We start from the raw sequence: 144179 nt of genomic DNA on the forward strand, positions 1-144179 counted from the left end.
ATTAAACACTGAAAACATGTATTAGCATGTATTAAACACTGAACACATGTATTAGCATGTATTAAACACTGAAAACATGTATTAGCCTGTATTAAACACTGAAAACATGAATGAGCATGTATTAAACACTGAAAACATGTATTAGCATGTATTAAACACTAAAAACATGTATAAGCCTGTAATAACCACTGAAAACATGTATTAGCATGTATTAAACACTAAAAACATGTATTAGCCTGTATTAAACACTGAAAACATGTATTAGCCTGTATTAAACACTGAAAACATGTATGTATTAAACACTGAAAACATGTATTAGCCTGTATTAAACACTGAAAACATGTATTAGCATTTAATAAACACTGAAAACATGTATTAGCATGTATTAAACACTGACAACATGTATTAGCCTGTATTAAACACTGAAAACATGTATTAAACACTGAAAACATGTATTAGCATGTATTAAACACTGAACACATGTATTAGCATGTATTAAACACTGAAAACATGTATTAGCATTTATTAAACACTGAAAACATGTTTTAGCCTGTAAGAAACACTGAAAACATGTATTAGCATTTAATAAACACTGAAAACATGTATGAGCCTGTATTAAACACTGAAAACATGTATTAGCATGTATTAAACTTTGACAACATGTATTAGAATGTATTAAACACTGAAAACATGTATTAAACACTGAAAAAATGTATTAGCATGTATTAAACACTGAAAACATGTATTAGCCTGCATTAAAGATTGAAAAAATGTATTAAACACTGAAAACATGTATTAAACACTGAAAACATGTTTTAGCCTGTAAGAAACACTGAAAACATGTATTAGCATGTAATAAACACTGAAAACATGTATGAGCCTGTAATAAACATTGAAAACATGTATTAGCCTGTATTAAACACTGAAAACATGAATGAGCATGTATTAAACACTGAAAACATGTATTAGCATGTATTAAACACTGACAACATGTATTAGCCTGTATTAAACACTGAAAACATGTATTAAACACTGAAAACATGTATTAGCCTGTAAGAAACACTGAAAACATGTATTAGCATTTAATAAACACTGAAAACATGTATGAGCCTGTATTAAACACTGAAAACATGTATTAGCATGTATTAAACTTTGACAACATGTATTAGCCTGTATTAAACACTGAAAACATGTATTAAACACTGAAAACATGTATTAGCATGTATTAAACACTGAAAACATGTATTAGCATGTAATAAACACTGAAAACATGTATTGGCCTGTATTAAACACTGAAAACATATATGAGCCTGTATTAAACACTGAAAACATGTATAAGCCTGTATTAAACACTGAAAACATGTATTAAACACTGAAAACATGTATTAGCATGTATTAAACACTGAAACATGTATTAGCATGTATTAAACACTGAAAACATGTATTAGCCTGCATTAAACACTGAAAACATGTATTAGCATGTATTAAACACTGAACACATGTATTAGCATGTATTAAACACTGAAAACATGTATTAGCATGTATTAAACACTGAAAACATGTATTAGCCTGTATTAAACACTGAAAACATGTATTAGCATGTATTAAACACTGACAACATGTATTAGCCTGTATTAAAAACTGAAAACATGTATTAAACACTGAAAACATGTTTTAGCCTGTAAGAAACACTGAAAACATGTATTAGCATTTAATAAACACTGAAAACATGTATTAAACACTGAAAACATGTATTAGCATGTATTAAACACTGAAAACATGTATTAGCCTGCATTAAACACTGAAAAAATGTATTAAACACTGAAAACATGTATTAAACACTGAAAACATGTATTAGCATGTATTAAACACTGAACACATGTATTAGCATGTATTAAACACTGAAAACATGTATTAGCCTGTATTAAACACTGAAAACATGAATGAGCATGTATTAAACACTGAAAACATGTATTAGCATGTATTAAACACTGAACACATGTATTAGCATGTATTAAACACTGAAAACATGTATTAGCCTGTATTAAACACTGAAAACATGAATGAGCATGTATTAAACACTGAAAACATGTATTAGCATGTATTAAACACTAAAAACATGTATAAGCCTGTAATAACCACTGAAAACATGTATTAGCATGTATTAAACACTAAAAACATGTATTAGCCTGTATTAAACACTGAAAACATGTATTAGCCTGTATTAAACACTGAAAACATGTATGTATTAAACACTGAAAACATGTATTAGCCTGTATTAAACACTGAAAACATGTATTAGCATTTAATAAACACTGAAAACATGTATTAGCATGTATTAAACACTGACAACATGTATTAGCCTGTATTAAACACTGAAAACATGTATTAAACACTGAAAACATGTATTAGTATGTATTAAACACTGAACACATGTATTAGCATGTATTAAACACTGAAAACATGTATTAGCATTTATTAAACACTGAAAACATGTATTAGCTTGTATTAAACACTGAAAACATGTATTAGCATGTATTAAACACTGACAACATGTATTAGCCTGTATTAAACACTGAAAACATGTATGAGCCTGTATTAAACACTGGAAACATGTATTAGCATGTATTGAACACTGAAAACATGTATCAGCCTGTATTAAACACTGAAAACATGTATTAGCAAGTATTAAACACTGAAAACATGTATTAGCCTGTATCAAACACTAAAAACATGTATTAGCCTGTATTAAACACTGAAAACATGTATTAAACACTGAAAACATGTATGAATCTGTATTAAACACTGAAAACATGTATGAGCATGTATTAAACACTGAAAACAAGTATGAGCATGTATTAAACACTGAAAACATGTATGAGCCTGTTTTAAACACTGAAAACATGAATGAGCATGTATTAAACACTGAACACATGTATTAGCATGTATTAAACACTGAAAACATGTATTAGCCTGTATTAAACACTGACAACATGTATTAGCCTGTATTAAACACTGAAAACATGTATTAAACACTGAAAAAATGTATTAGCATGTATTAAACACTGAAAACATGTATTAGCCTGCATTAAAGATTGAAAAAATGTATTAAACACTGAAAACATGTATTAAACACTGAAAACATGTTTTAGCCTGTAAGAAACACTGAAAACATGTATTAGCATGTAATAAACACTGAAAACATGTATGAGCCTGTAATAAACACTGAAAACATGTATTAGCCTGTATTAAACACTGAAAACATGAATGAGCATGTATTAAACACTGAAAACATGTATTAGCATGTATTAAACACTGACAACATGTATTAGCCTGTATTAAACACTGAAAACATGTATTAAACACTGAAAACATGTTTTAGCCTGTAAGAAACACTGAAAACATGTATTAGCATTTAATAAACACTGAAAACATGTATGAGCCTGTATTAAACACTGAAAACATGTATTAGCATGTATTAAACTTTGACAACATGTATTAGAATGTATTAAACACTGAAAACATGTATTAAACACTGAAAAAATGTATTAGCATGTATTAAACACTGAAAACATGTATTAGCCTGCATTAAAGATTGAAAAAATGTATTAAACACTGAAAACATGTATTAAACACTGAAAACATGTTTTAGCCTGTAAGAAACACTGAAAACATGTATTAGCATGTAATAAACACTGAAAACATGTATGAGCCTGTAATAAACACTGAAAACATGTATTAGCCTGTATTAAACACTGAAAACATGAATGAGCATGTATTAAACACTGAAAACATGTATTAGCATGTATTAAACACTGACAACATGTATTAGCCTGTATTAAACACTGAAAACATGTATTAAACACTGAAAACATGTATTAGCCTGTAAGAAACACTGAAAACATGTATTAGCATTTAATAAACACTGAAAACATGTATGAGCCTGTATTAAACACTGAAAACATGTATTAGCATGTATTAAACTTTGACAACATGTATTAGCCTGTATTAAACACTGAAAACATGTATTAAACACTGAAAACATGTATTAGCATGTATTAAACACTGAAAACATGTATTAGCCTGCATTAAACACTGAAAAAATGTTTTAAACACTGAAAACATGTATTAAACACTGAAAACATGTTTTAGCCTGTAAGAAACACTGAAAACATGTATTAGCATTTAATAAACACTGAAAACATGTATAAGCCTGTATTAAACACTGAAAACATGTATTAGCATGTATTAAACACTGACAACATGTATTAGCCTGTATTAAACACTGAAAACATGTATTAAACACTGAAAACATGTTTTAGCCTGTAAGAAACACTGAAAACATGTATTAGCATTTAATAAAAACTGAAAACATGTATGAGCCTGTATTAAACACTGAAAACATGTATTAGCATGTATTAAACTTTGACAACATGTATTAGAATGTATTAAACACTGAAAACATGTATTAAACACTGAAAAAATGTATTAGCATGTATTAAACACTGAAAACATGTATTAGCCTGCATTAAAGATTGAAAAAATGTATTAAACACTGAAAACATGTATTAAACACTGAAAACATGTTTTAGCCTGTAAGAAACACTGAAAACATGTATTAGCATGTAATAAACACTGAAAACATGTATGAGCCTGTAATAAACACTGAAAACATGTATTAGCCTGTATTAAACACTGAAAACATGAATGAGCATGTATTAAACACTGAAAACATGTATTAGCATGTATTAAACACTGACAACATGTATTAGCCTGTATTAAACACTGAAAACATGTATTAAACACTGAAAACATGTATTAGCCTGTAAGAAACACTGAAAACATGTATTAGCATTTAATAAACACTGAAAACATGTATGAGCCTGTATTAAACACTGAAAACATGTATTAGCATGTATTAAACTTTGACAACATGTATTAGCCTGTATTAAACACTGAAAACATGTATTAAACACTGAAAACATGTATTAGCATGTATTAAACACTGAAAACATGTATTAGCCTGCATTAAACACTGAAAAAATGTTTTAAACACTGAAAACATGTATTAAACACTGAAAACATGTATAAGCATGTATTAAACACTGAACACATGTATTAGCCTGTATTAAACACTGAAAACATGTATTAGCTTGTATTAAACACTGAAAACATGTATTAGCATGTACTAAACACTGACAACATGTATTAGCCTGTATTAAACACTGAAAACATGTATTAAACACTGAAAACATGTTTTAGCCTGTAAGAAACACTGAAAACATGTATTAGCATGTAATAAACACTGAAAACATGTATGAGCCTGTATTAAACACTGAAAACATGTATTAGCATGTATTGAACACTGAAAACATGTATTAGCCTGTATTAAACACTGAAAACATGTATTAGCAAGTATTAAACACTGAAAACATGTATGTATTAAACACTGAAAACATGTATTAGCCTGTATTAAACACTGAAAACATGTATTAGCATGTAATAAACACTGAAAACATGTATTGGCCTGTATTAAACACTGAAAACATATATGAGCCTGTATTAAACACTGAAAACATGTATTAGCCTGTATTAAACACTGAAAACATGAATGAGCATGTATTAAACACTGAAAACATGTATTAGCATGTATTAAACACTGAACACATGTATTAGCATGTATTAAACACTGAAAACATGTATTAGCCTGTATTAAACACTGAAAACATGAATGAGCATGTATTAAACACTGAAAACATGTATTAGCATGTATTAAACACTAAAAACATGTATAAGCCTGTAATAACCACTGAAAACATGTATTAGCATGTATTAAACACTAAAAACATGTATTAGCCTGTATTAAACACTGAAAACATGTATTAGCCTGTATTAAACACTGAAAACATGTATGTATTAAACACTGAAAACATGTATTAGCCTGTATTAAACACTGAAAACATGTATTAGCATTTAATAAACACTGAAAACATGTATTAGCATGTATTAAACACTGACAACATGTATTAGCCTGTATTAAACACTGAAAACATGTATTAAACACTGAAAACATGTATTAGCATGTATTAAACACTGAACACATGTATTAGCATGTATTAAACACTGAAAACATGTATTAGCATTTATTAAACACTGAAAACATGTATTAGCTTGTATTAAACACTGAAAACATGTATTAGCATGTATTAAACACTGACAACATGTATTAGCCTGTATTAAACACTGAAAACATGTATGAGCCTGTATTAAACACTGGAAACATGTATTAGCATGTATTGAACACTGAAAACATGTATCAGCCTGTATTAAACACTGAAAACATGTATTAGCAAGTATTAAACACTGAAAACATGTATTAGCCTGTATCAAACACTAAAAACATGTATTAGCCTGTATTAAACACTGAAAACATGTATTAAACACTGAAAACATGTATGAATCTGTATTAAACACTGAAAACATGTATGAGCATGTATTAAACACTGAAAACAAGTATGAGCATGTATTAAACACTGAAAACATGTATGAGCCTGTTTTAAACACTGAAAACATGAATGAGCATGTATTAAACACTGAACACATGTATTAGCATGTATTAAACACTGAAAACATGTATTAGCCTGTATTAAACACTGACAACATGTATTAGCCTGTATTAAACACTGAAAACATGTATTAAACACTGAAAACATGTTTTAGCCTGTAAGAAACACTGAAAACATGTATTAGCATTTAATAAACACTGAAAACATGTATAAGCCTGTATTAAACACTGAAAACATGTATTAGCATGTATTAAACACTGACAACATGTATTAGCCTGTATTAAACACTGAAAACATGTATTAAACACTGAAAAAATGTATTAGCATGTATTAAACACTGAAAACATGTATTAGCCTGCATTAAAGATTGAAAAAATGTATTAAACACTGAAAACATGTATTAAACACTGAAAACATGTTTTAGCCTGTAAGAAACACTGAAAACATGTATTAGCATGTAATAAACACTGAAAACATGTATGAGCCTGTAATAAACACTGAAAACATGTATTAGCCTGTATTAAACACTGAAAACATGAATGAGCATGTATTAAACACTGAAAACATGTATTAGCATGTATTAAACACTGACAACATGTATTAGCCTGTATTAAACACTGAAAACATGTATTAAACACTGAAAACATGTTTTAGCCTGTAAGAAACACTGAAAACATGTATTAGCATTTAATAAACACTGAAAACATGTATGAGCCTGTATTAAACACTGAAAACATGTATTAGCATGTATTAAACTTTGACAACATGTATTAGAATGTATTAAACACTGAAAACATGTATTAAACACTGAAAAAATGTATTAGCATGTATTAAACACTGAAAACATGTATTAGCCTGCATTAAAGATTGAAAAAATGTATTAAACACTGAAAACATGTATTAAACACTGAAAACATGTTTTAGCCTGTAAGAAACACTGAAAACATGTATTAGCATGTAATAAACACTGAAAACATGTATGAGCCTGTAATAAACACTGAAAACATGTATTAGCCTGTATTAAACACTGAAAACATGAATGAGCATGTATTATACACTGAAAACATGTATTAGCATGTATTAAACACTGACAACATGTATTAGCCTGTATTAAACACTGAAAACATGTATTAAACACTGAAAACATGTATTAGCCTGTAAGAAACACTGAAAACATGTATTAGCATTTAATAAACACTGAAAACATGTATGAGCCTGTATTAAACACTGAAAACATGTATTAGCATGTATTAAACTTTGACAACATGTATTAGCCTGCATTAAACACTGAAAAAATGTTTTAAACACTGAAAACATGTATTAAACACTGAAAACATGTTTTAGCCCGTAAGAAACACTGAAAACATGTATTAGCATTTAATAAACACTGAAAACATGTATAAGCCTGTATTAAACACTGAAAACATGTATTAGCATGTATTAAACACTGACAACATGTATTAGCCTGTATTAAACACTGAAAACATGTATTAAACACTGAAAAAATGTATTAGCATGTATTAAACACTGAAAACATGTATTAGCCTGCATTAAAGATTGAAAAAATGTATTAAACACTGAAAACATGTATTAAACACTGAAAACATGTTTTAGCCTGTAAGAAACACTGAAAACATGTATTAGCATGTAATAAACACTGAAAACATGTATGAGCCTGTAATAAACACTGAAAACATGTATTAGCCTGTATTAAACACTGAAAACATGAATGAGCATGTATTAAACACTGAAAACATGTATTAGCATGTATTAAACACTGACAACATGTATTAGCCTGTATTAAACACTGAAAACATGTATTAAACACTGAAAACATGTTTTAGCCTGTAAGAAACACTGAAAACATGTATTAGCATTTAATAAACACTGAAAACATGTATGAGCCTGTATTAAACACTGAAAACATGTATTAGCATGTATTAAACTTTGACAACATGTATTAGAATGTATTAAACACTGAAAACATGTATTAAACACTGAAAACATGTATTAGCATGTATTAAACACTGAACACATGTATTAGCATGTATTAAACACTGAAAACATGTATTAGCCTGTATTAAACACTGAAAACATGAATGAGCATGTATTAAACACTGAAAACATGTATTAGCATGTATTAAACACTGAACACATGTATTAGCATGTATTAAACACTGAAAACATGTATTAGCCTGTATTAAACACTGAAAACATGAATGAGCATGTATTAAACACTGAAAACATGTATTAGCATGTATTAAACACTAAAAACATGTATAAGCCTGTAATAACCACTGAAAACATGTATTAGCATGTATTAAACACTAAAAACATGTATTAGCCTGTATTAAACACTGAAAACATGTATTAGCCTGTATTAAACACTGAAAACATGTATGTATTAAACACTGAAAACATGTATTAGCCTGTATTAAACACTGAAAACATGTATTAGCATTTAATAAACACTGAAAACATGTATTAGCATGTATTAAACACTGACAACATGTATTAGCCTGTATTAAACACTGAAAACATGTATTAAACACTGAAAACATGTATTAGCATGTATTAAACACTGAACACATGTATTAGCATGTATTAAACACTGAAAACATGTATTAGCATTTATTAAACACTGAAAACATGTATTAGCTTGTATTAAACACTGAAAACATGTATTAGCATGTATTAAACACTGACAACATGTATTAGCCTGTATTAAACACTGAAAACATGTATGAGCCTGTATTAAACACTGGAAACATGTATTAGCATGTATTGAACACTGAAAACATGTATCAGCCTGTATTAAACACTGAAAACATGTATTAGCAAGTATTAAACACTGAAAACATGTATTAGCCTGTATCAAACACTAAAAACATGTATTAGCCTGTATTAAACACTGAAAACATGTATTAAACACTGAAAACATGTATGAATCTGTATTAAACACTGAAAACATGTATGAGCATGTATTAAACACTGAAAACAAGTATGAGCATGTATTAAACACTGAAAACATGTATGAGCCTGTTTTAAACACTGAAAACATGAATGAGCATGTATTAAACACTGACAACATGTATTAGCCTGTATTAAACACTGAAAACATGAATGAGCATGTATTAAACACTGAAAACATGTATTAGCATGTATTAAACACTAAAAACATGTATAAGCCTGTAATAACCACTGAAAACATGTATTAGCATGTATTAAACACTAAAAACATGTATTAGCCTGTATTAAACACTGAAAACATGTATTAGCCTGTATTAAACACTGAAAACATGTATGTATTAAACACTGAAAACATGTATTAGCCTGTATTAAACACTGAAAACATGTATTAGCATTTAATAAACACTGAAAACATGTATTAGCATGTATTAAACACTGACAACATGTATTAGCCTGTATTAAACACTGAAAACATGTATTAAACACTGAAAACATGTATTAGCATGTATTAAACACTGAACACATGTATTAGCATGTATTAAACACTGAAAACATGTATTAGCATTTATTAAACACTGAAAACATGTATTAGCTTGTATTAAACACTGAAAACATGTATTAGCATGTATTAAACACTGACAACATGTATTAGCCTGTATTAAACACTGAAAACATGTATGAGCCTGTATTAAACACTGGAAACATGTATTAGCATGTATTGAACACTGAAAACATGTATCAGCCTGTATTAAACACTGAAAACATGTATTAGCAAGTATTAAACACTGAAAACATGTATTAGCCTGTATCAAACACTAAAAACATGTATTAGCCTGTATTAAACACTGAAAACATGTATTAAACACTGAAAACATGTATGAATCTGTATTAAACACTGAAAACATGTATGAGCATGTATTAAACACTGAAAACAAGTATGAGCATGTATTAAACACTGAAAACATGTATGAGCCTGTTTTAAACACTGAAAACATGAATGAGCATGTATTAAACACTGAACACATGTATTAGCATGTATTAAACACTGAAAACATGTATTAGCCTGTATTAAACACTGACAACATGTATTAGCCTGTATTGAACACTGAAAACATGTATTAAACACTGAAAACATGTTTTAGCCTGTAAGAAACACTGAAAACATGTATTAGCATTTAATAAACACTGAAAACATGTATAAGCCTGTATTAAACACTGAAAACATGTATTAGCATGTATTAAACACTGAAAACATGTATTAGCATGTATTAAACTTTGACAACATGTATTAGAATGTATTAAACACTGAAAACATGTATTAAACACTGAAAAAATGTATTAGCATGTATTAAACACTGAAAACATGTATTAGCCTGCATTAAAGATTGAAAAAATGTATTAAACACTGAAAACATGTATTAAACACTGAAAACATGTTTTAGCCTGTAAGAAACACTGAAAACATGTATTAGCATGTAATAAACACTGAAAACATGTATGAGCCTGTAATAAACACTGAAAACATGTATTAGCCTGTATTAAACACTGAAAACATGAATGAGCATGTATTAAACACTGAAAACATGTATTAGCATGTATTAAACACTGACAACATGTATTAGCCTGTATTAAACACTGAAAACATGTATTAAACACTGAAAACATGTATTAGCCTGTAAGAAACACTGAAAACATGTATTAGCATTTAATAAACACTGAAAACATGTATGAGCCTGTATTAAACACTGAAAACATGTATTAGCATGTATTAAACTTTGACAACATGTATTAGCCTGTATTAAACACTGAAAACATGTATTAAACACTGAAAACATGTATTAGCATGTGTTAAACACTGAAAACATGTATTAGCCTGCATTAAACACTGAAAAAATGTTTTAAACACTGAAAACATGTATTAAACACTGAAAACATGTTTTAGCCTGTAAGAAACACTGAAAACATGTATTAGCATTTAATAAACACTGAAAACATGTATAAGCCTGTATTAAACACTGAAAACATGTATTAGCATGTATTAAACACTGACAACATGTATTAGCCTGTATTAAACACTGAAAACATGTATTAAACACTGAAAAAATGTATTAGCATGTATTAAACACTGAAAACATGTATTAGCCTGCATTAAAGATTGAAAAAATGTATTAAACACTGAAAACATGTATTAAACACTGAAAACATGTTTTAGCCTGTAAGAAACACTGAAAACATGTATTAGCATGTAATAAACACTGAAAACATGTATGAGCCTGTAATAAACACTGAAAACATGTATTAGCCTGTATTAAACACTGAAAACATGAATGAGCATGTATTAAACACTGAAAACATGTATTAGCATGTATTAAACACTGACAACATGTATTAGCCTGTATTAAACACTGAAAACATGTATTAAACACTGAAAACATGTTTTAGCCTGTAAGAAACACTGAAAACATGTATTAGCATTTAATAAACACTGAAAACATGTATGAGCCTGTATTAAACACTGAAAACATGTATTAGCATGTATTAAACTTTGACAACATGTATTAGAATGTATTAAACACTGAAAACATGTATTAAACACTGAAAAAATGTATTAGCATGTATTAAACACTGAAAACATGTATTAGCCTGCATTAAAGATTGAAAAAATGTATTAAACACTGAAAACATGTATTAAACACTGAAAACATGTTTTAGCCTGTAAGAAACACTGAAAACATGTATTAGCATGTAATAAACACTGAAAACATGTATGAGCCTGTAATAAACACTGAAAACATGTATTAGCCTGTATTAAACACTGAAAACATGAATGAGCATGTATTAAACACTGAAAACATGTATTAGCATGTATTAAACACTGACAACATGTATTAGCCTGTATTAAACACTGAAAACATGTATTAAACACTGAAAACATGTATTAGCCTGTAAGAAACACTGAAAACATGTATTAGCATTTAATAAACACTGAAAACATGTATGAGCCTGTATTAAACACTGAAAACATGTATTAGCATGTATTAAACTTTGACAACATGTATTAGCCTGTATTAAACACTGAAAACATGTATTAAACACTGAAAACATGTATTAGCATGTATTAAACACTGAAAACATGTATTAGCCTGCATTAAACACTGAAAAAATGTTTTAAACACTGAAAACATGTATTAAACACTGAAAACATGTATAAGCATGTATTAAACACTGAACACATGTATTAGCCTGTATTAAACACTGAAAACATGTATTAGCTTGTATTAAACACTGAAAACATGTATTAGCATGTACTAAACACTGACAACATGTATTAGCCTGTATTAAACACTGAAAACATGTATTAAACACTGAAAACATGTTTTAGCCTGTAAGAAACACTGAAAACATGTATTAGTATGTAATAAACACTGAAAACATGTATGAGCCTGTATTAAACACTGAAAACATGTATTAGCATGTATTGAACACTGAAAACATGTATTAGCCTGTATTAAACACTGAAAACATGTATTAGCAAGTATTAAACACTGAAAACATGTATGTATTAAACACTGAAAACATGTATTAGCCTGTATTAAACACTGAAAACATGTATTAGCATGTAATAAACACTGAAAACATGTATTGGCCTGTATTAAACACTGAAAACATATATGAGCCTGTATTAAACACTGAAAACATGTATTAGCCTGTATTAAACACTGAAAACATGAATGAGCATGTATTAAACACTGAAAACATGTATTAGCATGTATTAAACACTGAACACATGTATTAGCATGTATTAAACACTGAAAACATGTATTAGCCTGTATTAAACACTGAAAACATGAATGAGCATGTATTAAACACTGAAAACATGTATTAGCATGTATTAAACACTAAAAACATGTATAAGCCTGTAATAACCACTGAAAACATGTATTAGCATGTATTAAACACTAAAAACATGTATTAGCCTGTATTAAACACTGAAAACATGTATTAGCCTGTATTAAACACTGAAAACATGTATGTATTAAACACTGAAAACATGTATTAGCCTGTATTAAACACTGAAAACATGTATTAGCATTTAATAAACACTGAAAACATGTATTAGCATGTATTAAACACTGACAACATGTATTAGCCTGTATTAAACACTGAAAACATGTATTAAACACTGAAAACATGTATTAGCATGTATTAAACACTGAACACATGTATTAGCATGTATTAAACACTGAAAACATGTATTAGCATTTATTAAACACTGAAAACATGTATTAGCTTGTATTAAACACTGAAAACATGTATTAGCATGTATTAAACACTGACAACATGTATTAGCCTGTATTAAACACTGAAAACATGTATGAGCCTGTATTAAACACTGGAAACATGTATTAGCATGTATTGAACACTGAAAACATGTATCAGCCTGTATTAAACACTGAAAACATGTATTAGCAAGTATTAAACACTGAAAACATGTATTAGCCTGTATCAAACACTAAAAACATGTATTAGCCTGTATTAAACACTGAAAACATGTATTAAACACTGAAAACATGTATGAATCTGTATTAAACACTGAAAACATGTATGAGCATGTATTAAACACTGAAAACAAGTATGAGCATGTATTAAACACTGAAAACATGTATGAGCCTGTTTTAAACACTGAAAACATGAATGAGCATGTATTAAACACTGAACACATGTATTAGCATGTATTAAACACTGAAAACATGTATTAGCCTGTATTAAACACTGACAACATGTATTAGCCTGTATTAAACACTGAAAACATGTATTAAACACTGAAAACATGTTTTAGCCTGTAAGAAACACTGAAAACATGTATTAGCATTTAATAAACACTGAAAACATGTATAAGCCTGTATTAAACACTGAAAACATGTATTAGCATGTATTAAACACTGACAACATGTATTAGCCTGTATTAAACACTGAAAACATGTATTAAACACTGAAAAAATGTATTAGCATGTATTAAACACTGAAAACATGTATTAGCCTGCATTAAAGATTGAAAAAATGTATTAAACACTGAAAACATGTATTAAACACTGAAAACATGTTTTAGCCTGTAAGAAACACTGAAAACATGTATTAGCATGTAATAAACACTGAAAACATGTATGAGCCTGTAATAAACACTGAAAACATGTATTAGCCTGTATTAAACACTGAAAACATGAATGAGCATGTATTAAACACTGAAAACATGTATTAGCATGTATTAAACACTGACAACATGTATTAGCCTGTATTAAACACTGAAAACATGTATTAAACACTGAAAACATGTTTTAGCCTGTAAGAAACACTGAAAACATGTATTAGCATTTAATAAACACTGAAAACATGTATAAGCCTGTATTAAACACTGAAAACATGTATTAGCATGTATTAAACACTGACAACATGTATTAGCCTGTATTAAACACTGAAAACATGTATTAAACACTGAAAAAATGTATTAGCATGTATTAAACACTGAAAACATGTATTAGCCTGCATTAAAGATTGAAAAAATGTATTAAACACTGAAAATATGTATTAAACACTGAAAACATGTTTTAGCCTGTAAGAAACACTGAAAACATGTATTAGCATGTAATAAACACTGAAAACATGTATGAGCCTGTAATAAACACTGAAAACATGTATTAGCCTGTATTAAACACTGAAAACATGAATGAGCATGTATTAAACACTGAAAACATGTATTAGCATGTATTAAACACTGACAACATGTATTAGCCTGTATTAAACACTGAAAACATGTATTAAACACTGAAAACATGTTTTAGCCTGTAAGAAACACTGACAACATGTATTAGCATTTAATAAACACTGAAAACATGTATGAGCCTGTATTAAACACTGAAAACATGTATTAGCATGTATTAAACTTTGACAACATGTATTAGAATGTATTAAACACTGAAAACATGTATTAAACACTGAAAAAATGTATTAGCATGTATTAAACACTGAACACATGTATTAGCATGTATTAAACACTGAAAACATGTATTAGCCTGTATTAAACACTGAAAACATGAATGAGCATGTATTAAACACTGAAAACATGTATTAGCATGTATTAAACACTGACAACATGTATTAGCCTGTATTAAACACTGAAAACATGTATTAAACACTGAAAACATGTTTTAGCCTGTAAGAAACACTGAAAACATGTATTAGCATTTAATAAACACTGAAAACATGTATGAGCCTGTATTAAACACTGAAAACATGTATTAGCATGTATTAAACTTTGACAACATGTATTAGCCTGCATTAAACACTGAAAAAATGTTTTAAACACTGAAAACATGTATTAAACACTGAAAACATGTTTTAGCCTGTAAGAAACACTGAAAACATGTATTAGCATTTAATAAACACTGAAAACATGTATAAGCCTGTATTAAACACTGAAAACATGTATTAGCATGTATTAAACACTGACAACATGTATTAGCCTGTATTAAACACTGAAAACATGTATTAAACACTGAAAAAATGTATTAGCATGTATTAAACACTGAAAACATGTATTAGCCTGCATTAAAGATTGAAAAAATGTATTAAACACTGAAAACATGTATTAAACACTGAAAAAATGTATTAGCATGTATTAAACACTGAACACATGTATTAGCATGTATTAAACACTGAAAACATGTATTAGCCTGTATTAAACACTGAACACATGTATGAGCCTGTAATAAACACTGAAAACATGTATTAGCCTGTATTAAACACTGAAAACATGAATGAGCATGTATTAAACACTGAAAACATGTATTAGCATGTATTAAACACTGACAACATGTATTAGCCTGTATTAAACACTGAAAACATGTATTAAACACTGAAAACATGTTTTAGCCTGTAAGAAACACTGAAAACATGTATTAGCATTTAATAAACACTGAAAACATGTATGAGCCTGTATTAAACACTGAAAACATGTATTAGCATGTATTAAACTTTGACAACATGTATTAGCCTGCATTAAACACTGAAAAAATGTTTTAAACACTGAAAACATGTATTAAACACTGAAAACATGTTTTAGCCTGTAAGAAACACTGAAAACATGTATTAGCATTTAATAAACACTGAAAACATGTATAAGCCTGTATTAAACACTGAAAACATGTATTAGCATGTATTAAACACTGACAACATGTATTAGCCTGTATTAAACACTGAAAACATGTATTAAACACTGAAAAAATGTATTAGCATGTATTAAACACTGAAAACATGTATTAGCCTGCATTAAAGATTGAAAAAATGTATTAAACACTGAAAACATGTATTAAACACTGAAAACATGTTTTAGCCTGTAAGAAACACTGAAAACATGTATTAGCATGTAATAAACACTGAAAACATGTATGAGCCTGTAATAAACACTGAAAACATGTATTAGCCTGTATTAAACACTGAAAACATGAATGAGCATGTATTAAACACTGAAAACATGTATTAGCATGTATTAAACACTGACAACATGTATTAGCCTGTATTAAACACTGAAAACATGTATTAAACACTGAAAACATGTTTTAGCCTGTAAGAAACACTGAAAACATGTATTAGCATTTAATAAACACTGAAAACATGTATGAGCCTGTATTAAACACTGAAAACATGTATTAGCATGTATTAAACTTTGACAACATGTATTAGAATGTATTAAACACTGAAAACATGTATTAAACACTGAAAAAATGTATTAGCATGTATTAAACACTGAAAACATGTATTAGCCTGCATTAAAGATTGAAAAAATGTATTAAACACTGAAAACATGTATTAAACACTGAAAACATGTTTTAGCCTGTAAGAAACACTGAAAACATGTATTAGCATGTAATAAACACTGAAAACATGTATGAGCCTGTAATAAACACTGAAAACATGTATTAGCCTGTATTAAACACTGAAAACATGAATGAGCATGTATTAAACACTGAAAACATGTATTAGCATGTATTAAACACTGACAACATGTATTAGCCTGTATTAAACACTGAAAACATGTATTAAACACTGAAAACATGTATTAGCCTGTAAGAAACACTGAAAACATGTATTAGCATTTAATAAACACTGAAAACATGTATGAGCCTGTATTAAACACTGAAAACATGTATTAGCATGTATTAAACTTTGACAACATGTATTAGCCTGTATTAAACACTGAAAACATGTATTAAACACTGAAAACATGTATTAGCATGTATTAAACACTGAAAACATGTATTAGCCTGCATTAAACACTGAAAAAATGTTTTAAACACTGAAAACATGTATTAAACACTGAAAACATGTATAAGCATGTATTAAACACTGAACACATGTATTAGCCTGTATTAAACACTGAAAACATGTATTAGCTTGTATTAAACACTGAAAACATGTATTAGCATGTACTAAACACTGACAACATGTATTAGCCTGTATTAAACACTGAAAACATGTATTAAACACTGAAAACATGTTTTAGCCTGTAAGAAACACTGAAAACATGTATTAGCATGTAATAAACACTGAAAACATGTATGAGCCTGTATTAAACACTGAAAACATGTATTAGCATGTATTGAACACTGAAAACATGTATTAGCCTGTATTAAACACTGAAAACATGTATTAGCAAGTATTAAACACTGAAAACATGTATGTATTAAACACTGAAAACATGTATTAGCCTGTATTAAACACTGAAAACATGTATTAGCATGTAATAAACACTGAAAACATGTATTGGCCTGTATTAAACACTGAAAACATATATGAGCCTGTATTAAACACTGAAAACATGTATTAAACACTGAAAACATGTATTAGCATGTATTAAACACTGAAACATGTATTAGCATGTATTAAACACTGAAAACATGTATTAGCCTGCATTAAACACTGAAAACATGTATTAGCATGTATTAAACACTGAACACATGTATTAGCATGTATTAAACACTGAAAACATGTATTAGCATGTATTAAACACTGAAAACATGTATTAAACACTGAAAACATGTTTTAGCCTGTAAGAAACACTGAAAACATGTATTAGCATGTAATAAACACTGAAAACATGTATGAGCCTGTAATAAACACTGAAAACATGTATTAGCCTGTATTAAACACTGAAAACATGAATGAGCATGTATTAAACACTGAAAACATGTATTAGCATGTATTAAACACTGACAACATGTATTAGCCTGTATTAAACACTGAAAACATGTATTAGCATGTACTAAACACTGACAACATGTATTAGCCTGTATTAAACACTGAAAACATGTATTAAACACTGAAAACATGTTTTAGCCTGTAAGAAACACTGAAAACATGTATTAGCATGTAATAAACACTGAAAACATGTATGAGCCTGTATTAAACACTGAAAACATGTATTAGCATGTATTGAACACTGAAAACATGTATTAGCCTGTATTAAACACTGAAAACATGTATTAGCAAGTATTAAACACTGAAAACATGTATGTATTAAACACTGAAAACATGTATTAGCCTGTATTAAACACTGAAAACATGTATTAGCATGTAATAAACACTGAAAACATGTATTGGCCTGTATTAAACACTGAAAACATATATGAGCCTGTATTAAACACTGAAAACATGTATAAGCCTGTATTAAACACTGAAAACATGTATTAAACACTGAAAACATGTATTAGCATTTATTAAACACTGAAACATGTATTAGCATGTATTAAACACTGAAAACATGTATTAGCCTGCATTAAACACTGAAAACATGTATTAGCATGTATTAAACACTGAACACATGTATTAGCATGTATTAAACACTGAAAACATGTATTAGCATGTATTAAACACTGAAAACATGTATTAAACACTGAAAACATGTTTTAGCCTGTAAGAAACACTGAAAGCATGTATTAGCATGTAATAAACACTGAAAACATGTATGAGCCTGTAATAAACACTGAAAACATGTATTAGCCTGTATTAAACACTGAAAACATGAATGAGCATGTATTAAACACTGAAAACATGTATTAGCATGTATTAAACACTGACAACATGTATTAGCCTGTATTAAACACTGAAAACATGTATTAGCCTGCATTAAACACTGAAAAAATGTTTTAAACACTGAAAACATGTATTAAACACTGAAAACATGTATAAGCATGTATTAAACACTGAACACATGTATTAGCCTGTATTAAACACTGAAAACATGTATTAGCTTGTATTAAACACTGAAAACATGTATTAGCATGTACTAAACACTGACAACATGTATTAGCCTGTATTAAACACTGAAAACATGTATTAAACACTGAAAACATGTTTTAGCCTGTAAGAAACACTGAAAACATGTATTAGCATGTAATAAACACTGAAAACATGTATGAGCCTGTATTAAACACTGAAAACATGTATTAGCATGTATTGAACACTGAAAACATGTATTAGCCTGTATTAAACACTGAAAACATGTATTAGCAAGTATTAAACACTGAAAACATGTATGTATTAAACACTGAAAACATGTATTAGCCTGTATTAAACACTGAAAACATGTATTAGCATGTAATAAACACTGAAAACATGTATTGGCCTGTATTAAACACTGAAAACATATATGAGCCTGTATTAAACACTGAAAACATGTATAAGCCTGTATTAAACACTGAAAACATGTATTAAACACTGAAAACATGTATTAGCATGTATTAAACACTGAAACATGTATTAGCATGTATTAAACACTGAAAACATGTATTAGCCTGCATTAAACACTGAAAACATGTATTAGCATGTATTAAACACTGAACACATGTATTAGCATGTATTAAACACTGAAAACATGTATTAGCATGTATTAAACACTGAAAACATGTATTAAACACTGAAAACATGTTTTAGCCTGTAAGAAACACTGAAAACATGTATTAGCATGTAATAAACACTGAAAACATGTATGAGCCTGTAATAAACACTGAAAACATGTATGAGCCTGTATTAAACACTGAAAACATGTATTAGCATGTATTAAACTTTGACAACATGTATTAGCCTGCATTAAACACTGAAAAAATGTTTTAAACACTGAAAACATGTATTAAACACTGAAAACATGTTTTAGCCTGTAAGAAACACTGAAAACATGTATTAGCATTTAATAAACACTGAAAACATGTATAAGCCTGTATTAAACACTGAAAACATGTATTAGCATGTATTAAACACTGACAACATGTATTAGCCTGTATTAAACACTGAAAACATGTATTAAACACTGAAAAAATGTATTAGCATGTATTAAACACTGAAAACATGTATTAGCCTGCATTAAAGATTGAAAAAATGTATTAAACACTGAAAACATGTATTAAACACTGAAAACATGTTTTAGCCTGTAAGAAACACTGAAAACATGTATTAGCATGTAATAAACACTGAAAACATGTATGAGCCTGTAATAAACACTGAAAACATGTATTAGCCTGTATTAAACACTGAAAACATGAATGAGCATGTATTAAACACTGAAAACATGTATTAGCATGTATTAAACACTGACAACATGTATTAGCCTGTATTAAACACTGAAAACATGTATTAAACACTGAAAACATGTTTTAGCCTGTAAGAAACACTGAAAACATGTATTAGCATTTAATAAACACTGAAAACATGTATGAGCCTGTATTAAACACTGAAAACATGTATTAGCATGTATTAAACTTTGACAACATGTATTAGAATGTATTAAACACTGAAAACATGTATTAAACACTGAAAAAATGTATTAGCATGTATTAAACACTGAAAACATGTATTAGCCTGCATTAAAGATTGAAAAAATGTATTAAACACTGAAAACATGTATTAAACACTGAAAACATGTTTTAGCCTGTAAGAAACACTGAAAACATGTATTAGCATGTAATAAACACTGAAAACATGTATGAGCCTGTAATAAACACTGAAAACATGTATTAGCCTGTATTAAACACTGAAAACATGAATGAGCATGTATTAAACACTGAAAACATGTATTAGCATGTATTAAACACTGACAACATGTATTAGCCTGTATTAAACACTGAAAACATGTATTAAACACTGAAAACATGTATTAGCCTGTAAGAAACACTGAAAACATGTATTAGCATTTAATAAACACTGAAAACATGTATGAGCCTGTATTAAACACTGAAAACATGTATTAGCATGTATTAAACTTTGACAACATGTATTAGCCTGTATTAAACACTGAAAACATGTATTAAACACTGAAAACATGTATTAGCATGTATTAAACACTGAAAACATGTATTAGCCTGCATTAAACACTGAAAAAATGTTTTAAACACTGAAAACATGTATTAAACACTGAAAACATGTATAAGCATGTATTAAACACTGAACACATGTATTAGCCTGTATTAAACACTGAAAACATGTATTAGCTTGTATTAAACACTGAAAACATGTATTAGCATGTACTAAACACTGACAACATGTATTAGCCTGTATTAAACACTGAAAACATGTATTAAACACTGAAAACATGTTTTAGCCTGTAAGAAACACTGAAAACATGTATTAGCATGTAATAAACACTGAAAACATGTATGAGCCTGTATTAAACACTGAAAACATGTATTAGCATGTATTGAACACTGAAAACATGTATTAGCCTGTATTAAACACTGAAAACATGTATTAGCAAGTATTAAACACTGAAAACATGTATGTATTAAACACTGAAAACATGTATTAGCCTGTATTAAACACTGAAAACATGTATTAGCATGTAATAAACACTGAAAACATGTATTGGCCTGTATTAAACACTGAAAACATATATGAGCCTGTATTAAACACTGAAAACATGTATTAAACACTGAAAACATGTATTAGCATGTATTAAACACTGAAACATGTATTAGCATGTATTAAACACTGAAAACATGTATTAGCCTGCATTAAACACTGAAAACATGTATTAGCATGTATTAAACACTGAACACATGTATTAGCATGTATTAAACACTGACAACATGTATTAGCCTGTATTAAACACTGAAAACATGTATTAAACACTGAAAACATGTTTTAGCCTGTAAGAAACACTGAAAACATGTATGAGCCTGTAATAAACACTGAAAACATGTATTAGCCTGTATTAAACACTGAAAACATGAATGAGCATGTATTAAACACTGAAAACATGTATTAGCATGTATTAAACACTGACAACATGTATTAGCCTGTATTAAACACTGAAAACATGTATTAGCATGTACTAAACACTGACAACATGTATTAGCCTGTATTAAACACTGAAAACATGTATTAAACACTGAAAACATGTTTTAGCCTGTAAGAAACACTGAAAACATGTATTAGCATGTAATAAACACTGAAAACATGTATGAGCCTGTATTAAACACTGAAAACATGTATTAGCATGTATTGAACACTGAAAACATGTATTAGCCTGTATTAAACACTGAAAACATGTATTAGCAAGTATTAAACACTGAAAACATGTATGTATTAAACACTGAAAACATGTATTAGCCTGTATTAAACACTGAAAACATGTATTAGCATGTAATAAACACTGAAAACATGTATTGGCCTGTATTAAACACTGAAAACATATATGAGCCTGTATTAAACACTGAAAACATGTATAAGCCTGTATTAAACACTGAAAACATGTATTAAACACTGAAAACATGTATTAGCATTTATTAAACACTGAAACATGTATTAGCATGTATTAAACACTGAAAACATGTATTAGCCTGCATTAAACACTGAAAACATGTATTAGCATGTATTAAACACTGAACACATGTATTAGCATGTATTAAACACTGAAAACATGTATTAGCATGTATTAAACACTGAAAACATGTATTAAACACTGAAAACATGTTTTAGCCTGTAAGAAACACTGAAAGCATGTATTAGCATGTAATAAACACTGAAAACATGTATGAGCCTGTAATAAACACTGAAAACATGTATTAGCCTGTATTAAACACTGAAAACATGAATGAGCATGTATTAAACACTGAAAACATGTATTAGCATGTATTAAACACTGACAACATGTATTAGCCTGTATTAAACACTGAAAACATGTATTAGCCTGCATTAAACACTGAAAAAATGTTTTAAACACTGAAAACATGTATTAAACACTGAAAACATGTATAAGCATGTATTAAACACTGAACACATGTATTAGCCTGTATTAAACACTGAAAACATGTATTAGCTTGTATTAAACACTGAAAACATGTATTAGCATGTACTAAACACTGACAACATGTATTAGCCTGTATTAAACACTGAAAACATGTATTAAACACTGAAAACATGTTTTAGCCTGTAAGAAACACTGAAAACATGTATTAGCATGTAATAAACACTGAAAACATGTATGAGCCTGTATTAAACACTGAAAACATGTATTAGCATGTATTGAACACTGAAAACATGTATTAGCCTGTATTAAACACTGAAAACATGTATTAGCAAGTATTAAACACTGAAAACATGTATGTATTAAACACTGAAAACATGTATTAGCCTGTATTAAACACTGAAAACATGTATTAGCATGTAATAAACACTGAAAACATGTATTGGCCTGTATTAAACACTGAAAACATATATGAGCCTGTATTAAACACTGAAAACATGTATAAGCCTGTATTAAACACTGAAAACATGTATTAAACACTGAAAACATGTATTAGCATGTATTAAACACTGAAACATGTATTAGCATGTATTAAACACTGAAAACATGTATTAGCCTGCATTAAACACTGAAAACATGTATTAGCATGTATTAAACACTGAACACATGTATTAGCATGTATTAAACACTGAAAACATGTATTAGCATGTATTAAACACTGAAAACATGTATTAAACACTGAAAACATGTTTTAGCCTGTAAGAAACACTGAAAACATGTATTAGCATGTAATAAACACTGAAAACATGTATGAGCCTGTAATAAACACTGAAAACATGTATGAGCCTGTATTAAACACTGAAAACATGTATTAGCATGTATTAAACTTTGACAACATGTATTAGCCTGCATTAAACACTGAAAAAATGTTTTAAACACTGAAAACATGTATTAAACACTGAAAACATGTTTTAGCCTGTAAGAAACACTGAAAACATGTATTAGCATTTAATAAACACTGAAAACATGTATAAGCCTGTATTAAACACTGAAAACATGTATTAGCATGTATTAAACACTGACAACATGTATTAGCCTGTATTAAACACTGAAAACATGTATTAAACACTGAAAAAATGTATTAGCATGTATTAAACACTGAAAACATGTATTAGCCTGCATTAAAGATTGAAAAAATGTATTAAACACTGAAAACATGTATTAAACACTGAAAACATGTTTTAGCCTGTAAGAAACACTGAAAACATGTATTAGCATGTAATAAACACTGAAAACATGTATGAGCCTGTAATAAACACTGAAAACATGTATTAGCCTGTATTAAACACTGAAAACATGAATGAGCATGTATTAAACACTGAAAACATGTATTAGCATGTATTAAACACTGACAACATGTATTAGCCTGTATTAAACACTGAAAACATGTATTAAACACTGAAAACATGTTTTAGCCTGTAAGAAACACTGAAAACATGTATTAGCATTTAATAAACACTGAAAACATGTATGAGCCTGTATTAAACACTGAAAACATGTATTAGCATGTATTAAACTTTGACAACATGTATTAGAATGTATTAAACACTGAAAACATGTATTAAACACTGAAAAAATGTATTAGCATGTATTAAACACTGAAAACATGTATTAGCCTGCATTAAAGATTGAAAAAATGTATTAAACACTGAAAACATGTATTAAACACTGAAAACATGTTTTAGCCTGTAAGAAACACTGAAAACATGTATTAGCATGTAATAAACACTGAAAACATGTATGAGCCTGTAATAAACACTGAAAACATGTATTAGCCTGTATTAAACACTGAAAACATGAATGAGCATGTATTAAACACTGAAAACATGTATTAGCATGTATTAAACACTGACAACATGTATTAGCCTGTATTAAACACTGAAAACATGTATTAAACACTGAAAACATGTATTAGCCTGTAAGAAACACTGAAAACATGTATTAGCATTTAATAAACACTGAAAACATGTATGAGCCTGTATTAAACACTGAAAACATGTATTAGCATGTATTAAACTTTGACAACATGTATTAGCCTGTATTAAACACTGAAAACATGTATTAAACACTGAAAACATGTATTAGCATGTATTAAACACTGAAAACATGTATTAGCCTGCATTAAACACTGAAAAAATGTTTTAAACACTGAAAACATGTATTAAACACTGAAAACATGTATAAGCATGTATTAAACACTGAACACATGTATTAGCCTGTATTAAACACTGAAAACATGTATTAGCTTGTATTAAACACTGAAAACATGTATTAGCATGTACTAAACACTGACAACATGTATTAGCCTGTATTAAACACTGAAAACATGTATTAAACACTGAAAACATGTTTTAGCCTGTAAGAAACACTGAAAACATGTATTAGCATGTAATAAACACTGAAAACATGTATGAGCCTGTATTAAACACTGAAAACATGTATTAGCATGTATTGAACACTGAAAACATGTATTAGCCTGTATTAAACACTGAAAACATGTATTAGCAAGTATTAAACACTGAAAACATGTATGTATTAAACACTGAAAACATGTATTAGCCTGTATTAAACACTGAAAACATGTATTAGCATGTAATAAACACTGAAAACATGTATTGGCCTGTATTAAACACTGAAAACATATATGAGCCTGTATTAAACACTGAAAACATGTATTAAACACTGAAAACATGTATTAGCATGTATTAAACACTGAAACATGTATTAGCATGTATTAAACACTGAAAACATGTATTAGCCTGCATTAAACACTGAAAACATGTATTAGCATGTATTAAACACTGAACACATGTATTAGCATGTATTAAACACTGAAAACATGTATTAGCATGTATTAAACACTGAAAACATGTATTAAACACTGAAAACATGTTTTAGCCTGTAAGAAACACTGAAAACATGTATTAGCATGTAATAAACACTGAAAACATGTATGAGCCTGTAATAAACACTGAAAACATGTATTAGCCTGTATTAAACACTGAAAACATGAATGAGCATGTATTAAACACTGAAAACATGTATTAGCATGTATTAAACACTGACAACATGTATTAGCCTGTATTAAACACTGAAAACATGTATTAGCATGTACTAAACACTGACAACATGTATTAGCCTGTATTAAACACTGAAAACATGTATTAAACACTGAAAACATGTTTTAGCCTGTAAGAAACACTGAAAACATGTATTAGCATGTAATAAACACTGAAAACATGTATGAGCCTGTATTAAACACTGAAAACATGTATTAGCATGTATTGAACACTGAAAACATGTATTAGCCTGTATTAAACACTGAAAACATGTATTAGCAAGTATTAAACACTGAAAACATGTATGTATTAAACACTGAAAACATGTATTAGCCTGTATTAAACACTGAAAACATGTATTAGCATGTAATAAACACTGAAAACATGTATTGGCCTGTATTAAACACTGAAAACATATATGAGCCTGTATTAAACACTGAAAACATGTATAAGCCTGTATTAAACACTGAAAACATGTATTAAACACTGAAAACATGTATTAGCATTTATTAAACACTGAAACATGTATTAGCATGTATTAAACACTGAAAACATGTATTAGCCTGCATTAAACACTGAAAACATGTATTAGCATGTATTAAACACTGAACACATGTATTAGCATGTATTAAACACTGAAAACATGTATTAGCATGTATTAAACACTGAAAACATGTATTAAACACTGAAAACATGTTTTAGCCTGTAAGAAACACTGAAAGCATGTATTAGCATGTAATAAACACTGAAAACATGTATGAGCCTGTAATAAACACTGAAAACATGTATTAGCCTGTATTAAACACTGAAAACATGAATGAGCATGTATTAAACACTGAAAACATGTATTAGCATGTATTAAACACTGACAACATGTATTAGCCTGTATTAAACACTGAAAACATGTATTAGCCTGCATTAAACACTGAAAAAATGTTTTAAACACTGAAAACATGTATTAAACACTGAAAACATGTATAAGCATGTATTAAACACTGAACACATGTATTAGCCTGTATTAAACACTGAAAACATGTATTAGCTTGTATTAAACACTGAAAACATGTATTAGCATGTACTAAACACTGACAACATGTATTAGCCTGTATTAAACACTGAAAACATGTATTAAACACTGAAAACATGTTTTAGCCTGTAAGAAACACTGAAAACATGTATTAGCATGTAATAAACACTGAAAACATGTATGAGCCTGTATTAAACACTGAAAACATGTATTAGCATGTATTGAACACTGAAAACATGTATTAGCCTGTATTAAACACTGAAAACATGTATTAGCAAGTATTAAACACTGAAAACATGTATGTATTAAACACTGAAAACATGTATTAGCCTGTATTAAACACTGAAAACATGTATTAGCATGTAATAAACACTGAAAACATGTATTGGCCTGTATTAAACACTGAAAACATATATGAGCCTGTATTAAACACTGAAAACATGTATAAGCCTGTATTAAACACTGAAAACATGTATTAAACACTGAAAACATGTATTAGCATGTATTAAACACTGAAACATGTATTAGCATGTATTAAACACTGAAAACATGTATTAGCCTGCATTAAACACTGAAAACATGTATTAGCATGTATTAAACACTGAACACATGTATTAGCATGTATTAAACACTGAAAACATGTATTAGCATGTATTAAACACTGAAAACATGTATTAAACACTGAAAACATGTTTTAGCCTGTAAGAAACACTGAAAACATGTATTAGCATGTAATAAACACTGAAAACATGTATGAGCCTGTAATAAACACTGAAAACATGTATTAGCCTGTATTAAACACTGAAAACATGAATGAGCATGTATTAAACACTGAAAACATGTATTAGCATGTATTGAACACTGAAAACATGTATTAGCCTGTATTAAACACTGAAAACATGTATTAGCAAGTATTAAACACTGAAAACATGTATGTATTAAACACTGAAAACATGTATTAGCCTGTATTAAACACTGAAAACATGTATTAGCATGTAATAAACACTGAAAACATGTATTGGCCTGTATTAAACACTGAAAACATATATGAGCCTGTATTAAACACTGAAAACATGTATTAAACACTGAAAACATGTATTAGCATGTATTAAACACTGAAACATGTATTAGCATGTATTAAACACTGAAAACATGTATTAGCCTGCATTAAACACTGAAAACATGTATTAGCATGTATTAAACACTGAACACATGTATTAGCATGTATTAAACACTGAAAACATGTATTAGCATGTATTAAACACTGAAAACATGTATTAAACACTGAAAACATGTTTTAGCCTGTAAGAAACACTGAAAACATGTATTAGCATGTAATAAACACTGAAAACATGTATGAGCCTGTAATAAACACTGAAAACATGTATTAGCCTGTATTAAACACTGAAAACATGAATGAGCATGTATTAAACACTGAAAACATGTATTAGCATGTATTAAACACTGACAACATGTATTAGCCTGTATTAAACACTGAAAACATGTATTAGCATGTACTAAACACTGACAACATGTATTAGCCTGTATTAAACACTGAAAACATGTATTAAACACTGAAAACATGTTTTAGCCTGTAAGAAACACTGAAAACATGTATTAGCATGTAATAAACACTGAAAACATGTATGAGCCTGTATTAAACACTGAAAACATGTATTAGCATGTATTGAACACTGAAAACATGTATTAGCCTGTATTAAACACTGAAAACATGTATTAGCAAGTATTAAACACTGAAAACATGTATGTATTAAACACTGAAAACATGTATTAGCCTGTATTAAACACTGAAAACATGTATTAGCATGTAATAAACACTGAAAACATGTATTGGCCTGTATTAAACACTGAAAACATATATGAGCCTGTATTAAACACTGAAAACATGTATAAGCCTGTATTAAACACTGAAAACATGTATTAAACACTGAAAACATGTATTAGCATTTATTAAACACTGAAACATGTATTAGCATGTATTAAACACTGAAAACATGTATTAGCCTGCATTAAACACTGAAAACATGTATTAGCATGTATTAAACACTGAACACATGTATTAGCATGTATTAAACACTGAAAACATGTATTAGCATGTATTAAACACTGAAAACATGTATTAAACACTGAAAACATGTTTTAGCCTGTAAGAAACACTGAAAGCATGTATTAGCATGTAATAAACACTGAAAACATGTATGAGCCTGTAATAAACACTGAAAACATGTATTAGCCTGTATTAAACACTGAAAACATGAATGAGCATGTATTAAACACTGAAAACATGTATTAGCATGTATTAAACACTGACAACATGTATTAGCCTGTATTAAACACTGAAAACATGTATTAGCCTGCATTAAACACTGAAAAAATGTTTTAAACACTGAAAACATGTATTAAACACTGAAAACATGTATAAGCATGTATTAAACACTGAACACATGTATTAGCCTGTATTAAACACTGAAAACATGTATTAGCTTGTATTAAACACTGAAAACATGTATTAGCATGTACTAAACACTGACAACATGTATTAGCCTGTATTAAACACTGAAAACATGTATTAAACACTGAAAACATGTTTTAGCCTGTAAGAAACACTGAAAACATGTATTAGCATGTAATAAACACTGAAAACATGTATGAGCCTGTATTAAACACTGAAAACATGTATTAGCATGTATTGAACACTGAAAACATGTATTAGCCTGTATTAAACACTGAAAACATGTATTAGCAAGTATTAAACACTGAAAACATGTATGTATTAAACACTGAAAACATGTATTAGCCTGTATTAAACACTGAAAACATGTATTAGCATGTAATAAACACTGAAAACATGTATTGGCCTGTATTAAACACTGAAAACATATATGAGCCTGTATTAAACACTGAAAACATGTATAAGCCTGTATTAAACACTGAAAACATGTATTAAACACTGAAAACATGTATTAGCATGTATTAAACACTGAAACATGTATTAGCATGTATTAAACACTGAAAACATGTATTAGCCTGCATTAAACACTGAAAACATGTATTAGCATGTATTAAACACTGAACACATGTATTAGCATGTATTAAACACTGAAAACATGTATTAGCATGTATTAAACACTGAAAACATGTATTAAACACTGAAAACATGTTTTAGCCTGTAAGAAACACTGAAAACATGTATTAGCATGTAATAAACACTGAAAACATGTATGAGCCTGTAATAAACACTGAAAACATGTATTAGCCTGTATTAAACACTGAAAACATGAATGAGCATGTATTAAACACTGAAAACATGTATTAGCATGTATTAAACACTGACAACATGTATTAGCCTGTATTAAGAACTGAAAACATGTATTAAACACTGAAAACATGTTTTAGCCTGTGAGAAACACTGAAAACATGTATTAGCATTTAATAAACACTGAAAACATGTATGAGCCTGTATTAAACACTGAAAACATGTATTAGCATGTATTAAACTTTGACAACATGTATTAGCCTGTATTAAACACTGAAAACATGTATTAAACACTGAAAAAATGTATTAGCATGTATTAAACACTGAAAACATGTATTAGCCTGCATTAAAGATTGAAAAAATATATTAAACACTGAAAACATGTATTAAACACTGAAAACATGTTTTAGCCTGTAAGAAACACTGAAAACATGTATTAGCATGTAATAAACACTGAAAACATGTATGAGCCTGTAATAAACACTGAAAACATGTATTAGCCTGTATTAAACACTGAAAACATGAATGAGCATGTATTAAACACTGAAAACATGTATTAGCATGTATTAAACACTGACAACATGTATTAGCCTGTATTAAACACTGAAAACATGTATTAAACACTGAAAACATGTTTTAGCCTGTAAGAAACACTGAAAACATGTTTTAGCATGTAATAAACACTGAAAACATGTATGAGCCTGTAATAAACACTGAAAACATGTATTAGCCTGTATTAAACACTGAAAACATGAATGAGCATGTATTAAACACTGAAAACATGTATTAGCATGTATTAAACACTGACAACATGTATTAGCCTGTATTAAACACTGAAAACATGTATTAGCCTGCATTAAACACTGAAAAAATGTTTTAAACACTGAAAACATGTATTAAACACTGAAAACATGTATAAGCATGTATTAAACACTGAACACATGTATTAGCCTGTATTAAACACTGAAAACATGTATTAGCTTGTATTAAACACTGAAAACATGTATTAGCATGTACTAAACACTGACAACATGTATTAGCCTGTATTAAACACTGAAAACATGTATTAAACACTGAAAACATGTTTTAGCCTGTAAGAAACACTGAAAACATGTATTAGCATGTAATAAACACTGAAAACATGTATGAGCCTGTATTAAACACTGAAAACATGTATTAGCATGTATTGAACACTGAAAACATGTATTAGCCTGTATTAAACACTGAAAACATGTATTAGCAAGTATTAAACACTGAAAACATGTATGTATTAAACACTGAAAACATGTATTAGCCTGTATTAAACACTGAAAACATGTATTAGCATGTAATAAACACTGAAAACATGTATTGGCCTGTATTAAACACTGAAAACATATATGAGCCTGTATTAAACACTGAAAACATGTATAAGCCTGTATTAAACACTGAAAACATGTATTAAACACTGAAAACATGTATTAGCATGTATTAAACACTGAAACATGTATTAGCATGTATTAAACACTGAAAACATGTATTAGCCTGCATTAAACACTGAAAACATGTATTAGCATGTATTAAACACTGAACACATGTATTAGCATGTATTAAACACTGAAAACATGTATTAGCATGTATTAAACACTGAAAACATGTATTAAACACTGAAAACATGTTTTAGCCTGTAAGAAACACTGAAAACATGTATTAGCATGTAATAAACACTGAAAACATGTATGAGCCTGTAAAAAACACTGAAAACATGTATTAGCCTGTATTAAACACTGAAAACATGAATGAGCATGTATTAAACACTGAAAACATGTATTAGCATGTATTAAACACTGACAACATGTATTAGCCTGTATTAAGAACTGAAAACATGTATTAAACACTGAAAACATGTTTTAGCCTGTAAGAAACACTGAAAACATGTATTAGCATTTAATAAACACTGAAAACATGTATGAGCCTGTATTAAACACTGAAAACATGTATTAGCATGTATTAAACTTTGACAACATGTATTAGCCTGTATTAAACACTGAAAACATGTATTAAACACTGAAAACATGTTTTAGCCTGTAAGAAACACTGAAAACATGTATTAGCATGTAATAAACACTGAAAACATGTATGAGCCTGTATTAAACACTGAAAACATGTATTAGCCTGCATTAAAGATTGAAAAAATATATTAAACACTGAAAACATGTATTAAACACTGAAAACATGTTTTAGCCTGTAAGAAACACTGAAAACATGTATTAGCATGTAATAAACACTGAAAACATGTATGAGCCTGTAATAAACACTGAAAACATGTATTAGCCTGTATTAAACACTGAAAACATGAATGAGCATGTATTAAACACTGAAAACATGTATTAGCAAGTATTAAACACTGAAAACATGTATGTATTAAACACTGAAAACATGTATTAGCCTGTATTAAACACTGAAAACATGTATTAGCATGTAATAAACACTGAAAACATGTATTGGCCTGTATTAAACACTGAAAACATATATGAGCCTGTATTAAACACTGAAAACATGTATAAGCCTGTATTAAACACTGAAAACATGTATTAAACACTGAAAACATGTATTAGCATGTATTAAACACTGAAACATGTATTAGCATGTATTAAACACTGAAAACATGTATTAGCCTGCATTAAACACTGAAAACATGTATTAGCATGTATTAAACACTGAACACATGTATTAGCATGTATTAAACACTGAAAACATGTATTAGCATGTATTAAACACTGAAAACATGTATTAAACACTGAAAACATGTTTTAGCCTGTAAGAAACACTGAAAACATGTATTAGCATGTAATAAACACTGAAAACATGTATGAGCCTGTAATAAACACTGAAAACATGTATTAGCCTGTATTAAACACTGAAAACATGAATGAGCATGTATTAAACACTGAAAACATGTATTAGCATGTATTAAACACTGACAACATGTATTAGCCTGTATTAAACACTGAAAACATGTATTAAACACTGAAAACATGTTTTAGCCTGTAAGAAACACTGAAAACATGTTTTAGCATGTAATAAACACTGAAAACATGTATGAGCCTGTAATAAACACTGAAAACATGTATTAGCCTGTATTAAACACTGAAAACATGAATGAGCATGTATTAAACACTGAAAACATGTATTAGCATGTATTAAACACTGACAACATGTATTAGCCTGTATTAAACACTGAAAACATGTATTAGCCTGCATTAAACACTGAAAAAATGTTTTAAACACTGAAAACATGTATTAAACACTGAAAACATGTATAAGCATGTATTAAACACTGAACACATGTATTAGCCTGTATTAAACACTGAAAACATGTATTAGCTTGTATTAAACACTGAAAACATGTATTAGCATGTACTAAACACTGACAACATGTATTAGCCTGTATTAAACACTGAAAACATGTATTAAACACTGAAAACATGTTTTAGCCTGTAAGAAACACTGAAAACATGTATTAGCATGTAATAAACACTGAAAACATGTATGAGCCTGTATTAAACACTGAAAACATGTATTAGCATGTATTGAACACTGAAAACATGTATTAGCCTGTATTAAACACTGAAAACATGTATTAGCAAGTATTAAACACTGAAAACATGTATGTATTAAACACTGAAAACATGTATTAGCCTGTATTAAACACTGAAAACATGTATTAGCATGTAATAAACACTGAAAACATGTATTGGCCTGTATTAAACACTGAAAACATATATGAGCCTGTATTAAACACTGAAAACATGTATAAGCCTGTATTAAACACTGAAAACATGTATTAAACACTGAAAACATGTATTAGCATGTATTAAACACTGAAACATGTATTAGCATGTATTAAACACTGAAAACATGTATTAGCCTGCATTAAACACTGAAAACATGTATTAGCATGTATTAAACACTGAACACATGTATTAGCATGTATTAAACACTGAAAACATGTATTAGCATGTATTAAACACTGAAAACATGTATTAAACACTGAAAACATGTTTTAGCCTGTAAGAAACACTGAAAACATGTATTAGCATGTAATAAACACTGAAAACATGTATGAGCCTGTAATAAACACTGAAAACATGTATTAGCCTGTATTAAACACTGAAAACATGAATGAGCATGTATTAAACACTGAAAACATGTATTAGCATGTATTAAACACTGACAACATGTATTAGCCTGTATTAAGAACTGAAAACATGTATTAAACACTGAAAACATGTTTTAGCCTGTAAGAAACACTGAAAACATGTATTAGCATTTAATAAACACTGAAAACATGTATGAGCCTGTATTAAACACTGAAAACATGTATTAGCATGTATTAAACTTTGACAACATGTATTAGCCTGTATTAAACACTGAAAACATGTATTAAACACTGAAAAAATGTATTAGCATGTATTAAACACTGAAAACATGTATTAGCCTGCATTAAAGATTGAAAAAATATATTAAACACTGAAAACATGTATTAAACACTGAAAACATGTTTTAGCCTGTAAGAAACACTGAAAACATGTATTAGCATGTAATAAACACTGAAAACATGTATGAGCCTGTAATAAACACTGAAAACATGTATTAGCCTGTATTAAACACTGAAAACATGAATGAGCATGTATTAAAAACTGAAAACATGTATTAGCATGTATTAAACACTGACAACATGTATTAGCCTGTATTAAACACTGAAAACATGTATTAAACACTGAAAACATGTTTTAGCCTGTAAGAAACACTGAAAACATGTATTAGCATTTAATAAACACTGAAAACATTTATGAGCCTGTATTAAACACTGAAAACATGTATTAGCATGTATTAAACTTTGACAACATGTATTAGCCTGTATTAAACACTGAAAACATGTATTAAACACTGAAAACATGTATTAGCATGTATTAAACACTGAAAACATGTATTAGCCTGCATTAAACACTGAAAAAATGTTTTAAACACTGAAAACATGTATTAAACACTGAAAACATGTATAAGCATGTATTAAACACTGAAAACATGTTTTAGCCTGTAAGAAACACTGAAAACATGTATTAGCATGTAATAAACACTGAAAACATGTATGAGCCTGTATTAAACACTGAAAACATGTATTAGCATGTATTGAACACTGAAAACATGTATTAGCCTGTATTAAACACTGAAAACATGTATTAGCAAGTATTAAACACTGAAAACATGTATGTATTAAACACTGAAAACATGTATTATTCTGTATTAAACACTGAAAACATGTATTAGCATGTAATAAACACTGAAAACATGTATTGGCCTGTATTAAACACTGAAAACATATATGAGCCTGTATTAAACACTGAAAACATGTATAAGCCTGTATTAAACACTGAAAACATGTATTAAACACTGAAAACATGTATTAGCATGTATTAAACACTGAAACATGTATTAGCATGTATTAAACACTGACAACATGTATTAGCCTGCATTAAACACTGAAAACATGTATTAGCATGTATTAAACACTGAACACATGTATTAGCATGTATTAAACACTGAAAACATGTATTATCATGTATTAAACACTGAAAACATGTATTAGCCTGTATTAAACACTGAAAACATGTATTAGCATGTATTAAACACTGACAACATGTATTAGCCTGTATTAAAAACTGAAAACATGTATTAAACACTGAAAACAAGTTTTAGCCTGTAAGAAACACTGAAAACATGTATTAGCATTTAATAAACACTGAAAACATGTATTAAACACTGAAAACATGTATTAGCATGTATTAAACACTGAAAACATGTATTAGCCTGCATTAAACACTGAAAAAATGTATTAAACACTGAAAACATGTATTAAACACTGAAAACATGTATTAGCATGTATTAAACACTGAACACATGTATTAGCCTGTATTAAACACTGAAAACATGTATTAGCCTGTATTAAACACTGAAAACATGAATGAGCATGTATTAAACACTGAAAACATGTATTAGCATGTATTAAACACTAAAAACATGTATAAGCCTGTAATAAACACTGAAAACATGTATTAGCATGTATTAAACACTAAAAACATGTATTAGCCTGTATTAAACACTGAAAACATGTATTAGCCTGTATTAAACACTGAAAACATGTATGTATTAAACACTGAAAACATGTATTAGCCTGTATTAAACACTGAAAACATGTATTAGCATTTAATAAACACTGAAAACATGTATTAGCATGTATTAAACACTGACAACATGTATTAGCCTGTATTAAACACTGAAAACATGTATTAAACACTGAAAACATGTATTAGCATGTATTAAACACTGAACACATGTATTAGCATGTATTAAACACTGAAAACATGTATTAGCATTTATTAAACACTGAAAACATGTATTAGCTTGTATTAAACACTGAAAACATGTATTAGCATGTATTAAACACTGACAACATGTATTAGCCTGTATTAAACACTGAAAACATGTATGAGCCTGTATTAAACACTGGAAACATGTATTAGCATGTATTGAACACTGAAAACATGTATCAGCCTGTATTAAACACTGAAAACATGTATTAGCAAGTATTAAACACTGAAAACATGTATTAGCCTGTATCAAACACTAAAAACATGTATTAGCCTGTATTAAACACTGAAAACATGTATTAAACACTGAAAACATGTATGAATCTGTATTAAACACTGAAAACATGTATGAGCATGTATTAAACACTGAAAACAAGTATGAGCATGTATTAAACACTGAAAACATGTATGAGCCTGTTTTAAACACTTAAAACATGAATGAGCATGTATTAAACACTGAACACATGTATTAGCATGTATTAAACACTGAAAACATGTATTAGCCTGTATTAAACACTGAAAACATGAATGAGCATGTATTAAACACTGAAAACATGTATTAACATGTATTAAACACTGAAAACATGTATGAGCCTGTAATAAACACTGAAAACATGTATTAGCCTGTATTAAACACTGAAAACATGTATGAGCATGTTTTAAACACTGAAAACATGTATTAACATGCATTAAACACTGAAAACATGTATGAGCATGTATTAAACACTGAAAACATGTATGAGCCTGTATTAAACACTGAAAACATGTATGAGCATGTATTAAACACTGAAAACATGTATGAGCCTGTATTAAACACTGAAGACATGTATGAGCCTGTATTAAACACTGAAAACATGTATGAGCATGTATTAAACACTGAAAACATGTATTAGCATGTATTGAACACTGAAAACATGAATGAGCATGTATTAAACACTGAAAACATGTATAAGCATGTATTAAACACTGAACACATGTATTAGCCTGTATTAAACACTGAAAACATGTATTAGCTTGTATTAAACACTGAAAACATGTATTAGCATGTACTAAACACTGACAACATGTATTAGCCTGTATTAAACACTGAAAACATGTATTAAACACTGAAAACATGTTTTAGCCTGTAAGAAACACTGAAAACATGTATTAGCATGTAATAAACACTGAAAACATGTATGAGCCTGTATTAAACACTGAAAACATGTATTATTATGTATTGAACACTGAAAACATGTATTAGCCTGTATTAAACACTGAAAACATGTATTAGCAAGTATTAAACACTGAAAACATGTATGTATTAAACACTGAAAACATGTATTAGCCTGTATTAAACACTGAAAACATGTATTAGCATGTAATAAACACTGAAAACATGTATTGGCCTGTATTAAACACTGAAAACATATATGAGCCTGTATTAAACACTGAAAACATGTATAAGCCTGTATTAAACACTGAAAACATGTATTAAACACTGAAAACATGTATTAGCATGTATTAAACACTGAAACATGTATTAGCATGTATTAAACACTGAAAACATGTATTAGCCTGCATTAAACACTGAAAACATGTATTAGCATGTATTAAACACTGAACACATGTATTAGCATGTATTAAACACTGAAAACATGTATTAGCATGTATTAAACACTGAAAACATGTATTAGCCTGTATTAAACACTGAAAACATGTATTAGCATGTATTAAACACTGACAACATGTATTAGCCTGTATTAAAAACTGAAAACATGTATTAAACACTGAAAACATGTTTTAGCCTGTAAGAAACACTGAAAACATGTATTAGCATTTAATAAACACTGAAAACATGTATTAAACACTGAAAACATGTATTAGCATGTATTAAACACTGAAAACATGTATTAGCCTGCATTAAACACTGAAAAAATGTATTAAACACTGAAAACATGTATTAAACACTGAAAACATGTATTAGCATGTATTAAACACTGAACACATGTATTAGCATGTATTAAACACTGAAAACATGTATTAGCCTGTATTAAACACTGAAAACATGAATGAGCATGTATTAAACACTGAAAACATGTATTAGCATGTATTAAACACTGAACACATGTATTAGCATGTATTAAACACTGAAAACATGTATTAGCCTGTATTAAACACTGAAAACATGAATGAGCATGTATTAAACACTGAAAACATGTATTAGCATGTATTAAACACTAAAAACATGTATAAGCCTGTAATAACCACTGAAAACATGTATTAGCATGTATTAAACACTAAAAACATGTATTAGCCTGTATTAAACACTGAAAACATGTATTAGCCTGTATTAAACACTGAAAACATGTATGTATTAAACACTGAAAACATGTATTAGCCTGTATTAAACACTGAAAACATGTATTAGCATTTAATAAACACTGAAAACATGTATTAGCATGTATTAAACACTGACAACATGTATTAGCCTGTATTAAACACTGAAAACATGTATTAAACACTGAAAACATGTATTAGCATGTATTAAACACTGAACACATGTATTAGCATGTATTAAACACTGAAAACATGTATTAGCATTTATTAAACACTGAAAACATGTATTAGCTTGTATTAAACACTGAAAACATGTATTAGCATGTATTAAACACTGACGACATGTATTAGCCTGTATTAAACACTGAAAACATGTATGAGCCTGTATTAAACACTGGAAACATGTATTAGCATGTATTGAACACTGAAAACATGTATCAGCCTGTATTAAACACTGAAAACATGTATTAGCAAGTATTAAACACTGAAAACATGTATTAGCCTGTATCAAACACTAAAAACATGTATTAGCCTGTATTAAACACTGAAAACATGTATTAAACACTGAAAACATGTATGAATCTGTATTAAACACTGAAAACATGTATGAGCATGTATTAAACACTGAAAACAAGTATGAGCATGTATTAAACACTGAAAACATGTATGAGCCTGTTTTAAACACTGAAAACATGAATGAGCATGTATTAAACACTGAACACATGTATTAGCATGTATTAAACACTGAAAACATGTATTAGCCTGTATTAAACACTGACAACATGTATTAGCCTGTATTAAACACTGAAAACATGTATTAAACACTGAAAACATGTTTTAGCCTGTAAGAAACACTGAAAACATGTATTAGCATTTAATAAACACTGAAAACATGTATAAGCCTGTATTAAACACTGAAAACATGTATTAGCATGTATTAAACACTGACAACATGTATTAGCCTGTATTAAACACTGAAAACATGTATTAAACACTGAAAAAATGTATTAGCATGTATTAAACACTGAAAACATGTATTAGCCTGCATTAAAGATTGAAAAAATGTATTAAACACTGAAAACATGTATTAAACACTGAAAACATGTTTTAGCCTGTAAGAAACACTGAAAACATGTATTAGCATGTAATAAACACTGAAAACATGTATGAGCCTGTAATAAACACTGAAAACATGTATTAGCCTGTATTAAACACTGAAAACATGAATGAGCATGTATTAAACACTGAAAACATGTATTAGCATGTATTAAACACTGACAACATGTATTAGCCTGTATTAAACACTGAAAACATGTATTAAACACTGAAAACATGTTTTAGCCTGTAAGAAACACTGAAAACATGTATTAGCATTTAATAAACACTGAAAACATGTATGAGCCTGTATTAAACACTGAAAACATGTATTAGCATGTATTAAACTTTGACAACATGTATTAGCCTGTATTAAACACTGAAAACATGTATTAAACACTGAAAAAATGTATTAGCATGTATTAAACACTGAAAACATGTATTAGCCTGCATTAAAGATTGAAAAAATGTATTAAACACTGAAAACATGTATTAAACACTGAAAACATGTTTTAGCCTGTAAGAAACACTGAAAACATGTATTAGCATGTAATAAACACTGAAAACATGTATGAGCCTGTAATAAACACTGAAAACATGTATTAGCCTGTATTAAACACTGAAAACATGAATGAGCATGTATTAAACACTGAAAACATGTATTAGCATGTATTAAACACTGAAAACATGTATTAGCTTGTATTAAACACTGAAAACATGTATTAGCATGTACTAAACACTGACAACATGTATTAGCCTGTATTAAACACTGAAAACATGTATTAAACACTGAAAACATGTTTTAGCCTGTAAGAAACACTGAAAACATGTATTAGCATGTAATAAACACTGAAAACATGTATGAGCCTGTATTAAACACTGAAAACATGTATTAGCCTGTATTAAACACTGAAAACATGTATTAGCAAGTATTAAACACTGAAAACATGTATGTATTAAACACTGAAAACATGTATTAGCCTGTATTAAACACTGAAAACATGTATTAGCATGTAATAAACACTGAAAACATGTATTGGCCTGTATTAAACACTGAAAACATATATGAGCCTGTATTAAACACTGAAAACATGTATAAGCCTGTATTAAACACTGAAAACATGTATTAAACACTGAAAACATGTATTAGCATGTATTAAACACTGAAACATGTATTAGCATGTATTAAACACTGAAAACATGTATTAGCCTGCATTAAACACTGAAAACATGTATTAGCATGTATTAAACACTGAACACATGTATTAGCATGTATTAAACACTGAAAACATGTATTAGCATGTATTAAACACTGAAAACATGTATTAGCCTGTATTAAACACTGAAAACATGTATTAGCATGTATTAAACACTGACAACATGTATTAGCCTGTATTAAAAACTGAAAACATGTATTAAACACTGAAAACATGTTTTAGCCTGTAAGAAACACTGAAAACATGTATTAGCATTTAATAAACACTGAAAAATGTATTAAACACTGAAAACATGTATTAGCATGTATTAAACACTGAAAACATGTATTAGCCTGCATTAAACACTGAAAAAATGTATTAAACACTGAAAACATGTATTAAACACTGAAAACATGTATTAGCATGTATTAAACACTGAACACATGTATTAGCATGTATTAAACACTGAAAACATGTATAAGCCTGTAATAAACACTGAAAACATGTATTAGCATGTATTAAACACTAAAAACATGTATTAGCCTGTATTAAACACTGAAAACATGTATTAGCCTGTATTAAACACTGAAAGCATGTATGTATTAAACACTGAAAACATGTATTAGCCTGTATTAAACACTGAAAACATGTATTAGCATTTAATAAACACTGAAAACATGTATTAGCATGTATTAAACACTGACGACATGTATTAGCCTGTATTAAACACTGAAAACATGTATGAATCTGTATTAAACACTGGAAACATGTATTAGCATGTATTGAACACTGAAAACATGTATCAGCCTGTATTAAACACTGAAAACATGTATTAGCATGTATTAAACACTGAAAACAAGTATGAGCATGTATTAAACACTGAAAACATGTATGAGCCTGTTTTAAACACTGAAAACATGAATGAGCATGTATTAAACACTGAACACATGTATTAGCATGTATTAAACACTGAAAACATGTATTAGCCTGTATTAAACACTGAAAACATGAATGAGCATGTATTAAACACTGAAAACATGTATTAACATGTATTAAACACTGAAAACATGTATGAGCCTGTAATAAACACTGAAAACATGTATTAGCCTGTATTAAACACTGAAAACATGTATGAGCATGTTTTAAACACTGAAAACATGTATTAACATGCATTAAACACTGAAAACATGTATGAGCATGTATTAAACACTGAAAACATGTATGAGCCTGTATTAAACACTGAAAACATGTATGAGCATGTATTAAACACTGAAAACATGTATGAGCATGTATTAAACACTGAAGACATGTATGAGCCTGAATTAAACACTGAAAACATGTATGAGCATGTATTAAACACTGAAAACATGTATTAGCATGTATTGAACACTGAAAACATGAATGAGCATGTATTAAACACTGAAAACATGTATTAACATGTATTAAACACTGAAAACATGTATGAGCCTGTAATAAACACTGAAAACATGTATTAGCCTGTATTAAACACTGAAAACATGTATGAGCATGTTTTAAACACTGAAAACATGTATTAACATGCATTAAACACTGAAAACATGTATGAGCATGTATTAAACACTGAAAACATGTATGAGCCTGTATTAAACACTGAAAACATGTATGAGCATGTATTAAACACTGAAAACATGTATGAGCATGTATTAAACACTGAAAACATGTATGAGCATGTATTAAACACTGGAAACATGTATGAGCCTGTATTAAACACTGAAAACATATATTAGCATGTATTAAACACTGACATGTATTAGCCTGCATTAAACACTGAAAACATGTATTAGCATGTATTAAACACTGAAAACATGTATGAGCCTGCATTAAACACTGAAAACATGTATTAGCATGTAATAAACACTGAAAACATTTATTAGCCTGTATTAAACACTGAAAACATGTATTGTCCTGTATTAAACACTGAAAACATGTATTAAACACTGAAAACATGTATGAGCCTGTATCAAACACTGAAAACATGTATTAGCATGTATTAAACACTGAAAACATGTATTAGCATGTATTAAACACTGAAAACATGTATCAGCCTTTATTAAACACTGAAAACATGTATGAGCCTGTATTAAACACTGAAAACATGTATTAGCATGTATTAAACACTGAAAACATGTATTAGCATGTATTAAACACTGAAAACATATATGAGCATATATTAAACACTGAAAACATGTATTAGCCTGTATTAAACACTGAACACATTTATGAGCATGTATTAAACACTGAAAACATGTATTAGCATGTATTGAACACTGAAAATATGAATGAGCATGTATTAAACACTGAAAACATGTATTAACATGTATTAAACACTGAAAACATGTATGAGCCTGTAATAAACACTGAAAACATGTATTAGCCTGTATTAAACACTGAAAACATGTATTAAACACTGAAAACATGTATTAGCATGTATTAAACACTGAAAACATGTATTAGCATGTATTAAACACTGAAAACATGTATGAGCCTGTATTAAACACTGAAAACATGTATTAAACACTGAAAACATGTATTAGCATGTATTAAACACTGAAAACATGTATTAGCATGTATTAAACACTGAAAACATGTATGAGCCTGTATTAAACACTGAAAACATGTATTAGCATGTATTAAACACTGAAACATGTATTAGCATGTATTAAACACTGAAAACATGTATTAGCCTGCATTAAACACTGAAAACATGTATTAGCATGTATTAAACACTGAACACATGTATTAGCATGTATTAAACACTGAAAACATGTATTAGCATGTATTAAACACTGACAACATGTATTAGCCTGTATTAAACACTGAAAACATGTATTAAACACTGAAAACATGTTTTAGCCTGTAAGAAACACTGAAAACATGTATTAGCATTTAATAAACACTGAAAACATGTATAAGCCTGTATTAAACACTGACAACATGTATTAGCCTGTATTAAACACTGAAAACATGTATTAAACACTGAAAAAATGTATTAGCATGTATTAAACACTGAAAACATGTATGAGCCTTTAATAAACACTGAAAACATGTATGAGCCTGTATTAAGCACTGAAAACATGTATTAGCATGTATTAAACACTGGAAACATGTATGAGCCTGTAATAAACACTGAAAACATGTATGAGTCTGTATTAAGCACTGGAAACATGTATTAGCCTGTATTAAACACTGAAAACATATATGAGCATGTATTAAACACTGAAAACATGTATTAGCCTGTATTAAACACTGAAAACATGTATTAGCATGTATTAAACACTGGAAACATGTATGAGCCTGTAATAAACACTGAAAACATGTATGAGCATGTATTAAACACTGGAAACAATTATGAGCCTGTAATAAACACTGAAAACATGTATTAGCCTGTATTAAACACTATAAACATATATGAGCATGTATTAAACACTGAAAACATGTATTAGCCTGTATTAAACACTGAAAACATGTATTAAACACTGAAAACATGTATGAGCCTGTATTAAACACTGAAAACATGTATTAGCCTGTATTAAACACTGAAAACATGTATTAAACACTGAAAACATGTATGAGCCTGTATTAAACACTGAAAACATGTATGAGCATGTCTTGAACACTGAAAACATGTGTTAAAGACTGAAAACATGTATGAGCCTGTATTAAACAATGAAAACATGTATTAGCATGTATTAAACACTGAAAACATGTATGAGCCTGTATTAAACAATGAAAACATGTATTAGCATGTATTAAACACTGAAAACATGTATGAGCCTGTATTAAACACTGAAAACATGTATTAGCATGTATTAAACACTGAAAACATGTATGAGCATGTATTAAACACTTAAAACATGTATGAGCCTGTATTAAACATTGAAAACATGTATTAGCATGTAATAAACACTGAAAACATGTATGAGCCTGTATTAAACACTGAAAACATGTATTAGCATGTATTAAACACTGAAAACATGTATGAGCCTGTATTAAACATTGAAAACATGTATGAGCCTGTATTAAACATTGAAAACATGTATTAACCTGTATTAAACACTGAAAACATGTATTAGCATGTATTAAACACTGAAAACATGTATGTATTAAACAATGAAAACATGTATTAGCCTGTAATAAACACTGAAAACATGTATTAGCTTGTATTAAACACTGAATACATGTATTAGCATGTATTAAACACTGAAAACATGTATTAAACACTGAAAACATGTATTAGCATGTTTTAAACACTGAAAACATGTATTAGCCTTTATTAAACACTGAATACATGTTTTAGCCTTTATTAAACACTGAAAACATGTATGAGCCTGTATTAAACACTGAAAACATGTATGAGCCTGTATTAAGCACTGGAAACATGTATTAGCCTGTAATAAACACTGAAAAACATGTATTAGCATGTATTTAACACTGAAAACATGTATGAGCCTGTATTAAACACTGAAAACATGTATGAGCCTGTATTAAACACTGAAAACATGTATTAACCTGTATTAAACACTGAAAACATTTATTAGCATGTATTAAACACTGAAAAAATGTATGTATTAAACAATGAAAACATGTATTAGCCTGTAATAAACACTGAAAACATGTATTAGCTTGTATTAAACACTGAATACATGTATTAGCCTGTATTAAACACTGAAAACATGTATTAGCATGTTTTAAACACTGAAAACATGTATTAGCCTTTATTAAACACTGAATACATGTATTAGCATGTATTAAACACTGAAAACATGTTTTAGCCTTTATTAAACACTGAAAACATGTATGAGCCTGTATTAAACACTGAAAACATGTATCAGCATTTATTAAACACTGAAAACATGTTTTAGCCTTTATTAAACACTGAAAACATGTATGAGCCTGTATTAAACACTGAAAACATGTATGAGCCTGTATCAAACACTGAAAACATGTATTAGCATGTATTAAACACTGAACACATGTATTAGCATGTATTAAACACTGAAAACATGTATCAGCCTTTATTAAACACTGAAAACATGTATGAGCCTGTATTAAACACTGAACACATTTATGAGCCTTTAATAAACACTGAAAACATGTATGAGCATGTATTAAACACTGAAAACATGTATGAGCCTGTATTAAACACTGAAAACATGTATGAGCCTGTATCAAACACTGAAAACATGTATTAGCATGTATTAAACACTGAACACATGTATTAGCATGTATTAAACACTGAAAACATGTATCAGCCTTTATTAAACACTGAAAACATGTATGAGCCTGTATTAAACACTGAACACATTTATGAGCCTTTAATAAACACTGAAAACATGTATGAGCATGTATTAAACACTGAAAACATGTATGAGTCTGTATTAAGCACTGAAAACATGTATTAGCATCTATTGAACACTGAAAACATGTATTAGCCTGTATTAAACACTGAAAACATATATGAGCATGTATTAAACACTGAAAACATGTATGAGCATGTATTAAACACTGGAAACAATTATGAGCATGTATTAAACACTGAAAACATGTATTAGCATGTATTAAACACTGAAAACATGTATGAGCATGTATTAAACACTGAAAACATGTATTAGCCTGTATTAAACACTGAAAACATGTATTAAACACTGAAAACATGTATTTGCCTGTATTAAACACTGAAAACATGTATTAAACACTGAAAACATGTATTAGCATGTATAGTTTGTTGCTATAAACAAAAGGGGAGAGTTTAGTATTTAGAAAAACTATTTATTTAGTATAACTTCCTAACTTATTGTTTTTTGCCCTTACAATGTTTCTATGTGTATATACATTTGAATTCACTTGAATTAAAACATAAATGAATACTACATTAGGTTTTAAAACAGCATGTAACAGGATAATAGTATAATAAAGTAACAGGACTTCATCCATCCATTTTCTGCCGCTTTATCCGGGGCCGGGTCGCGGGGGCAGCAGTCTAACCAGGGACTCCCAGACTTCCTCCTGCCCAGACACTTCCTCCAACTCCTTCGGGGGGATCCCGAGGTGTTCCCAGGCCAGCCGAGAGACATAGTCTCTCTAGCGTGTCCTGGGTCTTCCCCGGGGCCTCTTCCCGGTGGGACATGCCCGAAACACCTCCCCAGGGAGGCGCCCAGGAGGCATCCGGAACAGATGCCCGAGCCACCTCAGCTGGCTCCTCTCGACGTGAAGGAGCAGCGGCTCTACTCCGAGCTACTCCCATGTGACTGAGCTCCTCACCCTATCTCTAAGGGAGCGCCCAGCCACACGGCAGAGGAAACTCATTTCGACCGCTTGTATCCGCAATCTTGTCTTTTCGATCATTACCCAAAGCTCATGACCATGAGTGAGGGTAGGAACGTAGATAGACCGGCAAATCAAGAACTTTGTCTTTCGACTCAGCTCCTTCTTTACCACAACAGTCCGATGCAGCGACTGCATCACTGCAGACGCTGCACTGATGCGCCTGTCGATCTCACGCTCCATCCTTCCCTCACTCGTGAACCAGACCCCAAGATACTTGAACTCCTCCACTTGGGGCAAGGACTCTCCACCCACCTGAAGAGGGCAAGCCACCTTTTTCCGGTCGAGAACCATGGCCTCGGATTTGGAGGTGCTGATTCTCATCCCAGCTGCTTCACACTCGGCTGCAAACCGTCCCAGTGCATGTTGCAGGTCCGGGTTTGATGAAGCCATCAGGACAACATCGTCTGCAAACAGCAGAGATGAGATCCTGTGGTCCCCAAACTGGACACCCTCCGACCCCTGACTGCGCCTAGAAATTCTGTCCATAAGAACAATGAACAGAACCGGTGACAAAGGGCAGCCCTGGCGGAGTCCAACATACACTGGGAACAGGTCTGACTTACTGCCGGCAATGCGAACACAGCTCCTGCTCCGGTCATACAGGGACCGGACAGCCCTGAGCAAAGGGCCCCGGGGCCCCGTACTCCCGGAGCACCCCCCAAAGGACACCCCGAGGGACACGGTCAAAAGCCTTCTCCAGATCCACAAAGCACATGTGGACTGGTTGGGCAAACTCCCATGAGTGCTGTTGGTTTCTCATTATTGATTTCTGAAGCATCAGTGTGAGTGTGAGTGAGTGTGTGAGTGTGTGAGTGTGTGAGTGTGTGAGTGTGTGAGTGTGTGAGTGTGTGAGTGTGTGAGTGTGTGTGTGTGTGTGTGTGTGTGTGTGTGTGTGTGTGTGTGTGTGTGTGTGTGTGTGTGTGTGTTGGTACTTGGCGGTCAGTTCTAGAAGCCCCAGTCCCCATGGCTCAAATCTTTGAAGACCCAGATCCAGTTTGAAATCATTAGTAAAAGATTTGTAGTGGGATAATGTAGTTGCTTGTTCTGCACATGTCGCTACATCCTCTGCTCTCGGCCTCAAACACAAACAAATTGAAAACCATAATCATGTGAAAAAATACCAAATGAGTTTATTTTAGCCGTGGCATGTTGTAAACAGGTTCAAAAACATTCGACAGATACAAATCAAGCTTCAAATGAACATTTCATCCTAAAGGAATGTTTTTTTTTCCAGAATCTTGGTCCTCTTCTCTAAAAGTAGAAATGAACAAATAGAATTTTCACCCACGCTCCAATATTAAACATCAATACAACATTATTACTTCTACATGAGCAGGTGTTACTGTAGAAAACAGGAGCAGAAATAACACGCCATTGTAAAGTTTATAGAATTTAGTTTACATTTTAGGAAACTGATGTTTTTCCAAGTTTTGAAATTACTTTAAACTCTGAAGAATATTTTCCATTGTGATGCTTTAGTAACTGACAGACTGTGAGGTTTGTCGCACAATAATTTAGAAATGTAGTAAAATCATCTACACAGACTGCTATGGCTTAAAGAGCTTAACCTATTATGCTTTATCCTGCTTTTTAAATATACTTTCAGCCCGAACTTCATTTCGTTTTCATGTTTAATTTCTTAAAAACAATGTTACTGTGAACAATAAAGTGGTTTGAGGTGTACAGAAAATGCTTTGATTTAGTTTGGAAAGGGAACTGTATAAATAAAATTAAATAAAATAAACTAAAGGACAAGTAATTTGATAAATTTGGGCCTGGTGGACATGTTTGCACTTTAGAAAGCCCAAAGGAGCACTTCCTGGTTTCAACTGCTTACATAGAGCTTTATATCGCTTCAGAAGCAGACGAAGATGACTTAAAGGTGCATATGACAGGTTTTCATCTTGACTTGGTTTGGTGGAATAGCACCTGTGGTTATTATTGATCATACTTTACATCAGTCGAGTTGCAATGTGTGGAAAATGTTGACAAGAAAAGTACAAAAATCCAGGAGGCAGAGTCTCAACAAATCCCATCCTAAATGCAGGAACAGCTTATGCACAGCAGCAGATTTTTCTGACGGTTTAAACGTTTTTTTTAACATAATAAATGTGTTTAAGCTTTGGCCTATGTTTTCATTGTGGTTGCTCGGTAACAATTGTGGAATTATCTCTATTGGTCACATCTGCCGCTCATGACCAGCCAACCAGGAAAGACAATTATAATCTTCACCAAATTCATGCTGCGTTCCAGTTGTCCTGGAGCTCGGCTTTTCCGCTCAACATTCCTGCAAAACATGAGCCCTGTGTTCAACTAATATCTGACAGTTACAATACTGAGAGTACTTTTCCCTTTAGTTCCCCTCTCCTGTCCTCCCCGCTCCTGTCCTCCCTGTCCTCCCCGCTCCTGAAGCAGCCGCTCCTGAAGCAGCCGCTCCTGAAGCAGCTGCTCCTGAAGCAGCCGCTCCTGAAGCAGCCGCTCCTGAAGCAGCCGCTCCTGAAGCAGCCGCTCCTGAAGCAGCCGCTCCTGAAGCAGCCGCTCCTGAAGCAGCCTTTGAGCTTCTATAGTTCTAAAAGCTCTTGTACTAATGTTGCTAACGTCGACACAGAGCAGAAATTCACTATCAAATGATGATCTATAACTTACATATGAATTAACATTGTCCGAGTTGATAAGTTAACCTAATTGGATGCACCTTTTTTGAGTTGATTTGAGCACTTTCCTGGTTTGTATTACTTTACTTTAGTCATTACTTTACATAAACTAACAAACAGCTTAGTTCTTCCGACTTGACAACAAACGAAACAGGGAAAATGTCACTTCGAGGGCCAAGATCCGATCTATGAGGACGACTGGAATGCAGCATTAAAAACAAGGAATGATTTCTGGTAAAATCTTAAATATAGTTAAATTAACTAAGATTTAGTGAAAACAGTAGTCCAACCTGTCATGCACTTTAAACATGTGAATGAAACCAAAACTAGTCCTGGTAAATACTACTCATGGTTAAATGGCTCATTTGTGTTTCCTTTCATAACTGGAGTTGTGGGAATGGTTTTGGAACGCTCCAGTGGCTGTGATGCCAGCTCACAGGTCGGCACGGAAAAGCAGCTCAATATAAGGCACGTTTTGTACAGTTTTGCAGCAGCAGCGGCACCGACTCTGCCTTTGGTCACTGAGATCATCTGTCAAAGCAGAAGAAAGTGCAAGAGGAACCTGATATTCAGCAAAATTATACATGTATATATATATATATAATTATATATTATTATATATATATATATATATATATATATATATATATATATATATATAATCCTATACTTGTACGTACAGTATGCCGCCTCTGTGTTGTAAATATGTAGTATTGGAAAAGGTCCACGCCCTCTTTAAAAATATCCTTACAAATTTAGCAAAAATAAATGATATTTTCTGCTGATTTCATAGTAAAAGATAAAAATATGTTGATAAAAGCCAGGTGTCGTTCTTCTGTATAGTTTTAAAAAAAGAGTCAAAAGGACATGATACTGCAGGTTCTCCAAGTGTAACAAGAGGAAGGCGTTTGGACCAAGTATCTACTGTTTTCAGAGCCTCCACACAAATGTAAAGTATTTAATATTGACCGCGGAGGCCGGACGGAGCTGCTGGGGTCAGTAGTCGTCCTCTCGGAGGCCGGACGGTACTGCTGGGGTCAGTAGTCGTCCTCCTCAGCGCTGAGGTAGTTCTGTCTCTTCCTCACATTCCAGTGCAGACACTCAGCCAGACTCTCAAACCAGTCATTTACCGGGTCCCGGAAGCAGATGGAGGGCACCGGGAAGCACGACGTGGTGATGCTGATGCTGCAGACACAGGAGGAAGACACATGAGGAGGAAGACACATGAGGAGGAAGACACATGAGGAGGAGGACACATGAGGAGGAGGACACATGAGGAGGAGGACACATGAGGAGGAGGACACATGAGGAGGAGGACACATGAGGAGGAGGACACATGAGGAGAAGGAGGAGGAGAGATGAGGAGAAGGAGGAGGAGAGATGAGGAGACATGAGGAGGAGACATGAGGAGGAGACATGAGGAGAAGGAGGACACATGAGGAGGACACATAAGGAGGAGGACACGAGGGGGAGGAGACATGAGGAGAAGGCATGAGGAGGAGGAGGACACATAAGGAGGACACAAGGGGGAGGAGACATGAGGAGAAGGAGACGTGAGGAGGACACATGAGGAGGAGGACACACGAGGAGGACACGAGGGGGAGGAGACATGAGGAGGAGGAGACATGAGGAGGAGACGACATGAGGAGGAGGAGACATGAGGAGGAGGACACACGAGGAGGAGGACACACGAGGAGGAGGACACATGAGGATGAGGACACATGAGGAGGAGGACACACGAGGAGGAGGAGGACACACGAGGAGGAGGAGGACACATAAGGAGGAGGAGGACACATAAGGAGGAGGACGTGTATACCGTACATATGTGTTTAAAAGACACATATGTCAACCTGACTTTGAGGCGTTAAGCATGTGATAAAAACAAACCTGGAGTTGTGTTTAGCTTCAGTCACGCTCAATTATTAGTATGTCCTCTCCCTCTGGGCCTCAGAAAACACCCTGTTCTGAATTTCCCAGCTTTATTGCATGAGCATGTGAGGTAAGCTGGGTTTGTTTTTAATTCCCTCTGCTGATATGAAGTCTTTTGTGTGCTTTTGTAGACCAATTATTGTAAGAGATGTCAAACACAAATAATGTATACTGTAAAATGTGTCCTGTAATTAGGGATGCATACCTAAACCCACGTTCAGGTTCAAGTCCGGATTCGAATCCAGAGGTTTAGGTTCAGGTCCGGACCTAATGAGTCCGGCTGAACTCATGCCATATTTGCATACTTTTATAACAGCATAACACAAGCTACTTGGCTAAATTAAGTTGAAGACACATGAACAAGGACGACTATCAAACACAAGGCTTAACTGCAGATTGAAATAAACTCAATTTATCTGGTTTATTCACCATTTATTAACTGAAGTTACAATTTACAAATCACAAGCTACTAGCTAGCTAACACACATTCATGTGTTTTACTAGAGGAACAACTTCCGAACAAGAGCAAGTTGAGTATTGGTATTGGGGCAGCCGTTTCAGCTGATACTATGTTTGTCAAGTGTATTACTGGTTTGACTGGGCTGTTCCCCACACCTGAAGTTTAATTCCTTCAGATACATTTCCACTCTTTAATTTTGCAGATCCATTGGCATCAAAGTCATGTAAAAACCTTCAAAAACTAGCATAACAGTCAACTAGAATCACTATAAATCAATCAACTTATTCATATTGTAGCGACCCTAGTCTCTAGTGCGTGTGGTCTCTGGGGCGAAGCTAAGAGCGGGCTCAGGAGACGAGGTGATTTTTGATGTTCCTGTTCCATCACCGTGGTTACGGCCAACATTAACTAACTCTGTTCAAGAAATAAAGTGACAACTTGTGAGCACTAGACCAGCATTACTAACCTGAGCGAGAAGTTACAATATTTACACCCAAACCAAAGCACAACCCGCTCCTTTAACAAGCGTCTTAAACTAAATCACGGAGCGGCACAAGCGGCGACGCACGCGGCGGCTTAAAACGCTTCAAATAAAGTCAGTGTTTCGGTCTCTCGCGTCTTTAAACTCATTGCGCCGGCTTCAACTTCTGCAGCGGGGAAGACGCGTGCGTCGCTGATGGCTCCGGGCACGCCATTGACAGCGTTATCAGTGTTTACGCCTTCTTCTAGCGCGAATTTCGCGATCTATGGAAGATTTCAGATGGTTTAGATTCTAGAACGTAAAGGATATAGAATGTGAGTGGTAGATTTTTAATGAGTCCAGAACCGAATCACTGGGGTTTCGGGTTTTTTGGACCTGAACCGAAACGTTTTTACAAGTCCGGATCCGGTCCGTCGTAGCGGTACGCATCCCTACCTGTAATGTGTTTCCTATAGACATATTTGTATTTTTAAATGTTTTGTAAATGGTGCAATTACACTTTGATGAATAGAAACATAGTGATTGAGCGTTTGTGTAGAGAAGGCCCACCCAGGATAGACCCACCTGTCTCCATGGCAGATCTCCTGACGCTTCCTGCCATCAAAAGACACCCAGGCAGTGTGCCGGGCGTCGCACGACAGCATGATCTGCACACACAGGCAAACATGTCACATAGACCCCCCCCATATGCAATGATCAGGGTTTGTACTGCACTTTTTAAGACCGACTCTAAAATAAATGCAAATATAAAACAATCAGGTGTAGTTTGATTATGGTTCTCTGGAGTACAGACTCGAAAACACAAAAAAAGACAGTGGCATTATCAAAACGATGTCAAAAAAGGATAAAACATTTCTCATTTTTCATCAATAATACACTTTATTTGTACATATCCTCGCTCTAGAAGCTTTCAGTCACCCCATTTCAGTTTATTTATTTGGTTGATAATGTATTTGGTAAAAGTTGTAAACTAGAAATAATCTTTTAACTTGACGTGAGAATGTATTGAGTGGGCGGTGCTTGTGCGGTGAGTGCAGAGCTGACCTTGAGCTGGACCCCGGCTGGCACCACGATGGGCCTGAAGGACAGAGAGTGTGGGCAGATGGGCGTGATCATGATGGCTGGGACGTTGGGGTGGATCATGGAGGCTCCTGCGGCCACAGCGTAGGCCGTGCTGCCCGTGGGAGTGGACACGATCAGGCCTGGACACACAGAGCAGGGTTACACCACACAGACAGGCACAGACAGACACAGACCGAGCGCTCGTACCGTCTCCCTGCACCGTGGTGATGAGGTGTCCGTCTAAGAACAGGTCTACATTGGACAGATACGAGGACGGCCCTCTGTCCACGACCACTTCGTTCAAAACCTGAAACACACACTGCAAACGTTAACTCGAGTAGAATGGAGCAGAGCAAGTATTTTGTAATCTCACAGCCTTATTATATCCTTATATAATTGATTATATTCTACCAGCAATACTATATATATATATGCGCAAAATTCCATCCAAAGAGCAGGAACAATTTACCCTCAAGGGACATGTTTTTCTGACGGTTTTAAGAGCGAGGCTCATAAGATATTCCTTTATTGTCTCACATGGGGAAATTTCATTGGTGCAACGCAGGTAGATACAGAGGTAGATACAGAAGAACAGATCACTTATAGGAAGTCTGAAAAACACTTTCAGTAGAAGATCTCCTATAAATAAATAAAAACTCCCATAGACAAATAAATAAATACATAAATACCATTGCATGTGATCACGACAGTAATTGCACATGAATATGTGTCACGACAGCACATAGATTGCACATGAATTTCACAGTAATTGCACATGAATTCCAACAGCAATTGCACATACGACAGAATTGCACATCAGTATTAGGTTAGGTCAGTATTGCGGGTGTTCAGTACTAACAGTTTTTGTTATAAAGTCTGACAGCAGCAGGAAGGAAAGACCTACGGAACCTTTCCTTCACACAGCGAGGGTGGATCAGTCTCTCACTGAAGCTGCTCTCCAGAGCGGAGAGAGTGTGCTGCAGGGGGTGACACTCATGGTCCAGCATAGATGTGAATCTAGCCAGGACCCTCCTGTCCCCCACCTCCTGCACCGAGTCCAGAGCGCAGCCCGGGACGGAGCTGGACTTCTTGATGACTCTGTCCAGCCTCTTCCTCTCCCTCTCTGTGATGCTGCTGCTCCAGCAGGCCACACCATACAGGAGGGCTGATGCCACCACAGAGTCGTAGAAGGTCTTCAGGAGTGGCCCTGTCACTCCAAAAGACCTGAGTCTCCTCAGGAGGTAGAGCCGACTCTGGCTCTTCCTGTACAGTGCGTCTGTGTTATGAGTCCAGTCCAGTTTGTGGTTCAGATGAACACCCAGGTACTGATACGAGTCCACTCTCTCAATGTCCCGTCCCTGGATGTTCACTGGTGAGGGGGCAGTGGGGTGGCGTCTGCGGAAATCCACCACCATCTCCTTGGTCTTCCCCGCGTTGATGAGGAGGTGGTTCCGCTGACACCAGTCCACAAAGTCCTGCGCCAGTCCTCTGTACTCCGCGTCATCGTCGTCCGTGATGAGTCCGATGATGGCAGAGTCGTCAGAGAACTTCTGCAGGACACAGCTGCCCGTGTCATGTCTGAAGTCTGCAGTGTAAAGGGTGAAGAGAAAGGGCGCGAGGACAGTGCCCTGGGGCGCCCCCACACTGCAGGTCCGAGTGTCAGACACACAGTTCCGGGCTCTCACAAACTGGGGTCGGTCTGTGAGGTAGTCCAGGATCCACTCTGCCAGGTCATACTCCACACCAGCCGTCTCCAGCTTGTCCCTCAGGAGCAGCGGCTGGATGGTGTTGAAGGCGCTGGAGAGATCGAAGAACAGAATTCTCACAGAGCTATCAGGCTTTTCCAGGTGAGAGAGAGAGCGGTGCAGCAGGGAGATGACGGCGTCCTCCACTCCGATGCCAGACCGATATGCAAACTGCAGCGGGTCCATGGCTGAGCTCACGGTGGAGCGGAGGTGGTCCAGGACCAGCCGCTCCAGTGTCTTCATCAGGTGGGACGTGAGAGCCACTGGCCTGAAGCTGTTGAGGTCTTTGGGGCGCGGTGTCTTAGGCACAGGTACCAGACAGGAGGTCTTCCAGACCTGTGGTACCACCCTCAGCTTCAGGCTCATGTTGAAGACATGCTCCATAACTCCACACAGTTCATCTGCGCAGGACTTAAGGAGCCTGGGGCTGATGCCATCAGGTCCTGCTGCCTTCCTCACTTTAATCCTCTTCAGCTCACTCCTCACCTGTGCTGCTGTGACAGTCAGTGGTTGGCAGGGGGACCGTGTGCTGGGGGGATGGGTGAGTCCAGGCGAAGTGGGGAGCTGATGGTCCGGGGCAGATAAGCGAAGAGGAACAGATGCAGGGCATTGTCCAGCTGTGGAAGAGGGAGCATGCAGCTGTGCAGGGGGAGGGGCGGGTGACCGATCAAACCTCAAGAAGTGAGCATTTAAATCATTCACCCACTGTAGATCCCCCTCTGTCTGGGCAGGGGGGATTTTGAAGCCCGAGATGGTTTTCAGGCTCCTCCACACTCCCTGAATGTTCTTTTGCTGCAGCTGCTCCTCCATCCTCCTCCTGTAGCCGGCCTCAGCCTGCCTGATCTTCCTCCTCAGCTCCTTCTGCACAGTCCTCAGCTCTTCCTTGTTCCCTGACCTGAAGGCTCTCTTCTTCTCCTTCAGCAGAGCCTTCAGTTCACGGTTAATCCATGGCTTGTTGTTTGGAAAACACCGCACCGTCCGGGAGGGAACAATGTTCTCAAAACAGAAGTTGATGTAGTCCGTGATGCACTCTGTGATGGTGTTGATGTCCTCCCCATGTGGGTCATAAAGCTCAGTCCAGACAGTGGTGCTGAAGCAGTCCCTCAGAGCCTCCTCGCTCTCAGCAGACCACATCCTCACCTCACGGGACACCACAGGCTGCCTGCGCACGATGGGTTCATACACAGGCCTCAGATGTACAAGGTTGTGGTCCGAGCTGCCCAGGGGAGGGAGGGGGGAAGAAGAATAAGCCTCCTTGGTGTTGGCAAAAAACAAGTCCAATGTTCTATTCTCTCTGGTGGGGCAGGTAACATACTGGGTGTATGTTGGTAGAACAGAAGAGGGAGAAGCGTGGTTAAAGTCACCAGAGATGAGGAAGAGAGCCTGTGGATGCTGTGTTTGCAGCCTACAAGTGCAGGAGAGCAGTGCTTCACAAGCATTTTCAGCATTGGCAGACGGGGCCACATAGACTGCGATCAAAATCACATGTGAGAACTCCCGGGGCAGATAATATGGCCTCATGCCAATAGCCAATAGTTCAATATCCTTGTTACATAGCTGCTCCCTCACTGTGCAGTGTTCGGGTTTGGACCAGCTCGTGTTCACATATACCGCCAGACCTCCACATCTTTTCTTCCCGGATTCTCTCGTTCTGTCCGCCCGCAGCAGATGAAAATTGTCCAAACCTACAATAGAGTCTGGCATTTCTGCTGTTAACCAGGTCTCTGTGAAAATCAAGACGCTGCTGTCCCTATACATCCTCTGGAGCGCCTTATCATAGCATAACTGCCTAAAGAACAACACAATTCCTGAGACTTTACATGTTTTTTTTAACGTGAGAAAGCGCAGAGCACAGACGTTGTTTTTTTGCTGGATCCAGTTCTGAGTTGGACTTGGTTCATCCTGGACAGTAACAATACATACATTTTTTTCCTATTGTATTTCACACAAGCCTTGTCCTGATGCGAAACAAACCCAGAAGTACATAAAGTACATTAAAGTGTCATCGAAAACATTTCAACCCAACCTTGTCTTAGGGTTCAGTTTAAAAATATATTATTGGATAAGTAATTCAGGCAACAAAGGGGTTAAGATTATTCAGTCATAAATAATGAGTAAAGAACTTAAAATATATGTTTTTCTACTAAACATTCCCATTACTTTAACTCCAAAAAAGTACTTTCTCAGAAAGTTTGATTTCATAAAGCTGGCCAGTAGGGGCATGGGGCACCCAAATGACAGCAATGGGATATCCTGACATAAGACCCTATGTGCAGCGTTACATGTGTGAACAACCCAGCTCCAGCCAGGGGAGGGTCCAGAGTAAGCTTTGTGTAACTTGGAAGCTGAAAGAACAGATTTAGAATGGATCTGACCTGTACAGTGTGGTTTCACGCCTCTGACCCCAAAACACCAGGGGCCCTGCTCATGAATGTCACTTTTGTTCTTTTCATTTACACCAAAGCAGAACAAAAGCACTGCTCAAATATTCAAATGTGTCCTTTTATAAACACACACAGCCCCCGTCTGCTGACCCCAACCGTGAAGAGTTGGAATCAGCTGCTCCCAATGGCATATCAGACGCATTACATCAAGGACAGGGAGGTACTAACGGTTTAATGTCCCACCAGAATCGTCAATCTTACAACAGTGTAGATGTGGATCAATGTGTGTTAAATGTTCCCTTCCTCTACAGCTTGACTTTTGACAGAACATAAATAACAGCTTCAAATAATCATTCATTCGACCAATTCCATTCATCTTTGACCATAATCATGCTTCTCTAGTCTGAAATTAGACTGCAGGTGTGTTTTTGAGGTGTAAATCCAAGCGGTCAGTTCATGAGTGCGTCCCACCATGTACTCCTCTGAGCGGAGCGACCCCTCCCCCTCTCCGTTGGTCAGGCTGAGGCCGTTGTTCTTTTCACTGCCCTCTTTGGTCACTCGCACTCGGAGACGACTGCGCAGGACGATGGCAGCGTTTCCTACACAACAAAAGGTCCAGGTCAGGACGTCTATTATTTGTGATCAAATGGAAACTGTAAGGATAATCATAAATGTAATATTGTTCATGTGAATCTTCTTCTACAGAGTAGATCTCTCAGACTCGATCCGCAGACTGAGAATGACTCTTTTTCTACAATGGAACACTCCAGGATGAATGAGGTATTACACCCATCACATTCTACTCTTGTTTGGAGATTATACTGCAAGTGTATGTTGAGCGAATATCTTATCAAATACAAAAATCCCACTTCTACCAAATGTTTAAAGATGATCAGCCAAAACGTTAGTCTAGTCAGCACTGGTATAAATGATGGTGAATAGTTGCACATGTACATTTCTTCCTCCGTGACAGTGTTGCTCTGAGGCAACAGAGGAGACAGTACCTTGGATGACCTGTGTGAGCTGAGACTGGTACGTGTCGAACTTGAAGGGGGTGAGGAAGCCCAGAGAGCCCAGGTGAAAGGCGATGACGGGGGGGACGCTCTCCTGAGGACAGACGGTAAAGTCAAAGCCTTCTACTCGGGGACAGACTTTTCAAACGTCATTTAACCTGCTGTTTAATAGTGTGTGTGAATGCAAATACATTTCTTTATCCGTGGATGAAAAAAGGAGAGCAGCAGGCTCGGCTGCTCTAAACTTCATATGTGAATTAACAAAGGCATGAGTAGAAATAAGAGGGCAGAGGTGGTAGCTCTATTACAATCCACCACGTTTCAAAAATGGTACATTTCAGAGTAATTTTAGACAATACTTTTACTCCTACTGGAGTAAAATTTAGTTTGAAGTAATGTTACACTTTCTTGAGTACAAATTATAGTACCTATATTATAGTAAGTTTTAACTACCTTGGCTTTATAATGGACCAATAGCTCTCTTTTAAAGCTCACTTACAAGACCTGGTTAACATATTGAAGATAAAACTAGGTTTTTACTATCGTAATAAAGCCCGTTTTATCTTGGAAGCCCGCAAACGTCTGGTAATGATGTCTGCAGTGATGCGGTCGCTGCATCGGACTGTTGTGGTGAAGAAGGAGCCGAGTCGAAAGACAAAGCTCTCGATTTTGGGTAATGACCGAAAGGACAAGATCGCGGATTCAAGTGGTTGAAATGAGTTTAATCTGCAGGGTGGGCTGGGCGCCCTTAGAGATAGGGTGAGGAGCTCAGTGACATGGGCGGAGCTCGGAGTAGAGCTGCTGCTCCTCCACGTGGAGAGGAGCCAGCTGAGGTGGCTAATGAAGTAGCTGTACCTGGAAGAGAGAGGACGCATACAGCAGAGTGCCATCTCCTCCCAGGCAGATGATGAAGTCCACACGGTTGGAAATGTCGTCAAGATCTGTACAAAAAAACAAAAACCACAGTAACGGTTAATTATTAACTTGGGTCTTTTTACCGGAGAGAGCTACAGCCAATCTTCAGTAAGAACATGTGGTTCTGAATTGAAATTGTGATCCATCAATATGAAAAATAAGCAAAAGTAAAAATAATATTAAAACACTCATTTTACACAGCAATAGTTCCAAGACCACCTTCTCTGAAAGTGCAGAATCTCTTGGTAACAGCAGCAAAGTTCTCATCTGCAGATATGGATGGGTCTTCTAGAACCTTCTTCTCCACATACACCAGCATGTTCTTCACCTGAGGAGCACACAGCCGTCCATCAAACAGTGTCCTGAAAGTAACAGGAGCACCAGTAGCAATAGTAGTATTGTAATTGGGGTTGGGAAATTTGGGGAATTTTAAAAGTTGGAAAATGTTCCTGGGAATTATCGAGAATTCATAAGAAGCTTTGGGAATAAACAGGGACTTAAGGTTCCTGAAAGTTGAGCTGGAACAAGGTGTGATTTACAGGAGCAGAAGTTCAGGAAACACTTGAGGAATACCATTTTGTGTAGTATCACACAGACAATGGGCCTTATCGGTGTATTCATTGTACGAGTGGCATTAGATGTAATATTATCAAAAACACATCTTAAAATATGTAAGAAATTGTTCAGTGACGGACATTCAGCAAAAATATAAGGTTTTATAGGCATTTTTTTTAATGTATGAATATTCCAGAGTGGACTTTTCCACCACTTTGAATTACTTTAACTTCTCGCTGAGACAGGTCCAAATTCTCAGGTAGAATTCTGTGTGACTGTCAGATTTGTTGACCATGTTTATGGTTCATATCTCTGCAATTACTGGGCCCATCCACATGAAACAAAAGCATTGTCTCTGTCAGCACAAATAAACAACAGGGAAATTTGTTGCCATTAAGCCATAGATTAATATGACCAGCTTGTGGAGCCAATCCCAAAGAAATCATGTGAAGGAGAAACATTTGTGGTTCATGACACTTCTGACCCCCACAGAGTTACAAAGGCCACTGCCCCCCCACCACCTCTTAGACATGATGTCATTGTACCTCTGTAAGAAAGGTGCACAGCTCCTTGAACGGCTGCAGGAGGGCAATGTCTCGGATCTTCTTGATGACCAGCACACTCTGAGGAGGCTTGTTCCAGGTCAGCCTCTGACTGGCAGGGTCCTGGATGTGCCTACACACACAGCACAAACACTCTACTATCGACAACACACAGCCTGGTCAGGTTCAGTCCTGTTTTGGTCCTCCAGAGAGAAACCTCTGCTAAGCTCTGGAGGAACTAGAACTACCACAAACACAAACTACCTCACACCTGACATGCAAGAATCCAGGACATGTCTCTGTCCCGATGTCCTGTACACCAGAAAACATTACAAATGCAATAGCAATGATTATTCAGCTCTGATACATCTTGCAGCCCTACCTTATTTACACCCCCACCCAAAAAAAGTTCTGACAGTCATGGTGAGATGGCAGGACTGAAAAACAAACTGTTGTCTACACATTTCCTGTTCCAGCCGCACTCTTGTGTCAATCTGTTTGTCAATGCTCTATCTCTCTGAGGGTCTGAGGGTGTCCACAGGGTCTGCACACAGAATGTGGAGGGTTTGCTCATGGAGAAATAGAGTGGGTCTTTGTACATATGGAGGAACACAGTACAAGGGCAGTAGACAAGTGCGAGAGTCCAATGTTAAAGCGCTCCTACCAGTTGTGGCGCCGGTTCATGGTGCGGCCGCAGAGGGTGTCCTGCGCGGGACACATAGTGGAGCTAGTGTTCCTTCCCCTCAGCTTCAGCACTCTCCCACACAGCCATCCTCAGCCTGCCTCTGCTGTCTCATACTGTCTCCTGAAGATTAGCCCAGCTCTTGCTATGACACAAGCCCTGCCTAGAACTGAGGCACCGCCCCTGCTTGAGAAGGGAGCTCAGCCATTGGCCTGTGAGCTAAGCCAAAACAGTGGTTAAGTCAGCAGACAGGTAATTCCACCTGTGGGGCTGACAAACAAAGCTGCTGCTCCTTACGAAGAGACCGGGGCAGGACAAACACAAAAATGCTAAATCATAAGAATGACACAATGCAAATACACGTTTCAAGATTTGTGTCTAAGGTCAGCCTGGAAAAGCACCCAATGGGAGCTGCAGTCTGGGCTGGTCACTGGACAAACAGCTTCAGTATAATGTGGACTCAATAACAATAACATGCTGCAGAAGGACTCGGAATTTCCTTCAGGATCAATGAAGTATCTTGTACCTGCCTATCTGAGTAGGAGTGCAACGATTCAGAAAGCTCATGGATTTGGTTCAGTTCTCGATTTAGGACCTACAATTTACTTCATCAAGATTCACCACTATTCCTAAAATTAAAATCATAAATCATAAGATAATCATAATCCGACTTTGGTGACAAAAAATACTGATATTCTTCATGAGGTGAACTGCTTGGTGCATTTAGCCTGAACTTATCATAGTCCACATGTGAACTTCTTTACTCCATACACAGGTGTTTCTGTGTTCTTCAGAGCAGTTTTGGGGATATATTCAGAGAGAGAGAGCAGAGAGAGAGAGAGAGCAGAGAGAACACAGAGAGAGAGCAGAGAGAGAGAATAACAGAGAGAGAAGAGAGAGCAGAGAGAGAGAAGAGAGAGCAGAGAGAGAGCACAGAGAGCAGAGAGAGCACAGAGAGCAGAGAGAGCACAGAGAGCAGAGAGAGCACAGAGAGAGCAGAGAGAGAGCAGAGAGAGAACAGAGAGAGGGAGAACAGAGAGAGAGCAGAGAGAGCACAGAGAGAGGGAGAACAGAGAGAGAACAGAGAGAGAATAACAGAGAGAGAACAGAGAGAGAGCAGAGAGCACAAAGAGAGCAGAGGGAGCAGAGAGAGAAGAGAGAGAACAGAGAGAGACAAGAACAGAGAGAGAGCACAGAGAGAGCAGAGAGAGCACAGAGGGAGAATAGAGAGAGAGAGAGAAGAGAGAGCACAGAGAGAGCACAGAGAGCAGAGAGAGAGAGCAGAGGGAGAACAGAGAGAGAGACAACAGAGAGAGAGAAGAGAGAGAAGAACAGAGAGAGAGAAGAGAGCAGTGAGAGCACAGAGAGCACAGAGAGCACAGAGAGCACAGAGAGCACAGAGAGCACAGAGAGAGAGTGGTGACTACGCGTGCAGTGACTGCGCGTGCGGCGACTGCGCGTGCGGCGACTGCGAGTGCGGCGACTGCGCGTGCGGCGACTGCGCGTGCGGCGACTGCGCGTGCGGCGACTGCGCGTGCGGCGACTGCGCGTGCGGCGACTGCGCGTGAGGCGACTGCGCGTGAGGTGACTGCGTGTGGTGGTGACTGCGTGTGGTGGTGACTGTGTGGGGCAGAGAGGGGACTTACATGACCGCCTGTGGGTTATGGAGCATGCACGCCTTGGGGCCAAAGGTGGTCACGGGGCTGGGGCCATGGAGCCACTGAGTCCTCCTGAACACACACATCATGGTTACATCACATCTGCAAAGAAGCTCCATCTGTCACACATCACACTTCAGTCTGAACACACACAATAAAACATCTGATAATAAAACAATAAACCCATTTCTGAACATGATTACAATATTTTTGTTGTCCTTATCTTGATCATGATAGGTACAGATTAAGCAATAATAATAGTAATAGTAATAATAACAGTAATAATAGTAATAATAGTAATAGTAAATATATCCGCAAGCGGCAATGATCGGCCCTCGCCACGCCACGCCGCAAGAGGAGGGGGCGCTAACGCGCCCCAATTGTCCTTTTATTACGCCTACTGCTGAATCTGTGACGCTGTCAAATCTTCTCCCCTTTGTTTTACCATCAAAAAGCAATTTTATTTTGAATTCCTGGCAAAATGTGCGGCTTTGCCGCACAGACACCGTAACTCTTTGAATAAAAATGTGGATAACTTTTGATGGTCCACCCCTGCAGATGAGTCTCACCAAATTTCAGGTTAATAGGGCTAACGTCCCGAGTCATGCGTAGCCATTTTTGAAGGCCGACATTTGGTTGGGCGGACGGCGTTGCTGTAGTAATATTTTTTACTTCTCTTGTCACCATCTACCTCTGCGCCAAATTTCATGATTCTACGATCAGATTTTTTTGGGGTAGTTTCCTATCTCTCAATGCATTTTTGGTACATTTGAGGGCGCTGACACGCCAATTTTTTAAATTTTAGAAAAGGGAGATAGCCAGAATGTAAGGAGGCACGATTTTTAGAGGTGTGTAAATTTTTGTGACTTTTCGTCAATGTTCACTGGGTGAAAAATAGGGGGGTTGGTCCCGAGAAGAAGAAGAAGAATAATAATATTCCGATGCGAAAACAATGTTTCCCATTTTTCAAATATCATAAACTATACATTTTCGGCCTCATGGTGTGGGTCCCTGGTCACTGACGGGTACTTTCAATAATTTTGAGTGGGCTCCGCCCACTTTGTGTTTTTGGCCCTCTATACAGTAATAATGTTCAGTTTTTGCATTACATGCTTATATGCACGGAACATGCAAGAGATGGGGAACGTATTCGTGAGCTACTTAGCGCAAATGAGTGCTTTATATGGGGATCTCATTTGCGCTCATTTGCACTCATTTGCACTAAGTACCTCACGAATACGTTCCCCATCTCTTGCATGTTCCGTGCATATAAGCATGTAATGCAAAAATTGAACATGATTACTGTATAGAGGGCCAAAAACACAAAGTGGGCGGAGCCCACTCAAAATTAACGAAAGTACCCGTCAGTGACCAGGGACCCACACCATGAGGTAGGAAAGCGCGAGCGCTTTCCGAAAATGTATAGTTTATGATATTTGATATTTGTAGGAAAATGGAACATTATCGTTGTAAACGGGCGAAGCCCGTGCAAAAGTTCGCACTAAACGAGCACTTTACTTTAAAAATGGGAAACATTGTTTTCGTATCGGAATATTATTCTTTCTTCTTTCTTTCTTCCCGGGACCAACCCCCCTATTTTTCACCCAGTGAACATTGACGAAAAGTCACAAAAATTTACACACCTCTAAAAATCGTGCCTCTCTACATTCTGGCTATTTCCTTTTTCTAAAATTAAAAAATTGGCGCGTCAGCGCCCCCAAAATGTACCAAAAATGCATTGAGAGATGGAGAAATGACCCCAAAAAAATTTGATCGTAGAATCATGAAATTTGGCGCAGAGGTAGATGGTGACAAGAGAAGTAAAAAATATTATTACGGCAACGCCGTCCGCCCAACCAAATGTTGGCCATATTGCTTCAAAAATGGCTAATTATGAGTTTTTCCAAACGTCTTACTTTTACAAACTCCTCCCAGGGCGTTGGCCCTAAAAAGCTGAAATTTGGTGAAAATGCTACTGAGGAGTGGGACATCAAAAGTTATCCAAATTACATTGATACCTCTCACGGTCTCTGTGCGGCGAAGCCGCAAACTGTAGCTAGAATTTCAGAAATCTCCCATATTTAAAATTTCTGCCGTTTGCGCAGATAAAGTCCGAATTGCGTCAAATTAGAATCAGTTGTTAAACTCTTTGCCCTAAACCTACTTGAAGTGAAATAAATTGATTTGGCGCCACAGCGCCCCCTACAGATTTTATATGGAGGTTAAATGTTTAGTTTTCCGAAATTTGACACAAAACTCAATTTTGGCATTCCCATCAAAAATGTAAATGAGAGCCATGTCATTGACCCATGTCAATTGTTACGGTGTTGCCGTAGTGATGACCGAAACCTCCCATGTTATTCCAATGGGGAAATCGCCAGAACATGCTTAAGCTTTATACTTTCACCAACTCCTCCTAGGGCGTTAGGCCTATCAACATGAAATTTGATGAGACTCATCTTCAGGGGTGAACCGTCAAAAGTTATTCACATTTTTTATTCAAAGAGTCACGGTGTCTGTGCGGCAAAGCCGCACATTTTGCCAAGAATTCAAAATAAAATAGCTTTTTGATGGGGTAAAACAAAGGGGAGAAGATGTGACAGCGTCATAGATTCAGCAGTAGGCGTAATAAAAGGACAATTGGGGCGCGTTAGCCCCCCCTCCTCTTGCGGCGTGGCGGTGTGGCGAGGGCCGATCATTGCCGCTTGCGGCTATATTTATTATTATTATTATTAAAACTAATAATAATAATAATAATAATAATAATAATAATAATAATAATAATAATAATAATAATAAGTAGTTAGTCAGCTCAGCTAACCCATTTGTACTTTTCCTTATCACTTAAAAAAATTAAAAATAGTGTGGTGTGACTAATACTTTCCAGAATCAGTGCCTTGTGTCAGAGGCAGCTAATAAAGGGCTTGACCTAAAGGGAAGTTAATTATTACATGGTTATGTCCACTTTAAATCTGAAAAATACCTGCATTTATAAGATACGTTTAACGCTGTAATCAAAGTGTGTCCTGCAGTGCAACATGGGAAATCACATTGTTCAAAAACACGAGCTCCTGGACACGCTCTGGGCCAGTTTGATGTCCCGCAGTGAGATCGCTTAGGATGGCACCATCATTAATATCACCAGGTCATTTCATTAGAGACATTTTAGACAAGGCTGTGTCAGTGTGTCAGAGCGTGTCACAGGAGGTCACTTTGCAGGACTTGCATCCAAAATGACGCTTGAGGAAAACCTTCCTTGCTCTTGTTGTAGAAGCCAGTTTTTTTTGCTAAAATAACCCATTTCCAAGGACAACAATAAAGTGACAACATATAGAATATCTCCAGAACTCCAGAGGTAGTTTCCGGGTACAGAGATGGCCAGTGGAGCATGAACTGGAGCATGAACAGGAGCCTGAGGTGGAGCTATTGTCTTATTCTGAAGCTGCTTCCTCGAGCAGGACGCTCTAGAACAGAGCCTTTCACACACGGGTGAAACCATGCGACACACCATTAAACAGAAGGAAAAGGACAGGCTGGAAATAAAAACAATGATTCTATTCAAAGCTGTATGAACCAGTTTGACACCTCAGCAACGATTCTGTGTTTTATTCCTTGTTCTCAGGTTCATTTGATATCGATTGCATTTTCTAAATATTGGTTTCATTCATTGATTAATCATGGTATTTGTATAGCATCTTTCATGACACCCAAAGTGCATTATTCATTCACTCCACACTCATGGTCATGGGCTACTATTGGGCTACTAGCCATAGCTGCCCTGGGGCACACTGACCATTGGCCCCTCCCACAGATTTATATTTAACTTAAAGGATTTAGTTTATGAGAACATAATTGTTAAGAGTAAAGAGGGTGAAATATTGAAATGGGATTATGTATCGGCCGTAGTAGACATGGTAGTACAGTGTATTCAAAGCTGTGCAGGGGTCAGGGGTCACTTTAGGGCTAATCCTCAGTGCTGGCACCATCTGCTGTTTACCCACATGCTAACACTCAACATGGCTCCCACAGAGGACCAGCTTCTTCTTACGGGAGCGTTCCCTAAATGTGGAGAGTAAAACATGCAGATTCTGTTTGTGTGTTTAGAGTCAAGAGAACGGGATTAGAAGTCTAATAACACATACAGTTATAATAAAAGATTATAGTTAAACTATAATGTAAGAATAAACAAGCAATACATTATAAGCCCATTGCGGTGGGCTGATTATAGAAATATTGATACTATTGTGAACGCTGTTCTGGAGATAAGCCAAATGTGTTTGTATTTTGTAAACTTCCAAGGGAAGTATAAGGGTATAAAGTGTGTGGCTAGAGCTGCACTTGTGTTTTTAAGAGTCACTTATGTCTGAGGCCTAAACCTCGACTAATACAGTTAAACCTTGTGTTGGATTGACATAGCATTGGTGAATATGGCCCACTCATTCATTATATTGACGTTTGATTATTATTTAGGCTCTACAACAAGTGTAAGGCAGGTTTTTCCCAAGCATTTCAACTTTTTGGGTGTAACGCTTTCATTTGAGTCATTTTAACATTCACTGCAAATGTGCGTTTTTTAGAAAATATATTCTAAATGACCTGATGTGCATAGAGTTAGTTCAATTATTATGCAACGGAATTTTAATTTTCTTACAAAATACAGCTGTCGCACTGCAGGATATCAAACTGGTGCCGGCTCAAAATGTTTCAGAACAGTTGGATTTTTCGAAGCAAGAATATAATAATGACTTCTTTTGAGCTCAAACCCAGAAGAGTTTGTCCTGGAGCAGGAATGACAGAGGAGCTCCTTCTGGTTTTAGTGGAACTGTGTTTTCAAATATGTGATTTCTCATGTCACACCACATTAAACCCATGATACTGTTTTTAGATTAAAAGTGTATTCCGTACACACTAATCTTTACTGCCCGTCTCTTCTGACACAACTAACGCCTTCTAGAAACGTTTGAAAAGTGATACAGTCACACCAAAGAACACAATGTCTTTTTTTTGTTTTTTTCAACGTGTAATTTATAAAAGACATTTTTCAGTGACATGATGAGTCAGGTGATAATGCAAAAAATGTATATCAAAAGGTCCCATCCACTAATATTTGTTGTACTATGATTGAACGTACCCATGTTCTGTTGTTAATAAAAACCTGTACTTTAAGTTGACAGGCTAAACTAAACCACATTTAGCCAACGTCATAAGATAAGATAAGATAAGATATTCCTTTATTGTCCACACATGGGGAAATTTCGTAGTTGCAACGCAGGTAGATAGAGGAAAAGGACAGATAACTTATTGGAAGTTTAAAAAACACTTTAGGAAAAAAAAAACCTCTTAATCATCCACCAACATACAAATATGTTGCTGCTTGGGCGAGAATTTCCAGTTATTCTCCACATCATCTACTTCCTGTTAACGGCACTTGCCCCAATAAACCTCAACTTCTTCTTATTCTTGAAAAGACTAAAAATGACCTTTGAAGTTACACAATCCAGGGGTTTTAGCGGACGTGCTTCCTTACCAAAACTAAGGCCATTGATTTCAACAGAGATTTTGTAAGCGGCAGGTGTGCCCTTACTAGTTCCTGTTCAGTAAATGGCACAGGTTTGGTAATCCACAGGGCAGGGATGTTACTTCCTTCTGAGAAAACGTGAACCATTGTTTTGTCCATCTGGAGGCAAAAACGCACGTCTCAAATGTCCACGGGTCAAAAAGGTTCCAGCAAAGGCATGTGCCTTCCAGTACATTATTGCGGTTGTGTCCCAAGTCTGTTATCGATACAAGAGACTTTAGTCAATGAAATATTAAAATAAATAATGAGCCAGTTTTTTATGGATGAAAGGCCATAAAAATTGGTCCAGGCCACCTCATCCCTTCAATTATTTTGTATTGATTTATTTTTGAATTAACGCACGGGTACACCACTTTTTAGCACAAAAAAACAAAACAAATAAAAATAAAATAAAAGCATGGAATAATGTTTACAGAGCAGAGGCCAATATTTAGTTTAGCTTGACTAAAATGCACACATAGGTTTGAACACTTTCGAGCAGCATTAACTTCAGCTCATGAGAAGATGGGTTAGGGTTAACCACTTAAAAATCATTGCTGTAGAAATGTTTTCCTTAAAGATTTTACTTTTAATAAGTAAAGCAGTTTTTAGTCATTATGTAACATCATGTGGGGGAAATGATCTAAATCTGTCTTTGATATTGGCCATCAGCTGCTCTAAATGTATAGACATCAGTACAGGCATCAGCCATGAAAAAACATACATTCCTAAATTCTCGTAAATGCCTTCTCCTCCATTCACTCCTTCAGGTGTGCATTTAAAAATCTATTCAAAAGGCCTTATTTCAGACCATTTCAAATGTATGTTTAAGTGTTTCATACAAACAACATTTTCACTGATGGTGATATTGGAGGAGTATCAGAAGTGTCACTACCAGGCTTAGTTTCAAAAGGATTGGTCAGCGTCTTAGAGCCTTCATGGACGGTCTTGTATATAGACACAACTGTATCAGCATATCCACATGTCTGTGACTACCTGCGTGTTGTAAAAAAATAAATGGAATTGAACAATACAATGCGACAACAATCCGAACAACTAATTATTCAAAATGTGCCTGAAATGTTTCTTTACAACCTCCATGAAAGGCCCAGACACGACCGGACACTACGGTCACCTGTACTCCGGACAGCCGGCGGAGGAAGTGCTCAGGCTGCGGCTCTTCCTGGTTCTGCGGGACACACTCCTGGTGGACACGTCTCCTCCGTCACAGGGACAGCAGAGGACAGAAGTGGACTGCAGCCCCTCCGAGCTCTCCATCACTGCTCTGCTCTATTCGGGACAGGACAGTCTGGGCTCGGGACCTAGGGAAGGGTCAGAAGTCACAGGAGTTAGACATAAGCGGGTTGTGACCACAGCTCTGTCCACAACCTGTTGAATGGTCACTTCATGCAGCGCGGACAGGACAGGCACCTGATCTTAGCCGTTAGCTCCCGCAGCATTAGCACAGACCCGTGGCTGTGTCTGTGTGTGTGATATTCCCGGTAAACACTAAATCCCGAGCCGAGCCGCCGCTGCACGCTGACAGCACGGCTAAGCTAAGCCCGTGCTAGCTCCCACATACTCTAATTATTGCCCTTGTTCTGGAGGAGCATTACTTGTTTTCCCGCGGGGAGAGGAGTCGTTACCGGGTTCGGGGGAGCGCAGGTCGAGGTGGGCTCTCGGACGTTCACAGAGTGGACTTCATCTCATATTTTAGGCCTCATTTGGACAGTTTTCGTTCCCCCCGAAAGTGTCAACAGTCAGCCCAGGGTTTCCTCATCCTCAGCAGCCAACCAGAGGCCGCGGCCAGAACCACGCGCCGCCCACGTATGATTGCCACGCCCCGCACCACGCCCTGCACCCCGCCCCGCTGACCAGACCGTTACTAATCAAGTGTTTATTTGTGTGCAGCCAATTAGTCTCATGAAAAGGCCATAAACAAACGGGTGACGGCGGGGATGAGCGCGCTTATGAGGCAGCATAAATAGGTAGACAAATTACTGTCTTTAATTTATTATTTTAACCAGTTTATGCTTTTTTTTAAAGTTATTCATCAACTCAGCCATCAGGGGTCACAATTTCCCTTAAAATCATAAGAGCAAAGTCAAACTCGCAGTACTTCATTAGTTACATTATTATTATCATCATCCATGCTCCTGTCCCTGCCCTACACGTGTCCCTGCTCCTGTCCCTACCCTACACCTGTCTCTGCGCTTCTACCCTGATCTTGTCCTACGTCTCCTTGTCACTCACTTGTACACCTTACAGTCCACCAGGGAAAGATGTCCTGTGCAGTTGCTCTTTCCTTCCATACCTCAGGGGAACCCTCAGGAGCAGTGCCCCGGATCAGGACCTTCGCTGGAGGGTTCAACCTATGATGCATGTTCAGGGTTGATGGAGGAAACCCACCGAGACACAGGGAGAAACATGCAAACTCCACACAGAAAAAAAACCTACAATGGTTTTTAAATTGATCTCGATTTTGTTTTAGGCAGAAAACATCCGCTTTCCCCCTCATCCTTTTCACTAGAGAAGCAAACTGACATTTCAAACCTAAGAATTCAAAATTGTGGCTTATTTCTTCTGCAAAGCCTTCAGTTGCTTCCATTCCAGAATGTGTTGTACTTTCTAGGGTTCATCATTCACGTATTATATTCACATTTCATGGAAAAAACTTTCTACATCACATATGTTTTAGTACTTGGTCATTGTTGGCTCCAAGGCGGTGCTGGACAGAGGACACACAAATGTAGGGGCTTGAGTGTGGATAAGAAAGTGTTTATTTCATTTGAACAGAATTACAGGTCACATTGGAGCGCGTGTGGAGCCGGAGAATCACACTCGACACAGGGTCGTCTCAAACTGCCTTTTATTACATCTTAAATAACAGTACATTTGAATATAGTTTCTATCTTGCATCCAGCGTTCGCTTGTACACTGACTGACTTCAAAATTAAATACAAAAATGAAAGGGAACGTTGGGTCAGAGCTCTACAGTTATTGGAGTTAAATGGAGCATAAGAGAAAAGGAAAATTGAATTTAAGTAATTTTAACATTTTTATTTATTTACTTTTATTTTTGCCAACTCCAGGCCTAAACGCACGATTACAGCACATGTTTGTACAGAATGTAGCAGAGAAAAACAGTGAAAATGTTACTAGTGCTAAAGAAAGAGGCATAGAGGAGAGGAACAACAGCCTGCCTTCTGCCAGTCGGCTGAAGGAGCAGGACAAACAAAGTGAACGGTCTGGAGAGGAAGTGGACTTGCTACAGAAGGAATGAAAAGTTGTTCCGTCATGGCGTCGGGTGAGAATGTACAACTGAACATGGACTTCATTTGTGGAATCCCTCCCGACCATGGACCAGGCAATGGCAGGGTCTGCTTCTCAAGTGCATAGCTTTGCCTTTTTAGTTGGATCATGTATGCACAGAGGAGCCCAGAACAAGGAAAACAAACAAATAAAAAATAAAAATATAAATACCATATCATAGTATTTATGATATATCAACATTTTTTCTTAAAGAAAAACATCAAAGAATTGAATTCCATATGCACCTTTTTAAGCAATTCTACAGCATGCGATTCTAAGAGATAACCCACCCATGGCAGACAACCAAAATCTTTTTTTGTGGTTTTTAACTTAAAAAGTTTCAAGATCATTATTTTCAAACATTGATTTATACAACATGTCATTCACAGAGTAGTAACTGCATTTCCAAGAGCGGATCGGAGAGTCCCGCCCACGGCCCAAAGAACGAGGGGACAGAAGAGAAAAGCGGGTCATCTGCACTCTACACTGTGGGCACCGGAATCTTCTATGTGTGGGCCTTGTCAAAAAGAGCATTCATTATCATAGACAGCATGTGCTTTGTTAGTTAACATTATTCTATATATGTACGTTTCATTTGTGCAAACAAAGACATGACTACACTGGAAAAGGAGGTACAAAAGTGTGGGCGCGTCGAGGACCAGAGGAGGCCTCCACACCAGAGCGCAGAAGCTGGTCACTAAAGTGAGCTTTGATCCTGGGTCAGAGCTGGACAGTCACTCGGCGAACTGTCAAACTAAAGGATGGTCAGAAGGAGGAGAAGGACAGTGCAGGGCGGCCTTGACTCATCAGCGGGGGTGAGTGAGTGAGTGAGCGAGCGGGGGAGAGAGAGAGGGAGGCTGACTTCACCGTTCTATCAGCGCTTTTCCTTTGACTTTGGAGGGACGACGACGTTGTTGTGCTCTTTTAAATAAGGAGGAGATTATTTGCCCTTGATAGTTTGTGGGATGACTGGAGTCAGTATGGTGGTGGGTGGAAAAGATTGGATATGCCAGAAAATTTTACATTGTGAAGTTGGAATGGTCCAGAGGTCGACCTGCGGAGACAAACGGGGGAAGTGTGAGCGCGGCGCACAAGAGCGGCCAAACCCGCCCCCAAGCTCATTAGTGGAGAAAGAACTGACCACAACAATACACACTTACAATTTCAAAAGAAGTCAGATTAAAGGGACTATCACATCATTCATGGCAGGAAAGAGTAGTCTAATTTATTCTGTAAGAGTAAATGTGCCTCCTTACTGCCCCCTCCTGGTCACACTAATCCCAATTATGACGGTGAAAGTTGCGTAAGCACATGTACCTTTGGACTCTAGTTCCAGATCTTGAGGAAGCTGTCCCAGGAGCCTGTGGCCACTGCCATGCCGTCATCGGTCACACCCAAACAGCTGACCCGGTTATCGTGGCCCGCCAGCACGCCTGCAACACACACACTTTACAACACTGGACGTGGAGGTTACACTTTCAAGTCGATTCATGGGACGTATTGCAATGTAAATACAGGATGGTTTATCATTTTTCTCAGCATTTGCATTAGATAAGATACATTTATACTGTTGTAAAATGGATTAGCCCTGACAGGCTCTAGTAGGTGGTCTTGAATCATGTAGCACTCATTGGCGCTCTCGTTCAGCAGAATCTGGCTGTTAAGTTAGCCGCAGAGCTGTACCTGCGCGGTCGGCCTTCAGAGTGTCCCACACGTTGCAGTTGAAGTCGTCGTAGCCGGCCAGCAGAAGACGGCCGCTCTTGGAGAAAGCCACCGAGGTGATGCCGCAGATGATGTTGTCGTGGGAGTACACCATGAGCTCCTGGTCAGCCCGCAGGTCGAACAGCCGGCACGTGGCGTCGTCGGATCCCGTGGCAAAAGCGTTTCCATTGGGGAAGAACTGGAACAAGAGCAGAACTGTCAGCTAGAGCGGACAATAAGACACTGTAGATTCTACTGTAATCTGAATCAGTTCTGAATATTTGTGACTAGCCCTGGGTCCAAAGTCAGGCCCTTTTCAATGAGGCTTTTAAAAGGAAATGTGTCCCTCATACCCATCCTGGAGTTTATTTTGTACAATTAAAAAATGTTTTCAATATTTATTTCCTGAACATAGTCAAGACATTTATGTATGAAAGTACTAAATTTGTATTCAAGTATTTCACACAGATTGAGAATTCTTAATAAACCTCCCCCATATGAACTGTACTTTCTACTTTTCAGTGCAGTGGAAAGTACAGATAGCTGCTCTCAAATGCAGGGAAATGAAAAGTATCCACTGCACAGCTTACTTCAGTACAGATACCCAAATACTTTACATAAGTGTACAGTAGTATTAAAGTGGTAGATTTGGCAGAATGTTACATCTGAACTAAAAGAGGGCGTGGGTAGCGGCTTGTGCCCCCCGCGCACACGTCCCGGTGTTACTTACACAGATGGCGTTGATGTCAGACTCGTGGCCAGTGAAGGTCTGCCGGCACATGCCTTCTCTGATGTCCCAGAGTTTAGCTGAGGCGTCGCAGGCTCCTGACACAAACAGCCTTGTGTCAGGGGCCAGGGACAGGCTCATCACGTCCCCAGTGTGGCCCGCAAACGTGGTGGTCTGCTGGCCCGTCTCAATGTCCCACAAGGCGCTGCAGAGGGCAGAGGACACAACTCTTTAATCGTGAGGCTCATTCTCAGCAATTCACAAACAGACATTTTGTAAGTTCATGTCACTGTGAGATGTGGGAAACTACTTCTGGTTTCTGCTTTTATTTCTGCTCAGCACCACATTTTAAACTCTATGTAATGGATAATGTTAGATGTTTTATGCACTGGAAATATGATGTTTTGGGTCTTGTCAGTGTTGTGCGTCAATAAACAGGAAATAGCAAATCAAAGCTAGCACACGTTAGCCTCAGCCAAGTCTTTGACATGTTACTGTGAGGTGCAGATAAACAAAATACTAGATCTCATGAAACATGAGGCTCAATATCTTTCCAAATGTCTAGGCTCGTCACAATTTTATATCATGTACATATCATATATAACATATATATTGCTACATCAAAATATGACAATATATGATACTATGGAAACTACTTACACAATAATCACAAAGCCACATAATCAGGGTAAACTATTTTAAAATACATCTTAAATCATTAGTTTGTGATAGAAGTGACTTGTTTAACACTCTAAAGCAGAGATCTATATATATTTTACTACATGAAATAAAACAATTCTCACTAATGCAAGAGAAATATACCGAGTTTATTCAAACTTTTTGTTAAGTACTCAGTCTTACTAAAGCAGGACAGAGATGACACAATCTAATTGTGAATTTAATATATATATATAAAATATTGTTTTTGAGAACTTGAGGAAATGCAGTGATTCAAATCAGATAAAGCCATACCTATGAGAGTTTGTTTCTTGAATGAAAATGTGAACCCTCTATAAAGTACCACCTAAGATAAGATGTGGCTTTGTCGAGTACCACGTCACAGTCTGTGTCACACACTGGCCCCTCAACCTGCTGCACACATGAATAAAGCTTTCCCAATAAGAGTAACGCGCACACACAAGTGACTCTACACCAGGGGGGTCCAAACTTTTTCATTTTGAAACTTATTCGGGGCAGAGGGCCACTAACAACCCGACAATGTCGAACTTGTCAAATGACAAAGTGAATCTTTCGAAATGTAGCATTTGACATAGTTTTGATGAGCCTCAACACCTTTGATAAGACTTATTAGGTTGGTATAACTGTATAATAAAAAGTATGGAGGGCCAACAAAAAGTGGTCCGAGTGCCACATTTGGCCCCCGGGCCGTAGTTTGGACATTGCACTACACACTACTGACAGCGCGCACACTACTGACAGCGCGCACACTACTGACAGCGCGCACACTACTGACAGCGCACACACTACTGACAGCGCACACACTACTGACAGCGCACACACTACTGACAGCGCACACACTACTGACAGCGCACACTACTGACAGCGCACACTACTGACAGCGCACACACTACTGACAGCGCACACTACTGACAGCGCACACTACTGACAACGCACACTACTGACAACGCACACTACTGACAGCACACACTACTGACAGCACACACACTACTGACAGTACACAGTGAGAGCTTTGTGGAGTTAGATGCATGTTGGATGGTGTTGTGTAAAAGTGCAGTTCCTCCACTCACCAGGTGGTGTCTCCGGAGCTTGTGACGATCTGGTTGTCGTCCAGAAAGCGACAGCAGGACAGGTACCCTGCACACACGCACACACACTAGCATTAGCATGAGTAGACTGTGTGCTGGTGCAGCAGAGAGAGGGGGGAAAGGGAGGGAGAGAGGAGCTGCCACACTTCCTGTGTCATGTGACGGTGCAGATAAATGCTCTTTGTGGATGTGGCCCATGTGACTGAGGGTTACTCTGGCACAGCAGCCCCCCTCTCAGTCCTCTCAGTCCTCTCAGTCCTCTCAGTCCTCTCAGTCCTCTCAGTCCTCTCAGTCCTCTCAGTCCTCTCAGTCCTCTCAGTCCTCTCAGTCCTCTCAGTCCTCACAGTCCTCACAGTCCTCACAGTCCTCACAGTCCTCACAGTCCTCACAGTCCTCACAGTCCTCACAGTCCTCACAGTCCTCACAGTCCTCACATCAGGAAGTCTGGGCCACGTTAAACTCATGTAATGATCAAATGAGGCCCAGAGCTGGAACACATGGAGGTCCAGGGCTCCTCATCAACACCCTGACTCCTTTACAAACATGCATGTCCAGACTTTATCCTGTGTACACAGTCATGCTCACTTTCCTCACCCAGAGCAGATAGTTCCAGGGCCCTAGTGCAGAGAGGGGGGGCCGGCTGTTTGTCCTGAGGAGAGGCCCCGTGTGCCGCTGCCTCTGGGTCCCAGCGCTGAGCATAATACTGTTGTTTCACATTTACTTATGTAAGAGCCTAGCTAATTAGCTTTGAGTTGTTAGCCGCAGGCACAGAGAAAGTACCTGCAGCAGACAGAGAGAGCACCTGCAGCAGACACAGAGAGAGAGTACCTGCAGCAGACACAGAGAGAGAGTACCTGCTGCAGACAGAGAGAGAGTACCTGCAGCAGACAGAGAGAGAGTACCTGCAGCAGACAGAGAGTACCTGCAGCAGACAGACAGAGTACCTGCAGCAGACAGACAGACAGAGTACCTGCAGCAGACAGACAGACAGAGTACCTGCAGCAGACAGACAGACAGAGTACCTGCAGCAGACAGAGTACCTGCAGCAGACAGAGTACCTGCAGCAGACAGAGTACCTGCAGCAGACAGTACCTGCAGCAGACAGTACCTGCAGCAGACAGTACCTGCAGCAGACAGACAGAGAGTACCTGCAGCAGACAGACAGACGGAGTACCTGCAGCAGACAGACAGAGTACCTGCAGCAGACAGACAGAGAGTACCTGCAGCAGACAGACAGTACCTGCAGCAGACAGACAGAGAGTACCTGCAGCAGACAGACAGAGAGTACCTGCAGCAGACAGACAGAGAGTACCTGCAGCAGACAGAGTACCTGCAGCAGACAGACAGAGAGTACCTGCAGCAGACAGACAGAGAGTACCTGCAGCAGACAGACAGAAAGAGTACCTGCAGCAGACAGAGAGAGTACCTGTGTGTCCGGCCAGCTCACGGCTCACGCGCACGTTGCCCTCGCGGGTTTTCAGGTTGTAGATGGAGCAGATGTTGTCGAGGCCTCCACAGGCCACGTAGTTCCCAGACGGGGCGTAGGCGCAGGTCATCACCCAAGAGGAGCGCAGCGGGATGGCATGGACCTGCAGGAGGACACGGCAACAAGATCACTGTCTGAACAGGGTCTAACATTCAGTTCATGCAGTTTATGCTTTTGTCATCTTCAAATTCTCCTTATAAACATTGACATACTCACTACATAATTAGTGTGAAAGGGCCCTGCACATAACGAGACTAGACCACTCTTATTTGTTTGGTACACAGGGTTGTGAGGGGGTTTGTCCTCAATTTAAATTACATTATTTGGAGAAAATAATCTATTTTGGCAGAGCTTATGGGCCATCAGTTTCTCTGGATTCTAAACATCTGCATCAGGCATGAAAAACCCAAATCAACCTAACGTTTTAAATGAGTTGATATACGCACTTGGAGAAACATCTGCTGATCAAACCTGAGGAACACAGCATGTCTTTCGTCCATGAGGGTTTAAAAGTGCCACGATGTTTCTCCGACTTGGCCTTTCAGGTGCAGTCTCTCTGGATCACACGTAGGCCTGTAGCACTCACCCGTCCTCCATTTTAGACAGTGACTTTTTATTTTGTTTTTTTAATACTTTTGAGTACTCTCAATTCATCAATGGCACACATTTCATAGATAGAACATGCACATTCACACCATCTTAAAGAGGCTGTACACAATTTTGTTCATGTAATAAAGTAATATCTACTCCCCCCAGTACAGATATATAGTATAAGCTCTCAGGGTCAAAGTGAGGCCGCTGTGTACTGTCTGCATCTAATTATAGAGTTGTTAGCATGCTAATGTTTGTCAGTTTTACTGTGAGAGAACTCTGCTCTGTCCTTTGAAAGTTGTGAAAAGTGTGTATAAACTCATAATGTGAGTTACCTTGTTTGTGGTATAGCTGTCCCAAATGATGAGCTTGCCGTCCTGGGAGGCACTGACCAAAAGCCTGCACACACAGACGGGTAAAGGTGAGAGGTAAAGCTACTGCTGAGGCACTTCAGCACAGGGCATCAGGAGTACTGTGTAAGAGCCATGTGAGCTACCCTGTAGCCCAGTGCTGGACACAACAGGCTGGGATGGAGACGTTTAAGGGTGTGGCAATTGTTCAGTCGAGTCAACACAACAAAGTTCAATCCTGTTAATGCGATGAGCAACACATCTGCTCCATTTACACTAAGATCACCAGGTGAAATGGGTTTGATGGATGTTTAGGACAGAACTAGTCAACTACATTCTCCTGGAGCTGCGGCATAAGTGCACAACATGCCACCACCTTTTACTAGAGCTGCAACCAACTCCATTCATGTTCTAACACAGGTGGTTCCTCTTCATTCATGTTCTAACACAAGTGGTTCCTCTTCATACAAGTTCTAACACAAGTGGTTCCTCTTCATACAAGTTCTAACACAAGTGGTTCCTCTTCATACAAGTTCTAACACAAGTGGTTCCTCTTCATTCATGTTCTAGCACAAGTGGTTCCTCTTCATTCAGGTTCTAACACAAGTGGTTCCTCGTCCTACATGTTCTAACACAAGTGGTTCCTCGTCCTACATGTTCTAACACAAGTGGTTCCTCGTCATACATGTTCTAACACGAGTGGTTCCTCATCATACATGTTCTAACACAAGTGGTTCCTCTTCATACATGTTCTAACACAAGTGTTTCCTCTTCATACATGTTCTAACACAAGTGTTTCCTCATCATACATGTTTTAACACAAGTGGTTCCTCTTCATACATGTTCTAACACAAGTGTTTCCTCTTCATACATGTTCTAACACAAGTGTTTCCTCTTCATTCATGTTCTAACACAAGTGGTTCCTCTTCATACCTGTTCTAGCACAAGTGGTTCCTCTTCATTCATGTTCTAACACAAGTGGTTCCTCTTCATATATGTTCTAGCACAAGTGGTTCCTCTTCATTCATGTTCTAGCACAAGTGGTTCCTCTTCATTCATGTTCTAGCACAAGTGGTTCCTCTTCATTCATGTTCTAGCACAAGTGGTTCCTCATCATACATGTTCTAACACAAGTGGTTCTTCATACATGTTCTAATACGAGTGGTTCCTCATCATACATGTTCTAACACAAGTGGTTCCTCATCATACATGTTCTAACACAAGTGGTTCCTCTTCATGCATGTTCTAACACAAGTGGTTCCTCGTCATACATGTCATGTTCTAACACAAGTGGTTCCTCTTAGGGATGCGTACTGCTACGATGGACCGGATCTGGACTTGTAAAAACGTTTCGGTTCAGGTAAAAAAAAACGAAACCCCGGTGATTCGGTTCTGGACTCATAAAATATAGCACTGACATACTATATCTTTTTTGTTCTAGAATCTAGACCATCTTAAACCTTCCATTGATCGCGAAATTCGCGCTGGAAAAGACGTAAACATTGCCATACGCCGCCGTCAATAGCGCACACGGACCATAATTAGGGACGCACGCGTCTTCCGGGCATAAGTTGAAGCTGGCGAAATAAGTTTAAAGATGCGAGACAGGAGCGCCTCGTACGTGTCGAGCGGCGCAGAACCGTGTATACACATGTGAACATTGAAGCTGCAGCCGGTAAGATCGCTGGCTTTTTTTGAACTGTTTTAAGCTGTGGCCGCCGCGTGTGATGTGATTGTTAATGTACCGTGTGCGTCGCCGCGTGTTAAAGGGGCGGGGTCAGCGTGGGGTCTTTCCTCTGGGTGTAAATATGAATGAAATAACTTAAGTGTTGTGGTGTGATGTATTTGGCATCAAGTAAATACAAAGTAAAGTAAAAGTAATATTGCTTAATTGCTGCATTCATTAATTGGAGTTGATATTTTGTAATAGTATTTTGTATTTGTATTCTACAGTTGTTAAATATGGTCTGGTGTTTAATGCTGCTAATATGATGTATTATTTTGATGTGTTGTGTAAAATATTTTCATATTCTACTTTGATACTGCTTGCTTTATAGTGATTCAAGTTGACTTTTATGCTAGTTTTTGTAACTCTGTTATTTTACACTGTGACTTAATTATTTACACTGGTGTATTGTCTGTTTGAAGGTTTTTACCTGACTTTTGATGCCAATGGATCTGAACATTAAATAGTGGAAAAGGCAAAACATTGTATCAGATGAAACAACTGCTTTGACCCTTGACCCAGACTGACTGTCAACAATAATCAACATGCTCTTGTTGTTGAGTTGAGTCTTGAGTTGTTCAAGTGATGTGTGTTAACTGTTAAGCTAGCTGCTATAGTTTAGCAGCTAGTTAGTAGCTTGTGATTTGTAAGTTGTAACCTCTGTTAAAAAACAGTGAATAAAGCAGACAAGTTGAGTTTATTTCAATCTGCAGTTAAGCCTTGTGTTTGATAGTCGTCCTTGTTCAAGTGTCTTCAATTGAGCCAAGTAGCTTGTGTTACGCTGTTGTAACATTATGCAAATATGGCATGGTTTAGGTCCGGACCTAATGAGTCCGGACCTGAACCTAAACCTCTGGATTTGAATCCGGACTTGAACCTGAACGCGGGTTTAGGTATGCATCCCTAGTTCCTCTTCATGCATGTGATTTTGAGTTAGGTAAGCCCAGCTGTCAACATTTTAGCCTTGTCTTGTGTAAAATCTTCCTGAATCCCTCAGCAGCGCAGTGGCAGTGGCAGTACCTGGAGTCTGTGCCCCAGTGCATGGCGTAGATCTTGGCCAGATGCCCTCTCAGTGTCCGTCTGGTGCGCATCTGGATCCGGCCCACAGGGTCGATGTTGGCCGTGATCTGGAGGATTCAGAAGGACAGGTGAGAAAAAGCGTGTGTGTGTGTGTGCGCGTGTCTGTGTGTCTGTGTGTGTGCATGTGCGTGTGAGCGTTTGTGTGTGTGAGTGTGTGCGTGAGTGTGTGCGCGAGTGTGTGCGTGAGTGTGTGCGCGAGTGTGTGCGTGAGTGTGAGTGTGTGTGCGTGAGTGTGTGATTGAGTGAATGTGTGTGTGTGTGAGTGCGTATGTGTGTGCGTGGGCGGACTTACTTGAGACAGGGTGGCATCTGCGCACGCTTTCCTGGCATCCTGAAACACAAGAGAGTTAAGAGTTGAGCCTGATGAAGGACAGGATTAGAACATCTGTACAGTCACCACAGAACCACTGTGGTGACTGTGGTGACCGTTACTTCAAAATAATAGTAGTACCAAGTACTGTAGGAGGAGGAGTGGCCAAACGTCTCCACTCTTAAAACTATTGTCCAATTGAAATAATTACATTTTTGGGAAACTTCTACTCTGCCTGGCATCTGATTTATAGTTTTAAGTTGACTGAATGGCAAGGACAAAACATGAGTTTATTTTCAAAGAATAGACAAATGTTCAAAATGAATCATTTCAAATGGTCAAAATAAAACACTTTTACACAAGTGACTGTTACTCCATATTGAGTAATATATTGTACAGTGTGAAAGTATAGCATCTGAAAACTACTCTGAAACATAACATTTTCAAAAGTAAATGTAACAAGTACTCGGGTATATTTACTTGGAAAAACTACCTCTGGTCTGGGCATTAGGTATGGTTATGAACAGGTATAAATACCATAAATTGTCTAGATTTTCTTTAGAAGTATTGATCGCATGGTCAATTTACAAATATAGAGAGGCTAAAAGTGCCAGGAGTTCACTGTGTGACCAGTACATCAGTGCATTGGATGTTCAAGTGTGAGATTTTGTGGCATCCATTTTTCCCCCCTTGGCATCAACATTGAGTTTGTTAGTGTTGTGACAACACGACTAGAATGCTTTAACCATGTTTTACTATATTCCCATCAATAACAAATCAAATCAAATCAATTTATTTTTGTAAGGCCCAAAATCACAACAACAGTTGCCTCTGCCTTCAAGCCTTCATATTTAGTCCAGGGGTGTTAAAACTGGCCCGGGGAGCCAACTGTGGCCCTCAAACCTTTTTCTTGGCCCTCAGATCTGAATTGGCCCATTTCAGATTCTCTACCATTATATTCCCAATAACTAACACCTTGTGGTGGATTAAGGCGTGGTAGTCACAATAGCCCCCTGAGAGATTGAAAGTATTGATCACCGACCTGCGGCGTTGCTCCTGGTCTATGTTTGGACACCCACTCATCCGTCTCACTCAACAAAGCTCAAAATATTCTCCACAAATGTCAGAGATAATGCCATGACTTGGGAAAGTGAATTTGAATGCTCTGGACTTAAGAGTAAAAGTTGTCTTCAGCACAAAAGAGGGTTTATTTTGATCCAAGTATCAGTGTGGAGACTACACAGAGACATACTTATTATATTCTCACTGCAGACAATAGTTTGGAGGCAGGATTAAACAAATCTTATCTGTGTTCACTTTAGTTAGCACTTAGCTCATGAAATGGAACCACATGTAAACATTACCAGTCTGCGCTCATTGGCTACTGTAAAGTGCCTGATGTATCCGTTTACTGGACTCGCATTGAGCTGTGAAAAGAGCAGGCCGCAAAATAGACGGGGGCCCGTAAGCAGTCAAATCTCCGGCGGGCCCGCGGTTTGAATTAGGAGGGGGCCCGCCGTGCCCCTGTATCTAAATTCCTCAAAAAAAAATCAAGATTTAACTAGTAATTTGGCCATATTCGGGGCATTTTCATCGCTTTAGTTTCGTTTTGACAGACATGCCCACTTCGCAGTCTTCTCGCTTCTCATTGGCCGAGCGATGTCCGTGATCTAATTTCGATGAGCGGGCATCTGATTGGCCGCTGCGTTCGCGTCGCGTTCATGTGTCCTCGGATATGCCGGATCTCCTTGTGTCAGATGCTGTATACAGTATTTATTTTGTATCTAAGAAACATTATTATATTGAATTAAACTGTATTGAAAGATCATGATCTCTCTGGTTTATAGGAATTCAGTATTTGTGCTCTTCCTTCATATCAAATAAAAGAGAAAAGTACTTTAAATTGTTTTACATGCTAATAACGAGGTTTAAAACAACAAATTTATCTTGTTCTTATGACGCCGCACGCGCTTGTGGACCCCTGAAATTGCTGGGGGGCCCCTAACTTTTTTAGGTAGAGGGCCCCCCTGGCCCCTAACTTTGAAAATCTATGTCTCAGTCTGAAGAGGCGTTTATGGTATGCATTCACGCATTTTACTTTCTACGTGCGCATATTAATGAGCTTTTCCTATGGGGTAGTTCACTTCAATAGTAGACAGGTTTTAAAAGGAATAAGTCTTATACAAATATACTACAAAAACATATATAATTCATTATTTATTTTATTCTTGTCCTTAAAACGACATGCTCTAGTACCTTTGCTTTGACATGTTTTGGCATTTGCTTAAAGCAACATATATTTTTTCCTCCGTCAGGCATTTCCTCTGGTGCACCATCTACTGGCAACGGAGGGAGTTACATACAAACCTAGCTTGCCTCGACATGCTAATGTAAGCATGCAGTTGCAATGAACGTGATTTGAGGCAGAAATGCTTTTATATAGCTTTGAGATCTCCTGTGCTGTGAAGTCCATAAATCATCGGCAGACTCGTTCTATGACGTCATAAAACATTTGGATCAGTGTTTTCTGAGGCTCAGTGGGAGAAGATTCATCATACTAGTGTGAATGTATGAGGGAACAACGTCAGGACATGGTTAAAAGTTCAAAAGTCCTTTAAAAGTGACTGATAAAGAGGCAGAATAACAGTAAATGTAGCTTAAATAATTTACAAACCATGTTTATAAAATTAGCTGCCAAGAACTATTTATAATTACATTACTGGCAGTTATATCAGCTATTGACAATATAATATCACATCACAATTGGGGTATGTTAGCGTTGGGATTAGGTAGAGAGAAAAATAATAAAATGAGGTGATGGAGCAGTGGAGCAGGAGCAGGACTTACTCTGATCTGGTTCTTGAGCTGCTCAGCCTCCTGGCGTAGCTGATCCAATTCACTCATTTTCCTCTTCTAATGCTGGGCTTCTCTCCTCCACCTAGACTCTGGTCTGCACAGGGACACAGGAGAAACACGTCGTTAGCCACAAGCCTTCACCAGAATGGACCACAGTACAGGACACAGACAGCACGCTATTCCGGCTCCTCACAACTGGACTCGAGTGTTCATGTGTCACAGAAAAATACCAAAGCATTAAGGCCAGTATAGCGCTTTTTCATTTTTCATTTCATTTCCATTTTTTGCGACCACCACGATGGGAACCCTGCCTGATTAGGCAGGGTTCCCATCGTAAGTACCGGTCAGAAGATTGAACCGACCTGTGGGCTACCATGACCCAAGGCCCAACTAAAGCAAACTAATGAGTTTGTCCTCGATAGACAGAGGGCTTCAGTTACAATTTCAAGCACTTCAAAAAAATTTGCCGACCTTGAAACGACACACTCAAATCCAAGCCCTTTCAAGGACTTGTGGAAACGCCAAAGATGAAATATTTGGGAAAAACACTGCAATTAGATTTGTTATTTGTGTTTTGATAAATGGATTCTGTTCAAAGTCTTACAAAAATGTGAACAGAATTGTAGATGCGTCCAGGAGAATTTGACAAAAAGACGTATGAATTGACAAAGTTTGTTTATTTTCCAGAATAGGAAATTGTGTTGGCACTATAAAAAATGTTCAGCCTTTGCGATTTGCCAATTGCCCCTGTTCAAATCGATTCGATTGCGATGAATCTTGCGGCCCGACGAACGCGACATTTCAGCCGTCCCATAAACACAAACGCAGCACTGTTCTGAGGTGATCCTAGCTACTGTCCGGACCGTGCAGTATCCAGCCGGCCCTGCTGAAGTTACCGTAGCCCCGGTCAGCTCCTACACAGCACCAAATCCAGCCGTGGAGACGCAGAGAGGCGGTGTGTGTCTGGTGCGGTGGACGCTCTGGCTCTAAACTCTTCTTCAATGTCATCCTTGTAATCCTAGGGACACAGTTGATTCAGCTCCTCGGGACAAATCGGGTTAAGACAAAACCTGCTGATGATCCTGAATGCAGTGGCCTTCTCGCTGACCTCAATCCTCCGGCGCACACTTTCACCGCTACAGGTCTTCAGACAGCACGCCGCTCGCAGTTTAGAACTCTTAATAAAAGTGAAAATGACCAATCTTCTGTGTCCAACAATGACTTCTACGCAGAACTTTTGATCAGCAAAATATTGGGCAGGTACTACTGTACTATTAATACATTTTGATCTAGTGATAGAAACAGATTCATTGACTTCATGTTCAAAACCACAGCAGCAATTTGTCGTTTACATTTATTTTGCGGCTACATTTCATTTATCGCTCAGAGTCTGAACAGGGATGTGGGCGGGATATGGGGTAGGCCGAGACAAATGTGTTCTGCCTCAGCTGCAGGACGCCAAATACAACTCGAGTAAACTAATGAGGAAATACTGTTGTACCAAGGTTAAAAGCTCATTAAAGTGACTCAGCAGAATGTCTCTTTAAGAGTCAAATAATGTGAGTGTTTGCAGTGAGACCGGTTCTCCAGGAGACACCATGTTATGTCACTGTAAAACACGCATGGACTTAAGGAAAGCGGTCTCAACTAGAATGAAAAGAATAAAAAGGAATCAAACCTGTCATGCTGATAGGCTTATTAACATACCTTGGTATAATCTCTCAATCGTTCAGAGCATGATTCACAGTAGAAGTTATGCAAGTATTTTTCTATGAATAATTTTAAAGTTTTTATTACAAGGACAAAACCCATTGAAACCCATTGATTTTCTGAAGGAGATCAACAAAACAGTGTTGGAGTTACAGTCAACCTGTATCCATGGGTTTCAGAGCGGAGATGATCTTGACATTGCCATTAACTTTTTGAATGAGCAAAAGTCCTTAAAATACCCCCAGGAAGAGGTAGACAGGATCTAAAGCTGGGGAAATCCACAAAAGAGCTCAGGTTTAATGTCAACAACTTTACATTACAAGCTACAAATGCTTAAAGCTACGTACAGACCGCAGACGCCTAATCGCGCCCGACGCAGAATTTCAGGGCGTGTACATTTGAAAGGTTTACGCACCAGACGTGCGCTCTCGATGCTCCGGGCACTATACACAGGCGCGCGTACGGCACGCTCGAGCTCTTTGTGCACATGCGCAGTAGAGGTGTTGTCGCATGAGCAGTGGAGTTGTTGTCTGTGTGGCCTTTCATTGTGTAAAATTGCAGATATCGAGAGTGTTGTTTTCGCGTTTTTGGTTTGTTTCTGTCTCTGTATTCCACCGTGAATACATCGTACAGCTCCTTTCTCCCACACACGGCCACAATCAATCGTTCGTCTGCCATTGTTGACAAGGAAAAAGTGGCGCTTCTTGGGGAATTCCACGGGGAATACCGGAAATGCGAGGGGAAATACGTACGTACGTCACTGGAGCGTCAGCTCTGATTGGCTGCTGCGGCGCTTCTGCTGCAGAGACCTGGACATATCTGAGCGCGTTGCGCAAGCCTCATCGGCCGCATCATACGTGCGCTCAAAGCGTCGAGAGCGTAAGAAAACGCACCAATCCCGCCGCACAAACGAAGAAATCGCACAATGGATAACGCACTACGTGCTCGACGCGCGTTTACTATATACTTTGAATGTAAACTGGACGCTTCGGCCGCGGCGGTGTGGAAGCCCCTTAAGGCTAAGAGATACATTGACAAATACAATATAAAAAGTAAAGAAAAGCCGTGAAACAACTCAATAAGCTGCTGAGTCGCTACAGGTAAAAACATTTATAGACTATAAAGTGTCAAAATAGTTTTTAATTCGGCAAGTTTAAAATCTCCAGTGGTTTAAAGGCGGTATGGACGATTTTTCGGCGATTTGAGAACGCAGGCGGAAGTGCACATGCGCACTCCTTCGTGCGGACTGATACAACACACACGTGCGTTTGTTTATTAGCGCAACGGAGCGCATGGCATCTCTCGTCTCCCGTAGATTTCTGTCCACTTCTGCGTCAGCTCAAACTGTCTTTCTCCGTCTTCATTTTGCCCCGTACACTGAGGGAACTATATTATGATAGATCCATGCGCTTAGGCACGCGGAAACGTGAGGAGGAACCGCATGCGGCTGCAGGTGAGCGGTAGGTGCGTTTTGTGAATGATACGTGGCAGGACAAATGATTTATCCACGCCACGAGGAAATATGATACAAAATTTGCTGAAAAAATCGTCCATTCCACCTTTAACTTTACGACAGGCCAAGTGAAAATTCTCAAATGTGGCAACACAATCCTTTTTCATCAGCACCTTCATGTTAGCCGCATGCTAACACTGTAGCATTCCTCTTGCTTGTCTGAGGTGCTGCTGCTGGACACAAAGCACTCCTAAAACACAAATCTAACCTGTGCTTTTCTGTAAACACTCTTTACATTCTCAACGTTACACTTGTGCCGAGCAACAGAGGCGAAAGGGGGATATTTGAATAGCTTCGTGTGTGTTGTGTATTCTGACCACTTTAAAACTTTCCGTTGGTGAAGAAAACTGAAGCCAACACAGACTCCTTCAGCTTATGACAGTATCCCAGACCCACTCAAGCATGTCCTCCTCTGAGTCCTGTTGTATGTCGAGATGTACCGAAAAGCAGCGGTGGTCTGAGCGCACGTGCACATGCCCACACACACGCCCACACACACGCGGACACACACAGAGGGAGAGGGGTGTGACATCAGGCGGTCTGTGTGCTGCAGAGCCCGGCCTCAGCCTCAACCTCACTCACACTGTGGGCTATTTTTAGCCAGGTGCTGGAGGAGGGGCTTCACTGTGAGCTGTGACAAGCAGAGAGAAGCAGAGGAGCGGGTTTTCCCTGTGCCAGGAGGAACCGTGTGCACACGGTTCATACCAAAATGCAACTGACCATTATTTAACCAGGGTCATCTCACATTCAGACTCTCCTTTGCTACTGTGCAGACACAGGACATACCTGCAAAGCTCTGGCCTGGGAATTGAACCCAAAGGATTCTGCTAAATACTATGCCAACCAGATTTGAGGACCTGTGGCGTTGCATCAAACCTGCTGCTTCACTCTTGTGTAAGTCCGCCCACAGCTCCCCTCATGACATGTTTGGACAAGCACAGACGTCAGTCACAGTTACACAATTACACTTTGCACCATGCTTTGTGTGTCACAGTGGAGTGTACCAAACACATATGCAGGAGCAGAGCTGATGTCTGTGAGGAGAGGGAAGTGCACTTCATTATTTAGGCCCTACTGCCAGCAGCAACCTCAGCAGGCGGGGGAGAAGGGAGTGAGGAGGGAGTGAGGGAGCCTCGGGGCTGCAAAATGGCGCTTAATTCAAATCAATGGGCCGTGCTCATTAGCACATGTCGCCAGATTAGACTTTAGCAGCTAGGTACATCTGTTGCTGTAGAGCCCTGAAGTGACGCATTCTCGTTTTCCACATGAGAGCTTGAGTTCCAAGAGCGGAACGGTGCGAACGAGCCGAAGCTAAAGATTAGAAAGCCGTTTTAAAGGGAAAAAAATGTATGTGTAAAAATCACCACAAAGTCTGACCGTTTTGAAAGCTGCATGTCCCTGTCAGTTGGAAAAGTTTGTTTTTGCATTGCACTCAATGGGTCAAATACACTGGGCTGCCAAGGATTTTAGTGCTGTAGTACCAATGGACTGGCCAATAGGGCCATCAGATCCAATATAGCAATAGAGCTTGTGCACATGTCATAATATCGCAGCATGCATCACCAAATTCCACACTGGCAGCAATGATCAAACTTAATCTAAGTTTCAGAGATTTGCAACGGGAGGGAGGGAATGAGGGGGGAGGGAGGGAATGAGGGGGAGGGAATGAGGGAGGGAGGGATGAGGGAATGAGGGGGGAGGGAGGGAATGAGGGGGGAGGGAATGATGAGGAAATGAGGGGGGCGGGAGGAATGAGGGGGTTGTTGCTTTTGCTCCAGCGGATGTGGACACACGACACACCTTTGTGAGCTCACACACATCCACCTCGAGACATTCCAAATACTACAGTGACTGGCTTTAGATAACTGTCAAAATAATGCAGTGATTCACAGAGCAAACACAAACTGAGCCAGAGAATATGAGACACATTCTTTTTGTACTGGGTGGCTGATACAGAGAACTTGATACGATATGCGTCCTTATTCATGATTTTCCTTAAAACCGGTGTAAAAAGGGTTAACAAAATTATGTTTTGATTAAGTAGAATAACAAAATTTATTAGAATTTCATGTTCACACTGTCCTCAATATCAGAATACAACTGTCCTATGATGAAGTCACATGTTCAGCTCCTCAGACTGTGGGTGTAATTTATAATTTATGTTGTTTAAAAGTATCACGATACGCATCTCTGTATCAATATACGTATTGTCAAGACGTCTGTTATGATGTATCCATCCATCCATCCATCCATCCATCAGTCCATTTTCTGCCGCTTTATCCGGGGCCGGGTCGCTGGGGCAGCAGTCTGAGCAGGGACTCCCAGACTTCCTTCTCCCCAGATACTTCCTCTAACTCCTTCGGGGGGATCCCGAGGCGTTCCCAGGCCAGCCGAGAGACAGTCTCTCCAGCGTGTCCTGGGTCTTCCCCGGGGCCTCTTCCCGGTGGGACATGCCTAAAACACCTCAGAGGGAGGCGCCCAGGAGGCATCCGGAACAGATGCCCCCGAGCCACCTCAGCTGGCTCCTCTCGACGTGGAGGAGCAGCGGCTCTACTCCGAGCTCCCCCCGTGTGGCCGAGCTCCTCACCCTATCTCTAAGGGAGCGCCCAGCCACACGGCGGAGGAAACTCATTTCGACCGCTTGTATCCGCAATCTTGTTCTTTCGGTCACTACCCAAAGCTCATGACCATAGGTGAGGGTAGGAACGTAGACCGACCGGTAAATAGAGAGCTTTGCCTTTCGGCTCAGCTCCCTCTTTACCACAACGGTCCGATGCAGCGACTGAATCACTGCAGCCGCTGCACCGATCCGCCTCTCGATCTCACGCTCCATCCTTCCCTCACTCGTGAACAAGACCCCGAGATACTTGAACTCCTCCACTTGGGGCATGGACACCCCACCCACCTGAAGAGGGCAAGCCACCTTTTTCCGGTCAAGAACCATGGCCTCGGATTTGGAGGTGCTGATTCTCATCCCATCCGCTTGACACTCGGCTGCAAACCGTCCCAGTGCATGTTGCAGGTCTGGTGTTGCAGGTTTGATGGAGCCATCAGGACAACATCGTCTGCAAACAGCAGGGATGGAATCCTGTGGTCCCCAAACTGGACACCCTCCGACCCCTGACTGCGCCTAGAAATTCTGTCCATGAAAATTATGAACAGAACCGGTGACAAAGGGCAGCCCTGGCGGAGTCCAACATACACTGGGAACAGGTCTGACTTACTGCCGGCAATGCGAACACAGCTCCTGCTCCGGTCATACAGGGACCGGACAGCCCTGAGCAAAGGGCCCCGGAACCCGTACTCCCGGAGCACCCCGCAAAGGACACCTTGAGGGACACGGTCGAAAGCCTTCTCCAGATCCACAAAGCACATGCGGACTGGTTGGGCAAACTCCCATGAACCCTCGAGCACCCGATGGAGGGTATAGAGCTGGTCCAGTGTTCCACCTCCTGAATCTGAGGTTCGAAAATTGAGCACAGCACTAGTTGAAATGTGGTTTGGGAATTATAAGAAAGCGAATAAAGTCCTCAGAGACATTGTGATGTCCTAATGCTGTTGTCCTCGTCTTGCGTTCGCAGGCCCACTCGGCTATCAGCTTTAAACAATGTTAAAGATGGGGTCTCGCTCCTCTAACTGTGACATGTAGCATATGTTTTCCTGGCTGAGCGCTGGGTGGGGGCCGTGGGCTGTAGTTCTGGGGGAAGCCATGCATGGTAAATGTCCATAAAGCTAACCAGGTCACAAACACACAGGGACAAGAGAATGGCAGACAGTGGGCCAGGGTGAGTCTTAAAAGCCTGCTCCAGCTGCTTCCCTTTAGAAGTCAGCCTAAGGAGGTCAAGACGCACACATTGTACGGGACAAAGAGGTGCTTTAGGTAAACACAGGCACCACTAATTCACCCGCCTGCAATCATTCTGACAGAGACCCCAGTACAGAAACGTCACACTGATCTGTGGCGACGGCTCTGGAAACACAAGTATCAGAAACCAAGTTTACGGATTCTACTGGTGCAGTTTATCTCAGAGTATGTGGAGACTTGGAAGACTAAAACATGTAATGAACTTACACAAAGAATCAGAGAGGCAGAGAGAATATTTACTTGTGCCTTTATACATCCACTTGATAAATAGGACATATACTGCACATTTGAGACGTGTGAAAAGGAAAAGAAACATCAGACAAGACAACGATTTTCTTTGTGGACCTCCAGTTGGACTGAGATGTGGACATCACGTGCCAGGTCCACCAACACTAGTCTTTTCCTGTATTTTACGAGACGTGAAGTCTGCTCTGGAAGGGATGGGACAATAAAAACAAGACAATCATGTGTGCCACATTTTGCATCATTTTGATTAGGGCTGACAGGTTCATTGATTAATTGCCACTTAGGCCGTGGTTATTTTATTACTTGGTTTATGGATTTGCCACTCTTAGATTATTGATTTCTACAATATAAATAAAATAAATTATCCTTTTTTTATAAAGTACCGCCGACACCGCAAAACAGCATTAAATGAAATATAAAAAGCGGTATTAACCCTTCGGGGTCCGGAGCTTTTTTGGCCGTTTTTGGGTACCTTCAATTTTGCCCTGATATACTACATTAAGAAATGTTTACCAGACCAATGTTGGGTTTTTTTTTTTTTCAGCACAACCTCACCTATATGATCTGTTAGTTAGTTTTTCAATTTGACATACTATTTCAACATACTGGACCTTAACACACACTGAAACCACACAAGTCTGTCTAGAAAAATGTTTTATTGTAAAACCCTCAAACATGCTCAAACAAGCATTTAAAAAAGGTTCAAACTGAACCACAAGGTGCAAATATGAACAAATAAAAGTATTCTTGTGATATATACAAGCAATAAACCACTATTTACAATAAAAAAGTAGGTGAATCCACAGGCGTTTTTCTATTTGTGCTACAACAGTTTCTGTCCAAAATGACACAGAGAGCCACATCACAGGCCTTGCACTTCCATGTGAGTGATGTTCAGAAGGAACTCTAAACCAGGTCCAACCCAGGTCTAAACCAGGACTAAACCAGGTCTAAACAAGGACTAAACCAGGTCTAAACAAGGACTAAACCAGGTCTAAACCAGGACTAAACCAGGTCTGAATCAGGTCTAAACCAGGTCTGAATCAGGTCTAAACCAGGACTAAAGCAAGTCTAAACCAGGTCTAAACTTGATCAACATGAAGTGTGTGCCTCATTTTGCTTCACAACAACTATTCTACTGATAATAAAATACTTGAAATACTAAAACTCTTCAAAACTATTCAAAAACAGCAGAGAATCCTCTTGTTCGTTCTCTCTTTGACTAATTGTCATGTGACTGAATGTTTACATACGCATATTCTTCCGCACATTTTTAATGGAATTGAAATGATCATAATCATCGATTTACACAAAAAAAATACTCAGACGTAGCGTCAGGTCTCCGCTTCCTCATGACGTCGATGGCAGCCGTCTACGTCACTTAGTTTTCATGCTCAAAGCAGACCATGTATCAAAACGCACCGGTGCGGGCGTCGACCCCGAAGGGTTAAGTCAAAAGATCAGAGCGTGTGAAGCAATTTTTCGTCAAAATCCTGCGGGAGTCTGTGACGGAGCGGGTCCGTCCCTGTGCGCGGTCCCGGCAAGAGCGCGTGCGCCCTTTCCTCTGTCTGCTGCGCGCAGCGCCAATTCCTTTAATCGCAAATACACATTTTAAACCTGTTTACCACATTTTCTCCAGCGCGTTTTGACGTGACTAAGGGTGCACACTTAGAAGCGTCAGTTCCACCAATGCAAAACACGCTAAATCTACTGTTTCACTCACTCACCTGCGCGCCGTGTTCCCCCCCTCTCCTCCCGTGGTTCGTTTTGGGCAAACCCGGAAGAAAAAATCTTTTGAAATGGAAATTATATTTATATTTTGTCTGCATGTTCAATTTATTTCATTTAAAAATCCATAAACCAAGTAATAATATAACTGCGGCCTTATCAAGTGAGAAAATTAATTCATTGAATAATTGCTATCGACTAAACAGACTCTAAACACATGTCATGAGAATTACATCATACTGACATGAATAAATATTTGAGCTGTAAATATTCTCCACCTCAAGTGACATCATTTGTGCTACACCTGGATCAAACGTATCAAATCAAAATCTCTGATTCACAAGCCTTATGCAATCTAAACTAGTAATTGATGAATGAATGAATAAACAATTAATCAGTTAGCATTAGCACAATAATAGTTAGTTGTAGCTAGAGCTGGGTTTCGATTCAAATTTCAGAATCGATTCGATTCCGATTTTTACGTTTCAAAATCGTTTTTTCCCGATTTTCTCAGATTCCATCCGATTCGATTTTGATCTGATTTCCGATTCGATCAGATTTGGATTCGATCCGGGGGTTAATGTTATTAAAAATGAAAAATGTATTTGAACCGTTTCCTTCACTTCATGACTGTGTAGAGAAGCAACATATTAAAACTAGTATTATATCAATATTACACAGCAAATCTTACAAGTATTGGTAGTTACTGATGGCTAGAAGACTGATGAAAAGGTTAAGGGTCAATCTACCTTCAAGAAAGATAATTCAGGACAATAAATGGAGGACATCATTGAGGTGACTACATCTGCAACAGTGGATTCCTACTGGGACACTAACCAGTGCATTATTATTATGCTTGAAAATAATTAAGAATTCACCCAAAAGCGGTTGCTACCAAAAGCATTTTTATTTTAAAACTGCTCACACACTGCCAGTACTGAAACTGGAAGTATAAAATTTAAACGTTGAGCATTTTTCAATATATATATATATATATATATATATATATATATATATATATATTTTTTAAATCGATCTTTGGACCTACGAATTGATAGTTGGTCATTAATATGCAAATTGATTAAAAATCGGAAAATCGATTTTTTCAACCCAGCTCTAGCCCTAATCATGATCATCGCCAACATAATCACCATTAGCCCCAGATTGTGCCATGATATTCCAAAATGTCATTTGGAACCGCTTTTCTATAACAGTTTACCGTAAACTTTGGACTATAAGCTACTACTTTTCACACGCTTTGAACCCTGCGGCCTATAGACCTTGTGCAGTCACGTGATGACTGTTTGGTTACATTTAACGCTGGACGGCAAAACAAACGCGTGCGTATACTGGACGTGATACGAACTACACTGAATCGATCCAAAATGAGCGGTGATTCAGCCAACCCGACATTATCTAAGTATGTAGAACATTTAGATGGAGAGTTAAAGAATCAATATGTGGTCAAAAGTTCACTTGTCGGTGTGCAGGATCCCTATCATTTGCCTGCAAGTTTGTTCACGTCGATCCAAGATTTCCGTCGATCAGACAGCCCCGACTTCGCCTACCACGACCTGTACAATTACTTGGTGAATAGTCAGCCCTACTTCACTGGCAGGCTTTTAAATAGGATTTGGTCGGGGGCCGACTTGGCGAAATAAGAGTAGCTTCGGCATTCTCCGGACTAATAAAAAGTACTTTTCTGTAAATTTATGGAGATCCAATATGATAACACTCGAGCGATGTATCGCGGCGTATTTTCCGACGCTTTTACAAAATAAAGCGGCGCTGTTAACGCCGTGCGCCGGCTGACGTTATGCTGTGCGCCGTAAACGAGTGCCGTAATTCAAACCAGACGGCGCTATGGCAAATCCAGCGTGCCTCACTTAGTTTCGATGATCTTCGTCAATTTAATGAGGTTTCAATGGAATTCTGTTAAAGTGCGCGGAAAAACGAGTAGCTTCGGCATTCTCCGGACCACGGCTCGGCAGCCAATCAGAGCCAAGCACACAAATTTTGCAGACTAAACAGCGGACTATTGTCAAACGCTTCCCGGCCCGATTTAATGATAATATTCCCTTTTTTTTCTCAAAGATTCATAAATAAAATGACCCCGTCCCTGCACTCGAAAATGCCCGTCCACATTTCAAAATACACCGTCCAAAATACGGGAATACGGCCCTCTACCTATAGTCATTTCGTATCAGGATGGGTTAGTGGAGTCCAGCTGTGTAAAGTGCCGAATAAGCCACTTCCTTTAATCGTGTTGAAGGTGAGTGGAATTTAGCATAAGCTAGCTAACCCTAACAATCTATTACAGAAAAACTAGTAGGCCCTAGGCCTAGGCTGCATTGACAAACGTTTTTGAATTGAAATTGAAACAATCCCAACCAGGAAGAAGCGAGTTTCCCTGAAATTGCAACCAGCGGTGGCAGAGGGAGCGTACGCTTTCAGCCCCGTGCAGGTGAGCGAACACGGGGCACGCAGGCTGTCAGGCACCGCTGCCTGCGCTGGAGCACCGGATATGTCACAAGTTTATCGTGTTCCGCACACGCTGTAGAATTTACATCAGTTTTATTTAGGCACGTAGCCCGTATGTCATAATGTTCAAAATTCGGGCTAGTGGACCTTCGGGCCAGTGGCCTTGAATCAGTCTTTCATTTCAGGCCTGTTGCAGTTCAATACAATAGCTTGGGCTCAAAAAACTAACTGTTTGGGAAGTGTTCGCTGCAAATTCTGCCGGTGGCACTCGGTTGCCAGTTTTGTCTCTTCACTGCAGCCACACATCTCGCTCGCCTTTATGGGTCTTTTGGGAAGCGATAAAATGAAATGCCTTCTTTCTTTCCTTGTCGATTGGTACATTCATATGCTGAGCATGAGATTACCATGTTTTGGATGTTGTGTTCGAGGTGAATAGAGACGAAAATGCAAGGTGTTGGCAGTGTTGTCACAACGTGGTGGTGGTTTGTTTTGCCGTCCAGCGAGGACTACTGACATGTGTCAAGTGACCCGCTGATGTCAGCTGCACGGGGTCTATACAACAGTGTGGCTATTTTATAGATTTTTACGAGAGTTTGACACTGTAGACGACTTTTGTGGAAGCACAGGAACAGAGCCAGATACAGAGAAAGTCCGACTGGTAAATCAGTTCACACAGAAATCAAGGACCGCTCATGTGTGTTCTGTATGTCAAAGCACATATGACACCTACTCATGGTTTTCTATTGATGTTATTTGGCGAGAAACCCAGTGGTAACTAATTATCAATTATTATTATAATCATTATCACCTTTTTAATGACGTTAAAACAATCATTTAACAAAGTGAAGGTTTTGTCAGGTGTAATTATGTTATCAAATCATAACTATTCTATGATTTAAATGGATTTTGGCCCTTGTTTACAAACTGATTGCTAAGTAACAGTTGTGGGATTACCACTAGCTAGGTCATTTGCGGGCCGGGAAGTAACAAACACGACCAAAATGGCCAAATTGGAGAAAAACAGGCCAAATGTTTGGTCAAATTTTAAATGTAATCATATTCCCTTTGTTTTACTTAAGTTAAAATTGCGGCCGTGAGGAACGTGACACAAAATGGCTAGTCGGGGCTGGGCTCATGCCAGGGTTCAGATGGGAGTGACTGACAAATGGATACACCAATCAGAGAAACCCATGAATCATCAAAGACAAACATGACTGATTAACTCAATCTGACTCAGGTCACGAATGAACACCTTCTATATTGTCAGCGGGGGTGAATTAAAAATGTATTCACCACCTAAATATCTAATAACTCCCCCATTCTGTCAAAGTATAAATGGCCACTTCATGTGATTGTATTTATAGAACTGACAACTGGTTTATATTCCTTCTGAAAGTAGGATGTTGCCCGTGTTACCAAAGTATCAATACTGATTCATTCAATACTGTAGCGTTCTAACTTTGCCACAATGGTTGTCGGGAAGTTTTGTGGGGGTGGTCTCGGTGGTAGGACAGAGAAGTTGGGTTGTTGTTGAAAACCCCCCGTTACTGACGGTTCTTGAAATTGTCGTCGTTAAAAATTAAAGCCTAACACAAGCAACTCTGTTTCTCGCGACTTTTTCACGCACCGCTTTCGTTACAAACTTTCACTCATTCAGGCTTTTGGATAGGATTTGAAAACACCGCGTCCGTAAAAAGTACTTGGAAAGCCAAAATTATGATCACACTCTTCCACTTGGGAGCGGCGTATCACGCCGTATTTTCCGACGCTTGTACTAAATAAAGCTGCGCTTTTAACGCAGTGCGCCATCTGACGTTACACCGTGCGCGGCTGCCGCACGAGCGCCGTGCGCCGCCGCATTCGAAAATGCCGGTCCACATTTTAAAATACCCAGTCCAAATACGGGAAGATGGCCCTCTGTCTACAAGCTTGCACTCAGTCATTCTGTATCAATAGTTTCACTGAGAATTATTCTGTATTCTTATTGTTCTGTGTCTTATCTTATGACTCTTCAAAATTTAGAAAATCTATTTATTTTTTCTTCCTAAAATCCTGTTATGTCAAGAGTATCTGGATATATGGTGAAATATATCATGTGAATCACAGGCAGCGCACAGGCCTGTCTCCACATGTACATGACCCCATGGTGGTGGAAAGAGTGCACACTTCAGGTACAGGAGGGTCTCTGGGCTCTGGAGGAACTGTGCAGTGAGTAGTGGGCTCTCGGCAGTGAGTAGTGGGCTCTCGGCAGTGAGGACAAGCTAAAGTTACTGTGGTTAATGTCAACGCTATTGGGTCAACTAATAAAATGCAACTCAATCAAAATGTTGTGTGAAGTACATGACACTGCACCTGGCAGCAGACAAGTGTATCACTTGGACACAACTTCTACACACATCTATCCAGGTCACTCTCACTGGGACAGAAGGCTCAACATTCAGACCAATGCTTCAATCTGAAGTGTCACAACAACAGAGCAAGCAGAGAACTCAAACTTGAGGGAAGCACTCTCGCCTCACAGTAAGACGTTGTGGGTCTCTGGGCGCTGTGCTGCGGAGCTTGGTGCTCCTGAAGGATGGGTCAAATGGACAAAAGGACAAATTTCATTACAGGAACAACAGAGGCTAACTTTAACCTTTTCCTGAATCTAGTTGAGAGGAAAAAGAGAAAAAAAAAAGTGTTTTTGCCCCCCATCTAGAAAATGGGGAATTTTTTGTAGATGTCTATTATAATTAAGATTAATTAAAAAACGAGCACATGTGTTTCAGACAAAACTGTGCACGCTTCAGCATCACGTTTCATTTAGATGCTTCAGCTTTGGCTTCTGCCCAAAGCAACAATGCTGATTGGTGCGATCGGTCAAACCAGTTCTAACACAGAAATGGCAGAGGTTCAAGAATTCAAATATCACAGGAATTACTCTTGCAGCAGTGAGGTGGCAAAGGTTGGAGCGTTCTTAGCTCAGACACGTCTGATCACATTTAGAAGATTTCTGCTAAACAGGATGCTTCCCTACTAGGGAAAAAATAAATAATGGTGAATTATTTAGGATTGTTTAGGTTGAATGCAGTTGGTTGAGCAGGCAGAGGGCCATGGTCCTTGTGGGCCCCTGTGAAAAGCAGCGCCTCAGGTCCCATAACCCACTTAGCTACATGAAACTAGAACAGTCCTGGGGCTGACAGAACAGTGCTCTGTTCATGTGGCCCTCCAGTACAGTAAGAGTACAATACACACTGACTCAAGTGTGGCCCTGGTGCTGAGCGAGGCACAGTTTCTGCTCCTGTTAGGAAGAAAACTAACTCATCATTAAGTAGAAGTGGGCATTGGCAATGAGTCAATAGCCTGTTGTTTTGATGCATGGGCGGCACCAGGGGGGGCCAAGGGAAGTCCCAAGACCCTCCTATCAAAGGCTCTGCTCCCCCACTTGTCCCCACATCCCAAAACTAAGGTGAGTCAGTTGGGAGTCGGAGGTACAAAGAGCCTTTTGCCTCTCGTCATTCCCCTGCTGTGAGCACGACCGCTCTGGCTGTACCTCTAAATGGCTCTTGCTTTCTTGTTTAGAGGTGAACGTTAAGTAAGCCGTACGCTCCACTACTGTGTACCCCTGAAAGATATGGTGGTGGTACACCTTATGCCAGAGGAGGTGACGAGCTGCCCCACTTTACGCACAGAAAAGTCCCACTGATATTGATTCTAGACTCAACCCATCACTTCAGCCACAATAAAATGAAGTTGCTTAACCTGTTACTATCCACCTATTTCGCCCTGTGCACAATGGTTGGACATACCCAAATGGCATTGCTTATTAAAAGAGGATCTTACAGCCCACATGCAAGTGTGATGCATCATTATCTCATCTTATTAGAAAGCTTAGACCTTCTAGTTTCTGCAGATGTGCACATGAACACTGTCAGAGCTTCAGAACTTACACTACAGAGGCCCAAACATAAAAAACATCCTTTTTTAGTCTCGCCTGAATATTGTCAATTTGTAATGGTCCTGAGCAAGACATACTTCATTGTGTGCATATGCTGTTCACTGTACATGCTGCTTATATCTTGTTGACAACAACTGTGTAAAGTTTCAGATCTCTAGGAACAGGCATTTTGGTGCTGTTGACCTTTTTGTATCAAAAAGTATATTCGGAACAAGTGATCCAAATATGTGCCAACTGTACCAAACTGTTTTATTACAATTTTAGCTCCTCTATGATCATAAAACATACATTTTGATGTTTTGTAGGCCACTAATATTATAACTGCTAAAAACAATGAATGTGAAAATGTGTAAATATGAGTTTACCCATGAATTTCCCATATAGAGGTTAAAAAAATATTTTTTTATTTTATTTTTGTATTGATATAACACATCTAACAAAATGTGTGTCCAAAAGGCTAATAAAATCAGAAAACGTGATGCGTAAAATCTAGTCGCAAAATGCAGAAATATCTAGGCCAGGGTTGTCCAAACTTTTTTCACCGAGGGCCGCATTTTGAAACTTATACGCAGCAGAGGGCCACAAACAACCTGACAATGTCGAATTATTACTTATTAAAGTGAAGTTTTGCATTTTATATTGTTTGGATGAGCCTCCACACCTTTAATAAGACTTGGAACATTAATATTAGGTTGGTATAACTAGAATGCTTGAATGTTTCCAAATGTTAAAGTAAAAATACAACAGCAGAAAGCCGGAGGGCCAACAGAAATGAGTCTGAGGGCCGCATTTGGCCCCCGGGCCGTAGTTTGGCCATGCCTGATCTAGGCTCTGACTGTCTTATGCACGAGAACGGAGAATTCTGTGTGAATAAGGCCTTTGTCCCGCCTACCATTCGAAAGCTATTCTTATTGGCTAGAATAATATGTCAATCAAAGTCTCCTATGTGACTGTTAGCAGTAGCGTAGGGCTAAAAACAAAGATGGACGCGGCGCATTTTTTTCCTCCGGAGGCTGTAGAGAACAAACCACCCGGTGACAGACTGATGGATGGCCTCATTCTGTAGGTAACAGTCTGAGGAAGAGATCGATGCCAAACACCATCATAAGTCACAGGTCATTTGTTATGGACGGACAAATGCGCCGGACGAGAGCATTCTCTGACTATCGTCAACGAAGAAAACTTTATTTACTTGACAATATCTCGAAATCGGATAACTTCAGGAAAGATACAAGTGGATATTGTTTTTCAATGATTCCTTACGGACAGACCGAGTACAAGGATGTACAGAATTAAAGCAGTTTCGTCCGTCATAAACAGCAAACAGGTAGGACATGCGTTTATAAAATTTGAAACTTTCTCACAAACTATTTGCAATTGCTTATTGGGGCATATTATTCAATGTAAATCAATGACATATTCGTTTTGTTGAGAAAATAAGCTTTAAAATGATGTATAGCTTGCTGGTATTGACCACGGAAATAAAAGTGATGATGTAAGAGAACTTTTGTAATTTGGAAAATGCTCGCCGGCGGACAGGTGGATGGTGACAGGTTAAGATATGTTATTTTTGGTATTTAATCCACACTACCCTAACTTTCACACTTGAGCTCCTTCATTGAGGATTTGAATCGCTCACTCTCTCCCTGCGTCTTAACTCAGCAGCAGCATGGGGCAGACAGACAGACACAGACGGAGGAAATGATCTGAGCAAACGCTTCAGCACATCTGCAAAGTTTAGCACCAGCTTCAAAGTGTTTTCACGTGCATTGCTATGAAACTTGTGCGTATGTTACGAGGTGCTAAGTGCTTTATGCACACGGAATCTAGGTTAATAGAGGTCATGAAAATGGGAAGGGTGAAAAATGACATCTGTAATCCTCTAAAGCCTTCACTGGGAAAACAAAAGTTAAATAACAGGATTTTTGGAGCGCAGAGTCATTTCTTCGTGGCGTGGACAGCCGAGTAGTTCTCCCACATGTCAATCATTCCCAGCGTACTACTGCACATCTGCAGCCTCGTTCCCATGATAGCAGCACGTTTCCATGGCTGCGCATGCATGGTTGATATGTCGCTGTGTGTGTTTAGAGAGTTCCTTCAGTGTACAGTACAAAATGACGACAAGCTCAGAAGAGACGGAAATCTGTGGAGACGAGAGATGATGTGATCCGTCGCGCTAATAAACAAAGCCACGTGTAGCAGCGAGGCTTTTGCGTGCTTCCACACGAGGTTTGATGGTGGGCGGCGTCTTGGAAACAACTGGAGGGTGGGGGTGAGTATGGCGAGTGTGCGCATGCATATAAAAAAAAAAGAACAGTTGCTTGAGTTCTCAACTATTACTAGCCCATTTCATTTGATTTGACACATCCAATCTTTTATAGTCTTATTTCCATCCAGTGTCATTATTCCTCACGCAGATCTTCAGTGCGTCATTATTCCTCACACAGATCTTCAGTGCGTCCTTATTCCTCACACAGATCTTCAGTGCGTCCTTATTCCTCACACAGATCTTCAGTGCGTCCTTATTCCTCACACAGATCTTCAGTGCGTCCTTATTCCTCACACAGATCTTCAGTGCGTCCTTATTCCTCACACAGATCTTCAGCGCGTCCTTATTCCTCACACAGATCTTCAGTGCGTACTTATTCCTCACACAGATCTTCAGTGCGTCATTATTCCTCACATGGATCTTGTGTTGATGATGGAGAGAGTGTCCTCACTGCGGTTCAGATCTGTAGTAGATTAGTTTCTGCTTCTCAAGACGTTTTCTCTGCTCGACGCCAATGATTTGACCCTTCTCAAACACACCGACATCTTTTTTGACTACCGCCAACTTATTTGCAACAAATTCCAGGTCCAGGTCAGACTAAAGGGGTCAAAACAATGAAATGTTGCTATGATGAGGAAGTTAAGCAGTTTCGGAGCAATATTGTGTTACGTTTCGTTTTGGTTTATAGTGATCGACATGATCGACTCCCTGTGTGGTTTCTCATCTATAAATGAATAAATGGGTTTAGTGTCTTACTGTGAAACATTCCAGGACAAACACCATGATTGTTGGCAGGTGGTACATGTTGAGCAGAAATGTTACATTACCTTTAAAAAGCTTCTATTTTACCAGAAGCATTATTCAGGACGCACTTTTCACATGACAATGTAGCATGACATGCTTTAGTGAGCTTTGGGGGAATAAGAACTGACATTAACTGAATAACTGACCATGAATGCTACATGCACCTCCAGCTGGGAAAGGACTTTAATTAAATCAGAACAGAGACGTCCCAGTGAACATGAAAACGGGACAGTTGGAGCAGTGGTGTTAATACTCGATTGCAGGAGAATAAAGATTCATACAAACACAACTTCAAGAGGGTAAATAAATGAGATGGGAAAACAATAATAACATGGTTAAAAGCCCTTAAGTTGACCAGAGTATTATATCAGAAGTGGCTGTGTCCTCATCCTCTGCTGGACACACATCTGTCCCATCCACACATGCACTGCCCTCCGCTCTTCTCTGTACAATACGAGCTTATATGCATACTTGACGTTTGGGGGAGTAATGGGGTTTTTCTGCACCGTGGTGTGCCTTTGTTGCAAAATAATAAAATACGCTCAAAAATCAAATCAGTTCTGCAACAACTGTATACTTTAACATGTGCTGCAATGTGTGGACTCCTGTTACACCACTTGGAGGAAGAAAAACATATTCAAAGTGATAACTCATTCAAATGAGGTCACGTAACATGCTTTGTGCCATGCAAATGTGACGGCTCCAGTGAAAGGGGCAGGAGAAGAGCGGCTACATGCAAAGTGTAGGCCGCGTTACGGTTCTGCAACGGTCAGCTGACTATTCAAAAGACCATGGACCAGAGAGGCTCTGCACACCTCAACATTGCGTGTATAAAACTACTTAAACACGCTCCTATTGTCACTTAGTGGAGAGGGATGTGGTTAATATCACAATTGTTGTTTTGGAGATATGCAAAAGGACAATATCAGATACATTGTCTAGAACTAAGTACATAAATACATAAAACATGCCATTTTCACTTTGGAGGTTAAGCATGAGAGTCTTCATCACCTGTTGCTCACATCTACAGCCCGCATGTGTGAAAATGACCATATCAGTGGCAAAATCCTATAATCCTTGAGGGCCATCCACATGCAGGATTAAAAAGTTAATACTATTATCCAACATTTATTACAGGCAGCTTAAAGATAACTCTACAACTGACAACAGAGGGCTTTATATCCCACACAGGGACAGGCGGCAGTTTAGGTTGGCAGAGACTGGGCAGAGGCAGCTCAGTTTAGGTGGGCAGAAGCAGCTCAGTTTAGGTGGGCAGAGGCTCAGTTTAGGTGGGCAGAAGCAGCTCACTTTAGGTGGGCAGAGGCTCAGTTTAGGGTAAAACCACTAATACAAACTGAAAGGGCGGTGAGGACTAGAACCATGACTTAAAGGCGCAATGGACGATTTATCGGCGATTTGAGAACGCAGGCGGAAGTGCGCATGCGCACTCCCCCGTGTGGACTGATACAACACACACGTGCATGTTGTTTATTAGGGCAACGGATCGCATTGCATCTCTCGTCTCCCTTAGATTTCAGTCTACTTCTGAGTCAGCTCGAACTGTCTTTCTCCGTCCCAATTTTGTCCCATACACTCAGGGAACTATATTATGATGAGATCAATGCGCTTAGACACGCGGGAATGTGCTGCTCGTGGGGACGAGCCCGCACGCGGCTGCAGGTGAGCGATAGGTGCGTTTTATGATTGATACGTGGCAGGACTAATCGGCAGTCCACGCCACGAGGAAATAAGACTTAGATTTGGGTCAAAAAAAATCGTCCATTCAACCTTTAAATATCCTTAAATTGTTTTGTTTTTTTATCATGTCAATGAGTTTGTCAATCATGATTATCGCAAATGTTCTTTTATATTATGGTAAAATGGAAGACTGTATCGCTCACAGCGTTAATTTAAACTCTATCAGTGAATAAAGCCTCCTGTGGATGTGCTGGAGCTATAAAAAGCAGTAGTCGGCCTAATGACAGTGAGAGCAGCGAGCACCCGTGAGACGCGTCCACTCTCTCCGGAGCAGTCCCGTGGCCTGTAACCGGGCCGCTCCGTAACTACCGTCCTGCTCCGCTCACAGCTGCCTCACAGAGGAAACAAGGCTGCTAACGCCATCTTGTTTATTGCAGCTGCTCAGGCCCAGATACAGGAACTCATTCATTCTGCAGCCGAGGGAGGGGCCACGGGCCAATCAATGCATCTCCTGAGTCACAAATCACAGACAGGCTTTACAGTGTGAGTGAGAACTGTCCCACACAGGCTTAGGTAAGGCCCGTGTGTCCGCGGCTCACACCGGCCCGAACACATGCAAGGTTCAGCCCGGGGACAGAGCAGGACCACAGCCAGTCCCACCTAAGCCAGTCCCATCTAAGCCAGCTTTCTGAATCAATCCTTCGGACTAAATTATTTACTCGAGTCGTGTAGCGCTGAGCCCACACACGGTGTTCCAGTGAGGCCCAGCCCCGGTGCACATAACCAGATTGACCCAATCCCATTAGAGAGGCCAGTGTGCACTTAAACACACACAGGGTCAGCGTGCTCCTCACTGCGGCCAGGCCCGGGGCTCAGAACTACTCTGTCACCAGACTGATTCTATCGGGTCAGGGCTGCAGGCCCGCCCTAGGGTGGTCCAGCCACTGCTAACGCTGTACGGGAGCCTGCCAGGACCCACGGGAACTTCATGTTGGTTTTAGCGCTGATTAAGGACCGATACGAAGAGTTTGATCAGGTTTGTCCATCTGCCATCTCACCACAGGTCGCACATAAACACATCTCCATGTCTAATGTAAGTGAGCAGACGGGGCCTTTAGCGGGGGCCGCTGACCCACTGACCCGTCTGCATCAACCCCCACACGCACAGGTGGAAGGTCGGCCCCGAACAGCGCACACAGCCCGGTGCAGCTGCTGGACCGGGCGGTTTAGTGCTTATACAGCTGCCTTCACTTCCAAACGTGCCCATCACTAAAGACGTAACGTAAGTGTCAACGGGAGCAGAATGTATCCGGAGCGGGGCCTGCGCCGTCTGCAGTTCCACCAGACACAGGCCTCACACGGGCCTAGAGCTTTACGGGAAATGAGTAGATGAAATGGTGCATTGACATAAGCGTGTTAAGGGCAGCGCAGACGGGACGTGTTTCCCCCGACACTCGCCCACACCCACTCTCTGGAAATAGGAGCATTAGCACCGAGCTAACAGCGGCTAACAGGGGCCAGATTAACCCTTAGCGTCTCCTCTGCCTCCACACAAACATGCACAGTGAAGTTGGCCTTACCCGCTTTCAGACTGTGGTGCCCGTGCGTCCTCTCACATTGACCGTACGCGGTGTTAAAGGGCCTGCTCTCCGTGTAGGGTTCAGATGGAGCTAATTGTGGCCGACCCAAGGAGCGGCACTCCCCGCACCCAGTTTAGAGCCGCCGAGGGGGAGACACACCGGCGCAGAGACTGGGCGCTGTCCACCACAAATGCACGTCGGAGTTCCGTCCAAACACTCTCCCGGAGAAAAACCCAAATCCAACAAAAGCCTCAATCCTCTGGGTCGTTCCCGCCGACGAGCCGTCCCCCGGTGCGTGCCTTCTGTCCGAGCTCTCAGCGGCGGCTTCCTGCGGCCATCAAACAGCAGAGCGGAGAAACAGCAGAGAAACGGCGGAGAAACAGCAGAGATGGGTGCGGTGCGGGGTTGCCACATCCCACCAGAGAAGCACGTAACCGAGCCCGGGAAAAGCAGCCTCAGCCAGCGACCCCAGCCTCACTGACGAACCAGAACCAGAACCAGAACCAGAACCAGAAAATGTTTATTGCCATTGTCAATGAACATAATTAACATAGGAACTTGCTGTGGTGATACGGTGTGACATAAAACAAAGAAAAGTGAGAAAACCACCTTAATAAAGTTAAAAAGAAAAACATCTAAACATCATAAAATCTACTATAGGATAAAAATAGGCTATAAGATAAAAAATAAAAGTAGGCTTACTATGTACACACCATTTATAATAAAAAATAGCACTCAAATATAACTCAAAATAAGAACATTCAACTGTTTTATAATTCAGTCAGTTTTGTCACGTGTGCCTGTATACTAGTGTATAAGTAGTACAATAACTAAATATACTGCTTGAACATTACTTTTTAAGCCAAATACATCATACAAGGTTATTTTTCTGACGCATATTTGGTGAAGAATACGGACACATTGGTTTTAATCTTACACCATTAGTAGCATTACTTATTTGGGATTATGTCCCCATGTTGAATTGACATGAAGTGGAAATTCCCAAAACACTCAAATATATATTCTGCCTTAAACAAAACTGAATCCGTCACAAATAAATACTTACTTTAAATAAATGTTCCCAAAGAAGCTCAAAGTCGCTAGAAATAAGGGGACTTGGCAACTCCGGCGCGATAGCCCTGCTTTCAGCGCCGGGAAACCCCACGTAAAAGCGGCGTCACGACGTACGGCGCGGGGTTTGGGGGCCACTGAAAGAGCAGGAAATGCTGCCATCTTTGGTACAATTACAATACAAAAGTGAAGATGTGAACAACAACAACAGCAATCATTTACGTTTGGAGGTTTCTGAGGCCTCCCCTAAAGTCCTGGTTTAGTCCAAATCTAGACCAGGTTTAGAACTGGTTCATTAAGTCCATGTTTAGACCTGGTTTAGGCTCTGTCCTGACTCCTTATTTAGTCATTAGTGTGAGTTTAGAGTGAAGTTAGTCCTGCTCAAGTTTGTTCAACCTGGCTCAGCTGCAATGAGTTCAGCACTCTGTCTCACAGTGAGAGGGTCATGTGTTCGATTCCCAAACCGGTGGAGACTCTCTGTAGAGTTCATCCTCACTACAAACATGTAGGTCACTTCTGGGGCCCCTGCTCTTCTAACATATGACTGTGAATATGACTATTTTCATGTTTTTCTAATTATGACTTGGTTGGGTGGGATGGCACCTGTGGTGAATATTAACCATCATTTTCAATCAGTCAAGTAGCCTTTTGTGGAAAAAAGTAGAGCTGAGTTCTAAAACAGAATCCCTCTGTGATGTCATCAACAAGTGACGTCCTATCCAAAATGTAAGAGACAATTTGAACGCAACGAGACAATTTGGATGCAACCGGCAGCATTTTCTGACAGTTTAAGCATTTATTTAACAAAATAAAGGCGTTATCAGCTATTATTTATCAAATCTAACGATTGTATATTTTATTTGAATTTTAGCCCTGGTTTACAGTATAGATACAATGTAAAATTACCTCTGTCTATGTCACATCTGCTGCTCATGTCCAACCACAAAATAACTTTATTAGCTAGTAATAGTCAAACTTGGGGAAAATGGGCAATACTTTTTAAAATATAGTCATGTTCACTTGGTTTTAGAATGTGTATTCTAACTTGTCATCTCAACTTTAAGCAAAGTTAAATAAACACATCCTGATTTAGTCCTGGTTCAGTAAACAGTCTTCTGTAAATATATTTTTAAAATCCTAACATATCCTCTATGACCAGCAAGAGTTTTTTAAGCTTTTTGTTCATTATAAACCACAATATTGATCTAAAATGACTGATAAGCTTCACACTGACATTTCACCGTAACAAGCAGTGAATTTAAATTTTGGATAAGGGCAACAGGACATGATTTAACCCACATGTCTGACCCATGTGGGCAGAGATAGCAGGTAGGGGAAAACTGGAATTTTCTGAGCACTCAACTCTTGAATGCAGGATAATATAGGTAAAAACAATGACGGTTTTAATATGGTTAAAAGCTTGTGTGTGTACACTGTGTGGCTTAACATTTGAATGAGGCAAATAAGCAAAAGACTGAGCATTAGTGTATCTGTCCTCGGCCGTGGCCCTGTCGGAGGACTCAGGCGGGGCTCGTTATGATGCGGCTGGCGCTGTGGGACAGTGGGACACAGAGGGGACACAGGGACACACACAGGGGACAGCCCGTTACCTGGAGACACAGAGACATGATGAAACAGTGTGTGTCCCCAAGGAGCAGAGGGAGGCGCCGGGCCTCAGAGACCGGCTCCTGTGTTCTTCTTATCTCAAAGCAGGTTGGTTTGTATTGTGTTGTACTGAAAGATGAGTCCAGTTTGATTTGTCATGTGCTGTTTCCAACACAAGCATGGAAAATACATTTTGAGTGCGAAGAAAATGTTTAAAGGAAAGAAAATAACATGGACTCATTAGATGTACATTGATGGATAAATAAATGCTGTTAAGTACATTTTTATTTCTTTGTAGTTCTCAATTTGGGTGTGTTTAAAGGGGAAATATTAGGCAAAATCATCTTTAATGAACTTTTCAATGCCGTTTCCTCATCATTTACTCAAAGTTGTGTTTTGATTCTTGCATGTTTGAGTAATCCTGTGTCGAGGCTCGAGCGCTTAGATTATCCTGCCTACACCTACTTGGAAGTGATTATTTGAAAAATAAAGACACGCGTAGAGTTCTAAAATGTCACGTTTCCAAAATAAAAACATCTAAATGAGAATCTGCTGCTTGTTACTGTGAAATGCTACTATGAAGAGTTCTGCAGTTTTGAACAGGAAGTCAATTGACCTGTTTGTATTATGAAGTTGTTGCCATTTCAATACTGCGGTTTATAATCGATAAAAGTAAAAGATAAAAGTGCAAAAGTGTTCATCCCCCTGGCACTTTTCCACATTTTGTCACGCCACGACCACAAACTGAAAGAGCAACACAAAGTGGCACATAATTGTGAAGTGAAAGGAAAATGATACATGACTTCCAGATGAAAAGAATCAATATAAAAAATATAGCACTGAACATTGTCAGCAGTTTCCTGATGATTCCTCCTGTGTGTAATCTGATCTCACTATAAATGCAGCTGTTCTGTGAATGTTTGGGACCAAACAGCAACATGAAGTCCAAAGAACACACCAGAAAAGCCAGGGATGAAGATGTGGACAAGTTTAAAGCAGAGTTAAGGTTGTAAAAGCTTTGAACTTGTTGTGATGTTGTGTTCAAATGTAGTCACTTGTATCAAATGTATGTGCTGTGTGTTATATGTTGTATTCTGTCCTGATAGAAAGTAGCCAAGAGGTTATTCTGGCATATTTAGAGTCTCTGTTCATTAATATGCACTGTTCCTTTTAAATAAATAAAATCTACAAAAGAACATGTCACGGAGCACTGTTCAATCCATCATCTGGAAATGGAAAGAGTATGACACAACTACAAACCTACCAAGACATGGGCGTTCACATAAACGTACATCTGAACAAGGACAGCACTGATCAGAAATGCAGCCAAGAGACCCCTGGGAACTCTGGAGGAGCTGCAGAGATCCACAGCTCAGGAGGAGGAATCTGTCCACAGGACGACTATTAGTCGTGCACGACACAAATCTGACCTTTATGGAAGAGAAACAAGAAGAAGCCATTGTTCAAAAACAGTCTTAAGAAAGTCCTGTTTATGGTTTGCCAGAAGCCATGTGGGGACACAGAAAACATGTGGGGGACACTGCAAACATGTGGGGGACACAGCAAACATGTGGGGGACACAGCAAACATGTGGGGGACACAGCAAACATGTGAGGGACACAATAAACATGTGAGAGACACATCAAACATGTGGGGGACACAATAAACATGTGAGGGACACAGCAAACATGTGAGGGACACAGCAAACATGTGGGGGACACAGCAAACACGTGAGGGACACAGCAAACATGTGGGGGACACAGCAAACATGTGGGGGACACAATAAACATGTGAGGGACACAGCAAACATGTGAGGGACACAGCAAACATGTGGGGGACACAGCAAACATGTGGGGGACACAGCAAACATGTGAGGGACACAATAAACATGTGAGAGACACATCAAACATGTGGGGGACACAGCAAACATGTGAGGGACACAATAAACATGTGAGGGACACAGCAAACATGTGAGGGACACAGCAAACATGTGGGGGACACAGCAAACACGTGAGGGACACAGCAAACATGTGGGGGACACAGCAAACATGTGGGGGACACAATAAACATGTGAGGGACACAGCAAACATGTGAGGGACACAGCAAACATGTGGGGGACACAGCAAACACGTGAGGGACACAGCAAACATGTGAGGGACACAGCAAACATGTGAGGGACACAGCAAACATGTGAGGGACACAGCAAACTTGTGGGGGACACAGCAAACATGTAGGGGACACAGCAAACATGTGGGGGACACAGCAAACATGTGAGGGACACAGCAAACATGTGGAAGAAGGTTCTCTGGTCTGATCAGACCAAAACTGAACTTTTTGGCCTGAAAGAAAAACCTGTGGTGTAGTAAAAGGTCACATGACTCTGAACACACCGTCTCCTCTGTCAAACCTGGTGGTCCAGCATGAGGCTGTGGCGCTGCTTTTCTTCAGCAGGGACAGTGAACTTGTTGGCGTCTTCAAAAGACTTGAGAGTGGGGCGGAGCTTCACCTTCAGCAGGACAACGAGCCTAAACATAAAGCCAGAGCTACAATGGAACGATTTCAAACTAAATATCTTAATGTGTTTAGAATGACCCAGTCAAAGTCCAGACCAAAATCCATTTGATAATCTGTAGCAAGATCTGAAAACTGCTGTTCACAAACGCTCTCCGTCAAATCTGACTGAGCTGCAGCTGTTTTGTTGAAAAAATGGGCAAAAATGTCAATCTGAGTGAGCAAAGCTGGAGAGACAAACCCAAAAGACTTCAGCTGTAACTGCAGAGAAAGTATTGACTCAAGGTCTGAATACTTTAGCACGCCAATCAATGTATGATGACATACTATATGTAGTACGTATATATACATATGTATACCCAGTACTTAAAAAGGCGAGCACCTGGTGGTGCAGAGGAGGACCTAGTGGTACAGAGGGAGGAGGACCTGGTGGTGCAGAGGGAGGAGGACCTATTGGTGCAGCGGGAGGAGGACCTGGTGGTGCGGAGGGAGGAGGACCTGGTGGTGCAGAGGAGGACCTGGTGGTGCGGAGGGAGGAGGACCTGGTGGTACAGAGGGAGGAGGACCTGGTGGTGCAGAGAGAGGAGGACCTGGTGGTGCAGAGGAGGACCTGGTGGTACAGAGGGAGGAGGACCTGGTGGTGCAGAGGGAGGAGGACCTATTGGTGCAGCGGGAGGAGGACCTGGTGGTGCGGAGGGAGGAGGACCTGGTGGTGCAGAGGAGGACCTGGTGGTGCGGAGGGAGGAGGACCTGGTGGTACAGAGGAAGGAGGACCTGGTGGTGCAGAGGGAGGAGGACCTGGTGGTGCAGAGGAGGACCTGGTGGTACAGAGGGAGGAGGACCTGGTGGTGCAGAGGAGGACCTGGTGGTGCAGAGGAGGACCTGGTGGTGCGGAGGGAGGAGGACCTGGTGGTACAGAGGGAGGAGGACCTGGTGGTGCAGAGGGAGGAGGACCTGGTGGTGCAGAGGAGGACCTGGTGGTACAGAGGGAGGAGGACCTGGTGGTGCAGAGGAGGACCTGGTGGTGCAGAGGGAGGAGGACCTGGTGGTACGGAGGGAGGAGGACCTGGTGGTGTGGAGGGAGGAGGACCTGGTGGTGCAGAGGAGGACCTGGTGGTGCGGAGGGAGGAGGACCTGGTGGTGCAGAGGGAGGAGGACCTGGTGGTGCAGAGGGAGGAGGACCTGGTGGTGCAGAGGAGGACCTGGTGGTACAGAGGGAGGAGGACCTGGTGGTGCAGAGGAGGACCTGGTGGTGCAGAGGGAGGAGGACCTGGTGGTACGGAGGGAGGAGGACCTGGTGGTGCAGAGGAGGACCTGGTGGTGCGGAGGGAGGAGGACCTGGTGGTACAGAGGGAGGAGGACCTGGTGGTGCAGAGAGAGGAGGACCTGGTGGTGCAGAGGAGGACCTGGTGGTACAGAGGGAGGAGGACCTGGTGGTGCAGAGGGAGGAGGACCTATTGGTGCAGCGGGAGGAGGACCTGGTGGTGCGGAGGGAGGAGGACCTGGTGGTGCAGAGGAGGGCCTGGTGGTGCGGAGGGAGGAGGACCTGGTGGTACAGAGGAAGGAGGACCTGGTGGTGCAGAGGGAGGAGGACCTGGTGGTGCAGAGGAGGACCTGGTGGTACAGAGGGAGGAGGACCTGGTGGTGCAGAGGAGGACCTGGTGGTGCAGAGGAGGACCTGGTGGTGCGGAGGGAGGAGGACCTGGTGGTACAGAGGGAGGAGGACCTGGTGGTGCAGAGGGAGGAGGACCTGGTGGTGCAGAGGAGGACCTGGTGGTACAGAGGGAGGAGGACCTGGTGGTGCAGAGGAGGACCTGGTGGTGCAGAGGGAGGAGGACCTGGTGGTACGGAGGGAGGAGGACCTGGTGGTGTGGAGGGAGGAGGACCTGGTGGTGCAGAGGAGGACCTGGTGGTGCGGAGGGAGGAGGACCTGGTGGTGCAGAGGGAGGAGGACCTGGTGGTGCAGAGGGAGGAGGACCTGGTGGTGCAGAGGGAGGAGGACCTGGTGGTGCAGAGGAGGACCTGGTGGTACAGAGGGAGGAGGACCTGGTGGTGCAGAGGAGGACCTGGTGGTGCAGAGGGAGGAGGACCTGGTGGTACGGAGGGAGGAGGACCTGGTGGTGTGGAGGGAGGAGGACCTGGTGGTGCAGAGGAGGACCTGAAAATGTGCTGATGTGATTGGCTAATTAGAGGCAGAAGGCGGGGCAGATGAGCTGATATGATTGGCTGATATGATTTCATAGTGACAGAGGATAAGCTCATAATGACCCGGCTCCTCTGAGCAGCTCAGGCTCTAATCAGATTAAACAGCAGCTGTGCTTTACACGCCCTCTGCTGGACACTCACTGAGCTGCAGTCTCCCTCTGCTGGACACTCACTGAGCTGCAGCCTCCCTCTGCTGGACACTCACTGAGCTGCAGTCTCCCTCTGCTGGACACTCACTGAGCTGCAGCCTCCCTCTGCTGGACACTCACTGAGCTGCAGCCTCCCTCTGCTGGACACTCACTGAGCTGCAGCCTCCCTCTGCTGGACACTCACTGAGCTGCAGCCTCCCTCTGCTGGACACTCACTGAGCTGCAGCCTCCCTCTGCTGGACACTCACTGAGCTGCAGTCTCCCTCTGCTGGACACTCACTGAGCTGCAGCCTCCCTCTGCTGGACACTCACTGAGCTGCAGCCTCCCTCTGCTGGACACTCACTGAGCTGCAGCCTCCCTCTGCTGGACACTCACTGAGCTGCAGCCTCTCTCTGCTGGACACTCACGGAGCTGCAGCCTCTCTCTGCTGGACACTCACTGAGCTGCAGCCTCTCTCTGCTGGACACTCACGGAGCTGCAGCCTCTCTCTGCTGGACACTCACTGAGCTGCAGCCTCTCTCTGCTGGACACTCACTGAGCTGCAGCCTCTCTCTGCTGGACACTCACTGAGCTGCAGCCTCCCTCTGCTGGACACTCACTGAGCTGCAGCCTCTCTCTGCTGGACACTCACGGAGCTGCAGCCTCTCTCTGCTGGACACTCACTGAGCTGCAGCCTCTCTCTGCTGGACACTCACTGAGCTGCAGCCTCTCTCTGCTGGACACTCACGGAGCTGCAGCCTCTCTCTGCTGGACACTCACTGAGCTGCAGCCTCTCTCTGCTGGACACTCACGGAGCTGCAGCCTCCCTCATGTCCCATTATTATGACCATTATGACTCTCAAATATGGTTTAGGTAATCGAAGAAGAGCAAAGTTTGGAAACTGAAAAACCACTACAAATGGACTAATTATTATGATGATTGATGAATTATTATTTGGAATTTTGGAAAATAAAAGATAGAATTTGGATTAGTTAATCCAATTCAATTTAAATTTGTTGATTTGACCAGGAAACAATAATCGGTCAAAAAGCAATCAACAGACAGAGGTGAACTAAAATATTAAATATTGTTGATAGGAAAAGCAGCAGAGGATAGTGCTCAAGCTGCCATACTTTCCCCAGAGTTGCTCTTAGGGCAGCGTAGCTGAAACTGAAGGTTTTTATTTCTGTTTCTAACTGGCCTGACCATAAGACATTTCAAAGAGGAACGTTTAAGCCTGGTCTTAAATGAAGAGACTGTGTCGGCCTCTTTAACATGGACAGGAGCTGATTCCATAACATAGGAGCTTGGGAGCTAAACGCTCTACCTCCTACTGTACTTTTAGAGAGTCTTGGGACCACCAGAAGGAGGAGGAGATCTGCTTAGTCCAAGTGGCCAGTTTGTTTGTTTGTTGGACAGGCAGTGTACTAGTAATGTCATTTGGAAGTAAGAATACTCAAACTTGAGTACAATCTTTGGCTTCTCTGACACCTCCATGGCCCTGGATTGGTAATCTAATCCAGGAGGTTTTGAAGGACGGGGCCAATGGACAATGTGGACATTGACTTCAATCATGTCATACAAGCAGACAATCTATGACATTGATGCCACCTGCTGATGTCATACACAACTGTACAATTCAAATGTGCATTATTATTTTATGTAAACCAGACATGTCCAATCTACGGCCCGGGGGCCTAATGCGGCCCTCAAACCATTTTTTGTTGGCCCTCAAGCTTCCTGCTAAATTGGTCCAAACAACAACAAAAAAGTATATTTTACTGTAAAATTGGGTAAAGTCAAGCATTTTGATGTTATACCAACCCAATATTAATGTTCCATGTCTTATTAAAAGTGTGGAAGCATCGAAACTATGTCAAATGCAAAATCTCGAATGATTTACTTTGATAATTCGACATTGTCTGGTTGATTGTGGCCCTCTGCTCCGTATAAGTTTTAAAATGCAGCCCGCTGTGAAAAAAGTTTGGACCCCCCTGTCAGTTTTGTAAGATTGTAAACATAATAAAGTACAACTTCAATGTACATTGTCTAATATTTGTTGTCGTTCAATCAACTATAGGTTTGAAACACATTAGTATTATAAAGTTATAACGATATAAAGTGACAATTGTATGGTCATTTATTTTATTTGCATTTTGATTGTACATCATTAAAGACATGAAAACACATTGATTTGAATTTCTAAACATCATCAAAAAATATTTATATTAATATGTTGTAGATAAAACAAATCTTGAATGTTCAATGCTGTAGGTGCTTAGTCAGGAGTTACATTTACTCAACATTTACAGACCATACATTTTTACCATTATAATTTACTATACCAACAATACAGAATCAGAACTTAAGGAAACAACAAATCTATCAAATCGTATGAAATGTAAAGGCCTTGCCAATTATAAAGTACCTCAAATAATGTTTGAAGCAAAATGACATACTCTCCCACAGTTGTTCAAAAGTACTTTAGTGTTTTATTTCAATTTGGAGAGATGCACAGAGTCTTCAGGGTTAAACCAGTTGAGCCCGATGCCAAAGAGAAGAGGCTGAGTGAAAGTGGTGTGCACTCTGTGGAGCAGGCTGCAGCTTTGAGACACGCTGTAAAAGGACAAAGCCCCTGCACTGTGGTCCAGGAAAACCCCGATTCTGGAAGAGACCGGACCGGAGACCTGGGTCTGGACTCCATCAGACCAAAAGGAGTTCCCCTTTTGGTCCAAGTCTAAGGCCCAGGATTTATCATTGAATCCAAGTCCACTTTGTGCAGAGGCTCCTTTCCTCTGCAGCTCGCTGTAGGCCACTCCGATGCGCGCCTTCGTCCCGCTCCACTCCACCTCCCAGTAACAGAGTCCCATCAGGATCTCTCTGCTCAGGACCTGGACCCTGCTGCTGAATCTGTCTGCATGATCAGGATACTTCTGGTCTTCTCTCTTCACTGTGGCTCTTCTGTTTCCTTCAGACAGCCACAGTCTGGAGTGAGCTGTGTCTGGGTCCAGCGTGATGCACTTTGAATACTGTAACAAGTCTTCTCTGGTACTGCCTGCAGGCACTAAACTATAGGTCTGCATCAGATCCAGTGAGACGCTGGTGAGGCCCTCCTCCACAGTGAGCTGGACCTTCTCCCTGAGCACCGACACAGCTCTGGCCACTGCCTCAAAGTAGCGCTGGGAGCGTGTCCGAACCCTGGCTTGGACTCTCCCCTGTGTGTCTGTGGACAGTGACGCGTAGAGCTGAATAAACTGGTTGTGATCCGGGTTGAGGGAAACTGTGTCCAGCTCAGAGATGCTCCTCTTCAGCTCAGTCATGTCCTGCTGCAGTTGGTCCTGGAGCTCTTGGACTCGGCTCAGTTGGGTCTGCTCCTGGGAGCGGATCTGCTGCTCCACTGCAGAGCGTCTTTCCTCCAGGAGAAGGACCATCTCTCTGAAGCTGTGGTCACTACACTGCAATGCTGTCTGGGCAGAGCAGCTGATGTCCTGGGCCTCCTGTTTGAGCCTCTTCAGGTCTGTCTCTTTGTCCTGGAGGCTCTGGAGCAGCAGGGCCCTCCTGGCTGGCAGCTCTGCCTGCCTCTGGGCCCTCTCTGCTACAGCCGTCACTATGTCATGGCCATTGTGCTGGTCCACAGAGCAGACATAACAGATGCTCTGCTGGTCACTGCGACAGAACATCTTCTTCACCTCTTGGTGTTCAGAGCAGAAGTTTTCCATGAGCTTGTGTGAGGGCGCCACCAGCTGGTGTTTGTGTAAGACTGCTACATCTCGATGAGGCTGGAGATGGCTCTCACAGTACGAGACCAGACACTGCAGACAGGAGCGCACGGCCTTCAGCTTCCTCCCAGAACATACATCACAGGACACATCTTGAGGTCCAGCAGAGCAGTGGTCAGCAGGAGGCGCTGTGATTCCAGGCTTCTTCAGCTGCTCCACTACAAAGGTCAGTAAGGTGCTTCTCCCTAGGACGGGCCGTGGACAGAAGCTCTCTCTGCACTCAGGACAGCTGTAGAGCTTCTGCTGCTGCTCCTCTTGGTCCCAGTGGTGATGGACACAGCTCATGCAGTAGCTGTGTCCACAGGGAGCGGTCACTGGATCCTTGAACAGATCCAAACAGATGGGACAGAAAAAGGCTTCTTGGTTGACTCCGGGCTGTGCCATTTCTCCTTAATCACTCAGATACTTTCACTTTGGCGCAAATGAAAGTGCAGAGTGCTCTGGTGGCCCCGCCTCCTGCTCTGTAAATGGAAGCGCAGGCTGGGGGAGGGGAGGAGACATGCCAGCACAACGGCACAACTTTAATTAAGGGAAATATTTATAAATCCAAAACTTTATTGTTGGTTTGGACCAAAAATGGCTTTTGATCTTGTGTCTAGAGAGAGACTATTTATGTGCTTTGATGTATTCCTCAACAATCAGGAAATACGATTAAGCGTCTGGATTTAAAATCAAATATTCATGTAATGTAAGTGATACATTACGTTTTTTCTGTGAACAGAGGGGTAAAAAAGAGCTCTAACCCTAACCCCAACCCTAACCCTAACCTTAACCCTAACCCTAACCTTAATCCTTACCCTAACCCTAACCCTATCCCTATCCCTATCCCTAACCTTAACCCTAACCCTAACCTTAACCTTAACCCTAACCCTAACCTTAACCTTAACCTTAACCCTAACCCTACCCCTCAGCGCTGCCCTTTATGTCATGGCCATAAATCCTTTGATTGCTTATATGAAAAAAGATCCTCTCATTTCAGGCATTTTAGTTCAGGAAAAGAGTATTTTAATCATGGCATATGCTGATGACAAAACAGTAATCATTAAGAACCAAAATAAAATGTATACTTTATTAGATCATTTAAAATAGTATGAAAATGCTTTTCAATCACAGCAGAAGTGAAGGAGTGTGGATCCACTCAAAAAATAATGGTTGTAGTAATGATAAAAAAAATGATGACTGTGAAAATAGAAATGAGGAAATAGTAGAATAAATGGTAAAATAAGACCAATTATTCTCTTACAATAAATATAGACACATTTGTAGTATCAAGAATCTTACCACCTCCACATAAAACTATGATGAAAATTAAGTTATGTGTAAGTTTTAAAAGATTTTTTGGGGGAACCACACGAGAAGCGTGAAAACTTATTTAAGACCAGGAGGTTTTTGTCCTAGGCCCCAAGGACACTTTGTCATAGGTCCCTAGGACACTTTGTCCCAGGCTCAAAGGACTCTTTGTCCCAGGCTCCAAGGACACTTTGTCCCATTTATCAGTTGATTCCCAGATCAAAACAAATCTGTTAAAAATGACAGGGACTAATTTCTTTAATTGTGTATGGACTTCTGCAAGAACAATTTCCACCAAAACTCACCCTTGACTTCACTACAGTCAAAATCTGGAAAAACAAGGACACCAGAGGGAAAATCCCCACAATCAAATCAAAACTGAACTGAAGAAGAAACAACATGGACAATAATAACCTGCCCTGGCATGTTTTAAATATGTAATCATTAATTTGTATTAAAGAAGCACAGTATGTTCTTGGAATGATAAAATGTATGATAAAGTCTATTTAAAAAGTCATGGTTTTCTTTTTTAATCTTGCTTGATATTTAGCCTTTTTAATCTAGTTTCATTATAATAGACCCAGTAATGACAGAAATACAGGCCGATAACAGATCATATTTAATCTGTTATTATTGTTAAAATATACGCATCTCATACTACACACACCGTGTCCAGAATTGCTTTTGTTTATTTTGTTATTTTCAGGAATCTGCTTGTTGCTCTCTTGAAATCTGGAAACCCTGACCTTCATTATCAGTGTGGGGCAAAGTCCTGGACACGTGCTCCGGACGAAGGTTCAAGACAGAGGCAGATATGTTTATTGTAAGCACAAAGTGAGTGAAACAAGTCCTGTTGGTTCAGCTGCATTCCAAGGCATCAGGAAGTAAACATGAGGAACAGAGTGCAAGCAAAACAGTGTTGACTATGGAAAACAGGGAGTTTCAAATAAACAAAGGATAAGTTACCTAAATGCATTTAGACCACATGACCAAGAGTTAGTCTGCTTACAAAAAGATGAGGAAAAGGGTCAGAGGTCGACCAGTTGCAGAATCCAGGTTTTTCACAGTGGTTTTGAGCAACAACAAAAAATGGATACGTTTAAGATATAAGGACCATTGCCAAAGCGATTAAAAAAACAAAAGACAACATGTTTGAATGGGAAAAGTCCTCAAAATGTTGCATATAAAGCACTCATTTGCGCTAAGTAGCTCACGAATACATTCCCCACATCTTGCATGTTCCATGCATATAAGCATGTAATGCAAAAATTGAACATTATTACTGTATAGAGGGCCAAAAACACAAAGTGGGCGGAGCCCACTCAAAATTAACGAAAGTACCCGTCAGTGACCAGGGACCCACACCATGAGGTAGGAAAGCGCGAGCGCTTTCCGAAAATGTATAGTTTATGATATTTGATATGATATTTTCGCATCTTCTTCTTCTTCTTCTTCTTCTTCTTCTTGGGACCAACCTCCCTATTTTTCACCCAGTGAACATTGACGAAAAGTCACAAAAATTTGCACATCTCTAAAAATCGTGCCTCTCTGGCATTCTGGCGCGTCAGCGCCCCCAAATGTACCAAAAATGCATTGAGAGATAGGAAATGACCCAAAAAAAATCTGATCGTAGAATCATGAAATTTGGCGCAGAGGTAGATGGTGACAAGAGAAGTAAAAAATATTATTACGGCAACGCCGTCCGCCCAACCGAATGTCGGCCATATTGGTTCAAAAATGGCTAAGCATGACTCGGGAGTTTCTCCAAATGTCGTACTTTTACGAACTCCTCCCAGGGCGTTGGCTCTAAAAAGCTGAAATTTGGTGAAAATGGTACTGAGGAGTGGGACATCAAAAGTTATTCAAATTACATTGATACCTGTCACGGTCTCTGAGCGGCGAAGCCGCAAACTTTAGCTAGAATTTCAGAAATCTCCCAAATTTTACATTTCTGCCGTTTGCGCAGATAAAGTCCGAATTGCGTCAAATTAGAATCAGTTGTTAAACTCTTTGCCCTAAACCTACTTGAAGTGAAATAAATTGATTTGGCGCCACAGCGCCCCCTACAGATTTTATATGGAGGTTAAATGTTTAGTTTTGCGAAATTATATGAAATTTGACACACAACTCAATTTTAGCATCCCCATCAAAAATGTCAATGAGACCCATGTCATAATTGTTATGGCTTTGCCGTAGCGATGACCAAAAACTCCCACGTTATTCCAATGGGGAAATCGCTAGAACATGTTTACACTTTATACTTTCACAAACTGCTCCCAGGGCGTTAGCCCTATTAACCTGAAATTTGGTGAGACTCATCTTCAGGGGTGGACCATCAAAAGGTATCCACATTTTTATTCAAAAAGTCACTGTCTCACATGTCAAAGCCGCACATTTTGCCAAGAATTCAAAATAAAATTGCTTTTTGATGGTAAAACAAAGGGGAGAAGATGTGACAGCGTCACAGATTCAGCAGTAGGCGTAATAAAAGGACCATTGGGGGGCGTTAGCGCCCCCTCCTCTTGCGGCGTGGCGGCGTAGCGGCGGCGGCGTGGCGAGGGCCGATCATTGCCACTTGCGGCTTTAATTAGGCCCGAGCGCCACAAGCTGGCGAGAGGCCTATTAGTCTCGCTTCGCGGTCGTCATCCCCATATAAAGCACTCATTTGCGCTAAGTAGCTCACGAATACGTTCCCCATCTCTTGCATGTTCCGTGCATATAAGCATGTAATGCAAAAATTGAACATTATTACTGTATAGAGGGCCAAAAACACAAAGTGGGCGGAGCCCACTCAAAATTATCGAAAGTACCCGTCAGTGACCAGGGACCCACACCATGAGGTAGGAAAGCGCGAGCGCTTTCCGAAAATGTATAGTTTATGATATTTGAAAAATGGGAAACATTGTTTTCGCATCGGAATATTATTAGGCCCGAGCCCCAGCAGGGCGGAGGGCCTATTGCCCCCGCAACGCTGCCAAAGGCAGCGTTGCAACTGTCTGACCAAACATGCGGGCACAGCCCGCTTGTTTGGTGCCCCGTCGCCCCTGGCAAGTACAGTGAACTAGCCCATGCCGAAGGCATGGATCATGCATACTTACTCCTGCTATGACAGAAATAGTCAACAATGAGTGAATTCTGCTTTTTGAGCTCTAATTTGACCCCCTGAACGTGCTCAAAAACTCACCAAACTTTGCCCAAAATTCAGAATCGGCGAAAAATTTTATTTTTTCTGGGCCATTTTTTTTTTCGTTAAAAAATGGCGCGACAGCGCCACCGACAAAAGTCAAAATACATTGTGCCTATGGGAGACGCCCCGGGGTCAACTTTGCCGTAGAGCTACGAAATTCGGGACACGCATTCCTCTCTTGAGGACAAAGAAAAAAATGTTATAGTGGCCACGCCCCCAGACTTACCCTATGCCCGCCATCTTCCTTTGAAAATGAAAACAAGCTGAGTTAGCCATTTTGTTCACGTCAAACTTTGACGAACTCCTCCTAGGGCGTTTTGCCCACAAACTTCAAAATCGGCGTACGTCCTCTGGACAAGTGGGGCATCTAAAGTTATCCAAATTTTTGTGATACCTTTTACGGTCTGTGTGCGGCGCAGCCGCAAAGTTGGACCACTTATTTTGGGATATTGCTAATCTAAAAATTGCTCCCATTTGATCAAAACGAGTCCCATTAGGACCAAATTTGAATCAGTTGTTAAACTTTCTAGTTTGGACCAGTTTATGATGACAAAATTGAAATGGGCGCGATAGCGCCCCCTACAGAGTGACCTTTAAATTAACATTGAAGGTCAAAAATTAGTTATACCAAAATTGTCTAAACTTTACCCAAAATTCTATTTTGGCGTCCCGATCAAAAAAGCCAATCAGACAAATGCCTTAATTTTTACGGCGTAGTCGTAGCGATGACAGAAACATCCCATTTTATCCCTATGGGAAAACCGCAAAATCTCTCAAATTACCACATTTTTATGTTTCACACTTTAACAAACTCCTCCTAGTGCGTTTTGCCCACCAACCTCAAAATCGGTGTACGTCCTCTAGATAAGTGGGGCATCTAAAGTTATCCAAATTTTAAGGATAGCTTTTACGGTCTCTGTGCGACGGAGCCGCAAACGTTTCCCAGAATTCTGACTATTTGGCCTTCAGAGTGGCCTATAAACAATAGAGTTTTTCCAAATGACATGATATTTTGAACAAAATTCTAATTTGCCATCCTGATCATAAAAGTATGAGAGCCAAAGTCATATTTTGTACGGCGTAACCGTAGCGATGACAGAAACATCCCATGTTATCCTTATGGGAAAATCGTAGAATCGCTCAAATCACCACATTTTTACGCTTCACACTTTAACGAACTCCTCCTAGGGCGATTGTCCGATCAAGTTCATATTTGGAGAATATCATCTACACAAGCGGGGCATCAAAACTAATCCATATTTTGATTGTAAGTGCTACGGTCTCTGTGTGGCGGACCCGCAAATATATGTCAGAAATGGGAAAACAGCGAAATCTCTAAAATGACCACATTTTTACGCTTCACACTTTAACGAACTCCTCCCAGGGCGATTGCCCGATCAAGTTCATATTTGGAGAATATCATCTACACAAGCGGGGCATCAAAAGTTATCCATATTTAGATTTTAAGTGGTACGGTCTCTGTGCCGTGGAGCTGCAAATATATGTCACAAATGGGGAAACGCCAAATCTTTGAAATGTTCACATTTACGCTTCACACTTTAACAAACTCCTCCGTGGGCAATAGCTCGATCAAGCGTTACTTTGGGAAATATCATCTATACAAGCGGGGCATCAAAAGTTATCCATATTTATATTCTAAGTGCTACGGTCTCTGTGCGGAGGAGCAGCAAATTTGACTGACACTTGTGTTCATTTGCACTGGATTGGCCATGTCAAATGTGTCGCCGTCTGTCAAGTTCTTTTTTAATTCAACACACAATAAGGGCGCCATCTTTATCAAGTCGAAAGCGCAGAGTCGGAAGGCCGGCGGCCCGCGAGGGCCGTTGGATGCCGCTTGCGGCTTTAATGCATACTTACTCCTGCTATGACAGAAATAGTCAACAATGAGTGAATTCAGCGCTTTGAGCTCTAATTTGACCCCCTGAACATGCTCAAAAACTCACCAAACTTTGCCCAAAATTCAGAATCGGCGAAAAATTAGATTTTTTCTGGGCCATTTTTTTTTTCGTTAAAAAATGGTGCGACAGCGCCACCGACAAAAGTCAAAATACATTGCGCCTATGGGAGACGCCCCGAGGTCAACTTTGTCTTAGAGCTACGAAATTTGGGACACGCATTCCTCTCGTGAGGACAAAAAAAAAATATTATTGTGGCCACGCCCCCAGACTTACCCTATGCTCGCCATCTTCCTTTGAAAATGAAAACAAGCTGAGTTAGCCATTTTGTTCACGTCAAACTTTGACGAACTCCTCCTAGGGCGTTTTGCCCACCAACTTCAAAATCGGCGTACGTCCTCTGGACAAGTGGGGCATCTACAGTTATCCAATTTTTTGAGATACCTTTTACGGTCTGTGTGCGTGTGTGCGGCGCAGCCGCAAAGTTGGACAACTTATTTTGGAATATTGCAGATCTAAAAATTGCTCCCATTTGATCAAAACCAGTCCGATTATGACCAAATTTGAATCAGTTGTTAAACTTTCTAGTTTGGACCAGTTTAGGATGACAAAATTGAAATGGGCGCGATAGTGCCCCCTACAGAGTGACCTTTAAATTAACATTGAAGGTCAAAAATTAGTTATACCAAAATTGTCTAAACTTTACCCAAAATTCTATTTTGGCGTCCCGATCAAAAAAGCCAATCAGACAAATGCCTTAATTTTTACGGCGTAGTCGTAGCGATGACAGAAACATCCCATTTTATCCCTATGGGAAAACCGCAAAATCTCTCAAATTACCACATTTTTATGTTTCACACTTTAACAAACTCCTCCTAGTGCGTTTTGCCCACCAACCTCAAAATCGGTGTACGTCCTCTAGATAAGTGGGGCATCTAAAGTTATCCAAATTTTAAGGATAGCTTTTACGGTCTCTGTGCGACGGAGCCGCAAACGTTTCCCAGAATTCTGACTATTTGGCCTTCAGAGTGGCCTATAAACAATAGAGTTTTTCCAAATGACATGATATTTTGAACAAAATTCTAATTTGCCATCCTGATCATAAAAGTATGAGAGCCAAAGTCATATTTTGTACGGCGTAACCGTAGCGATGACAGAAACATCCCATGTTATCCTTATGGGAAAATCGTAGAATCGCTCAAATCACCACATTTTTACGCTTCACACTTTAACGAACTCCTCCTAGGGCGATTGTCCGATCAAGTTCATATTTGGAGAATATCATCTACACAAGCGGGGCATCAAAACTTATCCATATTTTGATTGTAAGTGCTACGGTCTCTGTGTGGCGGACCCGCAAATATATGTCAGAAATGGGGAAACGCCAAATCTTTGAAATGTTCACATTTACGCTTCACACTTTAACAAACTCCTCCGTGGGCAATAGCTCGATCAAGCGTTACTTTGGGAAATATCATCTATACAAGCGGGGCATCAAAAGTTATCCATATTTATATTCTAAGTGCTACGGTCTCTGTGCGGAGGAGCAGCAAATTTGACTGACACTTGTGTTCATTTGCACTGGATTGGCCATGTCAAATGTGTCGCCGTCTGTCAAGTTCTTTTTTAATTCAACACACAATAAGGGCGCCATCTTTATCAAGTCGAAAGCGCAGAGTCGGAAGGCCGGCGGCCCGCGAGGGCCGTTGGATGCCGCTTGCGGCTTTAATGCATACTTACTCCTGCTATGACAGAAATAGTCAACAATGAGTGAATTCAGCGCTTTGAGCTCTAATTTGACCCCCTGAACATGCTCAAAAACTCACCAAACTTTGCCCAAAATTCAGAATCGGCGAAAAATTAGATTTTTTCTGGGCCATTTTTTTTTTCGTTAAAAAATGGTGCGACAGCGCCACCGACAAAAGTCAAAATACATTGCGCCTATGGGAGACGCCCCGAGGTCAACTTTGTCTTAGAGCTACGAAATTCGGGACACGCATTCCTCTCGTGAGGACAAAAAAAAAATATTATTGTGGCCACGCCCCCAGACTTACCCTATGCCCGCCATCTTCCTTTGAAAATGAAAACAAGCTGAGTTAGCCATTTTGTTCACGTCAAACTTTGACGAACTCCTCCTAGGGCGTTTTGCCCACCAACTTCAAAATCGGCGTACGTCCTCTGGACAAGTGGGGCATCTAAAGTTATCCAATTTTTTGAGATACCTTTTACGGTCTGTGTGCGTGTGTGCGGCGCAGCCGCAAAGTTGGACAACTTATTTTGGAATATTGCAGATCTAAAAATTGCTCCCATTTGATCAAAACCAGTCCGATTATGACCAAATTTGAATCAGTTGTTAAACTTTCTAGTTTGGACCAGTTTAGGATGAAAAAATTGAAATGGGCGCGATAGCGCCCCCTACAGAGTGACATTTAAATTAACATTGAAGGTAAAAAAATTGTTTTACCAAAATTGTCTAAACTTTACCCAAAATTCTATTTTGCCGTCCCGATCACAAAAGCCAATCAGACAAATGCCTTAATTTTTACGGCGTCGTCGCAGCGATGACAGAAACCTCCCATGTTATCCCTATGGGAAAACCGCAAAATCTCTCAAATATCCACATTTTTATGTTTTACACTTTAACAAACTCCTCCTAGTGCGTTTTGCCCACCGACTTCTAAATCGGTGTACGTCCTCTAGACAAGTGGGGCATCTAAAGTTATCCAAATTTTAAGGATAACTTTTACGGTTTCTGTGCGACGGAGCCGCAAACGTTTCCCAGAATTCTGACTATTTGGCCTTCAGAGTGGCCTATAAACAATAGAGTTTTTCCAAATGACATGACATTTTGCACACAATTCTCATTTGCCATCCCCAAAATAAAAGTATGGGAGCCAAAGTCATATTTGGTAAAGCGTAGCCGTAGCGATGACAGAAACATCCCATGTTATCCCTATGGGGAAACCGCAAAATCTCTAAAATGACCACATTTTTACACTTCACACTTTAACGAACTCCTCCTAGGGCGAAAGCCCCATCAAGTTGATATTTGGGGAGAATCATCTACACAAGCGGGGCATCAAAAGTTATCCATATTTTGATTTTAAGTACTACGGTCTCTGTGCGGTAGAGCCGCAAATATATGTCTCAAATGGGAAAAACGCCAAATCCTTGAAATGTTCACATTTACGCTTCACACTTTAACAAACTCCTCTGTGGGCAATAGCTCGATCAAGCTCATATTTGGGGAAAATCATCTACACAAGCGGGGCATCAAAAGTTATCCATATTTTTATTCCAAGTGTCACGGTCTCTGTGCGCTGGAGCCGCACATTCGACCGATATTTGTGTTCATTTGCACTGGATAAGCACAGCATTGTACATGTCCAATGTGTCACTGTCTTAGTTCTTTGACAATGAGGACGCGTTAGCGCCATCTCTGTAAAATGCAGAGAGCAGAGTCGGAAGGCCGGCGGCCCGCGAGGGCCGTTGGATGCCGCTTGCGGCTTTAATTCTTTCTTTCTTCTTCTTCTTCTTCTTCTTCTTCTTCTTCTTGGGACCAACCTCCCTATTTTTCACCCAGTGAACATTGACGAAAAGTCACAAAAATATGCACATCTCTAAAAATCGTGCCTCTCTACATTCTGGCTATTTCCCTTTTCTAAAATAAAAAAAATTGCGCGTCAGCGCCCCCAAATGTACCAAAAATGCATTGAGAGATAGGAAATGACCCAAAAAAATCTGATCGTAGAATCATGAAATTTGGCGCAGAGGTAGATGGTGACAAGAGAAGTAAAAAATATTATTACGGCAACGCCGTCCGCCCAACCGAATGTCGGCCATATTGGTTCAAAAATGGCTAAGCATGACTCGGGAGTTTCTCCAAATGTCGTACTTTTACGAACTCCTCCCAGGGCGTTGGCTCTAAAAAGCTGAAATTTGGTGAAAATAGTACTGAGGAGTGGGACATCAAAAGTTATTCAAATTACATTGATACCTGTCACGGTCTCTGAGCGGCGAAGCCGCAAACTTTAGCTAGAATTTCAGAAATCTCCCAAATTTAACATTTCTGCCGTTTGCGCAGATAAAGTCCGAATTGCGTCAAATTAGAATCAGTTGTTAAACTCTTTGCCCTAAACCTACTTGAAGTGAAATAAATTGATTTGGCGCCACAGCGCCCCCTACAGATTTTATATGGAGGTTAAATGTTTAGTTTTGCGAAATTATATGAAATTTGACACACAACTCAATTTTAGCATCCCCATCAAAAAAGTCAATGAGACCCATGTCATAATTGTTATGGCTTTGCCGTAGCGATGACCAAAACCTCCCACGTTGTTCCAATGGGGAAATCGCCAGAACATGTTTACACTTTATACTTTCACAAACTCCTCCCAGGGCGTTAGCCCTATTAACCTGAAATTTGGTGAGACTCATCTTCAGGGGTGGACCATCAAAAGGTATCCACATTTTTATTCAAAAAGTCACGGTCTCTGTGCGGCAAAGCCGCACATTTTGCCAAGAATTCAAAATAAAATTGCTTTTTGATGGTAAAACAAAGGGGAGAAGATGTGACAGCGTCACAGATTCAGCAGTAGGCGTAATAAAAGGACCATTGGGGGGCGTTAGCGCCCCCTCCTCTTGCGGCGTGGCGGCGTAGCGGCGGCGGCGTGGCGAGGGCCGATCATTGCCGCTTGCGGCTTTAATTAGGCCCGAGCGCCACAAGCTGGCGAGAGGCCTATTAGTCTCGCTTCGCGGTCGTCATCCCCATATAAAGCACTCATTTGCGCTAAGTAGCTCACGAATACGTTCCCCATCTCTTGCATGTTCCGTGCATATAAGCATGTAATGCAAAAATTGAACATTATTACTGTATAGAGGGCCAAAAACACAAAGTGGGCGGAGCCCACTCAAAATTATCGAAAGTACCCGTCAGTGACCAGGGACCCACATCATGAGGTAGGAAAGCGCGAGCGCTTTCCGAAAATGTATAGTTTATGATATTTGAAAAATGGGAAACATTGTTTTCGCATCGGAATATTATTAGGCCCGAGCCCCAGCAGGGCGGAGGGCCTATTGCCCCCGCAACGCTGCCAAAGGCAGCGTTGCAACTGTCTGACCAAACATGCGGGCACAGCCCGCTTGTTTGGTGCCCCGTCGCCCCTGGCAAGTACAGTGAACTAGCCCATGCCGAAGACATGGATCATGCATACTTACTCCTGCTATGACAGAAATAGTCAACAATGAGTGAATTCTGCTTTTTGAGCTCTAATTTGACCCCCTGAACGTGCTCAAAAACTCACCAAACTTTGCCCAAAATTCAGAATCGGCGAAAAATTTTATTTTTTCTGGGCCATTTTTTTTTTCGTTAAAAAATGGCGCGACAGCGCCACCGACAAAAGTCAAAATACATTGTGCCTATGGGAGACGCCCCGGGGTCAACTTTGCCGTAGAGCTACGAAATTCGGGACACGCATTCCTCTCTTGAGGACAAAGAAAAAAATGTTATAGTGGCCACGCCCCCAGACTTACCCTATGCCCGCCATCTTCCTTTGAAAATGAAAACAAGCTGAGTTAGCCATTTTGTTCACGTCAAACTTTGACGAACTCCTCCTAGGGCGTTTTGCCCACAAACTTCAAAATCGGCGTACGTCCTCTGGACAAGTGGGGCATCTAAAGTTATCCAAATTTTTGTGATACCTTTTACGGTCTGTGTGCGGCGCAGCCGCAAAGTTGGACCACTTATTTTGGGATATTGCTAATCTAAAAATTGCTCCCATTTGATCAAAACGAGTCCCATTAGGACCAAATTTGAATCAGTTGTTAAACTTTCTAGTTTGGACCAGTTTATGATGACAAAATTGAAATGGGCGCGATAGCGCCCCCTACAGAGTGACCTTTAAATTAACATTGAAGGTCAAAAATTAGTTATACCAAAATTGTCTAAACTTTACCCAAAATTCTATTTTGGCGTCCCGATCAAAAAAGCCAATCAGACAAATGCCTTAATTTTTACGGCGTAGTCGTAGCGATGACAGAAACATCCCATTTTATCCCTATGGGAAAACCGCAAAATCTCTCAAATTACCACATTTTTATGTTTCACACTTTAACAAACTCCTCCTAGTGCGTTTTGCCCACCAACCTCAAAATCGGTGTACGTCCTCTAGATAAGTGGGGCATCTAAAGTTATCCAAATTTTAAGGATAGCTTTTACGGTCTCTGTGCGACGGAGCCGCAAACGTTTCCCAGAATTCTGACTATTTGGCCTTCAGAGTGGCCTATAAACAATAGAGTTTTTCCAAATGACATGATATTTTGAACAAAATTCTAATTTGCCATCCTGATCATAAAAGTATGAGAGCCAAAGTCATATTTTGTACGGCGTAACCGTAGCGATGACAGAAACATCCCATGTTATCCTTATGGGAAAATCGTAGAATCGCTCAAATCACCACATTTTTACGCTTCACACTTTAACGAACTCCTCCTAGGGCGATTGTCCGATCAAGTTCATATTTGGAGAATATCATCTACACAAGCGGGGCATCAAAACTAATCCATATTTTGATTGTAAGTGCTACGGTCTCTGTGTGGCGGACCCGCAAATATATGTCAGAAATGGGAAAACAGCGAAATCTCTAAAATGACCACATTTTTACGCTTCACACTTTAACGAACTCCTCCCAGGGCGATTGCCCGATCAAGTTCATATTTGGAGAATATCATCTACACAAGCGGGGCATCAAAAGTTATCCATATTTAGATTTTAAGTGGTACGGTCTCTGTGCCGTGGAGCTGCAAATATATGTCACAAATGGGGAAACGCCAAATCTTTGAAATGTTCACATTTACGCTTCACACTTTAACAAACTCCTCCGTGGGCAATAGCTCGATCAAGCGTTACTTTGGGAAATATCATCTATACAAGCGGGGCATCAAAAGTTATCCATATTTATATTCTAAGTGCTACGGTCTCTGTGCGGAGGAGCAGCAAATTTGACTGACACTTGTGTTCATTTGCACTGGATTGGCCATGTCAAATGTGTCGCCGTCTGTCAAGTTCTTTTTTAATTCAACACACAATAAGGGCGCCATCTTTATCAAGTCGAAAGCGCAGAGTCGGAAGGCCGGCGGCCCGCGAGGGCCGTTGGATGCCGCTTGCGGCTTTAATGCATACTTACTCCTGCTATGACAGAAATAGTCAACAATGAGTGAATTCAGCGCTTTGAGCTCTAATTTGACCCCCTGAACATGCTCAAAAACTCACCAAACTTTGCCCAAAATTCAGAATCGGCGAAAAATTAGATTTTTTCTGGGCCATTTTTTTTTTCGTTAAAAAATGGTGCGACAGCGCCACCGACAAAAGTCAAAATACATTGCGCCTATGGGAGACGCCCCGAGGTCAACTTTGTCTTAGAGCTACGAAATTTGGGACACGCATTCCTCTCGTGAGGACAAAAAAAAAATATTATTGTGGCCACGCCCCCAGACTTACCCTATGCTCGCCATCTTCCTTTGAAAATGAAAACAAGCTGAGTTAGCCATTTTGTTCACGTCAAACTTTGACGAACTCCTCCTAGGGCGTTTTGCCCACCAACTTCAAAATCGGCGTACGTCCTCTGGACAAGTGGGGCATCTACAGTTATCCAATTTTTTGAGATACCTTTTACGGTCTGTGTGCGTGTGTGCGGCGCAGCCGCAAAGTTGGACAACTTATTTTGGAATATTGCAGATCTAAAAATTGCTCCCATTTGATCAAAACCAGTCCGATTATGACCAAATTTGAATCAGTTGTTAAACTTTCTAGTTTGGACCAGTTTAGGATGACAAAATTGAAATGGGCGCGATAGTGCCCCCTACAGAGTGACCTTTAAATTAACATTGAAGGTCAAAAATTAGTTATACCAAAATTGTCTAAACTTTACCCAAAATTCTATTTTGGCGTCCCGATCAAAAAAGCCAATCAGACAAATGCCTTAATTTTTACGGCGTAGTCGTAGCGATGACAGAAACATCCCATTTTATCCCTATGGGAAAACCGCAAAATCTCTCAAATTACCACATTTTTATGTTTCACACTTTAACAAACTCCTCCTAGTGCGTTTTGCCCACCAACCTCAAAATCGGTGTACGTCCTCTAGATAAGTGGGGCATCTAAAGTTATCCAAATTTTAAGGATAGCTTTTACGGTCTCTGTGCGACGGAGCCGCAAACGTTTCCCAGAATTCTGACTATTTGGCCTTCAGAGTGGCCTATAAACAATAGAGTTTTTCCAAATGACATGATATTTTGAACAAAATTCTAATTTGCCATCCTGATCATAAAAGTATGAGAGCCAAAGTCATATTTTGTACGGCGTAACCGTAGCGATGACAGAAACATCCCATGTTATCCTTATGGGAAAATCGTAGAATCGCTCAAATCACCACATTTTTACGCTTCACACTTTAACGAACTCCTCCTAGGGCGATTGTCCGATCAAGTTCATATTTGGAGAATATCATCTACACAAGCGGGGCATCAAAACTTATCCATATTTTGATTGTAAGTGCTACGGTCTCTGTGTGGCGGACCCGCAAATATATGTCAGAAATGGGGAAACGCCAAATCTTTGAAATGTTCACATTTACGCTTCACACTTTAACAAACTCCTCCGTGGGCAATAGCTCGATCAAGCGTTACTTTGGGAAATATCATCTATACAAGCGGGGCATCAAAAGTTATCCATATTTATATTCTAAGTGCTACGGTCTCTGTGCGGAGGAGCAGCAAATTTGACTGACACTTGTGTTCATTTGCACTGGATTGGCCATGTCAAATGTGTCGCCGTCTGTCAAGTTCTTTTTTAATTCAACACACAATAAGGGCGCCATCTTTATCAAGTCGAAAGCGCAGAGTCGGAAGGCCGGCGGCCCGCGAGGGCCGTTGGATGCCGCTTGCGGCTTTAATGCATACTTACTCCTGCTATGACAGAAATAGTCAACAATGAGTGAATTCAGCGCTTTGAGCTCTAATTTGACCCCCTGAACATGCTCAAAAACTCACCAAACTTTGCCCAAAATTCAGAATCGGCGAAAAATTAGATTTTTTCTGGGCCATTTTTTTTTTCGTTAAAAAATGGTGCGACAGCGCCACCGACAAAAGTCAAAATACATTGCGCCTATGGGAGACGCCCCGAGGTCAACTTTGTCTTAGAGCTACGAAATTCGGGACACGCATTCCTCTCGTGAGGACAAAAAAAAAATATTATTGTGGCCACGCCCCCAGACTTACCCTATGCCCGCCATCTTCCTTTGAAAATGAAAACAAGCTGAGTTAGCCATTTTGTTCACGTCAAACTTTGACGAACTCCTCCTAGGGCGTTTTGCCCACCAACTTCAAAATCGGCGTACGTCCTCTGGACAAGTGGGGCATCTAAAGTTATCCAATTTTTTGAGATACCTTTTACGGTCTGTGTGCGTGTGTGCGGCGCAGCCGCAAAGTTGGACAACTTATTTTGGAATATTGCAGATCTAAAAATTGCTCCCATTTGATCAAAACCAGTCCGATTATGACCAAATTTGAATCAGTTGTTAAACTTTCTAGTTTGGACCAGTTTAGGATGAAAAAATTGAAATGGGCGCGATAGCGCCCCCTACAGAGTGACATTTAAATTAACATTGAAGGTAAAAAAATTGTTTTACCAAAATTGTCTAAACTTTACCCAAAATTCTATTTTGCCGTCCCGATCACAAAAGCCAATCAGACAAATGCCTTAATTTTTACGGCGTCGTCGCAGCGATGACAGAAACCTCCCATGTTATCCCTATGGGAAAACCGCAAAATCTCTCAAATATCCACATTTTTATGTTTTACACTTTAACAAACTCCTCCTAGTGCGTTTTGCCCACCGACTTCTAAATCGGTGTACGTCCTCTAGACAAGTGGGGCATCTAAAGTTATCCAAATTTTAAGGATAACTTTTACGGTTTCTGTGCGACGGAGCCGCAAACGTTTCCCAGAATTCTGACTATTTGGCCTTCAGAGTGGCCTATAAACAATAGAGTTTTTCCAAATGACATGACATTTTGCACACAATTCTCATTTGCCATCCCCAAAATAAAAGTATGGGAGCCAAAGTCATATTTGGTAAAGCGTAGCCGTAGCGATGACAGAAACATCCCATGTTATCCCTATGGGGAAACCGCAAAATCTCTAAAATGACCACATTTTTACACTTCACACTTTAACGAACTCCTCCTAGGGCGAAAGCCCCATCAAGTTGATATTTGGGGAGAATCATCTACACAAGCGGGGCATCAAAAGTTATCCATATTTTGATTTTAAGTACTACGGTCTCTGTGCGGTAGAGCCGCAAATATATGTCTCAAATGGGAAAAACGCCAAATCCTTGAAATGTTCACATTTACGCTTCACACTTTAACAAACTCCTCTGTGGGCAATAGCTCGATCAAGCTCATATTTGGGGAAAATCATCTACACAAGCGGGGCATCAAAAGTTATCCATATTTTTATTCCAAGTGTCACGGTCTCTGTGCGCTGGAGCCGCACATTCGACCGATATTTGTGTTCATTTGCACTGGATAAGCACAGCATTGTACATGTCCAATGTGTCACTGTCTTAGTTCTTTGACAATGAGGACGCGTTAGCGCCATCTCTGTAAAATGCAGAGAGCAGAGTCGGAAGGCCGGCGGCCCGCGAGGGCCGTTGGATGCCGCTTGCGGCTTTAATTCTTTCTTTCTTCTTCTTCTTCTTCTTCTTCTTCTTCTTCTTGGGACCAACCTCCCTATTTTTCACCCAGTGAACATTGACGAAAAGTCACAAAAATATGCACATCTCTAAAAATCGTGCCTCTCTACATTCTGGCTATTTCCCTTTTCTAAAATAAAAAAAATTGCGCGTCAGCGCCCCCAAATGTACCAAAAATGCATTGAGAGATAGGAAATGACCCAAAAAAATCTGATCGTAGAATCATGAAATTTGGCGCAGAGGTAGATGGTGACAAGAGAAGTAAAAAATATTATTACGGCAACGCCGTCCGCCCAACCGAATGTCGGCCATATTGGTTCAAAAATGGCTAAGCATGACTCGGGAGTTTCTCCAAATGTCGTACTTTTACGAACTCCTCCCAGGGCGTTGGCTCTAAAAAGCTGAAATTTGGTGAAAATAGTACTGAGGAGTGGGACATCAAAAGTTATTCAAATTACATTGATACCTGTCACGGTCTCTGAGCGGCGAAGCCGCAAACTTTAGCTAGAATTTCAGAAATCTCCCAAATTTAACATTTCTGCCGTTTGCGCAGATAAAGTCCGAATTGCGTCAAATTAGAATCAGTTGTTAAACTCTTTGCCCTAAACCTACTTGAAGTGAAATAAATTGATTTGGCGCCACAGCGCCCCCTACAGATTTTATATGGAGGTTAAATGTTTAGTTTTGCGAAATTATATGAAATTTGACACACAACTCAATTTTAGCATCCCCATCAAAAAAGTCAATGAGACCCATGTCATAATTGTTATGGCTTTGCCGTAGCGATGACCAAAACCTCCCACGTTGTTCCAATGGGGAAATCGCCAGAACATGTTTACACTTTATACTTTCACAAACTCCTCCCAGGGCGTTAGCCCTATTAACCTGAAATTTGGTGAGACTCATCTTCAGGGGTGGACCATCAAAAGGTATCCACATTTTTATTCAAAAAGTCACGGTCTCTGTGCGGCAAAGCCGCACATTTTGCCAAGAATTCAAAATAAAATTGCTTTTTGATGGTAAAACAAAGGGGAGAAGATGTGACAGCGTCACAGATTCAGCAGTAGGCGTAATAAAAGGACCATTGGGGGGCGTTAGCGCCCCCTCCTCTTGCGGCGTGGCGGCGTAGCGGCGGCGGCGTGGCGAGGGCCGATCATTGCCGCTTGCGGCTTTAATTAGGCCCGAGCGCCACAAGCTGGCGAGAGGCCTATTAGTCTCGCTTCGCGGTCGTCATCCCCATATAAAGCACTCATTTGCGCTAAGTAGCTCACGAATACGTTCCCCATCTCTTGCATGTTCCGTGCATATAAGCATGTAATGCAAAAATTGAACATTATTACTGTATAGAGGGCCAAAAACACAAAGTGGGCGGAGCCCACTCAAAATTATCGAAAGTACCCGTCAGTGACCAGGGACCCACATCATGAGGTAGGAAAGCGCGAGCGCTTTCCGAAAATGTATAGTTTATGATATTTGAAAAATGGGAAACATTGTTTTCGCATCGGAATATTATTAGGCCCGAGCCCCAGCAGGGCGGAGGGCCTATTGCCCCCGCAACGCTGCCAAAGGCAGCGTTGCAACTGTCTGACCAAACATGCGGGCACAGCCCGCTTGTTTGGTGCCCCGTCGCCCCTGGCAAGTACAGTGAACTAGCCCATGCCGAAGACATGGATCATGCATACTTACTCCTGCTATGACAGAAATAGTCAACAATGAGTGAATTCTGCTTTTTGAGCTCTAATTTGACCCCCTGAACGTGCTCAAAAACTCACCAAACTTTGCCCAAAATTCAGAATCGGCGAAAAATTTTATTTTTTCTGGGCCATTTTTTTTTTCGTTAAAAAATGGCGCGACAGCGCCACCGACAAAAGTCAAAATACATTGTGCCTATGGGAGACGCCCCGGGGTCAACTTTGCCGTAGAGCTACGAAATTCGGGACACGCATTCCTCTCTTGAGGACAAAGAAAAAAATGTTATAGTGGCCACGCCCCCAGACTTACCCTATGCCCGCCATCTTCCTTTGAAAATGAAAACAAGCTGAGTTAGCCATTTTGTTCACGTCAAACTTTGACGAACTCCTCCTAGGGCGTTTTGCCCACAAACTTCAAAATCGGCGTACGTCCTCTGGACAAGTGGGGCATCTAAAGTTATCCAAATTTTTGTGATACCTTTTACGGTCTGTGTGCGGCGCAGCCGCAAAGTTGGACCACTTATTTTGGGATATTGCTAATCTAAAAATTGCTCCCATTTGATCAAAACGAGTCCGATTAGGACCAAATTTGAATCAGTTGTTAAACTTTCTAGTTTGGACCAGTTTATGATGACAAAATTGAAATGGGCGCGATAGCGCCCCCTACAGAGTGACCTTTAAATTAACATTGAAGGTCAAAAATTAGTTATACCAAAATTGTCTAAACTTTACCCAAAATTCTATTTTGGCGTCCCGATCAAAAAAGCCAATCAGACAAATGCCTTAATTTTTACGGCGTAGTCGTAGCGATGACAGAAACATCCCATTTTATCCCTATGGGAAAACCGCAAAATCTCTCAAATTACCACATTTTTATGTTTCACACTTTAACAAACTCCTCCTAGTGCGTTTTGCCCACCAACCTCAAAATCGGTGTACGTCCTCTAGATAAGTGGGGCATCTAAAGTTATCCAAATTTTAAGGATAGCTTTTACGGTCTCTGTGCGACGGAGCCGCAAACGTTTCCCAGAATTCTGACTATTTGGCCTTCAGAGTGGCCTATAAACAATAGAGTTTTTCCAAATGACATGATATTTTGAACAAAATTCTAATTTGCCATCCTGATCATAAAAGTATGAGAGCCAAAGTCATATTTTGTACGGCGTAACCGTAGCGATGACAGAAACATCCCATGTTATCCTTATGGGAAAATCGTAGAATCGCTCAAATCACCACATTTTTACGCTTCACACTTTAACGAACTCCTCCTAGGGCGATTGTCCGATCAAGTTCATATTTGGAGAATATCATCTACACAAGCGGGGCATCAAAACTTATCCATATTTTGATTGTAAGTGCTACGGTCTCTGTGTGGCGGACCCGCAAATATATGTCAGAAATGGGGAAACGCCAAATCTTTGAAATGTTCACATTTACGCTTCACACTTTAACAAACTCCTCCGTGGGCAATAGCTCGATCAAGCGTTACTTTGGGAAATATCATCTATACAAGCGGGGCATCAAAAGTTATCCATATTTATATTCTAAGTGCTACGGTCTCTGTGCGGAGGAGCAGCAAATTTGACTGACACTTGTGTTCATTTGCACTGGATTGGCCATGTCAAATGTGTCGCCGTCTGTCAAGTTCTTTTTTAATTCAACACACAATAAGGGCGCCATCTTTATCAAGTCGAAAGCGCAGAGTCGGAAGGCCGGCGGCCCGCGAGGGCCGTTGGATGCCGCTTGCGGCTTTAATGCATACTTACTCCTGCTATGACAGAAATAGTCAACAATGAGTGAATTCAGCGCTTTGAGCTCTAATTTGACCCCCTGAACATGCTCAAAAACTCACCAAACTTTGCCCAAAATTCAGAATCGGCGAAAAATTAGATTTTTTCTGGGCCATTTTTTTTTTCGTTAAAAAATGGTGCGACAGCGCCACCGACAAAAGTCAAAATACATTGCGCCTATGGGAGACGCCCCGAGGTCAACTTTGTCTTAGAGCTACGAAATTCGGGACACGCATTCCTCTCGTGAGGACAAAAAAAAAATATTATTGTGGCCACGCCCCCAGACTTACCCTATGCCCGCCTTCTTCCTTTGAAAATGAAAACAAGCTGAGTTAGCCATTTTGTTCACGTCAAACTTTGACGAACTCCTCCTAGGGCGTTTTGCCCACCGACTTCAAAATCGGCGTACGTCCTCTGGACAAGTGGGGCATCTAAAGTTATCCAATTTTTTGAGATACCTTTTACGGTCTGTGTGCGTGTGTGCGGCGCAGCCGCAAAGTTGGACAACTTATTTTGGAATATTGCAGATCTAAAAATTGCTCCCATTTGATCAAAACCAGTCCGATTATGACCAAATTTGAATCAGTTGTTAAACTTTCTAGTTTGGACCAGTTTAGGATGAAAAAATTGAAATGGGCGCGATAGCGCCCCCTACAGAGTGACATTTAAATTAACATTGAAGGTAAAAAATGTGTTTTACCAAAATTGTCTAAACTTTACCCAAAATTCTATTTTGCCGTCCCGATCACAAAAGCCAATCAGACAAATGCCTTAATTTTTACGGCGTCGTCGCAGCGATGACAGAAACCTCCCATGTTATCCCTATGGGAAAACTGCAAAATCTCTCAAATATCCACATTTTTATGTTTTACACTTTAACAAACTCCTCCTAGTGCGTTTTGCCCACCGACTTCTAAATCGGTGTACGTCCTCTAGACAAGTGGGGCATCTAAAGTTATCCAAATTTTAAGGATAACTTTTACGGTTTCTGTGCGACGGAGCCGCAAACGTTTCCCAGAATTCTGACTATTTGGCCTTCAGAGTGGCCTATAAACAATAGAGTTTTTCCAAATGACATGACATTTTGCACACAATTCTCATTTGCCATCCCCAAAATAAAAGTATGGGAGCCAAAGTCATATTTGGTAAAGCGTAGCCGTAGCGATGACAGAAACATCCCATGTTATCCCTATGGGGAAACCGCAAAATCTCTAAAATGACCACATTTTTACACTTCACACTTTAACGAACTCCTCCTAGGGCGAAAGCCCCATCAAGTTGATATTTGGGGAGAATCATCTACACAAGCGGGGCATCAAAAGTTATCCATATTTTGATTTTAAGTACTACGGTCTCTGTGCGGTAGAGCCGCAAATATATGTCTCAAATGGGAAAAACGCCAAATCCTTGAAATGTTCACATTTACGCTTCACACTTTAACAAACTCCTCTGTGGGCAATAGCTCGATCAAGCTCATATTTGGGGAAAATCATCTACACAAGCGGGGCATCAAAAGTTATCCATATTTTTATTCCAAGTGTCACGGTCTCTGTGCGCTGGAGCCGCACATTCGACCGATATTTGTGTTCATTTGCACTGGATAAGCACAGCATTGTACATGTCCAATGTGTCACTGTCTTAGTTCTTTGACAATGAGGACGCGTTAGCGCCATCTCTGTAAAATGCAGAGAGCAGAGTCGGAAGGCCGGCGGCCCGCGAGGGCCGTTGGATGCCGCTTGCGGCTTTAATTCTTTCTTTCTTCTTCTTCTTCTTCTTGGGACCAACCTCCCTATTTTTCACCCAGTGAACATTGACGAAAAGTCACAAAAATATGCACATCTCTAAAAATCGTGCCTCTCTACATTCTGGCTATTTCCCTTTTCTAAAATAAAAAAAATTGCGCGTCAGCGCCCCCAAATGTACCAAAAATGCATTGAGAGATAGGAAATGACCCAAAAAAAATCTGATCGTAGAATCATGAAATTTGGCGCAGAGGTAGATGGTGACAAGAGAAGTAAAAAATATTATTACGGCAACGCCGTCCGCCCAACCAAATGTTGGCCATATTGCTTCAAAAATGGCTAATTATGACTTGGGAGTTTTTCCAAACGTCGTACTTTTACAAACTCCTCCCAGGGCGTTGGCCCTAAAAAGCTGAAATTTGGTGAAAATGCTACTGAGGAGTGGGACATCAAAAGTTATCCAAATTACATTGATACCTCTCACGGTCTCTGTGCGGCGAAGCCGCAAACTGTAGCTAGAATTTCAGAAATCTCCCATATTTAAAATTTCTGCCGTTTGCGCAGATAAAGTCCGAATTGCGTCAAATTAGAATCAGTTGTTAAACTCTTTGCCCTAAACCTACTTGAAGTGAAATAAATTTATTTGGCACCACAGCGCCTCCTACAGATTTTATATGGAGGTTAAATGTTTAGCTTTCCGAAATTTGACACAAAACTCAATTTTGGCATTCCCATCAAAAATGTAAATGAGAGCCATGTCATTGACCCATGTCAATTGTTACGGTGTTGCCGTAGTGATGACCGAAACCTCCCATGTTATTCCAATGGGGAAATCGCCAGAACATACTTACACTTTATACTTTCACCAACTCCTCCTAGGGCGTTAGCCCTATCAACATGAAATTTGGTGAGACTGATCTTCAGGTGTGGACCATCTAAAGTTATCCTAATTGTTATTCTAAGAGTCACGGTCTCTGTGCTTGAAAGCCGAAAATGTTTCCAATAATTTAAAACAAAATCGCTTTTTTAATGGGGACCATAAAATGTAGTTCTCCCAATATGTATCAGATTTAGCAAAAAATATATTTTGGCATTACAATAAAAAAGTCAAAGACACCCATGTCACATTTGTTACGGCTGTGCGCCATGTGTTTTAATAATGCCAACACGATTTGCTGAACTGTCCTTCCTCAGTCTTATCACAATTTCCTGCTGCATCATTTATTGACCCTGATGATAATTTCTATCTGTGACAAGGCCAAACAACTCTATTGCAAGTGATAAAAAGACAGACCATTGGCATTTGTTAATCTAACCCTGACCCAATACATTTCACAGATCATTATATTGACAACCACACACACACAAAAACAAGCTTTAAAAAGTAAAAAGGTGTGGCTGTTGGACATTAATGATAACAAAAAAATATAAAATATATAACAATGATGGTTGTTCTTTCTCAGCTTGTGATAAATGGGTCACAGCACCCTGGAAAAAAGAAAAGATATGGTTAGTATAGAATTTCATTACAGAATAGTATATGAAGATTATTCTATTTAAGGCCAACATAATGTCATTTCAATGATCTGATCTTAGTCTGCCTTCTCCCCCTGTCCGGCATGGTTGAACCTGCCAGGGGTGTAGCCCCCCGCCGGCTTAAATCTGGGGATCATTAAAGGACACAAGCCCATCCACCACGGCAAGGTGTCAGACCACGGATGGGCCAAATGGTCCCAACGCAGCACGTGAAGTCCCAACGCAATGAAGCACGTGAAGTCCCAACGCAACACGTGAAGACCCAACGCAATGAAGCACGTGAAGTCCCAACGCAACACGTGAAGTCCCAACGCAACACGTCAAGTCCCAACGCAACACGTGAAGTCCCAACGCAATGAAGCACGTGAAGTCCCAACGCAATGAAGCACGTGAAGTCCCAACGCAATGAAGCACGTGAAGTCCCAACGCAATGAAGCACGTGAAGTCCCAAGGCAACACGTGAAGTCCCAAGGCAACACGTGAAGTCCCAACGCAGCACGTGAAGTCCCAACGCGGCACGTGAAGTCCCAACGCAATGAAGCACGTGAAGTCCCAACGCAACACGTGAAATCCCAACGCAACACGTGAAGTCCCAACGCAATGAAGCACGTGGAGTCCCAACGCAACACGTGAAGTCCCAACGCAACACGTGAAGTCCCAACGCAGCACGTGAAGTCCCAACGCAGCACGTGAAGTCCCTAAGCAGCATGTGAAGTCCCAACACAGCACGTGAAGTCCCAACGCAGCACGTGAAGTCCCAACGCAGCACGTGAAGTCCCAACGCAGCACGTGAAGTCCAAACGCAGCACGTGAAGTCCCAACACAGCAAGTGAAGTCCCAACGCAGCACGTGAAGTCCCAACGCAGCAAGTGAAGTCCCAACGCAGCACGTGAAGTCCCAACACAGCAAGTGAAGTCCCAACGCAGCACGTGAAGTCC

At 39.3% G+C, this 144179-nt stretch overlaps 3 protein-coding genes across 6 annotated transcripts; all 3 read right to left on the minus strand.

Annotated features, from left to right (window-relative positions):
* Positions 1–49746: 49746 nt before the first annotated feature.
* Positions 49747–72060, minus strand: nadka (NAD kinase a). 2 transcript variants are annotated; one of them, XM_072449310.1, is made up of 13 exons: positions 71925–72060; positions 71414–71600; positions 64710–64793; positions 62385–62514; positions 61504–61612; positions 61225–61310; positions 60361–60463; positions 59828–59955; positions 55435–55534; positions 55210–55367; positions 54730–54812; positions 51966–52480; positions 49747–51826 (listed from the first exon to the last, which is right to left on the minus strand). In XM_072449310.1, the coding sequence occupies exons 2-12, from the start codon at positions 71554–71556 to the stop codon at positions 52333–52335; spliced, it is 1272 nt and encodes a 423-aa protein (XP_072305411.1). In that variant the 5' UTR covers positions 71557–71600; positions 71925–72060; the 3' UTR covers positions 49747–51826; positions 51966–52332. The 2 variants fall into 2 exon arrangements, with proteins under 2 accessions (XP_072305411.1, XP_072305412.1); XM_072449311.1 differs by lacking the exons at positions 64710–64793; positions 71414–71600; positions 71925–72060 and adding an exon at positions 63046–63195.
* Positions 72061–73040: 980 nt separating this feature from the next.
* gnb1a (guanine nucleotide binding protein (G protein), beta polypeptide 1a) lies at positions 73041–108446 on the minus strand. Of its 3 annotated transcripts, none has more exons than XM_072449306.1 (11): positions 108036–108446; positions 86196–86298; positions 83331–83369; positions 82979–83085; positions 80218–80281; positions 79232–79394; positions 77788–77854; positions 76022–76223; positions 75274–75490; positions 74908–75023; positions 73041–73683 (listed from the first exon to the last, which is right to left on the minus strand). In XM_072449306.1, exons 2-10 carry the CDS (start codon positions 86250–86252, stop codon positions 74917–74919), a joined length of 1023 nt encoding a protein of 340 aa, XP_072305407.1. In that variant the 5' UTR covers positions 86253–86298; positions 108036–108446; the 3' UTR covers positions 73041–73683; positions 74908–74916. The 3 variants fall into 3 exon arrangements, with proteins under 3 accessions (XP_072305407.1, XP_072305405.1, XP_072305406.1); XM_072449304.1 differs by having other exon boundaries at positions 73041–74641; positions 74906–75023; XM_072449305.1 differs by lacking the exon at positions 108036–108446 and adding an exon at positions 87101–87213 and having other exon boundaries at positions 73041–74641; positions 74906–75023; positions 86196–86293.
* Positions 108447–118049: 9603 nt separating this feature from the next.
* Positions 118050–119745, minus strand: LOC140363001 (tripartite motif-containing protein 16-like). The gene has a single exon (XM_072449307.1). The coding sequence runs from the start codon at positions 119718–119720 to the stop codon at positions 118050–118052; it is 1671 nt and encodes a 556-aa protein (XP_072305408.1). The 5' UTR covers positions 119721–119745.
* Between the last annotated feature and the right edge of the window lie 24434 nt (positions 119746–144179).

The sequence above is a fragment of the Eucyclogobius newberryi genome, unplaced genomic scaffold (assembly GCF_026437365.1).
Source record: "Eucyclogobius newberryi isolate DKJ021-1_F unplaced genomic scaffold, fEucNew1.0.hap1 SCAF_17, whole genome shotgun sequence".
NCBI lineage: Eukaryota > Metazoa > Chordata > Actinopteri > Gobiiformes > Gobiidae > Eucyclogobius > Eucyclogobius newberryi.

Excerpts from the sequence above, each read along its gene's own strand:
- gnb1a (XM_072449306.1), bottom strand. The coding sequence starts at position 86,252 with ATGAGTGAATTGGATCAGCTACGCCAGGAGGCTGAGCAGCTCAAGAAC. Across the intron at positions 83,370-86,195 it reads AGCTCAAGAACCAGATCAGA|GATGCCAGGAAAGCGTGCGC; the intron begins GTAAGTCCTGCT and ends CTTGTGTTTCAG. Across the intron at positions 76,224-77,787 it reads AGCTCCGGAGACACCACCTG|CGCCTTGTGGGACATTGAGA; the intron begins GTGAGTGGAGGA and ends TGCCCTCTGCAG.
- LOC140363001 (XM_072449307.1), bottom strand. The coding sequence starts at position 119,720 with ATGGCACAGCCCGGAGTCAACCAAGAAGCCTTTTTCTGTCCCATCTGT.
- nadka (XM_072449310.1), bottom strand. The coding sequence starts at position 71,556 with ATGGAGAGCTCGGAGGGGCTGCAGTCCACTTCTGTCCTCTGCTGTCCC. Across the intron at positions 62,515-64,709 it reads CATAACCCACAGGCGGTCAT|GCACATCCAGGACCCTGCCA; the intron begins GTAAGTCCCCTC and ends CTGTGTGTGTAG. Across the intron at positions 61,613-62,384 it reads TGTGCACCTTTCTTACAGAG|GTGAAGAACATGCTGGTGTA; the intron begins GTACAATGACAT and ends TGTGCTCCTCAG.